Source organism: Tachypleus tridentatus, chromosome 7, assembly GCF_004210375.1.
Source record: "Tachypleus tridentatus isolate NWPU-2018 chromosome 7, ASM421037v1, whole genome shotgun sequence".
Classification (NCBI taxonomy): Eukaryota; Metazoa; Arthropoda; class Merostomata; order Xiphosura; family Limulidae; genus Tachypleus; species Tachypleus tridentatus.
Genome location: NC_134831.1, coordinates 24,276,560 through 24,419,073, shown reverse-complemented (window position 1 = coordinate 24,419,073; position 142,514 = coordinate 24,276,560). Strand labels below are relative to the sequence as shown.

The following is a 142,514-nucleotide window of genomic DNA, read 5'->3' as shown; positions in this document are numbered from 1 at the left end:
TGGTGTGACGGAGATTCGAACCCGCAACCCTCGGATTACGAGTCGAGTGATTTAACCACCTGGCCGTGTCGGGCCATGGAAAATAAAAAATAATGTTTCTTGTCAGTTGGGTTCTAAAGTACCTGAACCAACTTGTGTTGACTTTGATGAAAAAAAGAGACAAACATTTAAAACTCTGAATACAACTTTGGTAATCAACTTTTGTTGAACTTGAAATAAGAAGTTAAGTTAAAAGGGTAAAGTTAAATCAGAAAACGTTACTTTAGTGAAAATGAAGTTGGCTGTACGATTTTTAGTGAAACGATGTTTTAAACCAAGTTTCACAGTTTAACAGAAACAAGGGGAATAATTTGTTTTGTCAAATAATGTTTATTCTAAAGAAATTGAATATTTCTGTGTGGACTTAGACAAAAATGAAACAATTATTTAAAGTTATGGATACAACTGTGGGTAATCCATGGGTAACTTAAGTGAATTATTCACTGATTGGATTTTGATAAGATGGAGAAAAATAGTTCGTCTTGTCATTTGGATTCTAAAGTAATTGGACTGGACTGTGTCGTACAGAAAACTATGATTTCATATCGTGTAAGAAGTTTGTAAATATGTTTGACTTGTTTTGAATATATACATTATTACAAAACAAGTGGGTTGTATGCTGTCTGTTTGTTGTTCGAATTTATCGCTAAAAATCACAGACACATACTATAAATAATCAAAACCCACTAATATATAAAATGACATTTATGAAATACAAATAATGAAAATATTTTAAATTCCTTTTTTGTTCGAAATCCGTTGACAAACATACTTGTCCTTTTTGATATAGGGTATTATAATGTAACAGTTGATCCAACTATTCAGAAAGTCCAGTGTTTTTAGAGAAACATCTTACAAGTTTAAACAACCTTCATATTCAACTTCTAAAGTAAATTGTATATTACGTCTACTTCTGTGTTCAGGAGCCATTATCAGTTGCCATGCTGCCGCATGTGAGATAGTGTCATTCATGGTCACAAAAATGTCCCAATTTTTTTTTATAGCGCTATGAAAATCTCATTATATAACAAGAATATGATGTTAGAATTGATCTACTTAAAATGGGTCGCAACTGATAATGGGTATGAACCTCAAATCACACATAGAATGTGCAATAAATATTATAACTTGAAATTTCTGGATGTACTAAATTACACACAACAAAAATGGAAATTAGGGGGATAACATGTTTGCTTCATGTTTCATAATGGTTAGTAAAATTAAGTAATGTGTTTAGTAAAAACATGAATTGCCAAGTAACATTTACTCCTCAATGAAAACTAAGTAATAAAATTAAGAATTTGAAAGATGAAATTGAATTAGAAAATAAATGTGGCATATATAAAATTTCATGTACTTGTGATCTAAGTGGTATTGTATAGATAAGTAGAAAGTTTAAATTTAGAGTAAAAAACATCAGCATATGGTGGACAAATTAAAAGGGGATGAATCGGCGTTGGTAGAATACGTGGCGAATTCTACATATGTTATTGACTGGGATAATATAAAAATACTTAAATAGTTAACGGAAAAAGCAGAAATAAATATAACAGAATTTAGAAACTATTCGATATAAAATTGATATTTTGGCCGAGAAGCTACGGAAGTAGGTTTTGGAAATCATTCTTGTAAATGCGTTATTGTGAATATGCGAAATATACACGTACATTTGGTTTATAAGTAACTTTATGTGTATTTCATTGTTAGTTCTCCTGAAGATTATGGAATTATTTCCACTGAAACCTTTAGAGTTTTAAAATTTTTAACCTCTGTTTAAAACTTTACAAATAAATTATACTGCAAGCAAGAAATGCTGTCTCGTTTTGTTTATTTTTATTTCAAATAATTTTGTAATTTTTAGAAACTAGAAACCGATTTAGTTTTGACTATTAAAGACTCGTTACGTGGTTGGTCGGATTTACCGGCCTTGTAACCATTTGGTTGTACTAGTACATTTATGAGGTAACATTAACTTTTGATATTAAATGTCATGTAGGGACGATCTGTTAATTGTATCATCTTGTTTGCATTCTTCTTGGTACCATCATTAATACATCATTTTACGTTTATAAATTTTTTATTACTTATGTTTTTTATGTGATACATAATGATCGAGGGCAAATCTTGTCAATGGCCTTGTTATAAATGTTTCAAATCTCATATCTGTTCAGTTGGGTTGAGATCGAGGTTCTGAGAAGGTCACTGCATCATTGAAATAAACCCAGCAATTTCTTTCTTAGCTATGTAATGTCTGTATAGCTTAGATGAATATTTGTGATCATTATTTTCTTGGTAGTAGAATCATTTAACAAAATAACACAAACAACTGAGTATACTAGGACAGATCAGTATATATTGGTATTTGTTCTACTTTACTATTCTGTCTATTTTGCAATTCTCCCCTAAATCATCACAATGCTTTCTTCATGCTTTATTTTGGATGCTATGGTTTGAGCTATCTTTCACCTTTCTTCTACCCAGCGCACAACCTATGCCAAATATTTCAAACTTGGGCTCACCCGTATATACCATTCTTTCAATTATCAACAGTCCAGATTTTGTACGTTTTATCAAATTTCAGTCGCTTGACAATACCTGAAGAAGGAAATAAAGTTGTTGTTTTTTAACTGCTATACGACCGAATCTTCTATTCTCATTAAGACTACTTGAGCCCCCCGCTAGTACAGCGGTATGTCTCCGGATTTACAACGCTAAAATCAGGGGTTCGATTCCCCTCGGTGGGCTGAGCAGATAGCCCTTTGTGGCTTTGCTAAAAGAAAACACACACACACAAAGACTACTTGATGTTGTATATCTGGACTCTTCTGCCATTTGCTACATGGTCGTTTAGCTCTTGCTTGAGATCAGGGGTAGTTTTCTTCTGTCCCGAAGACTGCATAAACGAAGGTACTTTACATCAGTATCTCTGAGTTTAGATGTTATGCCTCTTCCTTTCATATTTTCAAATTTACCTGTCCCTATCTCACAGTCTAGGGTGTACTTGACTGTGTTTGTGGAGCAGTTCAAGTCTACAGCAATTTTTCAGAGAGTCCAACGACCTTTCATTCAGCTTTTATGTGAATTCTGTGATCTACTGACAACTATCTATGCTCTTTCAGGCTGTAGCATAACAACAAAACTTAATATATTGTGAAGCACTATTTTCATCAAGGTTTATTTGTGGGATGCCATTAAATCGATTCTTTCTACCGTATACCGGTACCATGTGCTCGTTCATTGCTGGCTTTCTTTATGTAGTTAATACACTGCATGAGAGCACCATGACAGTTATTTTAGACCGTAAGTTTGATCAGCATGTTCATTCAAGCAGAGCCCTTGCCACATGCTCTTGGTACAAGTATATGAGAATTCTGAAGAATTGTCAAGAGGGATCAGTAAAGTATTATCATAGCGTTGAAATTTACATCCTATAATGACATGGATGAATTAGCCACATAAAAATAAAAGCATGACAAAGTATTATCTTGTCCTAAACACTTTTGCATAGTACTGTAAAACAATTCTTAAGCTACAGTGGGTCTGTAGCTCATAGCAATGACAGACAAAAATAACTAACTTTTCTTAAATACTATTCTACCACGTATCTTAATTATAAGTAATAAATATACAGTACGCTTAAATTAAGTCATAATGGTCCACTGATTTGGAATTTTTCACTATATCTTAATCTGTAGTGATACTTTTACAAATGTGACCAACCTAATTACCTCAGTCGTGACTTCCGCTGTACCCATTTGGCAGCGATTGGGTGATTATACACATTTTACTGCTGTCAGACAACAGTGCTGTTTCACTGGCAGAAGATTTCAAAGCATCTACATGTACTACAATTACTGAAAAAGATCGTACAGACTCAAACACTTACTAAACGACAAAAAGGAATAAAATACATAATTACTTTGACTGGCGGTTGTTTGACAAAGTATTGTTAGGAATGCTGCTATTTCAGGTAAAGATAATAAATTTGCCTAGCCACTTTGTACTAGAAGAATCTGCCTACATTACTTATAATCAACCACGATATCTTCTGTATCTAATGTCGACAAGGTCTTTTGCTTAATAACAAGGCAAATTAGGCTAGCTAAGATGGGACAGACACAGAAGCAATTGAAGATATAGCAATAAAAGAGAAAGATTCGTTTAATCTCACGGCGCCGCATGGCCAGTAGAGTTAAGGCACTCTACTCGTAATCTGAGGGTGGGTTCGAATCCCCGTCGCACCAAACGTGCTCGCCCTTTCAGCCGTGGGGGCGTTATAATGTGACGGTCAATTCTATTATTCCTTGGTAAAAGAGTAACACAAGAGTTGGAGGTGAGTGGTGATGACTAGCTGCCTTCCCTCTAGTCTTACACTGCTAAATTAGGGACGGCTAGCGCAGATAGCTCTCGTGTAGCTTTGTGCGAAATTCCAAAACAAACAAACAAATTGTTTAATGCCTGAAATTTTGCTTAATAAAAGTAATAGGGGTTCTAAAGAATTTCCAATCCTTTATGTCAAAGTACTTTTTACTAGTGTGTTATCGTTTTAAAGCATTTTTCGTAATACGAAACGCTTTTAATTAGTGCGGTCAGTCACGTTAACAATTTGATTTAGTACGGTTTTGAAATAGAAAATAGAACGTTCTAACGCATCTGTGCATGCATGGTATGCGCTGTTGCTCAATTAATCTCATGGTCATCTCGTGGTAACATCAGTCTGTCTAAATACTACTATTAATTGCGAATGTTGGTCTTATTTCAAAGTGAAATACATTACAGAATAACGAGTATTTATATACTTGAACTTAAAGCATTAATCATTGTAAATACCAGTTACTGTGAAGTAATTATGACTAATATACAAAGCAGGTTTAACCCTAATCATAGTTGCTAAGCTAAAATCGTCTTCAACTTTCTCTGCTGCTCAGAGGAAGGCTAGTAATTTAAAAATGAAAATAAAGTTGCTTAGGCGTCTTGAGCAAAGTTACTGCGTGTCTAACATTACTAATTCAATGGACTTTAATGTTGTATATATAACTATATGTACTAACTATATATAGAGTATACAGTCATTCCTAACACATATAACGTGATTGATATTCAAGACCACTGACTGCCTTGATAAATTTCGATTTTAGAAAATATACAGGGCAGGATATGAAGTTTAGAAAAACTTGTGTTAATTAAAACAGATAACACTTTCGTTTTGAATGTAGAACATTCTGACTCATGGTTTTAATAAAAAAAAGATGGTAAGTAATGTGATGGAAACATTTTATGAAAACAAAAGTTGAACAAGACCATTATAATAACTGTCGCCATTTATGTATTTCTGTTATAATTAATATTTAAAATAAACGATCCATATTTTACGAAAATATGTATATTTTTACATACATTGAATGTTCACATACTTTATTTAACAGTTTTGTATGACTATGAATTCAGTTACTAATCAACAAGCTCAGACATATCGTAGTTTTTAAATCAGTCTTCAAGAAATATTCTAAAACTCAATCAAATCTAGATAACTTTTTCCATGCAAATACTCTATTCCTTTAACCAATAATAACCACAAGGAATGAAGAACCTGCCTTTAAATGTATGAATGTCGTTACGTGGCGCGGCATGGCCAAGTGTATTAAGGTGTTCGGCTCGTAATCTGAGGGTCGCGGGTTCGAATTCCGGTCACACCAAACACGCTCGCCCTTTCAGCCGTGGGGGCGTTATAATGTTACGGTCAATCCCCCTATTCGTCAGTAAAAGAGTATCCCAAGAGTTGGCGGTGGGTGGTGATGACTATCTGCCTTCCCTTTAGTCTTACACTGCTAAATTAGGGACGGCTAGCGCAGATAGCGCTCGAGTAGCTTTGCGCGAAATCCAAAACAAACAAACATGTCGTTACGTATATTTATTTGCTTATAAATCTAATTTTTGTTTTTCTTTGACATAATAATGTTTATTTTCATATTACTTATATTAATAAATAACATTGCAATATCTTATTAATTATACACGGTATTATATTTTAGTATGTTAGAAAGAAAAGAAATGCTCTTGATATCAATGAAATGGTGAAAAGGAAAAAAAATCAGTTTGAGATGAACTAATAAAACATAAAAAGACAGTTAGAGTCCTCTACTGTTTTACAGGAATGCTCCTGACTAGAAGCACTTGATTAATCTCATTCATATTTATTGTATTTATTCATATTTATTAGGAAGAACAGTTACATTACATGCTTTACTTATGAGAATAATTTCAATATTCATATTCGACAGTTCAAGAGCTTTGGAAAAGGAAATGCACTTCCAACCAAGGAATGTATCACGCTTTATTCCACAGAATGGGAGGAATTTAAACAACGGATCTCAACCATTAGTGTAGCTATACAGAGCATAACTAAACAATTCTTGATGACGAGAAACCCACTCAAAATAACTGAACAATATTTTCTCCTTTGAGGCCGGAATCGTGTAATTCATGTTGTGTGAGTTAAACATATCTCCTCTATTATTGATATCGATTTGGTTACTATGGTATTGATATGACACCTGATAAGGTTCTTATTGTCTTATGAAATTCAAAATGACAGACTTTATGCGCACAGATATTATAATATTTACTTGAAAATTATATTTCGTAATGGAAAGAAATTGAATAATCAGATTAAATCAATTTTTATAAAAATATATGCTGAATAAGTGTACTTTATTTTACAAGTACTTCGTGAAATTTATGTGATCTGTATTGACAAGAGTAAATAAATTTATTTTTCAATCTATGTTTAATCAAAGAATAATGCAGTTAAATCTATCAAATCCTATTACTGAAGGTTCCTGTAACAGTGTATAAAAAAACGATTTTATCCAAGATTTATGACAAATAACGTGCATGTATACTGCATCTGAAAATTTGAAAAACAAACAAATAACTATCATAAAAAAGGTCCGGTATAGCCAGGTGGTTAAGGCACTCGACTCCTAATCCCCGTCACACCAAACATGCTCGCGCCCTTTCAGCCGTCGGGACGTTGTAACATGACGGTAAATTCCACTATTGTTTGTTAAAAGAGTAGCCCAAGAGTTCGTCTTGCACTGCTAAACTAGGACGGCTAGCGCAATATAGCCTGCGTGTAGCTTTGCTCGAAATTCAAGAAACAAACAGGAATAAAAATGTTTTTGACAAAATATTTCACCTTGTTGTTTCTTATGATAAAAAAAAATCTTTTATTTCACATTTTATTAATCCGTCATGTTTTGCAACAAGAACAAACTGTATTTCTATTATACATTAACTCTGATAATAAGAAACGTATTTTGTATGTTACTAAAATTAACAGCCAGCAAAAAACAAACTTACATCATTATAATCACTGATATTTATAAAGAACACAAACCGAAGTTATGTGTGGACTGCCAACAATAAAATAACTTTCATACAAGTATGGTTCATTTAATTAGTTTACAATTCTTGTTATATTTCCTATTCAGTTAGTCTCACTGACTTTTGTTCATTAGTCAATGTTGGTCAACCATTGTTTCATGAGGAACATTTAGTTCTATACCATGTAATGAAACCAAGAACTATTATACTTCACCTGGTATATAATAACATGTTACGCATTATAATTTATATCTTGCGAGTCTCCAGTTCATTATATTACGTACGCTACACATTGTGATTTCAAGTGAATGGAATTTTTAATTTTAACTTAGAATTTAACACTCCTACGAAAAGTGGGGCTTAATAGGCCCCAGAGCAACTTGAAAGGTTATTAATATTAATTATTAATAATTTTGTATTTAAATGAAATTGTCATTTAAATCCATTAATGAATGGATTAACGAGATTCCCACTGTCCCTATCTACTATCTAGCGAAACCACAGTTAGGGGAACGGGCTTGGAGAAATCAGGACTAGAAACGTCTTTTCGTAGGAGTGTTAATTCAATGTCGATATGTATCAAATTTATTATATTTGTCAACAAGATTGATATTCACAATTTTCTTTATAACAAGAATATATTTTAATATACAAATAACAATACAATTTATAATAACAGTTATTACAAATAATATTTTACATACAAAAGTTAATAAACTTACAAACAATACTGAGTCTTCTAACTGGTCTGGAACTGAATATTTTGTCGATAGCTAACGACGAACAAATAATTCTATGTTGATATCGTTACACTTCGATTAATGGCTAGCCTCACGCCGTTTACAAGCTGACTTTTCTCCGACAAAGATATCTAACGTTCTCGTAGAAATAATAATGTCCAAAGTTAATTCACTGATTAAGTTAAACTAGTTGTTATATTCGAAATTTATAAATGTTCACGCTCAAAACATCTGTAGTTTTCCGATTAATAAGCGTTTATCACAGTTTTAGTTTCCGAGATTTATAATATACTAAGTGTACAAATCAACAATTTTTTACTTTTTCTCCGTGAGTTGCGATGCCTACGTACTATATTCATTACGCGAGATTCTCGAAAATTCAGCTGGCAATAATACTGACAATCAGTAGTATTTTACATACACATGTCATACATTGTTGATTCCTACACTCAAGAATCTTTTACAGATTTAGAAAACGGACGGGATTTTCGCAAAACATATATTAACAATATACGTTACATGCATTTCTAAATATATATTAAACTGAAACAAACGTAGATATTAAAATATATGTATAACAGTAAATCTGTCATAAAACTAGTCCAGCAGCAACTATTTCTTTGGGCACTAGAAATAAGGTTTTCCCAATACCCAAAACAGAAAAAAAAATCAGATTGGTTTTATGGTGTTTTAAGCCCTGTTTAACATACTTGGATAGTATTACTAAGGACATTGTGGTATTTGCACGAAATTCATAGAAACTGGCAAAATCACAATGAAAAAATCAGCTATAATATAAATAAGCAATTCCCATTAATGAACTGAGGCACGCTATTAGAGCCAGTTATTAGTGACCAATATGTGTTTATTTTGAAATCCTGCGTAGAATTATTAGCTCTAGATGTTTCTACTCGGAAACTTATAGTGACAAGTAATAAGACTCAGTATGCAGTTGAATATTTTATCTGTACATTTTATACAGATTTTCCACTATGAAACTTACAACAACAAGTCATAGGACACGGTGTTTTACAGACATTCTACACGAAGGTTTACATAAGATTCAGTGCTGTTTAACACATTATATTCACGTTTTATACAGCTATTCTACCATACAATTACGTTTGCAGTTTACTCTGTATCTACAGGCTATATACAGACTTTTATCAGTAGAAGAATTACAGCCAGACGTGATGATTTTAGAGAAACAAAACAGATTAAGTAATATAATTTTGGATGTAAAGCAATATAGAAAAGCGAACAATTAGTTTGTAAAAAAATATTACACTCTTAAGAGTCTCGTTCAATATTTAACCTTTTCTTTCTCTTATGCTAAGTTTTGATTGTTAAAAAACTCATGCTAATATAATTCTCTTTTTTCTTTTAACATGACACCAAATCTAATCGATATAACATAAGAAAAAGTATAAATAAATTTACAAATTGAATGAAATCTTTGGATTATGTAATTTTAAGCCAGGTTATTTATAAGTAGTGACGTCAAGTAATTTGGGAAATCAAGTAACCAGCAGTATTTGAAGAGTTTGTTTGTTTTGTTCGTTTTTTTGAATTTCGCGCAAAGCTACTCGAGGGCTATCTGTGCTAGCCGTCCCTAATTTAACAGTGTAAGACTAGAGGGAAGGCAGCTATCCATTACCACCCACCACCAACTCTTGGGCTACTATTTTACCAATGAATAGTGGGATTGACCGTCACATTATAACGCCTCCACGGCTGAAAAGGCGAGCATGTTTGGTGCGACGGGGATGCGAACCCGCGACCCCCAGATTACGAGTCACACGCCTTAACCCACCTGGCCATGCCTGGCCCTATCTGAAGAGAAAGATGTCTAACTAGCAACATTGTGTGAAGAGAAAGGTATCTGACTAGTAACATTGTGCGAAGAGGAAGGTATCTGACTAGTAACATTGTGCGAAGAGGAAGGTATCTGACTAGCAATATTGTTTGAAGAGTAAGACATCTAAAAATAAATATTTTCTGAAGAATAAGGAAAGTGACAAGAAGTTATGTTGTTCCATAGTATTCCAGCTTAATAACAGAGAGTACATGAAACGATTCATGAAAACAGTTAAGAGACAAATGGCTTATAATCACACAAGTCTTACTAAAACACCAATGAATAATCGACAAGAGATGAAGTCTCTTTCTTAAACCATTGCTTACAAGTTTTCTACCTGAAAGTAAAAATCTGCAGAAGGTTCTTTATAGGAGTACACTAAAATAATTTAAATAGAAACCTTACAAATAAATTGGATCTAATTTTATGTATAAAGTTTTTCCATAAGTATGAGCGTATAATAACATTTCAATCATGCTATGTTTGCTCCATTGCCAAATACTCATTTATCTCAATTCCAGAACTAGGATAGAACAAATATCAATAATGGTCATTATGCTACTTAAATAAATAATTTCTTTTCAGTTCGTTTTACTTCACCATACAATTATTATACACTCTTCTTTTTAGAAGAGCCTTAAGATACCAGATTAATAATCACAGTTTAAACCCATACTATGACTAGCAACATTGTCTTATGAGAAACAAATTCATTGTACTTGCGTTTCGCCAGTAAAAGGCTTCCACACGTCAAAATTGCGTTTTGACAATTATTGGGATATATGTGTACTTGTATTTTAATATTAAAAATAAACGACCTTGTAATAAATACCAAATTGTTTTCTTTATTTAATTAGACACTCAATGTTTCGTTTTACAGCTTCTGTAGTTCAAGAGCGTTACATTAAAACACAAATTATAACTTTATTTCTTTTCACCATTACGCACTTCAGAAATTACATAATGCGTACTTGTGTTGTTACAACAATAACATTATGCATTTTACTACTCAGAAATGTTGTGATCAAACGTATAAGTAGCATGAAACTGAAAATAAGCAAAATATAGAAACATTCTAAGCCATAATTTTGGTAAAAAGCTCACGATATACGTATTTTATTTACAAGCGTATTATGAGGTATTGCTGAAAATTAATACTATTTTAAGGTATTTTCTGAGTAAAACCTAGAAATATTTTACAGTAATATTTTTGTTTATGAACTTCCAATAACATTCAATAAACGTTTTTAACACCCTGTGGTAAAGCTTCAAAAGTGTTTCTACGTATACAAAACATTGAAGGAAGGGGAAAAAAAATCGTTCCTGGATTTCATGACCTACTTCAGCTGGTTCACTTTCGTTTCCTCAATGTACGAAGTCCGTAACAAATTTTTTTCGTTGCCCTGCTCTTATATAAACACCATTTATCTTTAAAAAAAACAACACAAGAGAATAAATAACAGCTATGTTAGTTATCACTTACAGCATTATTTTACATACTTGTACATACTTTCAGGTTCCATACTACCACACCTTTCCCGTTAGACCTAAAAAATGGACCATTAAGTTTTCCGTTTGAGGAAAGTCTCGCGTGAAATGTCTTTTTTTTTTTTTTAGAAAAAGGAAAGTTATTAATTATATTTCCTTTCAGGTTTAGCAACACTACAAATATTTTAGAGAACATTACTGATTACTTTGAGATCAAAACCTCTCGCGTTAACAACGCTAACCTTTTAATATACTGCTGTTTATATTCGTGACGCTTTTTACACTGGTATTTCCAAGTTGAGAATAATTATAAAAAATATAAAATTTATGTGATATGTGATATTTATGTGAAGTGGCCGCAAGGTAAAATGTTGGAGGATAACAAAAATATTTGTTTTTTTTTGTTATTAAGCACAAACCTACCATCACGGGTATCGAAACCTAGTTTGTAGAGATACAAGTTCGCAGACATATCGCTATGCCACTGGTGACAACTGAATAATAAGAGAAAAACATAAAAACTAGTAAAACTAGCAAAGCCTCACCGGGTTATCTGTTGAGTCCACCGAGGGGAATCGAATCCCTGACGCAATCGTTGTAAATCCACAGACTTACCGCTGTACTAGCAGGGAACAATAGTAGCAGGTTATTAGTTTATATAATTTAGAGCTAATATTCACAGTTCTTAAATTACAATGTGATCTGTGTATTAGTTCCTAAAATGTTTCAGTAACTAAATATTTGGAACATTTCATTCAAACATTATTTGATATGTACATATATATGTATTGATAAACAATAGCATTCTGTTTTTAATTTTAAATAATCATTTGATAGTTGTTAATATTAATACAATAACGATTAAATGTTCCCACAACTCTTCAGTGGGGCAAAACATTGTTGCTGATGTTCCAAAACATTAAATTATATATATATAATTAACTGTAGGTCATTTGTACTTAAATATAAATATGAAGTTTTTACCAAATAATATTGTTAATTTTCTTAGATAAAAGCGCTTAAGTATCACTGATTTTACTCACGGTACCGCAGTTACGTCTGCAGACTTAAAACGCTAGAAACTGAGTTTCGATACTAGTGTTATAAATATCACAGACAGCCCTTAACAGCAAAGAAGCAATTTATACATCCTACATTAGGCCTGACGAAAAAAAAACAACTTTCGTTTCTGCAAATCTACAAACTTCACTCATTATAAACCGTTTTCTTAACATTTGTTGCTCACTATGGAAATTAAGGTTTTACCTAATAATACGCATAGCACTAAAAGGAATTGTTTTGGAACTTATAAAATAAAAAAAAAGGTTAAAGGAACAAAACAAATAAATAAGAAATAATTAATTTTGAAAACTATATATATAGATAATAAAATCTTGACACCCTCAGTGACACAGTAGCATGTCTGTGAACCCATACTGTTAGAAACTGAGTTTCGATATCCGCAATGGACAGAGCACAGATAAACCTTTGTGTCGCTTTCTGAATAAAACAGAAGAAACAAACAAAATGTTGCTATATACGTTAAGCTTATAGCCTGGTCTTATGAAATACCCATGATCTTAAAGCAATAAATACATGCATTGCTTCATCACTCAAGTAACTTTAATAATTAAAGCTCCAACCCAAAACCTCAGTATATCTCTTGCAGACAAAGAAATCAGATTATCAATAGTCGGAAACATATACATTAAAAATTGAATATATATAAATAGTAACGTCAGAAATAAGAACTTAAAATTCCGGAATAGCAGTAAGACTCAAAATGACGCATGATGAAATAAAAAGAGAGACTTCAATGACACTGTTACTCCAACAAAGAGAAGATCATGTAAAATGGTTTGAAGTAACAGACAGTATCAAAAGAAGCAATTATAATTAATAAGGAAAATTGGCAGAATACATCACAAGTATTTGTGAAGTACGTTGGACATCTATTGGTACCATTAAAATAATTTAATTCATTATTTAGCAATATCATGTTCTTTGGAGTTCAAGAAATGGACTTCAAAAACACCGTATCGGATAGAAAAAACATGGATAACAAAATTAACAGCGCTACATCAGAGGCCAAGTACAAATGTTGACAGGCTGAGTACAATAATTACAAGATCAAGTCATCGTGATTCATTGTGACTATCAAAACATATAATTTTCTTTCGGTCACGTCTCGAAACTGTCAATCGTAAATTCCATTTCATTTACAAAAGCAAATTCTAATTAATCAAAATTTGACTACAACTTGTATGGCAGGCGGAAATAAGAACTAGTTCTAATTATTTTATTAGTAATAACTCAAGAATTTTTACTGTGCATTTTTTGTCACTGTCAATAACCTTGAAATAATATGCTTTTACTTTTACTATTATATTGCGATGTTTTACATCATGATTCTAGTCATCTTTATAACTTAGTATTTATATAGCAAAAAATATATCACTTTCCAAATTAAGCAGAAAAACCTTTATCTAAGATTTTTGTAACGTGATAAGAAAGGTATGCAATACCAACATACGGTAGTTTATACTTTGGGAGTGGTACCGGAAGTGAAACAAATTGTTCGCTGTTTGCATTCCAACTCTTTTGAGGGCGTGGAAACTTTGCTTTCTCGAAAACTGTTATCGTTACTAGAATATTCTGGAATGCGAGGTAACGACAGTGTCATAATGTTTTAAGCCTGCTTGATTATGTTTAGGGTTTTAATTGTAATATAAAAACGTAAGCCGTTCGGTTTTTAAAGAAACTGATCTCTGAAACATAGAAGTTATGTGAGAAAGTCTTCGTTTCTCATCTTTGTCTCAACATAAAACGTGGACTATTTCACGAGTCTGTATACAGTTTTATTTGGATCAACATTATACACTAGGTATAGCGAACAACTATATACCATCTTTTAAAAAAAACATTGTAAATTTTATTCTAATCTAACGTCACCACACTTTCACAGAGCTTTATCATTCGGCAACATTCATAGTTTATTTCTATACCTCCTACAATCATTTCTTCTAACAATATTCATAGTATGTTCTCACACCCTATAGCCGTTTGTTTTAGTGACATTCACAGATTCTTTCCTCACATCCTACAGCCATTTCTTCTATTAATGATAAAATACGTTCACTTCTATTCACTGAACAGTGTCCACATGAAAAAAGAATCCTTGACTATTCGGGATGTTGCGTATTATAAATTATCTTATTCTGTTACGTGCTTTACGTCTTACGATTTCAAACAGTCAGATATTTTAATTTTAATTTAGTAGTTAATTGAATGTCAATATGTTTCAAATTTATGACATTTGCCAACAAGATTGATACACAATTTTTTTTCTTAACACAGATATATTTTAATATACAAACAACAATGCAATTTATGACAACAGTTATTACGAATATATATTATAAATAATGATTTATATAAACACTTTTACAAAGAATACTGAGTTTTCTATGTGGTCTGGAACTGGATCTTTTATCGACAGTTCACAAGGAGCGAGTTCTATATCGACATTTTTACCCGTCGCTTGATGGATAGCCTCACTCCGTTTACAAGCTTACTTTTCTTCGACGAAGATATCTAATATCCTTGTAGAAATAATAAGGTCCGAAGTTAATTCCATTAAGTTAAAATGTTTCTAATGTTCGAAATCTACACACGTTCCTGGTCACATATCTGTTGTTTTCTGATTAATAAGCATTTATCACAATTATAGCTTCTGAGGTTTATAGTTTACTGACTGCAGCAGACCACCTATATTATTAAAATATCTTTCTACGTGTTATTTTATAAACTTCAAGGAGATGTTCTCGAAAGACCACGTCGCAACAATACTGGCGAACTCAAATTTATATACACATCTAGTATATTGTTGATTTTCACGCTCGAGAATCTTCTATAATTTTAGTGAACAGGTGAGACTTTCACAATACACGTTTAACAATATAAGTTATGTGCATTTCTAAATATACTATAAACTGAAAAAATATAGATAGTAAAATAAATACATGCACCTTCTTTCTCAGAGAATTAAAATTGGCATCAGACAATTTTTAACTTATGCATTAGATGTATGTAATTATATGTGCGAAAATAAAAATACATTAAATACAATACATTTGTAAACAATTATACAATTTCAAAAATCATAACAGCACAGAACACAATCAATACTAATAGCTATATGATCATAAAATTACGTAGGTTGTGAAAGTGTTTAAACACAAATGTTATCTTTTTGGCTTAACACAATCAAATATCACACGACTGAAGGGTTCTTAAAAAGTTGTGATACGTTTCAAAGTAGCAACAGGAAATTTTCTGTTTATGTTTTCCAAACAATTGATATGTATGACAAATGTTACAACATTGGGTAGCCCCGGCATGGCAAGGTGATTAAGGCACTCGACTCGAAATCTCAGGGTCGCGGGTTCGAATCCCCGTCAACCAAACGTGCACGCCCTTTCAGCTGTGGGAGCGTTATAATGTGTGGTCAATCCCACTATCCGTTGGTGAAAGAGTGGGGCTGGCGGTGGGTATTGGTGACTAGCTACTCTCCCTCTAGTCTTACACTGCTAAATTAGGGACGGCTAGCGCAGATAGCCTTTGTGTAGTTTTCGCGAAATTAAAAAACAAAACCCTCTAGTCTTACGCTGCTAAATTTGGGACGGCTAGCGCAGATTGAGGTCCCCAGTGACACAGCGTTATGCCGACGGACACGCATCGCTAGAAACCGGGTTTCGATATTAGTGGTCGACAGAACACATACAACCCAGTGTGTAGCTTTGTACTTAATTACAAAAAAACAAGCGCATACAGTCCTCGTGTTGCTTTGCGCGAAATTCAAAAACAAATAAAACTGGGATCATCTTGCCTAAAACTTTTGGCCAAACGAAATTACTTATAATTTTGTCACATGTCTTGTTGACAACCTAAATAACCTCCAATGGAGAGTACATAGGCAACTTTCAATATTCCAGAATGATATGTTTTTGAAACAACAATTCGATAAACTACTATCCAGTCCTCTGAAGTTGGCACATTTTTGATCTTCATTATCTTATGAGCACACAATGTCTGTAAAAGTAACTTGGAGGTTTCTCCTTTTCATCTTTTTGAAAGTCCATGCTTAAACAGAGAAAAGATCATCACGTCCTTTTTTGCTCAGCGATTAGTCTACTCTAACCGATGGAACTTCACTAGCCGAGTCAGATCCCTCACGTTCATCTAAATTATCATTAGGTCAGTTATTCACAAGATCTCTATTGGACCCAAAAAATGTCTGAAACAAATTTATGATGTAGTCCTCTGAACTCATATCTATCACTTGAATCTGGCTGGATTCCTTAGACTGAATTCGAGTCACAACACACGAGGGAAACACGTCTGGATCCTCTTCAACAACCACATCATCCTTAAATGAAACAGTGATCAGCTCGCTTACAATCTTGGGTTCTCCTCAGACAGATCGTTTTCCAACAATAATGATACATCCTTAATTTGCAGAGTAGGTCGTACTCTAACCACAATTGATCCAAAAATTAGATCTGATGTTTACTAAATATTATAAAGAGAAATGTTAACAAAATCACCTTCAGTACTCTAAGCAATAACAGACTCACCAGTGGCAGAACCCGAATCTAAAGGGAATGCATCTTCTAACAACAATTATTAAGTAAATCTAGTATCACATAGAATAGGTGAGAGTTTGGGATTATAATTTGTCAAAGACACAAAAGGTTTAAATTACTCCATAATTTCAATAAAAAAACTCCATCAGTTTTTTCTATCAGTAGCCAAATGAACAACATCTGGTGATCTGGTGAAATTATGTCCATATGTGGACGCAAACGCACTGGGTGTTGTTTCCTTTTCCTTCTACTTTTTCAAACTCCAACACTAGGCATAACATGACCAGTTTTTATTTTCTAATAGCAAACAGGCCTTAATATTTTGATGAACTTTTCTTCTGACTGTGTGAAGATTTCAAACTAGAGGAGCTGGAATTTTTTAGAATTCTCAGCCTTTAATGGTTTGAACGGGTACATGGCAGAAACTTCTCTTTATGGAAAATGGTTTTACGTGTTATAGCATAATCATCGGAAAGAACCGCTGCTTCCTGTAATGTTTCAATTTTCTGTTCATCAAAACAAGTTTTGAGGTCGTTACTTGTACAACGGTTAAACTTCTCAATTAAGCATAATTGTCTTCGTTCGTCGAAACTGTTTCCAATATGCGTAGAATTACATCATCGAGCAAATAAATCTCTCTTTTTTTTTGGTGGGCGAATTTTTTGGAAGTATGGTTTTATTGCTTGCAAGAACATTAAAAGTTTTGGCGATAAGCTTTTGGTACCAACATGTATTCTTTGAAAACAGCTGCCTTAACTTTATAATTCGTATAATCTTCTAAAGAAAGAAAGTAGCATAAGATTCTTGTGCTTTACCAGTTCAAACGCTTTGTAATAATAATGTTTTTTATTTTTGGTGGACCCTTACATGGTTTGGACAACTTTTTCAAAACGTTGGAAATGTTTATCAATTTCCTTTTCATTAAACTGTTTTACTTGATCATATCTATTGAGTTTCAAGATGCCATTTTGTTTGGGTCTATGGGAGTTGAATCTCGATACTTTATTTTCTCTTTCATCTTCAGTATGGAGTTGCTCTTCTTGAGCTTCGATGCCGGCTTGTTCGGCCTTGATATGTTTACTTTCTCTTTCAGCTTCAATATGGGCTTGTTCAAGCTCAATTTGGTTGAGTTGTAACTGGATTTTTAACTTTATCACTCAACTCTGATTGCCTAGTGAAGACAACAGAGTATTTGTTTAATGCTTCTTCAGACGACAAGTCATCATCAATTAATATTATGGCCAAGCGCGTAAGGCGTGCTACTCGTAATCCGAGGGTCGCGGGTTCGCGCCCGCGTCGCGCTAAACATGCTCGCCTTCCCAGCCGTGGGGGTGTATAATGTGACGGTCAATCCCACTATTCGTTGGTAAAAGAGTAGCCCAAGAGTTGGCGGTGGGTGGTGATGACTAGCTGCCTTTTCTCTAGTCTTACACTGCTAAATTAGGGACGGCTAGCACAGATAGCCCTCGAGTAGCTTTGTGCGAAATTTCCAAACAACCAAACAAACAAATCAATTAATATTTCAATAAAATGATTTTTATTTCATTTTTATCATTGATTTCTCAACTTCTAATTTTAAAAATTTAGCAGTTTCGAGCAATTCACTTTTCTTATTCTTTTGTAGTTGTTCGAGAGTCAGCGATTCAAGTAAACCTTGATAAATAAACATAATCAAATCTTGTTGACTCAGATAAATATAAATTGAATTAATATTTGTGTTATAATTGAGATCAAATTTTGTCTATGATTCAGATCTTGAATACGAGCCTTCAATTTATTATGTTACGTATTACAATTTGTCTTCGACAAATCTCCGATTTATTCTCTAACATACGTTATGTCTAACAATTTGAAATAGCCGGAAACTTAATTTGAATTTAGATATTAATTGAATATCCATACTTATCAGATTTATAATATTTGCCACCAAGATTGATACACACAGTTTTCTTTCTTAACGAAAATATATTTTAATGTAAAAACAACAATACAATTTATAATAATGGCTATTACTAATAGTTATTGCAAATTTACAAACAGTACTGAGTCTCCTATCTGCTCTGGAACAGGATCTTTTATCGACTTTTTTACGAGGAGCAAATTCTAAAGTTGATATTGTTACATTTCGCTAAATGGCTAGCCTCACGCCGCTTTTAAGCTGACTTTTCTCCGACGAAGATATCTAATATTCTCGTTGAAATATTAACGTCCGAAGTTAATTCCTTTAAGTTAAACTTATTTGTAATGTTTGAACTCTACATATGTTCTTGATCAAACATATGTAGTTAGAGAACAGGCGAGACTTTCTCAATGCACATTTAATATTATAAGTTATATGCATTTCATATATTAAACTGAAACAAGCATAGATAGTAAAATAAATACTTAATAGTTAATCAGCTGCAAGAGGAGAACCGATTATTTAGTGCATTTACTTGTCTGAACTATTACGCAGCATGGTTATCACAATCAAGGAAATAATTAGCCACGTTCTTACTATGATACCTTAATACAAGCTGATCATGTTTCTGTAGTCGATCACCAAAACTTCACCACACAAACAAGAATGCTTGAAAGCAGAGAATTTACAGAAAATCTTAGTTCATTATGAGAGAAACAGAATAAATTTTATACACTGTATCCAAAAGGAAAATATATATCATATTACACGAGTTACGCCAAACTGCTGTAATTTGGAAAGTTTCTGAGTTAAATTGAGTATTAACGATAATTAATAATTTTATCTCAAAACTAAGACGTAACTGAAAATTGATTAATGAGAATAAATGTGAAGTTTGAGCGATCAGTTACTAATTATGAGCATAAAATTACATAGAAAAATGACTCTGGACCTTTATCTGTTTATAAAAAAATAAATAAAATAAAATAAAGCTGAAAAGTAATTGAATGTTCAGTCAAACATAAAAATTTGGAAAGAAAATTTAAAATGTCCTAATTATCATATTGTTTGTAATCCCTTATACTAGGGCCCGGCATGGCCAGGTGGGTTAAGGCGTTCGATTCGTAATTTCAGGGTGGCAGATCCAAATCCCCGACGCACCAATCATGCTCGCCCTTTCAGCAGTGGGGGCGTTATAATGTGACGGTCAATCCCACTATTCGTTAGTAAAAGAATAGTCCAAGAGTTGGCGGTGGATGATGGTGACTAGCTACCTTTCTTCTAGTCTTACACTGTTGAATTAGGGACGGCTAGCAAAGACAGCCCTCGAGTAACTTCGCGTGACATTCAAAAACAAACAAACCTTACACTCGATAACAAAACAATTGATATTTTGAGCCATGCATGTAACTAGTAAATTACTGGCTAAGTAGTCTGCAACGTATTTTATCTCTATATTCTGATTAAGAAAAAAATCACCCCTTTTACTGACACAGGAAAAGTATGTGATAATATGGAAACAACAGCAAATGTTATTAAAAAGACAGGTCAAAAAATTAAATTTATTCTGAGCCATAGCAATTGAGTAACGGACGAACTGTTTATTTTAAATATATTAGTAACTACAGCTTGGAACCAAATATTAATCGTAAAATGTAAATGAATGAGTAATACATTAAAACAGGATGGCTGTATACTTAGGTTAATATCAGAGGAACTTGGGATAAAATTGAATATTAACATTTAAAAAAATGTATATATATCTAATGCATTTCAGTTAGATAAAATGATTTTACAGAGAATATAGTAAAATCCAATTAGTTGACCTTCTCCGGAACGGTAAATTAAAGGGTTAAATTGATACACATTCTAATGTTTTAGTTCATAAATAAACAATTAAATGAATCAATTCATAATAATTACAGGTAAATTTATCATATCACATAATGTTAGCGATGGTCAATAATGAATTGAGGGAATTTTTGTTTTTGTTATTTGGGTGATTATACTTCTTAAAAACTGGTTATTATTTACTATGGCTATGAAATGTAACCTGATTATGTCAAAGTGTGTGTGTACGTTTTCTTATAGCAAAGCCACATCGGGCTATCTGGTGAGCCATCGAGAGGGATCGAAACGCTGATTTTAGCGTTGTAAATCCGTAGAAACACCGCTGTACTAGTAGGGATCAATTATGTGGAAGACTTACCACAAATAAAAAAAAGAAAAATATAGTTAAAACAGGCAAAATATATTGAATAACTCAATAACCCACAAGCACAACCACAAGAAATAAATAATACAGGACATGTTTACACTAACAGGTTTGAATAAAGAATACATGTCCTTGTGATTAGTGACAGAAACAGACTGATCTTTCTATATTTAACACCATTTTCCAAACCCTGTTGAAGCAGATTTGTACACGTTAAAATAATGGGAACACACGAGAACAATTTTAAAACAAAACGTAGAGCATATGAAGCTCAGGATTATATAAAAATTTAAAATTTTAACTTTAGCTATGTTAAAAGAATAATCATACGAAAACAGCTGCCGTGTGATAAACATAACTTACCAACAAATTATATAAATCCTGAATGTCACAAGCATTTTATGGGGTTGCTTTTTGAGATAGAATACAGAAAAAGTTTTAATATTGGTTTACATGAACGACACTTTATTCACAAAATAGGCTAAAAGTTCATGTCAGACTATTCCATTTCAGGTCTAGAAGTATATATTTTAAAAACGCGGACCGTAGTAAAGAGAACCAGGTGTAGCATCCGCCGTTCGAAGCGACTTCTTTTAATAAAATAGAAGGATTAACTGTTATTCTTATGTTGCAGCTACAGCATCTTTCGTAATACTAAGTGTCGAAACCCAATCTTACAAATACCTAGTCCAACGTGTTAATTACTTGACAACAGTGGATCGAATACAGTTGGAAAAGTACAAAGTTAAGAATACTAAATAAGTATAATAAACGACACAGAAACAAACGGACGCTCGAAATAAAACGTAAGTTCTTTCTCTAAGATGAAGATCTCGTGATGCGCAGATTTTTATACATCTTAAACCTACATCGAATTCATCGAACTCTTGTTCTGATATTAGTCTCAATTTTATTATCAAATACAGAAAAAATTAATGTTTACTGAATTACTTATCTACAAGAACGCATAGAAGTCTGGGAATTTTTGATTGACCGTGGGCAAGCTGTTTCGAAATTTAATAAGTAGATTGTAAAAATACTAATGAATGACCTCGTTATTCAAAGAGCTAGCTATTGTTGTTTTAACTACAAAAATAATATTTATCGAGTACAATTAGATAATAAATGAAAAAGTTGTTGAAAATAGAATCATTAATTAATTTTGTATTCAGTAAAATTTGTTTTAAATTTCACGCTAAGCTACTCAAGAACTATCTGCGCTAGCCATCACTAATTTAGAGTGTAAGACTAGAGGAAAGGCAGCTAGTCAAGAACACCCACCGCCAACTCTTGGGCTACTCTTTTACCAACGAATAGTGAGATTGGCCGCACATTATAACGCCCCCACGGCTGAAAGGACGAGTATGTTTGGTGCGACGGGGATTCGAACCCGTGACCCTAAGATTAAGAGTCGAACACTTTAACCCACCTGGCCATGCCGGGCCTGTAGTAGTCACTAAAAGTAAGAATGATGTTCTTGACTACCTTTCATCAAATTCAAATACAAAATTAAAATCTTCGTATTTCTAATAGTTGTTCATTTATTTCCGTTATTTTCCTTAAATGTGTACATTATTCCTGTGTTTGTGCTGTCAAAATTCATAAAACCACTGTTATAGTTGATTAATTGCAATTGTGAAATAATATCTTTCGAAAGTTATATTAGGTTTGTTGAACATGGGCTATGTCACACAGAATATTTGATTGCTTCATTCTCTTGTAAATAGTTATTTTTTTAAAATAAAACCTATCTTAATCAAAGCGTGCTTTTAAAACAAGGAAAAGAAATGCTCCAAATATTAAAATTTTGAATTTCCAAGCGTGAAACTTATAAACGTTGGTATGTGCTCGCAATCTCTAATGGTTTGGTTTGTTTTGAATTTCGTGCAAAGCTACATGAGGGCTATTTGCGCTAGCCGTGCCTAATTCAGCAGTGTAAGACTACAGGGAAGGCAGCTAGTCATCAACACCCACTGCCAACTCCTGGGCTACTCTTTTACCAACGAATAGTGGGATTGACTGTTACATTTATGACGCCCACATGGATGAAAGAGCGAGCATGTTTGGTGAGACGAGGATTCGAACCCGCCACCCTCGGATTACAAGTCGAACACCTTAACCACTTAGCCATGCTGGGCCCAATCTCTAATGCAAACTCCATCTAACAGTTTTGACGTAATCTTTTATATTTACCATATATGGAGATAATGCCTTTTGCATTTGACCTCTTATCTATTTTCTGCTTCTAAGCAAATCAACCTTTTTTTAAACGCATTAGAAGAAAGGTCAAATTTTATGCACTTAGGTTTTGATTAGACTAAAATCTCCTGTTTTGGATAGTTTTAATCAATAGGTAAAACTTCAGACTTCTGAATTAATTTGTTCACTGCTTCTGTACTATATCAATAAGATAGATATAAAAGAGAAATTTTAGAAAAGTACAAATATGTCACTAATTTTTTCATGTGTTTCTGTTCTTTAATGTTGGAAATAAGTGTAACAAAATTAAATCACAAATAAATGTAATGGGAAGCGGGGATAACATGGATTATAACAAAACAGTGTCACTTGTTAGACTATTCTCAATTCTAACCTGTTGAGTGATGAGTGACAACTATTTATATCACTTCAATCACAAAATTTGGAAATAACTAAAAATTACGTTCTCATGCTTAGAGAGCTGTTTATTTCACTTGCAATTGTTGTTTTTTACGCTACTTAATGTTCGGCAAGTTAGCTGTTGAGAATTAAGTATACCATTCTTTTCTATTAAAATCCAAAGCTTGGACAAACAAAAAGAATACACGAATCAGAATACAATTATACCTGGTGCGAATATGGACACTGACATTTACCTTATCTTTTCCCCCACGTGCACTCTTCCTCGTGTTTGACGTTGAATATCCTAAGGTCGTGGTATTTCTGCGTGACCTAAATAACGACACCCGTACTTTATGAGACAGTGAACGGTATGAGGATTGCTGAGTGACTCTTCTTGATACTGTGTGACGAAACTTCGCTATTGATAAATTACTCTTCTATATTTTAACGCATGGAATTCATCGACTATGTAGAATATCACCGTTTTTTTTTATTTTCATTTCATGTTATTGGAATTCCAATATGGTGTAATGTTTCGTTGGAGAAGCTATTTCTTTCTTGTGTATGTTACCTTTTGGTAAATACATTCATTGTAACTTAAAAAGTAATAATGTTTTCCTTCAGTAAGAAAGTAATTCGTGGATAAATTTTATATATATTTTTATGAGTCATATTTTCTTTTTAGATAATTAATTTTGTGTATCAACACAGACGTATTGTGGGTGCATGTTCCTGTTTTGTATTACTCAACCCATTTAATCTTGCCAACCCATACTCAAAGTGTGCCCGAAGACAAGTTTTGTGTTCAAAAGTTCTGCTTAAACGACCTTACCTTGACCGTATACGGGTCAGTTATTTAGGTCAAAATCTGTAGGTTAAAATTAACGAGCTAAACTATCTGAATGATTGATAAATTTATAACTATCACTTCACTCAATTGTACACTTTTGTTGAATGTATTATTAACAAAACTAGACTTTAACCAGGTATTAAGTTAAAACTATTCAAATGTTTCTGGACTATAACCTTATAACCTAGATATGAGTTTCAACTATTCGTCGATATGTAATTTAGAAAACAACTGGTTTTACTTGGCTTCTTTTAACTAGTAACTGATGAACACATTTATTTACGATTTCAGGTAAACACAAAGGCTCAATAAGTCTTAATGTAAAACGATAAAAAACCCATACACAGAGTACTTTCGAAAGCGCTCGGGTTATATATATACATATATTTAGCAGTACATGTCATGCTCGGTTTACATAAATTGTAATTTTCAAAGATTCTTAATATTTGAAAGTTACCGATGGCTATATAAAGTACTCAAAATGACTATGCTTTGTTGCGAATTTCCAGTACGTTTTAAACAATACAAGTCAAATTATCGGATAACCACAAGGACAAGTCATCCTTAATTCTAAAGTAATATTAATGGTGTTTTGCGTAAGAGAAACATACGTAATGAAAATTACTTCCCTAAACTTTTGGGAAGATTGAAAGAATTTTTTTTATTAAAAGGTAATATAATATACAAAATTGCATGACACAGTTCTAGAGAGGGAAACATATATATACCTACGTCAGCGAAAGAGAATTTACATTACAGTAAAAATCACGTTTACCTCGATGAATCTCACGATTAATAAGCACAAAACTTTTTTGCTGTAAACTACAAGAAAACCAGTAACTCAAAGAACCAGAAATTTTGATTTAAAATGATGAATTCTCTAAATACTATAATTTTAAAACTTCCTAAACTAGTATTTAAGTACATATTTTTGTAGTGTCTAAAACACATTTGAAACTGAGCAATTTGGAACAAATCCACATACATGTAAATCTATTTTTTGTCAAACATTTGCTTCAGACATTAAGTTGGGTATGTTGCTTGTTTTATTTGTTCCGTCAAATATCATACATTAGCAATTCTGTTTTCTCGTACACGAGCCAAGTTTAAATATTCTTGCATGTTATTCGAGTAGATTTGATCGTACGGCTGGTTTTTCGATATTGTGATAATGACCTTTGCCGTCGATAACGTTAACAGGTGGCGGTAGAATGATATTTTAATTTGTGAGTTATACTTATTTAGGGACTGGTCTGCGAGGGATTTTCACTGACAACATTGACCATATTGACCTATATTTGATGCAAGAATGAATGTTATTGAAAGTGTTTTTATTTATATGGGCTTTATTAGGCATCGGTGTCCTTTAAGTGTTTTAAATTACCAGAACCAAATTTAGTACCCTACATTACCTGATGTTTTACACCTGTACTGTTATACATATTACACTGGATAATTGCATATAAATATTGGAAAATTATCTTTACAAAATTAAAATAAAATCATGGTTTTATTTAAAAATATATATTTTAGAAATTCATAAATCTATTCCCAGGCTGCGCAAAACACATGAACATTTTTAAACTGAAAGAAGTGTTGAAAATAAAATATTCAGAGCTACAACTAATATATATATATATATGTGAACATATGATCATATATATCTGTAATTAAAGTGAAGGTAGCATTTGACACAGATTTGAGATTGCAATGAGGATTTGTCATTATTCACGTAGTGACATGACCTAGTTTTGTTTCTTCTCAGAAAGGAAACAACTTCCGCGTGAAAATGTTTTTGCAACAGAATTTAGACCATACAAAGCACTTACACGATGTGTTTATCATCTGCGAATATTCTCAGTAGAGGGTAGGTAGACCATGCTAGTGTTTTGACACACAATACTTACATGAGATACATCTTATCAAAAATCATGTCTCTGAGCACAGTTTTATTCTTCCTTTTGTGGCTGTTTTTACTATTTATCAGTTTGATCCTTTGGTTCTAAACACACGTAATAAAAAACTACATGGACAACGAAAATGTTTTCCACATATATATTTTTGCTTGCTTATTACTCATAATACCATTGGATTCGCGGTCAACATTGCAGCTTCAGAAGATATGATACAAGTTATTTCTACTAAATTTAGGCACCTTAATAAAACATCTAGATAATAGATATACATAAAAAATTGGACAGTAGTGTTTCAGTCTTTGCCTTAATTTTTCCATCTCAACACAAATAAAGCTGGCATATGTAACAGATTTACTGTTATGCATTTATCTTAATATTTGTGTTTGCTTCAGCTTGATGCATGTGGTGTATATTGTAGAATATGTATTGTTCTCTAAATTTGAAGAAGATTCTTGAATGTGAGAACGAACAATTTATGTTTTACGAAAAGACTAGCGTATCTTCGAATATTGTTGAACATCCGAGAATCTAGCCTTAAAATATATAAACCGACGTGCCGAGAGACAGTAATAGAATATTGTTTGGTTACAGTTAGTATACTATAGGCTTCGGAAGCTATAATTGTGTTAAACGCTTGTTAATCGGAAAATCACAGGTATTCGACCAGGAACATGTGTAAATTTCAAACATTACAAACAGTTTAACTTAAATTAATTAACTTCGGATGTTAGTATTTCTATGAGGACATTAAATATCTTCGTCGGTAAAAAAATCAACTTGTAAGCAGTGTGAAACCAGCTGATAATAAATAAGGTATAACAATATCAACTCAGAATTATTTTGCTTGTCGCGAACTTGAATCGTTGATAAAATATTCAGTTCTAGACCAGATAGAAGACTCAGTATAGCTTGTAAAACTCTTGTATATAAACTAATATTTGTAAATGTTATTATTGTTTGTATATTAAAATATATTTGTGTTAAAAACGAAAATTATGTGTATCAATCTTTTTGGCAAATATCATAGATTTGATACATATTAACATTTAGTTAACTTCTAAATCAAAATTAAAATTTCCGGTTATTTGAAATGTTAATATTTAGTGTACGCAACAAAATAAACCAGAGACTCGTCCAAGATATACTGTAATACGTAAAATAAAGAATACTTGTCTGTAACTTTTCAATAGTATGACTAAGTTAGCTGGAGATTGTGCTGGTTTATCCAAAAATATATATTATTACAGTTAAATAATATGCAAAGAAAAACAAGATTACAATATAACAGAGAATGCAAACAAGATGTCGAGGAGCAGAACAAGAAACAATATGTCGTGTAAATATTAATAGTGCAAAAAAGTGTAACATGGAACACACACACAGAGACAGATATATATATATATATATATAAACTTAAAGAAACTACAGTCACACTATGACCGGCTCAAATAACAATTTGAAGCACTCTTTAGGTGTTAACTTATATATCTTTAAATGAGAAATAACTTGTTTGACTTTTATAAAGTCGATAAAGTTGTTATAATACTAATCAACTACAACTAGTCCTTCAACACTTAACTAAAGCAGTGAAGCGAAAATGACCAGAAAAGAATAATGACAAAACTCCCTGTGAAAAGCTGTTACTTTCTGGGGTCATGTGACCTCATTGTCATCTGCCCTCTTTGAGGCAGCAAGAGCAGAGTGATTTCAGAGACTCGTCTTGGAACCGCCAACCATTCACAAGAAGGAAGAGTAGGCCAGACTTTCGGTTTGCAGGTAAGTTTGAAACAGGTTTCCTCAGAAGTTTCAGTCGGGTCTGGAGAAACGTGCACAAAAGGTATAGTGGTGGTGTTCTTCATCTTGTGTTCGTTTCATCTCCATAGAACCAGCTGAAAAACATCAACGTTGTTTAACAACAAAGAAGGTCTCGTCACTTCTGCTGGGGGAGTGTAAAAGGGTTTATTTCGGGCATTATGTGTACAGGATAAAACCTTTTCAAAACGATAGGATGATCAGACAGAAGGAAGCTCGCATGAAGAAAGTGTTGCCAATCTATTGGCTACTTAGTGTTCTAGGAACGTTTACTTTCTTCTCAGGTAAGGATGAATTTAAGTTCTGTCATCATAGATAGTATATTTAATTAAGTGATGCATGTGTAAAAGTTTATTAACATCTTATTTATTATGTTTCTCAAGAAATTCATAAGTTTAAAAGAATTAACAAAACATATATACTTACTCAGATATCTTTTATTTCCATAATAATAAAACGGTGAAACTATAGGATGCACAGGAAAAAAAAATCAGCAAACGAAACTAGACCATTGTTAAACTACGATGATCATAAGTAATAAAAGCTTTTAAAACTAGAAAATAATGTTAAATGCATGAAAAACGCGAAAAGATAACTTATGAATGAAAATGTTCAGTTGATTTAACACTTAAATGAACGGAACGTGTTATTTAATACTAGTTTATTGAACTAAACACCCAAATCACGTTACAAGAATTATCCAGTTTGAAAAATCGAGACTTGATTGTTGTTCGGGTTAACTCGCTCGAATTATCCATCAGCGAATTGTTACTCACTCTTTAGGTTAACAAAAAGTTTGCTTTTTTATTTTATGTGATATAATAATAACATTCCTTCACGGAAATTATGAGTGCAAAAAAGCTCAAGTTTAAATAGTACTAACAATGTAAACATATTTAGCGTTCAGTACGAACGTTCGAACAACAATACATTTCGAACGAAGTTTCTTAGTAAAAACTAATTTTCCCTTAATTTAGTCATTTGTTATTTACGAAAGTAACAAGCCCGGCTAGTCTTTTTTATCACGTGTATCTGAGCCTATTCAGATTATTTTAAAATGTTCCCATTCAGACATTTCTGTCAAAAAATTGTGATATTGTTGAACGACAGATTTTGAATTGGTGGTCGAGAAAAGCAAAACAAAAAACAATAGTTTACTTCCTTCTTTTGCCATGGAATACAACCTGTTCACACGATATAGGTTATAATAAAATTGTAGAACGAATCGTGCGTTGGGAGAGCCATAGGCAAAGTTATTCCCCCGAGTAGGTTGCAGACTTAACTAGGCTAGGTTTTCAGTTTCAGCTGGTTTTCTATAACAGAACTGCAGGCTTACAAGCCAAGGCAACTAACTGGATGGAAACCTGTTCTCCTACGCATTTAGGTCAGTGTGCGATTGTCCTTCTGGCGTCTGAGACTTTGTTCATAGAAAGCATTTCTAATAGTCTTGCTTTTACTCATTCTTTGTGAAAATTACTATATACATTTCAAGTTAAAAACAACTTTCTTTACTCAATACACTAGAAAAGTGAAATGAGCAGATTTAATGATGAATCATGATTTTCACTGAGGTCACATTTGGGATACCTTACCTCACCGGCATTCGTCAAGGTTGTTGATAAAGTTTTACCCGGTTAGTTTCATTAATGTCATAACGTTGCGTAGCAGAAAATGAAAAGCGTTTGTATCGTATTTTCATTACGATAACAATACGTAATATCAAGAAAATGTTAAAGTTTTCATGTTCGGTGTATTGGTCTATTTGTTGAATAAACACTTTTCCTTTCAAAATTGGCCTTCCTGGTCATTTTTGATGACGAGAAAACCCACTTGTAGAGAAAAATATATGTAAAAACGACTGGTATTGGTAAAGAAAGCTCTATGTAGAGGAGCGAACAACGTTTCGACCTTCTTCGGTCATCGTGAACCTGACAATGACCAAAGAAGATCGAAACGTTGTTCGCTCCTCTACATAGTGCTTTCTCTATCCATACCAGCTGTTTTTTACACATATATTCTTCCCGGATATTGTAGGAAAACAAGAAGGCAACAGCTACTTTACTGTCAACAACTGTTTAATATGCATTACGAACACTTCTGCTCTCCTCACAAAAAGTTGAACTTTATCAACGTTCGTAAGTCTAAGTAACTTGTATGGAGATAAAGAAAATACGAAATTTTGTTTATAAAATCTACAGCTGAAGTATTTTTCTATTTCAGAATTTTCTTTTTAAACCTTCGCATTAGAATAAATTTATACCTCACGATCTATCTTTAAGACGTCCCACCGCTGGTACAGCAGTAAATCTACGGATTTAAAACGCTAAAATTAGCGGTTCGATTCCTCTCGGTGGACTCAGCATATAACGCATGCTGCTTTGCTATAAGAAAAACACACACTCTCTTTGTTTAAGACACCGGTTCAATATAAAACAGTTTTCCTTAGTTATGAATCTTAGAAAATTTAATGCAAGAAGCATCCAAGTAGCTTTAGGCCTGATCGTACCTTTTCACAATTGATCTTTTCGTCCTTGTCAAAATTAGGACAAAGAATTTTCGTAATTCTTGCCCTGCAGCCAAGACACGTTTTTGTGACTTAATTTTTTGTAAATTAATTACGCTCGAAAAACGAAATTTTTTTTTGTCAGTGTAATACACACTTATAATAAGAGTGAAATTATTTTTTGGCCTCATTGAATCGATTACAAAGGCTAAACATAATTTATTTGAAATTGCTTTATTAGGAAAATGCATACATGTTTTATTATTTGTTTTATAAATAAATTTATAGGCAGGTTATTTCCCATAACTTGTTCAACAATGTGAATGATCACTATTTATAGAAATGACAAAGATGAAAATTTATTTAAAACCTCGAAAAGAATGTCATGAAAACCAATACCTTCTTCGTATGTTTAGTCAAGGTTTGAAAATATGGTGAAGCATTGCCGAATTTTATCATTCTTTTTGATGTACTGCAAAACAAAATATCTAGACCTTGCACTATTATCTCTATGTTTATTGGCTGAAGAAGCCGTTATTTTTATTTTCATTGGTTGTAAAGTAACTTTCATATGTAGAAAAGATATCTGTACGAATCTCTGAATGTATGAAGCATTGAATATAGTTTTACAGTAAGGATCTGTATATCTTAGCCTGAATACCACATTTAAAAACTTGTTTCATTATTTGCAGACTTTAGCATAGAATTCATAAACACAAAATACAGGTATTGAAAAAGACATTGAATTTACTCGGAATATAGATTCGAGGTTACACTTGTATACAATTCGTAGAGAACCTTGAAATATTGCAATTTTTGTTCATATTTGTAAAGGTTGTTTCTTTGTTTGTTTTTCGTATAGCAAAGCAACATCGGGCTATCTTCTCAGCCCATCGAGGGGAATCGAACCCCTGATTTTTGCGTTGTAAATCTGTAGACCTACCGCTGTACTAGCGGAAGAGGCGTTGAGTAGCATGTTTGTAATTTGGTTTACAGTTTGTGCTGGTGTTATTATTTTTGTTGCCGTTGTACTAAAGATCGATATTTGTTGTAAAAAAAATTATTTATTACATTCTGAGAAATAGTTATGAAAGTCTGAATGGAATCACTGTCTTCTGGTACCAGTTCTATAGCAAAAACAACCGAATTAAAGACTTGATAAAATTAGGACCTTAAACTGCCTTATAGATAATAAATGACAATCAATCAATAAATTTAATAATCGAATCTTAAACTAAAAAACATAGTTGGATATATGACATTTCAAATTGTGAAATACAAGCAATAGTATGCATTTCTAGCTCCGGCATGACCAGGTGGTTAGGACGCTCGACTCTTAATCTGAGAATCGCAGGTTCGAACCCTTGAGGGTACATCGTAATGAGATAGTTAATTCCACTATTCATTAGTGAAAAGAGTATCGAAAGAGTCTTAACTCGCTAGATTAGGGGCGGCTACTGCCGTTCCCAGTGACAGAATAAGCTTAAGTTAATATATCAGTTTCAATTATTTCACATACTTTGGAAAAGTTTAGTGCTACTCTCCTGGTTTCAAAAGTGAATGTTGAGTTATGTCTACGTGTTCAGCTTTTCAAACGTAACGCGAGGAGCGGCTATCGTAAACGGGAAACAGAGGAACACTCTGACAGACACCATGATTCGAAATATATATATGTAAAATAGTTAAAATTAGCGTGATAGCATTTAACAGCTAAGAACAAGAAAGTAGCACACTTTTGTGAAAATTCATTAATAAAATTCATTGGAAACCGAAACATTGAACAGAGTTTTAAATTATAATGTTGAACTGAATGACTAAAGAGCTTCTTGCGACAACATTAACAAGGACTTCAAATAAAAACACAGGAAGGTCACTAAAGCCGTATTATCAAAGCTGTTATACCAATTAAATTTCAGCTTTACTTGTGGTTCTTTATCATTAAAAAATACAACTGTGTAAGAAGAGCATATAAAAATCTGCTTTTAACTGTTTTTAAATATTTTCACACTAGTACAAACCTCATTTTAAATATTTTCACACTAGTACAAACCTCATTTTAAATATTTCCACATTAGTACAAACCTCATTTTATTTTATTTTTTTTGAAGACACATGACAAACTTTAAAACTTTTTTGAAACTTTTGACTTTTACTGTCACAGTGTTTGTGAATAAATAATATTTTCTACTGTGCTCCCTAATGGCAGAGCTGAATGTCTGCAGACTCCTTTCGCTAGCAACCGAATAGTCCATCGCGTAGCCTTTTGCTTAATACCAAACACACAAGCCTTATTACTGTCTTGCCTAGACACTATATGAGTACATACTGTAATAAATTTACTTTCGCAAAAGTTTCCATAGCATCTGACTCTCACTTCTGCAGTAACCTAGATAATTCGTTTCCTGTCACTCTTTACAACGGAATTTTCAAGCTTGCATGTAAAAATAATTCTATTGAATCTCCACATCCAGAAAGAAATATCCTAATTTTTATACATAAAACAAGTATCTTTCAAAATGACCCAGTTTTTTTTTACGTACATGAACATGCATGACTGATAAAAAAAAAAAATCTGTCTGTCAGTGCAAAACCAGACTGTATGTTTCTTTTCAATATATTGTATGTTGTAAACCTTCTCCCCAGCGGTAAAGCTAAGATCAGGTATCAATATCAGCGATACAGCATAGATTCTCCTTGCGCTTGACAACAAACAAATATCGCTGTTTTCTGTAAAATATCTTTTTGTGTGTTTTTTAACGCAATCTCAGTTTGTTATGTTAACAAGTGTAGTTTACCTTCAATAATGTTTAACAGACTCTTCCAGGTTTTATACAGTAAAACAATTTTCTATTGTAATGGTAATTTAACGTAATTATATTTTGCCCATTTCTAATCAGTATATCGTCAGCATCTTGTTTCAAGTATAGAAAAAAGTCAAAATCTCAAGTAACTAGGTCGATTTGAATATTATTCAACAGTTTTTTGCTTTGTTTTTCCATATGACAGTGAGAAAACATTGCTCACAATAGCGAAAAAGAAAACCAGCAACGTTACCTTGGTGATACGTCCGAAGTGATACACTTTATATATTTCAGGCTTTACCAACAAGTTTTGAAATGTTATGTATTTCGTACAATAGCACTGAGTGTTTTTGATTTAGTTTGTGGAAACTACTTTTTGCTTACTTTTTAATAAAGGAAAAGTTTCGCTTTATTGGGTTCGCACTGTTTGATTATCTAATATTTTGTTTTTATCTTTTAGAATTGCTTTATCTTTAATAATGGATTTGTTATATCTTAGAAGCTTTTTATCCTTTATTTTTATTATATATATTCATTATTTTCGTACCTACCAGACGATAGTTATTTTTTAAACCCGACACATTATCCCTAATGTAACTCTAAAAGACGCAGGAAATGTTTGCTGAAAATGTAACGCTCTGAAATATAAAACTGATAGAGAAAAAGCTTTAACACAAATATTTTAGCACACAACAGAGAATATAATATATTTTTTCCAGCTCCTACAAGAAACAGAGTTTGATTCTGTTTGAATACAACACTAAATGTGCAACTATTCGTCTTATTAACTTTATTGTCGTTAATTTGGTTCCTAAATTTAGAAACTGAAGTTGTAGCAAAGTAATTATCTTTGTATGGCGAATTCTAGTGCGCAGGCACCATTACTGTATTACTTTGCTTCATCAGTACTTTACTAGTAATTTTTATTTTATCAGAGATTAATGTTTCTTTGTAATAATTTGGTACATATGTTCCAGTTCCTTTTTTTTTTTACTTGAATTGCTTTTGCTTTCTATTGTATTCAAAATCTATGTTACATAATATATCAATAATTTAGTTTAACTGAGAAGTTAATATGTAAAAATACATTTTAAGGAAAAAAAGTGTTACAGCTTTACGTATCCAAAAACAAATGAGTTTTTATTAACATTTGTATCAGCTACCTTTGTGCCGGCCTGGCATGAACAGATGGTTAAGGCGCTCGGCTCATAATGTGAGGGTAGCGGGTTCGAGTCCCCCGTCACACCAAACATGCTCGCCCTTTCAGTCGTGAGGGCATTATAATGTGGTGGTCAACCCCACTCATTGGTAAAAAAGTAGCCCAATGGTGATGACTAGCTGCTTTCTCTCTTGTCTTACACTGCTAAATTAGGGACAGCTAGCGCAGATAATCCGCATGTAGCTTTGCGCGAAATTCAAAAACAAACAAACAAAAATTTTTTGTGCTACTATATTAAAAGTAAAAAACGCAAATCCGACGTTTTGTGACACAATGTAAATACTAGCCGAGATTATGGTAATTGTGTTACCCAAACTAGTCACCTGTAACTAATGGTAAATATGTTACTTTTCATTGTGCCATAAAACACACATTTCACTCTTAACTTTTTTGTTTATTTAAAGTTGTTTTAATAGTTAAGCTGTGTAGAAAACGATAAAAACCTGTAGCACTTTATAAGATTCTTGTTAACGATTTAAATTCTTATTAATTTAACTGTGTTTTGTTTTGTATAGCGACATATATCAGTTTCTTTCTTTTGTTTTGAATTTCGTACACATCTACACAAGGGCTATCTGCGCTAGACGTCCTTAATGACTAGACTAGATGGAAAGCAGCTAGTCATCACCACTTACCGCTAATTAATGGGCTTCTCTTTTACCAGTGAATAGTGGGATTGACTGTAAAGTTATAACGACTCCAAGACTGAAAGAGCGAGCATGCTTGGTGTGACGGGGACGCGAACCCACGACCCTCAGATTGTGAATCGAGCACCCTAACCATCTGGTCATCAATTAGAGAGAAACAAGGAGAAGCGCGTTACCCATACAGTATCTGTAATAATACAGAGGTGATACAGTTACGGTGAAACAGTACATGACTCAATATATTTGATGCTTTATGTATGTAAACATGCAATTAAAATTTGGATATAATTGTGAATGTTTTTACAGATTTAGAGGGAATGCAACCCATGCAATTGCTTGGGGACCTCGATTTTGAATCATCCTATGGGGAGGCATGTAACATCGCAATATTGTAAGAGGACCCCAAAGGGTCTAAATCCATCTCTCTGTAAATTTATACTGGATGAAACAACAGACAATAAACTTAACAAATCATTAATGGAATAACAAAACTTGTATCTCACTTTAAGAAAAGTAACATGATTTCTGAAATTTTAAACTGAAGTTCTTTGTCAGTTGTTTTGTCACTGAGTGATTACTTGGTTACAAACTTTATTTGTTTCTGAATTTCACGTAAAGCTACACTAGAGCTACCTGAGCTAGATGTCCACAATTAAGCAGCGTTAGAGTAGAGGGAAGGCAGCTAGTTATCACCACTCACTGCCAACTCTTAGGATACTCTTTTACCAACAAATAATGAAATTGATTGTGACATTATTACGTCCCCACAACTGAAAAGGAGAGCATGTTTAGAGTGACGGAGATTCGAACCCGCGACTCTCAGATTGTGAGTCGAGCACTCTAATCATCTGGTCCATGCCATTATAGAAAAAAAAATGTTATTTTTACTGGAAAGTTTGTTTATTTTAGTTCTTTGTTCTTTAAGCGTAGAATTTAACAATGGGCTGTCTGTGCTGTGCCCCCTACGAGTATCGTATTGAAGAGATGTGTTGGTCTCAACATAGTAAAGAAATTACCACTCTTCTCCAGTAAACACCAGTTTCGCCTATCTGATCCTAAAAACAGTGGTAAAGAATGTATAGCGCTCTTTCACTCAAATCATTAAGATATATAAAATATAACTGGTACACAATATATTATTACTAAAACATAACTTGAATGTATTTGTTTTATCATTACTTTCTATATATGATGCATGTGCAAATATTCGCCAGCAGAATATAATGTTCTTTTTATTTTATGTATAAGAATTAGCCTTTTACTTGTGTAAATATTGATTTTTCACACTTACTTTTACATTCCTCAAACATGAAAATATGTTTCATGTTATCCGTTCCCAACAAGTTGTAGTTCTCACGTTTGTTGCTTCTCTCGGTTATGCCAATAGCAGGGTGAAGCGTATCAGGGTCACTATATGCAACACAACTCATATCATGACTTACTCTTTCTGTTCCTGGAGCAATTCAGGCTCATCATAGCCAAAGTAACTCATATTGTTTCGATTTCGCTAAGCACAGATGTACTAAGGTTTACGGTAAATAATATCACCTGCAGGGTCTTTGTATTGTAACTATACAAATTTAGGCAGCATGAGTTAATAATCTACCTTTAAAATAACAAAATCTTGATCCTCTGTTACTATATCTTGTATTTACGCTGTAGTTTTTCGTTCATATTGGCTGTTTGTAACTAGTAATACACACGCTGTAGTTGAAGCGTTAAGTGGCATTGAATGCATAGAGAGTCTCTCCGGCTTACTAAAAAACTCCAGAAAAATTAAAAGGAATACTGTGCAAGAAAAGAGTAATAAAAACATCAGATATTAACATATATCGTGAAATACAGAAGTAGCATAGTTTTCTAATAGCAAGGTTCTTTGACACTATCTTTTGAAAATAATTTGTGTCAAGAATTGTTTATTTTTTCCTTTAACGTTTCTTTCATTTTGTTTGTTTGTTTTTCGCTCAAAGCTACTCGAGGGCTATCTGCGCTAGCCGTCCTTAATTTAGCAGTGTAAGACTAGAGGGAAGGCGCCTAGTCATCACCACTCAATGCCAATTCTTGGGCTACTCTTTTACCAACGAATAGTGGGACTGACCGTCACATTATAACGCCTCCACAGCTGAAAGGGCAAACAAACAAGTGAGCACAAATTTCAGGCAGAAAAATGTTAATGATGAAGTTAGTCAATGTAAGAGAGGTTAGCCTTAATGGGTGATTTCTATAGTTTATTTTACAGCTATACTGTAACACGAGAAAAGGTTTGATTTGTTTTGAATTTCGCGCAAAGCTACACGAGGGCTAAGTACGCAGTGTAAGACTAGAGAAAAGCAGTAAGTTACCACCACCCACCACCGACTCTTGGGCTACTATTTCACCAACGAATAGTGGGATTGACCCTCACATTTATAACGCCCCCATCGCTGAAAGAGTGATCATTTTTGATGTGACAGGGATTCGAACCTGCGACCCTCAGATAACGAGTCGAGTGCCTTAATCACACCTGGCCACTCCGGGCTTGTTATTATGAATAATGATTTATATTCAACAGTTTTACAAACAACACTGTCTTCTATCTGATCCGAAACTTCCTTGATATGTTATCAATGGTTCACAATGAGTGAATGGATTTCGAAATGATATCAGTAGAACTCATTTAACGGGGAGGAGGCTAGCCGTTCATTGATCGCACTAAGTTTTTCACAGCGCAGTTATGTATAATGTCTACGTAAAAATACTAACATCAGATGTTAATCTGCTGAAATAAAATGGTTTGTACTGCTCGACATCTATAAACGTTCCTGGCCAGATATCTGAATTTCCTGATTTAAAAGCGTTAATTACAGTTATAGCTTCTCAGATTTATAGTATAGCAACTGCAATAAACCATTGATACGTACTGTCTCTTGGCGGGGTGCGTTGGTTACCTTTTTACAAGCATTAGAAGAGATAGAAGCTTTCTAGTGGCACGGCGGTATGTCGCTAATAATTTTTGGTTCAGTACTTTACTAATTTTTCAATTTATTTTTGCTGACGTCAGACTAGTTACGTCCACATAACATGCGAAATTACCCTTTGTCTTCTTTACATTGTACATTCACCTATTTTCAGTTTTACTCACCGTCACTTAAAGATTTAGATATGCAGTTTTCTTGTGTTTTTTTATTTAAGCAATTTTTGTGGTTGCTCAATATTTATAGACAACCTGAATGTAGATTTAACAAGTCTCTAAATATTTGAAATTAGCAGCCCTTCATGATTCTGTTTCATTCCCGTAAACCAAAATTATAAACAGGAACACGGGTTTGAATCCTCGTCACACCAAACATGCTCGCTATTTCAGCCGTGGGGACGTTATAATATAACGGTCAATCCCCTATTCGTTGGTAAAATAGTAGATCAAGCGTTGACGACGAGTAATGATGACTAGCTTTCTTCCCTTTAGTCTTACACTGCTAAATTAGGAACGGCTAGCACAAATAGTCCACGTGTAGCTTTGCGAGAAATTCAAAAAAAACAAACAAACAAACAATGCCGCTAGTATATCACGGATTATTTCTAAAATCTTTCTGTTCCACCACGTTTACAACATAACGATAATTTCTACAAAACATTTTTCACTTACTAAAACTGGAACAGCTTATTCAAAATATACCGTAGAAAACGTTAGGAAGTGTTACGTGGCATTTGAACACAGAAGGCGTTTATAATTTTCATTTTACAGCAATGCGTGTTGACCCATTTATTTCCTTTTTTAAATTTGAGTTAAAACACAAATTATTATTAAGTAAACGGGATATTAAAGCAAATCAAACATTTATGAATGCAAACTCTAAATAGAATTGAAAATAGAAAGTTGCAGACATTTTTGAAGCTTGAATATATTAAACAATCTTAAACAGGAAAAGCGTGCAAAGTGTGGTTTCGCTATTACTTGTATTCCAACTGTAGCTATTAAACCACTTTCTATTTCGCTGTAAATAAAACAATGTATTTCTCTTTTTAAATTTAATAGTGCCCAATGGGTATGCGGTAAGTTCAGGCCGACATCCGGTGTAAGAATTCTCCCGATGGACAGAAAACAGACAGTTCATTTTGTTAGTCTGCTCTGTACAATAAACAAATGTTCAAATTAATTTTAATTTACAGTTCTAGTGTTTATGAATCAGTTTTTGTCATGACATGAAAAGTAATTTTATAAAAAGAAATCAAAATAATACACGAATTTTCATTGGGTACCCAATTTTTAGTGCGTTTTTTTCTAGCTGTAATCAGACATATTTAGCAATTGTACAGAAAGCAAAACAAATGGTGCATACGTTGGTAGATGGCTGCTTCTGAAACAAAGCCTTTATTTACGCATTATGAGTATGCTTTATGGACGAGTCGTTTTTGTCATCTCTATTAAACAAACAATAATGCACATATGTAGCCGCCCAATGACATAGTGCTATATCTGCGGACTTACAATGTTAGAAACCAGGTTTCGATACCCTTGATAGGCAAAACAGAGATAGCCCATTGTGTAGTATTGTACTCAATTACAAACAAACAAGCCTTACTATTGCCACGCCTAGACACTATCTGAAAAGTACATACTGTAATAAAATTACTTTCGCAAAAGTCTCCATAGTACCCGACTCTCCCACATCGTGGTCAAGAATTTTAAAAAATTTATTTGCAGAAGTTTTTGTCTTTCAACAGATGTTCTTGACATAAACATATACTCGCCATATACTCAAAATAAAATAAAAGAAATTTTTTGACAAGGAATCAATCAAGTTTTGCCGTTTGAAATTCCTACACATGTTTGCGTTCTATATCCATCGATTTGGTAATTATTATTACAAAATGAATATGATAGAATACTTTATTCAACAACCCACAACTCATAAATAACGTGTTAATTTTCTTTTAAGTAAAACTAAATTAACGAAACTAATCAACTGTTAAATGGTAAATAAATATATAAAGCAGCATCATTGTGAGTTTAATTAAAAAGCAAAATCACATACAAAGTACAATCATAACCTTACTATATACTGAAACCATTTTTCCATCCCGAACTGAAATCTGAGGGACTCGAGTTCGAATCCCCGTCACACCAAACATGCTCGACCTTTCAGCCGTGGGGGTTTCATAACGTCACTGTCAATCCGTTGGTAAAATAGTAGACCAAGAGTTGGCGGTAGGTGGTGATGATTAGCTTCCTTCCCTCTAGTCTTACACTGCTAAATTAGGGACGGCTAGCACAGATAACCGTCGTGTAGCTTTTCACGAAATTAACAAACAATCCCTAACGCTGTTATCACAAACGCTTTTGGAACCATTTTTTGTTACTCTGACTAAGCTCCTGCTTCGTAATATGATTGAATATTATGCAGTAGAGGATATCCGAAAAAGAAAAATGAATATTTTTTATTATATGAGGTAAAAATAAGTTTCAAATAAAAGTGTCTTCTGAAGGCTAGTAATTTTTATTTAATTTACTTAAATTTCTACATGTATTCTATCATTAGCTATAATCACTTCATTTGTACATTCACATTGTGAGAACACATTTTCAACACAACTGTGAGGATGGATTGACACCATTACAAATACAAAGTTTCAGTTACTCAAAATATCTTGGTTTGTTATTCAAACATAGATTCAATTTTGAAATCGGAAATAAAACACATTCGTAATTAATAATGATAAAAATGTAAATTAAACTAATAATTTATTTAAATACAACTTCCGAGTCTTGAGAAGATATTTAATTTTGAATTTTGTTGTTGTTATCGCAAATAAAGTTATTGATCTTTTTTCCTGGTATATTAAATTGAGGACATCCTGTATAAGAAAATCTCAGTAAGTCATTTATTTCAACTAGATTAAATTACTATGTTGGTTCGAAGTTTCTAGCTTCATGTGATAACGGGCGTCAAATAAATCAATCACAAGAATATACAAAGACTATTCATCAAATTAAAATTACTATGAAAATACATGTACATATTAAACACAGGTTATATCGAAATAAATTATTACAAACAATTTCATGTTAAGATATTTTTTCAGTGATGTCAAAAGCATATAAAGTCTTCAATAAAAGTACAAAACAATTATGCTTGACATACACTTTAGCATATTGAAGATATGTATTTTCCATACTAATATTTAGTTTAAATATTTTATTGAAAAACTAGTTTTATTTCCTACATCAAGAAACTGTTACTACCCATAACATACATTAATTGTATTTATTTAAGAGCTGTTGACATTTTCAATTAGAACTCGATATCGAAAGCTTGGTACTGAGGTGGTAACAGTGTGATAGAGGTGAATTACCACAACTCTGCAAGTTGTATCAAGATCGTACCATCACATTTACAGCAGGTGTTTTTGTATTAGTTATCAAAGTATGATAATAATTTGAAACAACAAATTTAAATATACCAGTTTTGTTCTTTATTATTAACTAGATTCAAAGTAATATAGTTAGGTTCTATAAGCATATATTTCAGAAGCCGCCATCAAGCAATGGCAGATACAAATTTGTGGATTCTAATTACTCGTAAAAAAAAAAAAGACATCTGTCGCATTTCACATGACGATAAGAGGTATGCTTCAACTAGATGTTGAAATAAATAAGTCTAATTTATTTATTAATTCACTTGTCACTCAGTTATACCAGTTTCGGGGAAATTCCACCTCTCATCAGTAACCTTGGACAAGAATAAAAAAAAACAAAGAAAATAACAAGATTAGGTAAGCCTCTTTTGTGGCCTGTGTATTATACGTAAGGCCTTTCTAGTTGTTAAGCACCTCGTACCCCAGTGGCACAGCGGTATGTCTGCGGACTTGCACCTCTAAAACCGGGTTTCAGTATCCTCATTATGTAGCGTCGTACTCAATTCCAAGCCACCACTACTTGTTACGTACCTCACCAAAATTAACTTGTGTTTACATACGATTTGGAAGATATGTAGCATTGATATTACTAATATATTCTTCTATAGTGGATTAATAATAATTTTAGTGCAAGATGCAGTTTAATTGGTTATATTTGTGACAGTAGAAATTTCAACACTGGTGTGACGCAAAGGTTAAGCAAAACTAGGATGAAGGAACAAACATATGCATTTTCAACTGAAACTAGTTTGATAATCTTTAGAAGAAATACTTGTGTAGGGTTAAAGAGAGGACGAACCGATCAGACAGAAAATTTAACTTCATTAAAAGTTTCGCTGGCATCATGACTATTTCTTTGTTTTCCGCTTTTAATTATAAGCTTGACATAACACTGCTTTAGTACAACGCCAAATCTATTAATAGGAAAAGTCTAGAATTTTCACCCCGACAATATTAATAAACATAAGCACAACATTATATTTCAGGTTAACTATACATTACACATTCTCCCAATGCACTTCAACAAGAAACACGTTTGGTGTTGGTACTTGAAAACCTGAATAAGCAGGTTGGCAGCCATGTTTAACTGTAAATGGGTTATTATTTCAGCCTTTCAGGTTTTGCATCTTTATTTGCAAAGAAAATAGGTAGAAAAATATTCGTTTTAGCTTGAAAATATATTCGACATTATAAGTAACATTTTTAAAATTGGCATCTTCATTTAAACTAAATAAGTACTTTTTGTTTCCTTACTAATTCTACGTTATAAAGACCAAATACTATGTATTAATACATTAATTCTCTCAATTAGGGCTCCGTCAATTTTAACAGGACAAGTGATATCGTTGTTTCTTTGTTTTATGAATTTTGCGCAAAGTTACACGAGTGCTATCTGCTCTAGTCGTTCCTAATTTAGCAGTGTAATACTAAAGGGAAGGCAGCTAGTCATAACCACCCACCATTAACTCTTGGGCTACTCTTTTACCAATGAATAGTGGGATTTATCGTATCATTATAACACACCACGGCTGAAAAGGCGAGCAATTTTGGTGTGACGGGGATTCGAACCCATTACCCTAAGATTACGAGTCGAGCGTTCTAGCCAATTGGCCTCATGACTTCTTTGTACTTGTTTAAAGCCTTTATAGATTTAATATTCCTAACATTCAATACACTGTATATATCTTCACAAAATTTGGCAGTCTTTCAAATAACGTTACAAGTCTTCCACATGCAAAAAGTAATATTTTTTCAGTTAAGTATTTTTCATAAACTAAAATAAATATTTGTCTACAAATATACTGAGTAATTCTTTTGTGTAGTTCGTATGCAAAGTAATTTTCATCTTAAGATTAATAATACCTTCACTCATCTCAAAAACATCAAATCTCATTTGTGTAATTTCTAAAAACCTCTCATTACATTTCAAATTTTTTCAGTAAAACTTTATAATTTATACATTATTTTCTATACTCTATTTCAAAACTGGATTGATCAATTTAACCGATCTCGTAACTACGACAGATAAATAAATAAATATAAATCACCTTTTATTCTTCCTAGAATGACTTCAAATTGTAACATAGAACTACATTCGTTTATTCTTAGTAGCATTAAGCTCGTAACAGTAAACATCTAGTTATAATTATTTTTTTATTGTTTTATTGCCCTTTTGATTGGCCTTTTAATCGTGTCTAACAAGTGTTTACACAATTTTTTATTGTAAATAGCTCGGGTCATTGCATTACTAGGAGTAGCTTGCGTACGTGTCTCGGGAAATATGTTTATTATGTTATTATTATCATTACTAATTATTGTTACCTAATATACCCTTAACTAACATAAAGAATCCATATTTTTACATTTTAGTTACTTGTATAATAAAGAAGAAAGTCGGAGAGACATAACCCTACTCTTTTAATACTATTGGTAGTAATGCACTAAATAATTCTTATTTAATTAAATAATATACCAAAGAACATAGATTAACAACACGCAAAATATAAATAATTTCCCCGAACTATCACGACTTTTCTAGATTTCTAAGAATGCAACAAGACCTATTACACATTCATCGAAGATCGTTGTCAAGTTTCTCAGAAGAACGAATTTTGTACTGACAATTATTTATTCAGAACGCAAAATTATACAGTACGTCATTTTATAGACTGAAAACCTTGAATTTTTATCGGTTATAGGTATTATATAATTTAACGTAACAGAGAACTACTAATAAACCTGAAAGAAAGAATCTGACAACAAGTGCGGAAGAAGAAGTCTGGTTTTCTGTTCTATAGCTCTGTAACCAAACAAATTTGAAGGCTATTATTATTTGTCTGAGGAACGACGATTTTGTAATGAGTAATTTACATTTAATTTCTTACTTTTCTTAGGTGTAGTGGATAAAATAGAGAAGCCTAGATGCTCAGAGAAAATGTATGACGCGTGTTACAGTAGGGGAAATTGATTTATTTCAATATTGACTTGTAAAATTAAGAACTTAAAACTTGAATACTATTAAAATGTAGATTAGCAACTAAGATTTTACGATATACTAATTGGTTTAACGTAAACAAAAAGCAGGTTAGTAAAAATTTGAATATAAGACACTAAAACTGTGTGCCAGTAAATGATACGCGGGGTGAGTGGGTTAAAAAAGTCGGTTTGCAACATTTATTCATTCTAAAATCATTTGAATCATTCTGAAAGAATGCTTATCACTAATTTAATAATTTTATACATTTCCCCACCATTTATATTTAATTCATTATAAAAGAACAATGTCATGAAATAAGTAAAGTTACTGTTTAACTCTTTTAATTGTAAATCATGATATTTCTAGATTTTTTCTGATGGTTTACAAAACTGGATGGTGTTCTATATATGCAAAGTGTTATTAAAGGAAATTGTTTCTCAATGTGTCTCAACATGCTATTATGTCATGAATAAAATGTTTACTAAGTGCTATACAACAATTAAATTTTCATTTTCACTAGTTTAGTTCAGTGCTACTGTAGTTCCACGTATGACAACATCGTCAATGTCCAGATTTAATTGTTCACTCCATTATTTTGCATAGTTTAAAAAGTGTTATAATACATTTTGCTACAGCTTAAAATAATAAATGAGTGATTTACTGCTAATTCATCTATTTTCTATAGAATGTTTCCTTGAACATTAAAATTGCATGAAACCTTGAGGCTCTCTGACAATATTATGAAGTCGTCACTGACAATCTCCTTTCTAAACACAACAAAAGAAAACTTGTTAAAATATGAAATACATTTCTAAACTGTTCATAGCTTCTTTCAGGAAGTGTTCTGCAAGACACTTACTCTTTTCCTTTCACAAATAAAGCATACATATTATTTGAATGAAATAATTATTATAAGCGATAATTTATTTTTTCTACAACTAAATATAATGAGCGACTTACTGTTTAATTTTACTACGATCTAAAATACAAACTTGCACACACCTTTGAGACTGTCTAGTTTCAAGATAGCTATTGGTAACTCACGTGCATACGATTTGGACACTGACGTCTTTTTGTAAGAAGAGAGGGGCGAATAAATATTCATCTTGGTCACGGTTCGACATGTTTAGTAATGATGGCTAACGATCAGCTTGGTTTTAGAATATACAGAGGGCGGGATGTCAAGTTTATAAAATCTTTCTAACATTTAGTGTTAGCTAAAACAGATAACACTTTCATTTGAACATGCTGGGCTCACTCTGATAAAACTGAAGAGCTCTGTCCAAACTGTAGCATGGACGATACTGATAGTTCTTTATGTGTATATATACTTGTGCGTTATATTTGTAAAATTATATTTAAACGACAAATCTGTGAGTTCAAGATCATGAACGGAAAGTGGTAACTCAAAAGTATCAAATCATTTTATATTGTACCATCAAATATTGAGAATGTAGTGAAACTATAGTTAGGCTTTTGTATTATGTAAAGATCAGAGACTGATTTCATGTACACATTAAATGTTGTATAGCTTCTAAAATAAAGAAAATTTGGAGTTGGAGAACGGTTAATGCTACAACAAGTTATATACGGCAGGTATTGCTACATTTCCCCGGCATGGCCTGGTGGGTTACGACGATCGACTCGTAATCTAAGGGTCGCGGGTTCGAATCCCCGTCGCACCAAACATGCTTGCCCTTTCAGCTGTGGAGGCGTTATAATGTGACGGTCAATCCCACTATTCGTTGGTAAAAGAGTAGTCCACGAGTTGGCGGTGGGTGGTGATGACTAGCTGCCTTCCCTGTTGTCTTATACTGTTAAATTAGGGACGGCTAGCGCAGATAGCCCTCGTGTAGTTTTGCGCAAAATTAAAAAAAAACAACAAAAACAATTATTACATTTAGCTGTAAACAAGTATTTCATGAACTGAGATATTTTCGTAAATATAACATTAGTATATTCTAAAGTTTTGTTCGGAAATGTTTCTACATGTTTTTTAGTTAGATAATTTAACTTGCATATATTAATAATATTACATCGAGTTACGATGAAACATAATAGGTTTTCTATGTCAGATATAAATGGAGATTTGCTCATATAATTAGAATCTGATAGTCATGAAATGTAATTTGTCATAAAACAATAAGCTAGACATATATATTTCAGTAATTTACGAAGAGAGACGTTTTCGTAAATACTATGTTACTGTATCTTAAAGTTTGTTAACGGATGTTTCAGTATGTATTATACTTAAGAGTGAGATTTTACTTACATTTTCCAAAGACAGTATATCAGGTTACAATAAGAAGTAGTTTTGTATAAGAACATTACAGAGCACTGATATGTACAATTTTTAACTGAAAGGATAAGTAATGTTACCGTAATAGTTTCAATATCTGTGTGATAATATCTGCTTTGAAATCGTTGACAAATTGTTTTTTCTCTCAAATTTTATATGAATAGTTTGCATTAAATCATTTAATAATTTATGTAACGACGTGTCTTTAGTAAATGTTTCATGTTAATTCAGTTTGTTTTTAGATATTTGACAGTTAATATAATTACGGATTTCACGTGCATGATATATTTATATATTTTATAAAATAAAGAAAAATGATTACTTTGGACAATGCCCCTAATGTTTCATTTATGATGATAAATAAAATGTTAGAAGAGATATTTTTATACTGTACTGTGTGTCAGTATTTTATAAACTAAAATGTTTCCGTAAAAAGCAAGTTGCTGTATCATAAAGTTTTGTTAATAAATGTTTCAGTATACTTCTTAAATATGTGATTCTTACATATATTAATGATATTACATCGAGTTATGACGAAACATGAGTTTTCTATATTAAATATAAATGGAGAATTGTTAGCAACCGATATTTATAAGGCGTAATTTATCATGAAAACTTGGCATGTATAAATCAGTAATTTATCAACTGAAACGATTTTGTAAGTAGCATGTTTGTGTATTTTGAAGTTTTGTTAATAAAATATGTGTGATACTTAAGTGTGAGAGTTTACTTAAACATGCTAAAAATAATGTATTAGTCTAAGGTGAGAAGTGAGTTTCATATCAGAAAATCACAGAATTTTCATTTCTACCTGGTGATTTTTGTACATTTGATTTTTAATAAAGCGTAAATTAAAGATAATTTTTGTTACGGTATCAGGTAGTGTATGTGTGTGTTCAAATCTTCGAAGAATAATAACTTGATCTGTTACTAAAGATTCTTTTACGATTATAATTGTCAATTCTTGTGAACGTGTTTGTCAGTACAACCTGGAAACAACCGTGTTACCACACACGTACATAATGTGTAATTAGATCTCGTACATTTTAAATGTTTATATATTATAAGTAAATGTTATAAAATCGATTCAATTCTAAATTTCATTTTAAAAAAATATTCTTTGCTGACTAAAACAAACTGATCACTTATCAGGCACGGAATCTGATAAATGTAAACTGTCCCATCAGATACTGACAATATACAGTTATTGTTTCGTAACATTATGTAATATACCATGCTTACTGACTTTTAAATTTTAGTGCTATAAAAAAATCTCTAATTAATGTATGGTGACCATTAGTATAACTTAGTGCTTGTTTCCGATATTTAATATATTCTAAATACATAAATAGCAACAGTGTAATATAACTAATGATATATGTCCCTGTGAATATGATTTTAAACGTTAGTTTACGGTGTATGTTGGTCTGGTATGGCCAGGTGGTAAAGGCACTCGACTCGTAATCCGAGGATCGCGGGTTCGAATCCTTGTCACACCAAACATGCTCGCCTTTTCAGCTGTGGGGGCTGAAATCCCACTATTCGTTGATAAAAGAGTAACCTAAGAGTTGGCGGTGGGTGGTGATGACTAGGTGCCTTCCATCTAGTCTTACACTCCTAAATTAGGGACGGCTAGCGCAGATAGCTCTTGTGTTGCTTTGCGCGAAATTCAAAAACAAACTGTGTATGTTCCTGTGAATATGATTCCAAACGTTAGTGTACGGTATATCTTTTAACTAATATTAGTGTAGGCGTAAATGTACAATATATCTTTCTGTGAATATGATTGTAAATGTATGGTATATCTTCCTGTGAATAGAAAATACGCAACCTAGTTAACTAAAGGATGAATATTTGTTGTAAAAATTCTTATCAATGGTACAAACGTAGCTAGCAGATTGGCCGCTAAGTTTTATTTCATTATTTAAGTCGCATGCTTAATCTTTTTTTTTTTCCTGCTGCATATTCTTTTCACACCTAAGGTGTTTTTGATTATATTATGAATTCATGTCAATACACACCACGCACTATAGTAAATAAAAAAAACAAACGACAATGTTATTCGGAACATACCTATACTTTACAGAACTAACCAGATTCTTTAAAATCTATGGTGATGGGTTTTTTACTCTCTTAAACAGAATTAATAGTAATAACCTTTATAGTAATACCGTGGAAACTAGATTAGCAGTTTCTTCTCATCAACCGCATGCATGCGATAAAGTCGTGACAAGCATCATTATTAACGTTAGTATCACGTGATACTCAACTCCTTTTTTAATTAGGAGACGTTTATAAAATTTATCAAATTTATGCTTAATAGTTGCCAATGAATAATAACTGTCCACCGCTATGATTCGTTTGAAAACATGAGCTAGAAACTGCTAACTTAATTTGTTTAGTCTAATTAATACTTTCAACGTGAACCAATGCTTTCACCATGGTTTGGCTGCTCGAAGTAAGCTGTCTTGTAATCCAAGTGACAAAAAAAAAAAAATCATCTTTACTCTTATGTGAAACAGTTGTAAAAATTTCAGAGTGGTTGCACTTGTGACTTTTTGCGTAGGCATGCGCAAAAGTTTGGTCAAAATTGAGCAGATTTTTATGTTGAAAAACTTCGCACATGCGACTTATGTTTAGATCATATCTGACACCTTATTGTAGACTGTAAAGATTTATAAGTATCTCAGATTTGAGAAGAAATGAATGTTAAACATGTTTTTTTATCAAATAAAATTTCCGTATTTTCGGTGCGAAGTAAAATAAATTTGATCAACATTGGAGGTTTTTATGTATCGTGCATTTCTTAATATATTGCCTTGAAATTTGGAACATGAAATAAAGACCCAGTGGAGCATATATGTTGAAAATAAATAGTAGTTTGGATTTCCACAGTCCGAGCTACAGCAAGTGGAAACTGTCACCCCTGCTAATGACACACAGTGTGTCCTGCATGATGTTTTTACCACACGGTTATATGATACTTATATCTTTATTTTAATAGTAATGTACTTTCTTTTCATTGAATGGAAGTTCGCCTTGAACTAAATATACAGATGCTAAAGATGTCCCTGATACATAAGTTCATCTTGGAGATAAATCTAATCAAACAAACTTTTGATCACTTTCTAGAATTACAACAACAAAGAAAGTAGAAATTAAACAAAATATCTTTCTTGAGACTTTACAAAAATAATTTTTGTTGAAGAAAAAAGTGTTTATTTATTTCTGTGATGCTCTTTGAATTCATTGGAGCTGATTGTTAAAGCAGGTTCTGAATCTAAAAGAGAAAATGAAATTATCTTGCATATTCTGAGAAATTACAAGTAGGTATATTAAACGTAAAACAAATCCAAAAGAAAAACGTATTGCAAGACATTATTTTTCAAATCAGTAGTTTGAATTTCATCCTTACATGAAGTGGAGGTTAGGGTACTCGAATCGCAATGTAAATGTTGAAAAACGTCTACCAAATATTTGGTGTCTGAGTATAATCTTAGCTTTCATCATTCATGTAGTTAACCTTAAAATACTATCTATATGACTATTTTACTGTAGAGTAACATTTTACGACTGGAAATTCTGGTTCTATTCGTTTTGCCAGTGAGAAAGCTAGTAACGTAAGAATTTTATTATCCGTGTAAATAATAGATGACTCAGTTTGTTTTGTCATTATTAGCCGGATCAAGCTATATTTTAACTTTATTTCTGTGTTGTTTGGTTTCTTTCCTTAAGTCCAGTAGCTTACACTAGTTTACTTTTTTATAAGATGGTGTACTTGACTTACTAAATTATACAGTATATCTTAAAGCTTTACAAATTTTGCATATAATAATAATAATGAAATAGATAATCAAAGATCGTGTCAGTGGAGGTAGGACAACTATGGCAGATAATTTTTCATATCTAGCTTCCAATGACCTGTAGATAAGAAAATCCAAATAGTTTTGCATTGCTTTATTAGGGACCATTATGCCATCCCCTACACAGAAAGTACTAATGCAACTTCGATATTTATATCAATTGTGAAAAAGCTCGATTTGCTTGGGTGTTTCAGTTACTACAAGGATTTGCACGTGATATCTTACAGAGTCAAAGCATGTGTAACATAAATTGTGAGACGACAGTCATGTTATAACAACTATATGACCCAGCATGGCCAGGTGGTTAAGGCACTCGACTCTTAATCCGAGGGTTGCAGATACAAATTTCTTTGACACCAGTTATGCTCGCCCTTTCAACTGTGAGGGCGTTATAATGTTACGGTCAATCCCACTATTTGTTAGTAAAAAATTAGCCCAAGAGTTGGCGTTGGTTGGTGATGACTAGCTGCCTTCCCTCTAGTCTTACACTGCTAAATTAGAGACGGCTAGCGCAGATAGCCCTCATGTAGCTTTGCGTGAAGTTCAGAAACAAACAACTACATGTAATTTCTTCTATATTCCAGTTTCTGCAAGTCCCATTTCCTGTAAAGAAGGTACAGAATTTTCATGTCGAACGAATTCCTCAATTTGTATTCTTCTCACTGAGTTGCGTGATGGAAAACCGGACTGTCCCGACAAATCTGATGAAGGTAAGCCTTTAATATCTCTGTTTAATATCTACTACCTTGTGTAGTCAATGATGCAGTTGTTTCAGTGAAATAGATGCACGAGTGATCTGATTAATTAAAGTATTTAATTTCTTTTCTAAACTGGTTTATAAATCGAAGTTACCAAACATTTCTATAATATTGTAGCTCGCTTAGAGCAAAAGGTTGATATTTGATCTTTTATTCATATAATGTTTTAGTTGTTACAGGAATTTGTATAGCAAAGAGAATGTGAGGACTAGATGTTAAATATATCACCATTTCAAAACAGCAGTTTTAAGATATATTGCAATCAGCACCTAAATTATATGTGAAAAATCTTACAAACATTAATATCCAATAAATAAAGATTTCTTAATAATAGGTTTTCGCCAATCATTCTTTAGTTCCATATAACAATGTGATCATATTTTCACGACTTGAGCTTGTAAAAAGTAAAACCATCAGATATCAAACGAAACTAACTTAAACTATATTTATAAAGAAAAATGATTGAACAGATTATTAAATAGGTCATATTAGTTAGCCTTCCACTATTTAAACTATTCTATAAATGATGATAATCTTGTATATTAAATGTTATATTACAATATTAAAACGATTGAAACAGTATCATGATGAAGTTTATTTTTTATATTATAATAAACTGAGTAGTTGAAGAAAATGTAAGTGGCTGTGTTTGTTTGTTTGGTTTTCTGTTTGCATTTAGATATTGTATGACTTAAAATAAAGTAGGTACATGTTGATATTTAATGAGTGACGTTTTCAGTTGTATTACATTATGCTCGCAGTGTTAACGTTTTGTGATAAAAAAGTTTGTGAGTTTGTATATTAAGTAGAAACAAATAATCGAAATTATATTGCTTCATAAATAATGTACAGTCTTTGAGCAGTGTAATTAATTATAATTTTGTCTCAACGTACTCAGTTGTCCAGTACACTTATTACGTTATGTCATCCAGAAAAGATTTAACGAGAGTCTTAGTTGTTAGCTATATTTCATGTTGGACCTATAGCAATTTAGTTATTAGATCTAAATTCGAAGAAGTCGGTCATACTGTTATTAATTTTTCTATTTGGTTATATTAATGTAAAAATGCCAACCGAAATACTTTGAATCATGTTTTACAATATTTACGATATTTCTAAGGCTGTAGAACAATGCATCACTTCAAGAAACAACTCTGTGGCTAAAAATATATTTGATACTTTTGACAAAAATGACATTTGTAGCTACAGTAATGTAACATGCGTGTTAAACACAATCGTGAGTTCGAAATTTATCTGACCACTGATTTTAGTTTTTTTAAAGAATATTTATACATAAAATTCCTGATTCGAATTATTGACATATTTATTAGTTTCTTTTATTGATTTATGCCAGCAATGTCAAATATATAAGTTGTTTAGTTTAAAATACTTTTCCGAATTACGTTATTTTCTTTTACTGTAAAAACTATTTTCAATTTATTATCATCATATCACTAACACCAAGCAGGTTGACGCTCTATAACAATGGTGCTCAAACTTTTTGAGTCAGGTGCCACAAACACACTTCTCGTAACCGTTGGGGGCCACATAAAGGTGAAGATTAAAATTGTCCCACAGTTGTTTCACACAAGATGGACATCACATTTAAGAACACACAAATAACGATTGCATCAAAGAGTTTGCACATTATTCTAAGAAATGTTATGATACGTCAAGTGTCACAAAGTCAGTGCGATGGATGGTGCTGCATGTCATCTACGAGCTTAGAAATGTCCGGCTTGATGTTTGACGTTGAAAGACGCAAGACTGCTTCCAGATGATTATCAGTCAGCTGATTGCGAGTGTTGATTTTGTTCAGTTTCATATGCGAAAAAGCCTGTCCGCAGCAGTATGTGCTCCCAAACATGCTGGTGTGGACAAGTGCGTTCTCTTTCAGATTAGCAAATGTATCAGGCAACGTTTTGTAGAAGTCAAGCAAACTATTTTCTCGGTAAATAGCACGCAGTTCATCAGATGTCTGGATATCAGTAAGTTCGAGCTGATTCTGCTGAAAAGTCATCCACTTACACACTGAGCAGATCAGCAAAAAGTTTAATCAACAATCTGCATCGGTCAAAGTCATGAAACCGTGAGTTCAAGGATTGAAACAAGGTATCTAGCTTCCCAACACAAACTTGTGTGTCAATGTCCTGGTTCTTCTGTAGCTGTCACTGAAAAGTGGGAAAGTGCACGACGTTGCCTGACGCTGCTTGCTGCCGGAACAACTGCAACTTTGTTCTGAAAGCTGAGACGTGATTTGCAAGCTGACAGACAAACTGATTTTTGCCTTGCAACTTCAAATTCAGATCATTAAAGTGTTGTATCATGTCGACCAGAAAGGTCAAGTTAGCTTGCCATGCTGGATCAGTCATGGAAATCACTTCTGTGTCTTTGTTCTTGCTTCTGAGGAATTCTATCACCTCATCAATCAACTCCCAGAATCTTCTGAGCATTTTCCCTCGACTCAGCAAGCGTACTTCACAGTGATACACAAGGTCACCATAGTCTGTATTAATTTCTTCAAGAAGACTTCGAAACTGACGAAGTTCTTTACTGCATAGGCTCTGTTGGTGAATAATACAGTGCAATTTCACCAACTGTCTGTTCTGCTTAACTCGATGCTTTATTAACAGTGCTACCAGCCCGCTACTTTCTCCAGCCATGGCTAGTGCTCCATCAGTTTTCACACTTACCAGTTTCGTAAAATCCAATGAAACACTACTACACAGTCGTACTGTCTCTTCGAATAGAGCAGACCCAGTTGTCTGACCCATCATGGAACCTATGCCAATTAGTGCCTCTGTGATATCAAACGATGGCGACACAACACGAACAAAAACTAGTAGCTGTGCTGTTGAACTGATTTCAGTCGACTCGTCTGCTGCCAAAGAGAAGTAGACAAAGTTGGCTGCTTTACTTGTAAGCTGCCTTGTCACGTCTGTTGAGAGGTGTGAGATTCTTCGTTGAACTGTCATACGATTCAAAGCCACCGTCTGTAGCTTGCGAACTGCTTCCTGACACAACTTTTTCGATGCAGTAATCATACATTGCTTGACAAAATCATATCAGTGAACGGTCGGCCAGATTTCGCTATCATCAACGAAATATCGTTACTGACCTCATACGCTGCACTTAAATCTGCTGACTGCTTTGAGAAAACGTTCTGCTGGTGATTCAGCGACCGCCACAGAGATTCAATTCGAGCTGTTTGTTAATCACCTACAACGTTGTGGAAATCTTTATGCTTCGATTCATAATGACGCCTTATATTGAATACCTTCGCCACTGCTACTGTCGAATGACACAGTTGACAAATCACGTTCTTCTGTTGTTGAACAAAACAGTATTGCACAGTCCAATCATCATGAAACTGCCTGTTTTCGTCGTCAACTTTTCTTTTACGATTAGCTGCCATTTTTGTTACAAAATAATATCAAAATAGGGCTCGTAAGTAAATCTCAAAGAACAATTGGAACGCGTGAGATTTCGTAATTACGGAAATCCTACGTAATTGCACCAATGATTAAATGCCTATGCATTAACGAGATTTGCTTATTAAATTTTCTTTATTGATCGACACAAATATGGAACCATCCAGTATCTAATCTAATGCATATTCTTCTATAGCGCTTAATCTTCGCGCAGGCGCGAATTCTAAGCACGCGAACTCTCTATGTTTGACTTTCCCGTCAGACATCGCGGGCCGAACTTTGTGCACCACTGCTCTATAACGTAATCGGAAACAACAGTTTACTGAAATAATGAAACGATGACATTTAATGTCCTCTGTTTACCAAGTAGTCTGTAAAATATAAATTGGAGAGTTAAACCATCTTTCTGACTGAACATGAAGTACATTTTATAATCACCATTTCTTTACACTTAAAAAAACGTTCAGTTGTGTTGGTTTGTGTATCTGTGTGGGTACCAGTGAACAAAGTAACCTTTAAAAGACGTGGTTTTGAAGGTTATTAGGTTTCTTAGTGGGACCAGACCATTATACATGAATTAGGGCTTTTGCTATATTTTACCTTAGATAATTTCTGGAAGCAGAAAAAATACCAAAAGCTGACGTCATTTTCAAGGTCACAAAGGGGAATTTAGCTTCTTGCAGCTCTGAGAAATCAACATTATATTAAGCTTCTTGCAGGTCTGAGGAATCAACATTATATTAAGCCTCTTGTAGCTCCTATATTAAATAGGTCTTCTATTTAAGAATATTATTAACGAACTGCAGTTTCTGGAAGTAAAAAAAAAAGCTTTACTGTTCTCTTCCTCATCATCGGCCCTGCATGGCCAAGCGTGTTAAGGCGTTCGACTCGTAATCCGAGGGTCGCGGGTTCGTATCCCGGTCGCACCAAACATGCTCGCCCCTTTCAGCCGTGGGGGCGTTATAATGTAACGGTCAATCCCACTATTCGTTGGTAAAAGAGTAGCCCAAGAGTTGGCGGTGGGTGGTGATGACTAGCTGCCTTCCTTATAGTCTTACACTGCTAAATTAGGGACGGCTAGCACAGATAGCCCTCGAGTAGCTTTGTGCGAAATTCAAAACAAACAATCCTCATCATCGTTTGATATTACCAACTGGTACTTTTCAGTACGCATACATTAAGGCAGGTATTTTACAATAGATGGCAGCACAAATCTCGAACATAATGCTACTTTTTGCACACTGAACCTATAACATGATGTCATATGCAGCACGTTATGTAATTGAAGTTCTTACATCTTGGATAATATCTCTAATTAACCTATTAGGAGCATAGAATTTTTAACTATTCCCAAAATTGTATGAATGATATTTCCAGTTTTCTTTTAGAAGCCTTATAGAATGTTGTAGTTATGTCTGATAAATTATCAGGAGAGCAACTCTAAGATACGCGAGGATAAAATTGTGCTTTATGTGTAATTAAAGTTCATATTCTGTTGCTCGTATAATATTTTAGCTTGATGGCACTTACCACTTTGTGATGCGATTTTATAGCTGCTTTCTTAACTTAAGATTAAACCTCTGTCTATAAACCTCTTAAATACAGCCATTGTATCCTAAAAATAGTGGGATTGACTGTCACATTATAAAGCCCCACGGCTGAAAGGGCGAGCATGTTTGGTGTGAAGGTGATTCGAACTCGGGACTCTCAGATTACGAGCCGAGTGCCTTACCAACCTGGGCATACCAGGCCTATTCAGGTATCTTACTGAAAGTCACGGCATTTATACCAAAGACATTATGAAATATCATTTATTGGAAACTTTTCCTATACCTTCAATATCTGTCAGCGACATACTATTTGCTAAACATTGGTGTTAAACATTATTGAATTTCAAAAACAGTGTGAACAAGCATTGTTAATAATAAAAAACACATTATTGTGTTTGCTATTGGTAAATTGCTCGAACATAATATATTTATATTTATTCAAAATTATGAATATTTTACAAAAATACGTTAACTCTCGACACAATCTAGGTGTCACATAATAACCAGAAGAGTAATGGTGTTTGACATAAAATCATAAGCTGTCTTCACAGACGCTTCATGGCCAAGTGGTTAGGGTGTTCGACTTGTATTCAGAGGGTCGTGGATTTGAATCCCCGTCACACCAAATATACTCACCCTCACATTGAGTTAGTTCTTTAAAATATCTTTAGGTTTGACAGGTTTTGTTTGTTTTGAATATCGTGACAAGCTAAACGAGGACAATCTGCGCTAGCCGTTCATAATTTAACAGTTTAAGACTGGAGGGAAGGAAACTAGTTGTCATCACCCGCCGCCAACTCTTAGGATACTCTTTTTCCAACGAATAGTGGGATTTATTGTCGCATTATACGTCCCCATGGCTGAAAGAGCGAGCATGTTTAATGTGACAAGGATTCGAATCCATGACCTTGGGATTACAAGTCGAGCCCCCTAACCACCTGGCGATACCGAGCCCAATTAGTGAAGGTTATCCTAAAGAAGGGATGGGCAACCCCATGGACAGTACAATTGTAGCCAGCTTAAGTTTAGGAATCAACTTTTTTCCATCATTTACTTTTTATCGCAAATTTGGTAATCAGCAACTGTACTGCCTTACGTTATCGCTAATGTCGCCGCTTCATCACTGCCCCAGACTCCACCGATTTTGTAACTTCAGTTTGGTTTAGATGTTTGTTATCGAGTATGTGTTGTTTTGCATGCGCTTACAAACATATTTTTATTGTACAATTTAGGCCAGGTGGTTAAAGCGCTCGACTCGTAACCTGAAGGTCACGGGTTCGAATCCTTGTCACACCAAACATGCTCGCCCTTTCAGCCGAAGGGGCGTTATAATGTTACGGTCAATCCCACTATTCGTTGGTAAAGAGTTAAGAGTGGCGGTAGGTGGTGATGACTAGCTGCCTTTCCTCTAGTCTTACGCTGCAAAATTAGGGACGGCTAGCGCAGATAGCTCTCGTGTAACTTTGCGCGAAATTCAAAACAAAACAAATTGTGCAACTTTCAAGTGTTTAAGCATATTTTGTTTTTAATCCCATAATGTGGATAAGTGGATAATTCGAAAGAAAATAATCCAGATGATGGTGAACACTCAGAAAATAAAGACAACTTAATTGATTCTGACATTACTGCTGAACAAGAGAATGACGCGTGGCTAGAGAAACGTGAAACGAAAATTTAATGGAAGTTGGGAGTTGAAATTTGCAGTGATTGAAGCTAATAATAAGCCAGGTGTGTTTTGTGAAACAAAAATTTTAGGAATAATAAATTACATAACCTTAAGCAACACTTTAACAATTTTCACAACGAATTTGATGTAAAAATTCCAATTGATAACAAAAATCGTTTAAATGAAATTAGCCATCTGAAAGCACAACTTCAAGAACAAAAGGGAGGCCTAAAAAGATGTTTTACATTCGTTAAAACTATTTACGTTAGCTAGCTACAAAATAGCTTAGATTCTAGCTAAAAAAAGAAATCATTTTCTGATGCTAAACTAGTTTGTTTATTTTTTAATTTCGTGCAAAGCTACATGAGGGCTATCTGCCCTAGCTGTCCCTAATTTAGCAGTGTGAGACTAGAGGGAAGGCAGCTAGTCGTCACCACCCACCGCCAAGTCTTGGGCTACTCTTTTAACAACGAATAGTGGGATTGACTGTAACATTATAACACTCCCAAGGCTGAAAGGGCGAGCATGTTTGGTGCGACGGGGATTCGAACCCGCGACTCTTAGATTACAAGTTGAACGCTTTAACCCACCTGGCCATGCCGGGCAGATGAACTAGTAAAAAGAAATATTGATTGTGATCATTGAAACTCTGTTGGAGGATTATGATTCAAAAATAAAAGATTATATTTTCAAAAGTAAATAATTTGTAATTAAGTCGAAGAACAATTGTCCGCAGAATGCTAGAGTTAGCGAACGTCATAGAAAATCAGTTGCTTGAACAACTAAAAGACTGTTTGTATTTTTCTCAGTTCGTGAGTCAATAGATGTCAGTGACATTGCACAGTTGATATTTTGGGTTCGATATGTAACTTCAGATCTTCAAGTGAGGGAAGAAATGCTTGGTCTTTGTGAATTACGTGATCGAACATGTGGAAAAACATATTTGAAAAGTTTTTTGAAATGTCAAAAAATTCAATCTGGATTTTGAAAAACCGATTTCTGTCACAACAGACGGTGCTCCCGCGAAATCAGGATTTATTTCTCTTTTGAAGCAGCATTTAATTTAAAATAACGTGAAATCCATGCTGTCTTCTTTCCATTGAATTTTTGTATCAGGAACATGTATGTGCTCAGATGTCTAAAAGTGATGAATTGAAAAATTTGATGGACATTGTTTTAAAAATTGTAAATTGTATTAGAAGAGGAATTTATCTCATTCATCGACAGTTTGTTGAGTCTTTGAAAAAAAGCAGGGAATATACTTTTGATGATCTTACTGATTTTGCAAATGTAAGATGGTTAAGTAGAGGAAAAGTTTTGAAACGATTTACTTCCTTATTTCCTCAAATAAAAGAGTATTTTGTTGGAAAAGATAAGATTAAAATTTCCCTGAAATTGAAACTTTGTCATGTGATTTGCACTTTCTGTGCAACATGATGGATCACTTGAATAATTTGAATACGAAGCTTCAGGGAAGAGGTAAAGTAATAAGCGAAAAATCACAGTCTATTCATGAATTTCAAGTAATGCTAAACCTCCTTTCGATACAATAACAAAAGAATGATTTGACACATCTTGCAAAGTTGAATAGTTTTCTAGAATATAATAAGGACTATGATTTTTCTGATGTTAAAGATGATCTATATGTAAACTGGATCAAAAATCTATCTCAAAAATTTGAATCATTTGAAATTGATATTTAAATTTTTGCATGATCCATTTCAATTTGACTTAGGATATTTCAGTAAGGAAATTACGTCTTTTTTGTCGTTGGGTAAGTGTGGATTTGAAGGCGAGATGCTTACCCTGCAAAGTGTAGAACACATAAAAGGTAAACAGAGAAATGTGGCTCACTATTCTGATAAATGAGAGTCTTCCAAATTTAAAGATAGCAATTTCAAAATTATTTTCCATGCTTGGATCCACATGGCTGTGTGAGTCAACATTTTCTACGCTGGATTTTATAAAATCTAGATACAGGTCTCGGCTTACTGACATAAATTTAGAGGCAGAGCTGAGATGCTCATTGAGCATAGATATTAAGCTAAATTTCACGAAACTTGTTTATGAAACCCCCATCAATTTTCACACTGAAGATTAGTTGAAATGCAATTATTTTGATTAAACTGACATCTTTCTTTTTTTTTAATAGTGTGGCCAACCTTATTTTTATTAGCCACAGTTGTGGCCACTATGAAAAATAATTTGCCCACCCGTGTCCTAAAGAGTCCACGACTAGCTTTGCACTAAATTCAATAAATTAAACAAACAATCTTGTGATTATATTTGTATAGTGATAGTAATGACGGAATACCATTTGTCATATAATAGTAGAAGACTCCTTGGTGAAACACAAGTATTTCTGGCATATAGTAGTACTTTTTAAGAAAAAAATCTTAATAACGTAAACGTTAAAAATAACTTTTTTAGTGTTTATAAATAAATACAAAAATAATTCTAACATTCTGATGTCAGTTTTTAAGCTTATCAAATATCATATTCTGGCATGCCAATCATTAGTACATACTTTCAAAACTTGGTTAATCTTATGCCATTGAGAAGTTGGATATGGCCGTCACTTTTATATCTCACGGTTTCAAAGTGTGGAACGTGTTTCTGAGACAACTGTAGTGTATGGCTATTTAAACCCATAACCTTTTGTTGTTAATCGATAATGTGTGAAAGGTTGTCTGTGTTGTTTTCGACGTGAGTATAATATCATAGCTTTCTTTTTCAGCACATACAATAGATTTATATCTTGTTAATTAAGACAAAGCATTCATCAAAACTGCGCTGAATAAAACGATTTTCAGGTACCACGTGGCCATCACAACTACTACTTCCACTGGCAGCCATGAGAACACATCGTAGCCAGACATCACAATTTTCATTATAACAGGGCTGTGGGATAAAATTTAGACGGTTGGCAAACTTTGCACGACACTCATCTTCCGCAATATCTGACGTTTAAACATACAATATTTAATTAAGTGAAAGGTACAAAATTGTATTAGATCTGTACTTGTGATCAGGGGCGTAGGTTTTTTACACCCGATGGGGGGGGGATGATTTTTGCAACCACTTATGTGGACTGTTCAATTTGCAAATTTTCTGATTACGTGAACCTGAAAGCTGTAAACATGCAGTCACAGAGTAATCTTGTTGCCACCATACTTCAAGGTTTCCATGTGGGTTTGTATAAGTGAGGTGTTGCGAACAGTTTTCAAAATGTTAATGTTCAAATGTGTCATAAATTAACTGCAACATGAATTTATTCCTGCACACTGCACAGTATAAAAGATGACCATTATACTTGATAAGGTAACTAATAACTTTCATTGCATGAATTACGTTTTCAAATATTAATAAAATTAGTAATTTCCCTTGATAAATTTTTATCTACTGAAAAACTGTTCGTTTTGTTTGATAAAAAAAATTAAAATGTCTTTGCAAACTTTTGAAAATTACGCATCAATACAGTGTAGCACATAATTATTCATACTTTTCATTGAAGTAAGATTCATTTAGTCCTCATGTCTACATGTTCCCAAACGTAGACCTCCTTTGTGATGATCTGTTTATGAACTCTTTCATAAGCTCTTCTATATTTATCTTGTCGACCTCATTTTTGTGAGTGTGACAAACTGCCACATGGTTGAGGCGGCACTGAGACATAGTTGACCTTAACCACGTCTTCAACCGTCTTAATGCAGAAAAGCTGAGCTTACATTCGCAGCTGGACACTGGACATACAAGCAAAATTTTCATGAGAAGAAACACTTCACTAAACATCTGCTGGCTTGTTTCATGCATTTTACAGTAAGCATCCTTCGCACCTTTCAGAGATACTGCTTTTGTTGTTCCTCTGAACATGGGCAACTGAAACTCGAGCCGTTGTGCAAAACTTTCTGGATAAAAGTTTATAACCGAGTTGTCAATCTTGCCAGATGTGATCATGTTCTTAAGTGCCAAATATTGCCTCAAGTCATTGTTGTCTGCATTGAATCTAGTGGTCAGATGTTCTATGACTATGTCCACAAATTCAAAATATTGGCTTCTGTAGTAATCTCTAGCTGTTGCAGAATGGTGTGCTGAGTCATCACCTGTGATCCTTCTGGGGGGTCTGCGAATGCGTGGTAGTTCAATAGGCACCAGATCTAGGGAAGTTACCTTTTCCTCAGCTTCATCAAATAATTTGTTGTAATTTTCCTCTGTTCGCAATGCCCGCAATTGCTCAACTGTCATTGCAGATGCTACAATCATGCCAGATACTGTCGCTGATTTTGCTTGGAATGTATGGTTTAGTCCTTTAATGCAGCTATTGGATGCTGAGTCATCAACAATTCTAAAACTGTCTTTCCTTTGTCAAATCTGTCCAGCAGACCTCGTGCTTTCACTGATACATCTGATTTTTCATTTGCTAATTCAAACAAAGAATCAACAATGTCACTGTAGTGATAATTAGCACATGTAATTGCAGATAGGCAGCACAACCAGCGTGTTGAACACAGTGGGCAAATGTATTTAACTGGACAATTGTGGCTGTCTGACGATACGATATTTTCAAAGATTGTCTTGTATTTGCCTGACCTCTGAAGCAAGACACCAAGTTCATGTACCTACTGGATAGAATCTCGAACACATTTACAAGCTTTAACTGCATGTTACATTATTAAATTAGCCTTGTGTGCTCCGCACTGAAAAACAAAGCTGACGGTTGCTTCTCTTTTATTTTTGCCTAGCATCAACTGTACGCATCACTCATGTTAGCGGCTCCATCATAAATTTGCTCTTAATCCTGACAGTGGTAAATTGAGTCTAGTCAGTACATCAAATATAGTCAAAGATATTGTTTTACCAGTTGTATTGAAAACACTGTACAAACCAAGAAATGTCTCACGGACGTCAAGGTTTTCATCTACAAATCGTACATATATTGCTTCCTGTTTGCAACCTGTAACATCTTGAGTGCCATCAACCATTAATGCAAAGATTTTACTTTGCTACACTTCGTATGCTATGTTCCTCAGTATTTGATGGCTGAACATCTCCATTATTTCATTCTGAGCCTGGGGTGATGTGAATGTGGTTTTCTTTGACAAGTAGGCCGTCAACTCAGAAGCTTCATTAACTGCAGAAAGTTCACCTCCGTATCAGTATGTCCACGTAATGCTAAACCTTGACGCAGTAAGAAAGGTAAACTTCTGAATATTTTGGCTAAACATCTTTTGAATTCTTTCTGCTGCTTCTTTTTTCCATCATGTAGCTGAACAGTCACTGGAGTTACATCAAGAGAACCTTCTAGAGATATAGCGAATCTGTGCTGAGAAAAGGATTGGTGTTCGTTGAATTTCTGTTTTGCCTTTTCCAGTTGCAAAAACCGGTGGATATGAAGGTATACTCTACTGGCGTCTCCAATTTCCCTGTAAAAAGGCATCTGTTTTCCGTCTTGACACAATGAAAGCATATGACGTTTTGAGTCTCATTGTCGAAGTTCAGTCATGGGAACTCATCAAACCACTTGCCCTGGAAGTTGATATTTTGAGATTTTGCTCTCTGTCGTGGTATTAGTTGTGCGTCTGGATGATATGACTTTCCACACTGTATCTGTGGAGTGTCAGATTTTTCATTACTGCACAAACTTGTTTCACAACTATCTGGTGGTTCATGATGTGCAATAGTTGCACAAGCATTTTCAGACTCGTCCTCTGATGAACATGGTATTTTATCTGTAGGGGAAGTTTCTATTCCTTTGCTTGAGGTTGTTGGATTATCTGCATCTGCATTGTCACTTGTAGTACTAGTAACTGGCTTGAAGAACTGTCTAATATCGGAAAGTTTCAGACGCTTGCTTGTCATAATTGGAATCTGTTTCCCAGATGACTCAACAAGCTAAAATACAGTTTTTTATTGAAAAACTCTAGCGTACAACGAACGAAGATAGAACAGAATGGAAGTAGGATTGAACTGTACAATGTATTTAAGTCGAACGCGCGAACCTCACAGTGACTACCGAGCCGAATGTCCGCCTGGGCATCGCTGGGAAAATAATGTGTGCTAGTTACAACACAAGTAATTGCAAGTTTCTCAAAAAATAATTAAACAATTACAAATATATTATATTCCTGTTAAAGCTCGTCAAAAGGTAAACACGTTGTGATATAATGTCTATAAGCACGTCTATTAAATAAAAATACCTAAACAAAAACTAGCAATACAATTCGAGTAGAGGCTTCAAGCCGTTGAAATCGCTCCTTTTGTGTTCTAATTATACAAGAAAATACAATATTTCTACTATCTATCGTAAGAGAATATATTGTTCTTTTACCATAAAGCACCAACACTTTATTAGAGGGGGGGGTGATAATCTGAAATTTCATGGATTAATGAGGGCCACAAACACAGGTCTAATGAGTCCTGTTGTAAAATCGAGGCTCAGACTAAAGGGAGCGGAGAGGGGGTGATGTAGGGCGCGCCTGGATCCGAGCGGCCCGAACCTGTCGTTAACTATACATTAAATGTATGGTCAGCGGCTAAAGCAGCTAAGGTTAGTAAGGTGTTCGACAATAAAACCGGCTAGACATGCATAAGAACAAATGGCATAGGAAAACCGCACAATATACACATAAGATTGATGCAGCTACAAGCTACAAATGGCCTGCCAGATCTAGAACACAGTAGTTTACGCTTGGGAGTAATAATTTTGAACTTCATGCTCTATTCAATATGTTGATGAAAATGTTACTTAATCTTGCACAACGTACAAGACGTAGGTAGATTCTGTGATAGAGTTTGCAAGCCTTGCATGTATACTTAGGCCTACTGATTGATACTTACGAACTATCGCTTAGATCGAAAAGCTTAGAAGCACGCCTATATTAAAGATGTACATTTCAGCTATTGAAAAAGCCAACATCTAGGCCTAATTATGTTATTCGATTGATAAGAACACGAGAATCACAAGAACAAACACACAGTTTTTAGGCCTGTGATGCAATAAAACAATTCAACAGACCAAACTGTGGGGGGATGATTGTATGCACCATACTCCACACCTAAAATGAAAGGGGGATGTGTACCCTCCATCCCCCAGGATCTACGCCCCTGCTTTTGATTCAACTTTATTTAAATATCTCATGAAAACAGCTGCTGATTTCTAGAAGTTGCTGGAAGTTTGTAAGTATTAACTTAAGTTATTGTCTATTTTCCTCTTTTCTGTGTCAGAAGATACGAACAATTTCATCGTAAGTGCTTGAAGATTAATGCATTTTTCTGGTCTGGTTTGAAATGTAACCTGCTACTATCCTAAACACTACTAAGTCGAAAGGAGAGGAGTCAATAACCCCCTTGTCTGAGAGAAAAAAAGGTATTAGACTCTACTATGTTAACAACTTTATTGTACATAGATTTTTCCTCTAAAAGAGTTGTGACATAGTCTTCCATCTTTAAGTAACCGTTGTGACTTTACATTGCCTGAAAGATTCAGTAAACAAACATGTACGGGGGAAAACACGATGCCCGTAGTAAAATGTCACTGCATAAGTACGTGTAAATCATTTTTAGAAAATTGAACTGACCTATTTATGTTCTTAAATACCACACTCACAGTTATACTGTGTTGTGTGTGGTTTTACTTTTTACTATAATTATTTTCATAATGGAAACGGTGAAACTAGCCTACAATAATTTTTGTTAGCCTGTTTATATAGTTATGTATTTGGTACGCCTCCCATTCGTTTCTTTTTTATTATTTGTATTACGTGAACTTTAAGTAAAGAACTTATTCATATTTTCCCGTATCTGGTCACAACTGTGTTTCTTGTGAAGTATTAAACAAGTACATGATATGAGATTGTCCTAAAATTCTAGTCCTATTTCGTTCCTATTGAAACAATAACTTAACCCTGATTCAATTAGAATGTTATGCAATATATCACAACACCAAAAACTGAGGTAAGGCGTAATATCACGCAAATATAGCCAACAAGCTACCTAGGTTTTTTGGTTTTTTTCAGTCCTTGGCCTAGTTTGACGATTTAGTAAGGTTGGATCAGATTTTTTAAGACATTCAGGCTGCCCAAAGGAATTTACATAACGCGTTACCTTCTGAATGTAAATATCAATGGATCAAGTAAAGTTACTTTCGAATACGCAGGTATAATATCACGTTTTTGTGTGTATGTATGTATGTAAACAAGTAAAGTATGCTACTCTCTTAATAACTTTTATTTATTCTTGCAAACCTCTAACTACCCAATATTTCCAGTTTGAAGCACACTGATATTTTCACTGATTCATTTTCTTTGTTCTGGAAATTTGATAATGACATCTAAAGGACTTACATTGTCTGAGTCAGGAAGGTATAAAAATCAAAATTAAATAATGATCACATAAGATATTAAACTTTGCCACATTCAGTAAATCTATCCTTAAAACGTTTTCTGGTTGAACAATTCTGACCGCGTTTGGGTAGGCTTAGTAAGCATGTAGGTAGGTATTGTGTTCTGAAAGATTTGAAATACTTAATTAACATATAGAACTGAAAATTAACTGTTAAGAATCCCACTTGTCTTAAACACAACGCATGTAGAAATTTCAGTCATTATTTCACCAAAAAAGACGAATTGTATTCTCAAGACGGCTTGTATTGGTATTAGAATTTTAATTAAAATAAAGTATAGAACAACGTTTCGACCTTCTTACGACATCTTCAGGTTAACAAAGAGAGTTTGCAACTCTTCAGGATACATTTTTACGTCAAACGAGTTTCTTGTCAGCATGGAAGGTGAATTGTTGTGTTTTTCCTTCAATAATTCTAAGATATACACTACGACTAGTAAGCTGATTCAAACAGAACTTCCTGCATTATAAAGGCATAGAAAACATTTTTATAGCAATAGTAACTTCTACCACTGACACTGACATCATCCTTCTCATTTCTTATAAACTGTAGTTACGTTTTGGGGATTATTTCTCCCTTACTTGTACAACCAACATACTGGTAGCACAAATTTATTTTGTTTCATAATTGCCGAATACTTTTAACCTTTTATAACCTTATAAAGCTGCACATGCTAGGTCTCTGTTAAATATAGATATGGCATGAAGTTCTACTTGTAAATATGTGATAGCATGTTCGAGGTAACTTGCGTTTTTCAAAGTTATCTTTGTTTGTTGCTATCGTTTTAGTTGTTCTGCGACAGATACTGGCAAGAATATCTTTTATAAAGTGATATAACTGGTTTTGGCCCAAATTTGACACTAGTGATATACATTATTAAAAATATATGCTTTGAGAAGTGACAAAACAGATCGATTGATACTAATTTCGATTAATTAAATTATTCTTAACGAAAAATAATTATTTGTGACAGCTGTAATTATTTATTAAATTAAAGATAATATTTTGATCTGAAGAGTAAAGTTAGACAAATCTTAGTTTTCAAACTGGCGAAATATTTGAGTCGTGACAAATTTCGTTGTTCGGATATCTTTGGTGACATCTTTAAGAACAACCTAAAAATATGGGTTTGCTGTTTCAAACTTTATAATACAGATTTTTAAAATCGTTGACAGAATGAATGAACTAAGAATAAGTGAATTATTAAAAGTCAGTGGAGACGTTTTTATACAATTTTTTGTTTAAAACCGAATTCTGTATTATATTTTTCTAAAGTTGGAAGTGTTGGCTTATTGGACTATCATTCATATGGCTACAAATTAAGTGAATTAAATTATGGCTAATTTTGATAAGAAAACAAAAAAAATTAGTTTTATCACAAAAGTGGGTTTATTGAGAAGCTATCGTAAATCTCCATCATAATACTGATTATATGTGGCAGTAATAAGCTATCGTAGCTATCGTAAATCTACATCATAACTCTTATGTGTGGCAGCAACAAGCTATCGTAAAGTCTTTCTACTTTGTATAAATGAGGGTGTGCTTGGTCTAGTAGTTTGCGTGTTTACTTTGCAAATGCGAAAGGCTCATCGTTTTAGGTAGGTTTTCTTGGATTTCTGCTTTCTTCTAGTACGTTATTTCAAAACTGATAACGACTATGCGCAGATAAAACTTTGTGTTGCTTTGAGCAAATATTCTGGAAGAAAATAAAAACTTTGATACATTTGTAAACTTGTAGTTTTTCTCATTTCTATGATATTTTCACATATTTTTTTATTGCACCTTAATTCCAGACAAGGTAGTTTTCCATCTGTTACTTGTGATTTAAAAATGTGGTTTCAATTATTCTTATGACAGAAACTGAACATCTGTTGTGCCTGATTAAGAAACATAGCTTTAGTTGTTCTTTTGAGGAACACTGAACATGTGTTGTCTGTGATTATGAAATGCAATTTTAATTATAGTTTTGAGAAAAACCGAACATTTGTTGACTGCGCCTCCCTCCCTAGTGGCACAGCAGCATGTCTGCGGATATACAATATCAAACACCGGGTTTCGATACTTGTGGTGGGCAGAGTAGATATCTCAATGTGTAGCTTTGAGCTTAACAATTAACAAACAAATTGCCATCTGCGAGTTTTAGTTGATGTTTTGAGGGAAAATCAAAATTAAAGTTTATGGGTTAAACTGTTTACATTAAGACGTGGTTTGGAAATTTTAAAAAAGCGTAATAACCTTCATTTGTTGTTAATCATTACTATGTTAATTTTATAAGTTTTAAATGTATAGAAAACTCAGTCTGTTTCATATATCAATTTGTTTTTTCTGGAGTAGAATTTTTTCATTGTTATAGTTAGTGTTGCAATCTTCTTAGTAGAAGGAAATTCAAAACTGTTTTGGTATTGAAATATAAAATTGGATACATTAAATGTGTTTTCATTAAAGTAAAAACGATTTTGATCCAAGTTATTTTATAAACAGTTTTTAAGCTGTTACGTTGTTCTCTGAAAAATCATATTTTCACTTAGTAAACTGCACAAAACAATTACAGGATATCTGGAATTTACTATACTTAGCGTGAAATAAGGCAAACCCATAAGTGTACAAGGTTTAAATCATGCCCTTTTCCATTGTTATGTAAATCATGTGATCTGAAATGCGTAATGACAACTTTATATTCAGAATGTGATTAGAAATTGGTAGTATAAGCGTTGTTGTCTGATAGAAACTACACTAATTCAAACTCAATTTGTCTGATGAAAAAAGACGTTAGCTTAAACTCAGAAAATCATAATATTGATATAATTTTTGTTTTCTAATGAAAGGTGACATTGGTTGTTTTTTATGCAGCCCTCGCCATTCGAAGAGCGTTAGCATTGATTGAAACACAGTCTCCCAAATTATGGTCCATAACATACAACAAGGCGTGACATAGTTTAGGATTCAATCAAAATATATAGTGAAAATATTAACGAAACAAACTGTAAATAAAAGAGAAAATAGCTACTCTATAGTATATAATACTATAATCACACTTCATTACTGCTTCAGTCTTCTTTGCTTGGTTTCAGAAATTACGCATAATGCTACACAAACTGTCCCTAGTTTCAAACTGTCAAAAGGAAGGCAGCTTACGGACAGCACACGCCGCCAACTCTTGCGATATTCTTGTCTGACTGAATATTTTGATTTGGTTTTTAATCTCAAAAATACCTTCGGCCCGAAACTGCAGAGAGCCGTTTCGTGGTAAATTTTGTTTTTGTTTGTTTTTAATTTCGTGCAAAGCAACTCGAGAGTTATCTACGCTAACCGTCTTTAATTTAGCAGTGTAAGACTAGAGGGAAGGCAGCTAGTCATCACCACCCACTGCCAACTCTTAGGCTACTCTTTTACCAACGAATAGTGGGATTGACAGTCACATTATAACGCTGTTACAGCTGAAAGGACGAGAATGTTTGGTGTGATGTGGATTCAAACCCGCGACCCTCGGATTACAAGTCAAGCGCCTTAATCACCTGGCCATGCCGGGTCTCGCGGTAAAGAGCCGTAAATCACAAAGCATCGGATTCAAAGTTCGATCTCGCTAATAACTAAGCCATACACCCACCCACCCCATGCTAGTACAGCGGTACGTCTACGGATTTACAACGCTAAAATCAGGGTTTCGATTCCCTTCTGTGGGCTCAGCAGATAGCCCGATGTGGCTTTGCTATAAGAAAACACACACACACATTGAGCCATACCCACTTTTTATTATGATTTCGCACATTCGTAATTTACTTGATGGATGATTTACATAATATAGTTAAGTTAAACATAACATTCAGTTATTTTTACTTATTTACACAATAACTCCCTGATTTTCAAGAGTCATATTTTGGAAGGTGGATGAATCAATCCTTTGGTAATTAAAATTTTACGTATTTTTGTGTGATTGAGTTGACAAGAAGTGGTAAAATGAATAGAAACACGTTCATCTCGTGTTTTTTGTATTTTTTTATAATGTATTTTTCAAAGAAATTTGTTTGTTGTTGTTTTTTTTAATTTCGCACAAAGCTACTCGAGGGCTATCTGTGCTAGCCGTCCCTAATTTAGCAGTGTAAGACTAGAGGGAAGCCAGCTAGTCATCACCACCCACCGCCAACTCTTGGGCTACTCTTTACCAACGAATAGTGGGATTGGCCGTTACATTATAACGCCCCCACGGCTGGGAGGGCGAGCATGTTTGGCGCGACGGGGATGCGAACCCGCGACCCTCATCTTACGAGTCGCACGCTTGGCCATGCCGGGCCCTTTTAAAGAAATACGTTCCTTTTATTATTTTTGGTGAAGTTCTGATCAAGAGAAACAAACTTCTCTTCTGATATTTAGTGTCATTAATGAATTACCATGAATATTTCTAAGAAAAACATTGAGTTGTTCTTTCACACCTAATTTTTTGCAGTAGTCGAATAACACATCCATTTAAGTTATACTGACTAGTTATGTATTAAGTCCATGCGGAGGATACTGTGTTATAATTACTCAAATCTTTCAGATTAGGATTTAAATTATTAGTTATCGGAAGACTAACTTTATTAGGAGAAAATCTATTTTAGGAAAAATGTAATCCCCAACAAACATGTACACTCGTCATGTCAAATGAAAAATTCAATCTAAATTTAATTTATCCCTTAAGTATTTTAAGCTAACCTATTAAAATAGTGTGTTTTCTTATAGCAAAGCCACATTAGGCTATCTGCTGAGTCCACCGAGGGGAATCGAACGTTTATTAAAACAAGCAAACAAAATATAAAATCTAGCGAAATAACTAAAAATACTATATTTATCTTCTTTAATAACTAGTTTGCTGTTTAAGAAATAATTATATTTTTCAAAAACCTGTACAGCTAATCAATTGTAAGGATAACAAGGTAATTTAATCTTAGTGTAAAATCCATGTATGATCAAATTAGTTTTTAGAAATGTCAAAATGCCTTTCTGATAAGCCTTTTCAAATACACCGGGTATTTAGTTAACAACTTAAGACAATGTCTTATACTGCAACTATTTGTTTCCTTTCTGAACTTTCACGTCTGACATAGATTTCGAAGTACACTTATTCTAGAAGCAGTAAAGGTGGTGCCAATGACTCTACAAGATTACGCAGGAAATACGTACAGTCAATGACCCAGAACTAGGTTTAGCGAGGGCAGATCTATATCCATCATTGTTTATGTTAAGAGTGTGTAAAAAAATCTGACGTTCTTTTACTTGAGCAATTTGTATTTAGTTTTTTTCTTCTAATTTTATTCAGATAATATAATCAGAATTCCTGAGAATAATGTTATTTGTAATTTATTTGTCATCAAAATAACTGAGTCGGGTATAGTTTAGAGGTTAGCGTACTTCGACTTTGAATTCAAGAATTCATAGTTGACTTCTAGTTTCTATAAAACGCGCTCCGCACGTTGAGGCCATGAATGCACGATAAACATGACAGTCAAATCGCACTGTTTGGTCTGAAACCATTGTTGTTGTTTGTTTTGACGGTCTAACAAAAACTGTATGTGTCAGGTTTTTGTGTAGAACGACGTGAATATTATAAACAAAGCAACAACTACATAATAAGTAAAAGGTTTCCATGAGATCATGAAGAAAACTAAATTAAGAATCAAGCGTTCTTTTATTATTCTAATAAACCAAACAAAGATTGATTCTTTTGTATATCATGTAAGGAGGTAAAATCGAAAACACAATGAAAATAAACATTTGTAAACAATTTTCTGTACAGTTATGTCAAATAGTAAGCCAGCAAATAAAGGAACAGTCCGCTGAGTATACGAAGGTATTATGCTTGTGTAATTTATTAACGTACGTATGTTACCTTTCCCAACTCAATTCCTTTTCATGGTAAGTTACTAAGAACAAATTGTTTATAGTGTAGAAAATTATAACAGAATTAGTAATCGGGATTTGAATATCACAAAATTCATATCCTTTACTAAAATTATTTAATAAACATTTATAGGGGAACGTGTCAAGATGAAAACTGTAAAAATACCAATATCTATGTGATGTTATAGTGATTTGAAAGTGATAATTTCACACATTTTATAAGCTGTTTGTTGATTAATACTTTACCTCCGTAGTTACTTTTAAAAATGCAATCAATCATTTTAATTCTAAACTAAGATTGAGACATTCTTGTAGAGTATGTGTGTATTTTCTTATAGCAAAGCCACATCGGGCTATCTGTGGAGCCTACTGAGGGGAACCCCTGATTTTAGTGTTGTAAATCCGTAGACTTACCGCTGTACTAGCGGGGAGCCAGTGTTGTAGAAACGTGACTGTAATGTTTGCTAAACTATGGTTCTTGCACCCTGTCTGTGTTTTCTGCTGTAACACGAAAGTTAACTCTGCAATACCCTGTGATGGTTACATATTTTTTGTAATGTTTAACGGTATATGGTGGATACAGCGTTTACAAGCATTGTATGATTCCACATAATCCAAACCTAGTAAAGATCAAATCTACTCTTAAATGTTGAGATTTTACAAACTAATAAAACGTTGGTATTGTTCTTATTTTCTCAGTTATATGAGTGAAACTAGAAATGCCATTAACAACTGTACTGACTGAACTAATTGATGATTTATCACTTGCTTTTAAATAGAGTGCCTACCAACAGAATTTCAATGTCGGACAAGTCACTTATGTATTCCTGAAAACAGGGTTTGTGATGGCTGGGAAGACTGTCCAGATGGCTCTGACGAAGGTAAGATTGAAATACTATCATTTAAGAAAATGTAACTTGATATTTTCTTCTGTAAGTGATGACGCCTCTTTATATTCCTACTAGGTGTTAAAGTTGGCACACTTACCCTAGTCAGTCAGTCTCAAATCTCAGCATCATGGATAGTAAAGAGCTGAATGTAATTAAAAGAAAAGAAAAACATTTCTTACATTATTAGCAGTTTCGTAAATGGAAAAGTTGGAAATTCTCGGAGCTCAACCGTTTTCTTAAAGGAGAAAGTATTATGGTACCTTATAATGAGTCTATATTGTAATTCTTAATGGTTTAATTCTCCTTAGACAAACACGATAAATCAATATATGGTTAATACATCTATTTTAACTTCATGTATTATATGCATCATAAGTTTGTGCACCACTGTTAGATATACACTGATGTTTCAGTTTAAATTTAATGCGAGAGTTATGATTTGGATAGTTTATATAGCGTGTTTGTTATATTTAGTTATTATCTGAACGAAAGCTCATCACAAGTTTTTTTACGTCACTGTGTTGCTCAACAGTTATGAACTGGTGGTTGTTATATTATTGCATCATGTTACTAGAACTTCTAAGTTCTTCTCGTTGTTTCGTGTGAATTTCGCTCAACTCTACATAAAGGCTATCTGCGCTAGCCGTCCAGAATTTAGTATTGAAAGACTAGAGAGAAGGCACCAAGTCATCACCACCCACCGCCAACTCTTAGGCTACTCTGTTACCAACTAATAAAGAGATTGGCCATCACATTATAACACCACCATGGCTGAAAGGGCGAGCATGTTTGGTGGGATGGGGATTCAAACCCGCGATAATTATTTTGCAAGTCAAGCGCCTTAACCACTTGGCCATGCTGGGCTTCTCGTTGTCTGAATTAATTATTATTACATCTTAATATCCAGAAATGTATGAAATGTTCTAGACCTCTGTCGGAGTAGAAACACGCGCCAAAAACGTAGTTCGATAGTTAGATCTAGACTTTTTGATTGTGAGTTTGGCAATAAAGAGTATATATTGGTTGTTTTTAAATGACGGTATCATAAGTTTTTTTGTAATATCAGAAGAAGAATAAAAATTTGTTTTGTAAATTGTTTTCTAAAGTAGTTGAATCTGTGTATATAAACTTTACGGAAAAAGTGACAATTATTTAATGTTCTGGATACAATTGTGATCATCAATAGTGTAAAGAACATTTGTATATGCATTTTACTTGTTTTAATATATTAATGTAAAATAAGTGGACTTTTTTATGTTTATTTACTGTTGAAATTTATTGCTAACAAGTCACAGACACTAACTGTTAAGAATTCGACCCAAATATAAAAGTAACAAGCATAATATCTACAGGATGTTCGGAAAGTCATTGTGCAGTTTTGTAATAATATTTAATTCAGTTTATTTCAAGCCAGCAACTGATAGCGGTGTTTAGAAACAAAATAAGAAGGATCCTAGCCTGTATTGATGCCAACGGGGGTCACTTTCAATATTGTTTATAATTGTCATTCATATTTACCTCCTGTATTCTAAATGGAAACATGTCTGTTAATAAATATATAAGTTCACAGTGACTTTCTGAACACCCTGTATAACAGATAAAATTTCAATGTAATAGAAATTTGGGTGAAACAATTTATTCAACGTAAAATTGCATCTTAACTTTAATCACATATTTAACATGAGTATAACTTATGCTTGAACTTTTAATTCTCTGAGGAGAAAGCTGTAACGGATTTACTATCATATAGCTATTTTAATATCGATGTTTATTTACATTAACTTTAAATTTAAAAATGTACATAATTTATACTGTTTAACCTGTATGGCAAAATTCCTGTCTATTTACTAAAACTGTAGAAAATTTTCGAGTGTAAAAATCAACAAAACATATTTGTGGACTTAAACACTGACAAGATAAAGGAAGTTCCAGACCAAATAAAATACTCAATACTGTTTGCAAGTTTGTAAAACCTTTGAACGTAGATCATTATTTGTGATAGACATAGCTGTAAATTGTTTATTATTTGTGTATTAAAATATATTTGCATTAAAAACTGTGTTTATCAATCTTGTTGGCAAGTTTCAGAAATTAAACAAATCTCGACATTTATTCAATTACTAAACTTAAATTATCGTTTAACTCAATTTCAGTGTATTTGAAATTATAATACGTTATGTAATAAATTGAAAGATTGTCCAGCATAAAAAGAAGTACAGTCATGTGAAAAAGTTAGGACACCTTATGAACGCCTGTGTATTCTTGTAACATTTTTAGATATATAGATATTTAATCTCATTTCAACAATACTGAGATATTATAGGAATATAACTAAACAATTAAAACTGAAGAAAAGACTTTTCAAGATCTTCTGTAAATGTAATTCTACAAAAATGCATATTCTAACTGGGGAAGAAGTTAGGACACCCTACCCCCTAAAAGCTAGTGTTACCCCTTTGGCTGAAATAACTGCAGTGAGATTCTTCTTGTAGCAATCTACCAGTCTCTGACATCGGTCTGAAGAAAGTTTGCCCCACTCCTTAATGCAGAATTCTTTCAGTTGTGAGATGTTTGAGGGGTTTCTTGCATGTACAGCCCGTTTCAAGTCACCCTACAGCATCTCAATGGGTTTAAGATCTGAGCTTTGACTCGGCCATTCCAGGACTCTCCATTTCTTAGTTTTCAGTCAGTCCTTGGTGGATTTACTGGAATGTTTTGGATCATTGTCGTGTTGCAGTTCCGCTTCAGCTTTAATTTTCTTACAGATGGTCTCAAAATGATTCTCAAGCACCCTCTGATACACAGTAGAATTCATGGTGCATTCTATGATTGTGAGCTGTCCAGGTCCTGCTGCAGCAAAGCAGACTCAAACCGTGAAACTTTCACCTCCATGAGGTTCTTTTCCTGGAATGCTGTATTTGGTTTACGCCAAACATGTCCTCTGTTCAGGTGTCCAAATAATTCGATTGTGGACTCATCTGTTCAAAGAACATTATTCCAGAAGTCCTGGTCTTTGTCTACATTGTGGCCTTGATGTTTCTCTTAGAGAGCAAAGGTTTTCTTCTTGCACATATCCCATGCAAGTTAAAGTTGTGCAGTCTCTTTCTGATTGTAGAGGCATGCACTTTCACATCAACAGTAGTAAGAGATTGCTGTAGGTCCCGTGATGACATTTTAGGGTTTTCAGAGACATCTTTTAGCATCTCGCAGTCTGCTCTCGGGGTGAACCTGCTTGGACGACCAGACCTGGGCATGTTGGCAGTTGTTTTGAAAGCCCTTCACTTGTTGACTATTTTCCGGACAGTGGAATGGCTGATTTCAAAATCTTTTGGGATCTTTTTAAATCTCACCAGACTCATTAGTTGCTACAATTTTTTTTCTGAAGGCCTCAGACAGCTCTTTTACTCTCACCATGGTGCTCACTCTCACTTCAACAGTCAGGAGCACACCAAATTAAATGTCTGAGGTTTCAATAGGGCAGGCCTCATTCAAAATGCTGAGTAACGACCTTCTAATCATGTGCACCTAGTGTGATATACCTGTGTGTGAGTTGAGCCATTTTAAGTGGGAATAAATGTTGGGTGTCCTAACTTTTTCGTCAGTTAGAATATGCATTTTTGTAGAATTACATTTTACAGAAGATCTTGAAAAGTCTTTATTTCAGTTTTAATTGTTTAGTTATATTACTTTAATCTCTCAGTATTGTTACAATTGCGATTAAATATCCATTTATCCAAAATTGTTACAAAAATGCACAGGCTTTCATAGGGAGTCCTAATTTTTTCACATAACTGTACCTAACAGTGTCATCATACTACCTACGAAAACGTCAAAGTATAGGTCTGATATGAGTTCCTCTGTAACTTTGTGTTGACTGTGGTTATCACATAACGTGCTGATTTGCATATATATTCAAAATTGTTTTAAAATAAGGAACTCAATCTTCTGCAGAACTTTCAAAAGAACTATAACATAAGGACTTTTCACGAAATTAAAAAGGTTTACTTTGTTATCCTATTTGATTTTATGTTCCAAAACTATCGTTAGCAAGGTCTAAATTTAGTTGCATTTTATTTTGACCAATGCGTGTGATTAATTATTTTGGATTTATTATCATAAAGTTTAAGGGGGTAAGGTAGAAATACTGATTGGTTTGAATATTGTTGAGCGCAAAGCTACGTTATAGGCTATCTATGCTCTGTCCACCACGGGTATCGAAACCTGATTTTTAGCGATATTAGTCTGTAGACTTACCACTGAAATACTGAAAGCGAAACCGGAAAGTAATTTTTATCGATATATATATATATATCTGTGTGTGCGTGTGTGGGAAGTTTGTTCTTAAACAGTTAAGCAAATATTAGTATCAGAGGGAAGGACTGCGTAAAAAACAACACTGTGGTGAATGACATTTAACTGAACAAAACAGGTACACAATAAAAACTGAAAATGCTACATAAATTAACAAGAACCCCTAAATACAGGCTATAATATGGGATATATAAAATGTGCCCTAGGTTTTGGAGGTGGCTGAAGAAGTAGGACTCGCATTGCAGTGAGGATACACCCTTCATTAGTCTTAACCTTTGTTTGCCTGACTCACTTATTGAAGGAAAAAATCAAACAAAATCACCAAATAGAACAGAAACAACAAAGATAATAAGGTTCTACCACTGGGGGTAGGTAAGATGAACATATCTCCTACGTTGGAATTTCAGTCCCTCTTATAGTTGTAAGGTCATAAATTAAGTTAATTAATAGTAGAGTAAACAAATTATATTAGTAGGAAAGCCGAGTGAAGTTATCCAAATTAGTATATACTCTCAACCACTATTCATTATGATTACTGATAGAGTCCACTTTAACTGCCAGTTTTATTCTCTACCTGAGCCTTTACATGCGATAAGCTGTTCATTTGTTCATGGTGCCAAATTATTTAAACGACTTTATTGAAAACAAAAAATACTTACTGAAACCTTCAAGCAAAACTTCTTAATTTTTGGGTAGTTTTATTTATTCAGTACATTCTATATTTATCAGAAAGTATATTAATTTTATTTAATGTTTCTTTTTTAAATCCGCTAAATACTAGCTTTTGAATTAATATTTCGACATCAATGATGAAATGTTGTAACTTGTTTCAAACTTTGCAGAAGAGTATGGTATATTACTGGTAAAACAGAATAGGCTGTATATTGGATGGATTCAGCAGATAGCTCGATGTGGCTTTGCTATAACAAAACACACACACTGTATTTTGGAAAAGAAAAATGTTTTCTTTTTATCAAAAAAAATATTAATATCATTTTCACTGATTTTAATACCCATATTTAAGTAACATGTTAATACATTTAGAACTGAAGTATTTTCGATTTCTATTTGTTTGTTTGTTTTGCAATTTCGCACAAAGCTAATGAGGGCTATCTGTGCTAGCCGTCCCTAATTTAGCAGTGTAAGGCAGCTAGTCGTCACCACCCACCGCCAACTCTTGGGCTATTCTTTTACCAACGAATAGTGAGATTGACAGTCACATTATAACGCCCCCACGGCTGAAAGGGCGGGCATGTTTGGTGCGACCGGGATGCGAACCCGCGACCCTCAGATTACGAGTCGCACGCCTTAACACGCTTGGCTATGCCGGGCCTTCGCTTTCTAATTCTACCAGATAAATAGTATTAATAAAAGTATTTTTTTTAACATTATCTATGCTAAAGAAATCATCTTCGTATCTATAAGTCAAAGAAAAAAATCCCTGGCTTATAAAACTTTACGAAACTCATTCTCATAAAAATAAATATATAAATTTCCTATTGAAACTCTAGTTACTTGTTTAAATACTTGATTACTAAAAATACACAACTACTATAATTAAAGAACTTGAGGTAGCTTCGATATTTTTGGAGGTAGATTTTATTCCTTCTAATGCTATTAAGGATGATAGTCTGTTCTATTTGCGAATTTATGATAGAAATTACATCTTTCAATGGAATTGTGGTAAAATCAAATGTTTCAATATTTTTCACTTGTTCATAGTCATTTAGATATTCTAAAATATGTTGGTTATTTTTATTATCCAAGATATGTGTTTCTTATTATTATTTACATTTACATTTATTAATTTTGTGAAATAAAATGTTAAGTAATTGATCTAATAAAATGACTGGTTGTTTAATAAATAATTTGAGTAAAGTAGAAGGTCCATCATGGCCAGGTGGTTAAGGCGCTCTACTCGTAATTCTATTGTCGCAGGTTCGAATCCTCGTCATCTCAAAAATCCTCGCCTGTTCAGCCGTGGGAGCATTATAATGTTCGGTCAAACCCACTATTCGTTGGTAAAAGAGTTGGGAGTTGGTGGTGATGACTAGCTGTTTTCCCTCTAGTCTTACACTGCTAAAGTAAGGACAGCCAGCGCAGATAGGCCCTCTCTAGCTTCGCGCAAAATTCACAAACAAACAGTATTTCACAGAACGGTTTGCTTTCCTAATTTCCAAGTTAGCAGTAATAATATATTTAAGAAAGGTATAAAATATACTGTTTTCACACTCATAAGGTGCATTATAAACTTGATTTACATTTAGTTAGAGAAATCCTATAATTATATAGTAGTGGACTATTCAGAAATTCGTATTTATAACTTACAATAGACTCAATTTTTACAAGAAAAATATTGTTTTTATACACTGATGAATAACTTTCAAAATTTGTAAGTCATTAAGTTGTTAAACGTGAAGTTTTAATTTGCAGTTTATGTTTTTCAAAGCTAGATATGTTATTAACGTTTATTCGATATTTTATATCTAAAAGTGGGTGTTTTACACGATCGTTTTGAAGATTACATTTGTTACTTATATTAATTAATGCTCTTATTTTAGTAAGATTAAATTGATAAATCTTGTAAAAATAACTTTCGTATATTAATGCTAGAATAAAAAAAAACGTATAAGTGACTGCAAAATTTTAGAAAATGAACCAATTTTTAATTTTTTTTTCATTTCTTATTTTCTTATTTTAGTGAGCAAAAGAAATATACAGCATGTAATAACCAACCGAGTTATAGATGCAGAATTTGAAACGTTTTTGATAAGATCAAAGACTTTTTTCTGTTGGTTGCCTGTTGAACATATAATTAGTTGCTCATTCACTGGCAGTTATTTCTGTAATGTGTATAAGCGTGAAATCAGTTATACTATTGTTTTCATATACACATTTTCTGCTTTCTAAAAATGTTTTGTGTTTTATATGTGTCATGAAGAACCATAATTTTAAAATATGATTATAACTACAAACAATTCCACTTTATGTATTTATTTGTACTTTATACTTTGAAAATCTATGTATATGTTTGTGTTTGTGTTTGTAAATTTTACGTACTGAATATTCTTATCAAATAAAACTTTTTCCATCGTGCTCGGGGCCGAATGACTGACGTAGATAGCCCTCGTGTAGCATTGCGCGAAATTCAAAACAAACGTGCTCGACAACGTTTAAAATATTTAGTTGTATTAAACTTGCTGTTTTTAAACTTTAAAACTGTATTCAAATACTAGGAATATCTTAGCAATTACTCACTAAATGAGTAAGTACGTGTGTAAACATACGTTTAAAATTGTATTGGTTCTGTCAGTTGTTTTATGTTTTAACCCTTTACACAGGCTCGCGCGACAGTTATACTCTATACAGAATAAATGTGTAATTAAGAACATTTTACAAATGTTACACGTTGTGATGTTTGACTGGATTTTTTATGTGAAACATTTTATAATAATAAAAATCCTCACTTTAGATATATCTCAAGAAAAGGTAGCTTGCTTACTTTAATCTTGTAAATATTCTTATATTAGGTATATCCCAAGAAAACAGAGCTAACATGTGTTCATATAACCAAGAACACCTTCAAGATATTTTAGCAGTCATCAGAAAGAAACGTGAAGTAGGTAAGGAAAGCAATTTGTCATTATTAAGTATTTTATTGTTGTTATTAAAATTATTATTTTTTACTTTAAGTTTTGTTACCATCATTTCAGATGACATGAGGTCAAAGCTTTGAGCCTGGGCCTGTTATCTCTGCAGTAATTTACTTAGTCTTGACTCTTTATGAACAGGATCGGATTAAGGATTGGATTATCCGGAACACATTTTATAGGGGACAAGTTCAGAACTGAACTTCATAAATAAGTCAAGTACAATTCAAAACTAGTTATGAGCTATAATTTTTAGTAATATAAAGACATAAGATAATAATTTACAATATAAAATGGATATATACAGTAATATACAAAGTACTAATTGTAATGTTTATAATATAAAATAGGTAATGACACGATTTTTTAAAATTAAGTCTCCGAAATCTATAAAAAAAAAAGCTTTAAGAACATGTCATTGGAAAATTACAAAATATAACTTTATTTTATTTGTATCTATGCTCTACCCACCGCGGGTATAGAAACTCGGTTTCTATTCTTGTAAGTCCGTAGATAAGTCTTCATGAAACAACCAAAATCGCTATAGTCTGTGTCCCGAGGTAATTGCATCCTTTTATCTCTCACTCGTTAATCTGACCCTGTGTATAATTACTATTCTTTTACCGAAAATTATTCGATGTTCTAACGCCGATATATATGCTTGCTCATCTAACACCAGATATGTGCTAATATTCAACATCAAGTATATGCTTGCTAATTAACATAAGATATACAAGTTTTCTGTTTAACATCAGATGCATGCTTTCTTGTGTAACACCCGATATATGCTTGCTGCTTAACACCAGATGTAAGCTTGCTCACCTAATAACATCAGAAGCTTCTTACTTTTATCATAACATTATTATCGCTGTTTATTAGCCTGCTGCATTAAGACCCGCTGGTAATAAAATAAATACCGTACCTACATTGTAATTTATGCAAAACGGTTTATTATATAATTCAACAAGAAAGTAGTGTAACAATTTTATGAATTAGAAACCTGAGAAAAATTTGGAATTCAGAAATGAGTGAAATGTGTGACAAAGTGAAAAATAACAATTAAGAGATGTTTCTGAAGAGCAAGGATTAGTACAATAACACTTAAAGAAAAGAGTTCTAAATAAATACGGGGGTAAATGACTATAATATTTTCCCAATGGTTTTGCACAGATGACACAAGAGAAATCCAATCAACGGAGTTATTCAGCTCCTTCGTTAACCCAGCCATTCGAGATGACACAACAGTATCTATGTACAGTATCCATCTGGGAAATAATTATGTTAACATATACCGCAATAAACACAGTGCTGTATCAGCTACAGATTTATTAAGTTCTGACACAAGCAAACCATTTTCTAGTACTTTCATCACAGCAAGTCTTAAAAAGGGACATTTACAATCTGCAAATAAGCAAAGAATAAGTCCCACAAAAGTAATTTTTCCAACTGGCATAATATCGACTATAACAGGTACAGAAATTAACGATGGTAAAACTACAGTCTATACTACGGAAATTCATAGGGAATATATTGATGGAACATATGCTCAGATTATGAAAAGCATTTCAACATTTATGTATCCTTCATCCTTCGTAAACAGAATAGAAACAAATGAACCTGCTTTTCCTACATATGTAGTGAAAAACGGCTCCAAAGAATTTGCTTCCTTAACATCTGGTAAAACTTACCAAACTGTAGTCAATCAACTGGCATCGTCTCTCAGCATGTCTACTTCTAGAAAACACGAGGTCGAAAACTTTGAAAACCAAATTTACAGATTACACAACCGCTATCCTCTTGGAGCACTAGGAACTGTATCCTCTGGATTTTTCTTAATGGGAGACAGACTTGTTCTAGACAACAAAACTCAATATGTAACAAAACAACACTCCTCTATTCCAACAGAACCTTTCCTTGTTACTGAATTTCGAGAGATTAATGCATTTCCTACAGCAGAAAATACCTTAGTAAATGGTCTCACTGGTTCTTTCGTTCAGTCTGAGGGTAATGTTAAGAAAACAACAGTCTTAGAGATTGGACTTAAGGATGGACATATTGGAACTGTTTTTCATGATCATGGAGAAGGATCACTTATCACTGTCACAGGTACAGAAGAAGTTTCTGTGCACACAAATCATGATATAAACACGAGCTTCAAACTTTTTACTGGTACATATATCAGAGGCGCGGGTCCTGAACAGGACACATACACGTTTTTCTTCGGTCACAGACCACTTCCTGAAACAGCTAAATCATTTCAGTCAATTCATTCCGACAACTTAGTCAGTAAAAGCACAGGATTAACACGAGAAAAAAGTGACTTGAACAATTCACAATTAGATGGATCTGAAAATATAAAATCCGATAGTGAAGCTTTTGAAGTTACAAATGGAAGTGGCATGCAAGAAAATGTAAACATTAACGTGAATGATGATCCAAGTGACAATCTACCGAGAGCTGTAGGTAGGTTACAGACTGACAAAAAGAAAACCGGGACGAGAGAACAAATTTTATTTGAGCAACATCAAAGAAATGGAGAGCTTATGGAAAATTTGACGATTCATGATTCTAAATTAAAAATACCAAAAACAGTCAAGGCTAATTCAGAAGTGTATCGACTAGACATGACAAAAGTCACTTTAAATCCTCTTGGAGTGAAAAAATCAGAGCCACACTTGCTGTACAACGTAAATGAAGATACCATTCTGGTTCCAATTAGTAAAGGCTCTAGTGGTGAAATCAGAGCTGCGATACCTACACATATTACTTACGTAACTACATATCCTGAAGGTTACTACAGAAGAGTCCCATACGAGGCTTCGCGGGAAGATACTCAAAAACTATATTTAGAAATAAATACAAGTGCGAGAAACGTTAGACCCATAGAAGATGACATAGTCATAACTGATACTGTCGACACATCAGTGATGACTGGCAATACTTTTGGCTGGGGAGAATATATCAAAACAGAATACCCAGGAAGGGGTACAGCGAAAACAAACCAATCTATAAAAGTTTCAGCACGCATTCTTTCTACCAAAGACAAAACAGAAAAAATAGAAATTCAACCAAACAAAGTTGCTCAACGACTAGATTTACGCCTTACAAAAACGGTTGGTAAACTTAGGCAAACTTATGACCCAATATTTGAAGTACCAGATGAGAAACTTTCTTATGGCACATTCTCTTCTGTTTCTGAAATAAACCCTAGTGGAAGAAACACCGAACCTGAAATACATGCTCCTTTAGCAGCTGTAACTCATACAACGATAACACTGTTTGGTTTTTCTCAATTTTCCACAGTCATATCTGGAACAGAAGTGATGTTCTTGCCATCTGTTTATTCTTCTGAACCAAATAATTTTTCTAACACTTATTCCGCTGAAATCATAAAGACAGAGACTGCAATAAAATCACCTGAAAACGTTACAGAAGAAGAAAATGTATATAGAAATGAAGAATATTTGAGAAATATTCCTGCTGGAGAAAAACAATTCATAAATGGAACTTTACGTTTTATGTTCATTTCAGAAAATTACTCAGACTTCCAGCCAGCAGTTTCTCTAAAACAAAGTTATACAAGTTTAGGAAAAAATGCGAGTAAAAGTGAGAATGAAGGTCGATATTCTATAAAGCTGAATTCACCCATTATTAGCAAAATAAATAAGCTTCAATCTGAATATATTTTGTCAAAGACATTAGAAAATACTACAAACACAAAACATGATTCTAATGAATATCAACAAAGAATTTCTATGAATCCTAAAATAAGTATTACAAATGATGTAGTTAGCTCTTCACTATCAATGAATTATGATATTTTGACAACTTCTGTTGAAACGCCACTTTATCCTACTGGTTTAGTAACATCCCTTACTGGGAGTGATATAAATGATGGTGTAACAACGAAGTGGAAAACTCTTGTTTTTGGTACCTATATCAATGGAAAGTATGCCCATGTGATCCAGAGTACCTCTAGCCTTTTATTTACGATCCACCAAACTAAAGAACCTTTTGGTAGCATTGTCGATTATAATCCCGAAGCCAAAAGCTTATCTGATATCTCATCTATCGAATCACTTCTATCCAACACGCAAAGTCTGAATGAGGAATTTCATAAATATCGAGAAATTAATGATAGTTATTCAGTTTCTCCCTCGCCTGAATTTCCTCCAACTGAAATAATAAATTCAGATGTAATATCATTAGACATTGACGTAGAAGGTATTTTAAACAGTAAAAGTTACTCCATAGACACAAAAGAATATGTAGTTCCTGAAGATACTGCCATTTCAGGGATTAATAGAGAAGAAAATAGTGAAAGTAAAAGTTATGTATTAACTGAGCCTAAAGAATCAAATGCCTACCAGTCGAACAAAGATAATTTTGTACAAGCACAAAAGGGCTCAGAAATAAATAGTGAACTAACATCCTCGATCCATTCATTTTCATCGGATCAAAAAACGTCTAGTGTTCAAAACGAACAATCAACATATGACACTACCAATTCTAAAGAACCACACCCTGAGCTATCGTCTTCGATTTTGCTGGGCTCCATACAAAATCACGCTATAGAAATGATGATATCGAGTGACATTGAAATAAGCTCAAATTATAAAGCTGAATTACCAGTGTCTGAAACACCTATATTTTCTGTCAAATCTGAAGATCATCAAGTTGTCTTATATCCTTCTGAGGTAACAAGTGATGACGCTCAAAGATCTTCGTCAGTCATTTTGACAACTGGGTTCATTCTGCCTAGTTTAGCAGTAAACTCAAAAGAGAAAGATAAGTTTATTCGAAGTGGAATTGAAATTAAATCGTCTTCCAAGAGCATCAGAAATAGTACCTTATTAACCAGCATACCAACAGGAAACTTTATAATACCTGTAAGATCTGAAACCTTTATCTTACCAAATACTCAAGAGCCAGAAGCAGTGCCATCAGGACCAGTAAAGTACGATACAAATGCTGAAAAACGGCCTTATATTCTTACAACTGGATTTATTTTACCGGGGCAAGTCCCAGATGAAATATCCTTCATTGAAGATAAGGAAGTAATTAGTATGAACGGTAATAATGAGTACTTTGATAGTACAGTGTCTTCAATAACTGAAACAGGAGAGTTTATTTTATCAAATTTGAACTCAGAAGGTGTCTCAAAAGTTATCAATTCTTTAACTAAGCCAACTGATCATGATTCAAGAGAAATCTTTATTAGTAATAAATTTAACCAGCTCGAGAAAACTACTGAAAGTATTACAAATATTTTTTCTGGTGAAAAAAGCACAGAATTTCAAGGAGCTGACGCAACATTGACAGGAGGTTTTATTTTGCCTGAAACCGAAGTGAAACACATTGTGAAATTAAGTAGTTCTAATACAGAAGGGATTACATCTGTAGTGATTGTGCCCTCGCCTACTTTATCTGCCGACCACGTGAATAAAATATCTGAAGACGAGCAAATAATAACACAAAATGACCTTAGAGATAAAACATTTGTCAGTAAATCATTTATTATAAATCACGAAAATCAAAATACGTCGCTTACAGGGAGGCAAGTACCTACGAAAAAGCAAATCGGTAATGATAAACCAATGCTGTCGTATTTATCTGAGAAGATAGAAAATACGTTACTATCAGTATCGTATCCACTTACGTATTTCACAACATTTACTTACATCACCACTTACCTGAAAGATGGAAATACCAAAGTTTCAACAAGTGAAGAAACTATTACCCAGATATTTAGTGACAGTGAACAGCTTCGAAGTGCATATAATTCTAAAACATCATTTAAAGACGAAACGCTAACACCAGATATTCATCCTACCAGTACACTTACTCTTAGTAGTTATTATACTACATATACGTATATTTTTAAGGAAGGCTCGAGTGAAATATCAACAAGTAAAAAGACTGTTACAAACATTATTAACCCAACAATTACCTCATCACTGTCTGACAAGTTAACACAAACATATCATACAACTTATTATACCACGTTTACCTATCTTACCACACTGGTGAGAAAGGATGTAACATCCGTAACCAGTCGAGAAGAAGTTGTGTCGAACGTCGTAACAACTAAATTTCAACCAACGCCAACAGATATAAAATCTGAAATCAGATCTTTTATTCCTTTCAGTGCGAACACAATGACCCAAAAAACTTATTTTGCTGACTATAATACGCCAAACAAGGATAACGGAATACCCGTTTCAGCCAGCAGTTTTGATGCAGCATTAACAAACATAAACCACCAAATGAAAGTTAATGATCAAAAACCTGCAGAAAAGCAGTTCGTTGATTTTCCGAGTGATATTCCTATATTTACTAACTCATGGCAACGGTTAAAAACTACTTTATATACAACGTTTACTTATTTTACTACGGTACTAAAAGGAGATAAAACAATTGTGAAAACTAGTGAAGAAACAATCACCAACGTCGTTGCAAATGATGCCACAACAACCATTTCAAAAAGTGAAACTGCAGCTATTTTAACATCAGTAGTACAAACTTTCTATACGACATACACATATTTTACAACTTTGTTCATAGGGGGCAGCACTTCCGTCACTAGCAGCGAGAATGTTGTAACTAATACTAGAACCATTTTTAATGATGTTCACACTACATTTTTAGTAAAACAAACACCTATCTTTACCTCAAGAGGTGAGACGTTTTCATCCGACATTCTAAAAGAGGATTCAACAAATAACCTCCCTTTTGTGACAATCTTTAATGATGGTTCAACGATTATTAGACCACTATCCGTAAACCTTAACGATGGGCAACAGGGTGACAATCAAGGTAAAGTAGAAAGCAAAATCAATACATCCACTAATTTTCTGCAAGATTTCAAAACAACCAAAACTTTTTTTGCTAACTCTTATTCGATTAATATTCTGTCTACATCTAGAATTGAAGAAACAGATACAGACACTCTGAATAAGAAAATAATTAAAAGTCAGCCTTCTGACGTAACAGTGTCCGAGTTTGTAGAAGAAAAATTTACAATACCACCTTCAGCTGTGATACATACATATTATACAACTTATACGTACTTTACAACATACTATATAAATAACAAAGAGTCTGTTTCAACACGTAAAGAAACTGTTACAAAATATATAACCATCACTGACGATATTCAGCCCACTTCTACGCAAGTGGTGATGACTCTTGCAACATCAGCGTCGTCCTCTCAGACGCCTATATTAGAAGGATCTTTCACTTCTGAGCTAGATCTGAGCGAGCTATTAGGGGGAGCTGGTGCACCGTCAACTCAATACACCACCTATACCTACTTTACTACTTTGTTCAGTCACGGAAATACAATTATTTCTTCAGACATACAAGTTATAACAAATCTGGTTACAGGAACCCTCGATCTGAATGCCATTGCAAGTTCAGCAGCAAGTCAATTAAAAGACAATCAACAAACTCACGCAGTCCAAGATGAAAAAGAACTTCACTTCTCACCAATCGTTAAAACTGAAGTGACAACCTACTATACGACATTTACGTACTTTAGTACAATTAATAAAGATGGAAGTACATCTATAACTAGCCAGTTGTTGACTGTTACTAATCTAGCAACTACAACAATTGTTTTGTCCGACAGAAAGATGTCTCAATACTCAAGTGTAGGAGAGCAAACAACACGATATAGACGAAGCATTGCAGTTATACCTACGACCTTCTACACAACAACGTATTACACAACGATATTAATTCCACAGGGTGATTCATCTATATCAAGTCGCGTATCATATACAACGTATCTTACTACAAGTCTAAATAACAAATCAGCCAGTCAGATACAAAGACTAAATAACGATGTGTGTAAGAGTTGTAAAAGAAATGGTCAAGAAACTGTCTATTCTACTTTTACATATTACACCATCCACTATATAAACAGACGTCCAGATGTCAACACTCGCTATGAAACTTCCGTCAATATCATAAATATAACTACGGCAGAGAATGAAACACTTAACAATAAACATACCTATTCTGTTTATAATGATGATCCATCGAAAGTTCACTACACGACGTATACTTATTACAAAACTAAATTTCAAAATGACACTGCTACTGCAAAAACTCGAAAAGAAACAGTCACCGATCTGAATAATACAGAACCTATTATTTGTCATACCTGCAGTATAAGAGCTACTCAGGCCAATTTTTACAGACCAGATTTGAAAGAAACATCCTATCTACCTTCTGGGTATTACGCTTCAGAACCAAAAACTTCCCAGGGACGTAGTAAACAACCTCGCTGCATTACTAGTTATAGTAAAGGTAATGGAGACTGCATAAATCGTGGATCAAGAAATAATCATGATAATAAGAGAGTTTTTTCAGATCGAAAAGTAATTTATGGCAAAATTAAAGAAACATATAAAACCAAAATTGATGTAGTCCCAGTTGAAGATTACACAAATATATACTACACAAAGGTTGCTGTTAGTAAGCTCAAAACTCCTATTTTACCTGAACAAGTTACATACTATTCAACATATACATATTTTACAACTGTACCTGAGAATGGAGTAGATTATGTTTCAAGTAGAGTAGAAACCACTGTAAATATTATCAGAGATCTGGTAGTTCCTACCCGTGAGGTATACATGCAGCGACATAAGCAGTCAAAAAGAAATTCGGGACCATCTACTGACTTCCCAAACTTGGAAAAAGTAAATAATCTCGTACGTAATAAAAACATTAAACAGATTTTTAGAGTTCCATTTCATCAACTAGTTATTACTTCAAGAAAGGAAAGACAGGTGAAAAAAGGAGGAAGATCTCGCAAAATATTTGCGTGCAAAGAAGGTTCCTGTCAAAATCAAAAAACAAAAGAAATCATTTCGAATTCACGTGATTATGAAAAAAGCAATATGCCAGCAATTTTGTGTCAATCGTGCTTGAATAAAAAAAATGTATATAAACCAAAATACAGGAAAGAAATTGCTGACAGACAAAAATATAGCTTAAACCTCGAATACCCAAAGTTGTCAACCTCAGTACTGTTTTATTCAACTATTACCTACAACACAGCATTCATTAATAATGTACAACCATTTGTTAAGAAAACAGAAAATGCCAACACTTATACGTCTTCTATCAACGAATATTTGCAAAGGGATCCGAATATTCTTTTAAAAAGAAAGCTTCTTAATTTGCAAGAGGATGATGCTGAAAGTTATAGAGATGCTCCTTTCGGAGATTTAAGTGTCAAGAATTTTCCCCCACTTCAAGAAAATCGCGCAAGATTAGTGCGTTCTATAAACGATCAAAGCAGCTTGAAACCAACGGGTCTTCTCCAATCCTTCGAAGCTAGAGACGTAAATAATGGAATAACTACAGTATATGCTACAGAAGTTTATGGGAAATATATCAGTGGGTCTTACACTCAGGTTGTTCAAAGGAAAATTCAGACATATCCCAAGTCTCTAAATGGAATTGATAAAACCAATATCCCATTAATTAGTCCAACATCTGTTGGTAGTGCTCGACATGAACCTCATACCTCTGAAAACCTATCCAAAGTTGGCTTGTTGTCATCAGTTTTAAACACAGAAATAAATGAGAAAACTACAACATTTTACACTACAAATATATATGGAACTTATATTGGTAGCATTTATGCTCATGTGGCCCAAACAACATCCGTTATAAAGAAACCTCAGATGACAAACGCAGCTTTAAACACAACTCCTGTAGGACTGATATCATCTATAACTAAAAACGAAATTAATGGATTACTTACAACATTTTGGACCACTAAGATATATGAAACGTATTTAAATGGATTCTATGCCCATGTCGCATCTACGTTTTCCACTATCTCTTCTTCAGAGTCAAGTCGCATCACAGACTATGTTCAAGCAACACGTAGCAATGTCGACATTCCAGTATCAAGTTACAAATTTTCATTTAATTATCATAAAGATGGAGATGGAAAGCTTTACGCAGAAGCTACGGCTGAAGATTCCAAAAACTTATATTCCAGCTTTGGAGAATCCGAGGGGACAATTAGTGTTTTCAATAGTCAAGAAAATTCCACACCAAGTTTAAATGAATATAAAACTGGTCTTTTGAGAAGCCATATCTCAACAACATTAAATAATGATATTACAACACTGTTCACTACAAATATTTATGGGACTTTTATTCAAGGAGTGTATGCACAATTTGCACGAACAACGTCTCACATAGCATCAGCTGTAAGACCATCTTTTACAACGTCTACATTTTCAACAGAATCTCCTACTTCTCATAATACTGGTCTTTTATCATCCGTTACCCATAGTCAAGTTAATGGACACACAACCATTTATTATACTACCGAAATCCACGGTACCTACATCGGACAGTATTATGCCCAAGTGGCTCGTACACGGTCCAGAACTGAAACATCACTAATGCAAACAAATAAAGTTGTTACACAATCAAATGATCACAAAACAGGTATTTTATCTACTAGTATATATAGCAGTGAAATAAATAACGATTTCACAACACTATATATTTCTGAAATTTATGGCACTTTTGTTGGTGGAGTGTACGCTCATATTCAGAGGTCTACAACTAAATTATTGTCAGCTAACCCAACATTCACAGAAAAGCACAAACCTACTCAGACAGGTCTTGTATCTGCTACAACAAGTTTAGAAGTAAATGATGAAACCACAACTATCCATACCACTCAAATTTATGGAACATACATAGGAGGATTTTATGCACACGTTGCAAGACAAACATCTGAAATTGTACCAATTACTAAGCCTAAAGAACACATAGAAACACAGGATAACCTTTCCACAGAGGGTTTAATATCCTCTACTGTTAGAACAGAGGTCAATGACCGAACTACAACTCTTTATACTACAGAAGTCTTTGGAACATATTACAATAAATTCTATGCACATGTTGCTCGAAGTAGTTCAACTGTTATTACACCAACATCAATAAATAAAAACATCAAAAGTACTGGTCTAATATCGACTAAAACTTCGAGTGAAATCAACGATGGAATTCTAACCATTCACACAGTACAGATCTTTGGAACCTTTTTTAATGGATTTTATGCACACGTAGAAAAAAGCACGTCAAGAATATTAACAGTTTCTGAAAGCTCATCAAAGGAGCACAAAACTGCTTTTTATCTTACTAGTAGTCAGGAAACACTAACAAGTTACCAAACTGCAGATGATATTATTATCGGGAAATACACCAGCAGAGACCCGTATACATCGCCTATAGATATCGAAGCATCTTTATCTGCAGACGTTTTCCATTCGAAAGAAACTAGCTTTTCTATACAGTTTAAAAATAGTGAAGACAATAAAATTGAAGAAGCCACATCACATCCTGAAATAGAAACCATCCAAGGCATTCAAACTGATCCAATTACAAGCAAAGGAACGAAATTATATCCAAGTCCAGGCATCAATTCGGATAACCTTCTGCATTATTCTGATTATTCTATTACTTCTCCTTTGATTCCAAGAGAGTTCAATTACAAAGAAAATGTGCGCGAAGAAAAAAGTAAGTACTCGGCCCTAAATTCAAATTCTGTTTTTAATAAAAATAAAACACTTCATAAAGAAAGTGTTTCAGAAGAAGCTGAATATTTAGCTACTACAGTCAAACCAACAGAAAGGAACGAGGTAAGAACCGATAATGAACCTAATGATTATGATTACTTTGATGAATATAGTGAAAACCTTTCGGAAAATGAGGAAAACGTTGATGAAATTGATGAAAATGTTCCTGACAACGGGTATAAAAGTTTAGTCTCCGAAAAACCTTTGACAGAGAAAAATAAACAAAAGGATGTCTTTTATCACGATGACTATTCTTTCGAAGATCAGGATCAAAATCTTCAAGGCCGAACACATAAAGGAACAACAGAAGAACCACATTTACATTCATCAAGCCAAAGTAAATTAGAAATATCAAGCAAATCTTTCAGTATTCGAAGTTCCCGGCCCTTTCCTAGGCGAACAAAAACATTAGAAGAAAATAATGATGATAATTCTAAAGACGGTTTGAAAAGCAAAACATTAGATGAAAAGCCCTCCTCACATAATTCTGTTGAAGATCAAACTTCCAGAATAAATATAAGGCCGTTTCGTTCTAGATCCAGACCAACATTTCATGCTCCAATAAGGTCTTCTAGCAGACCTTCTTTCACTCTGAGACTCCGTAGACCTTTTTTCACTCGCCGATTTAATCCATTCGGAACAGATTTTGTTGAAGATGCCGAAGATATTCAGAGTAGAGAAAATAAAAAAAAAGATGATGAAGTTAGAGAAGAAGATGAGCAGGAAGAAATTGAAGCTAGTGAAGCTGTTCTAAGCTCTGCGAATCCACAGGAAATATTAGAGGAAAATAAAAAAAAACGGCCCTTCCTGCCAAGAACAACAAACCGTTTTTTTGTTAGTCGAGGAAGACTTCCATTTTTGAAAGGTCGAAGCTCAACCATTTCTTCGCCGAAGTCTGAAGAAAGGTCTAACAAAGAAGATACATCTTTTGAAGAAGATAATAACACAGAAGACTACGAAAATACAGAATCACCCCAAAAGGAGGCTTCTGAAAAGGACGGACAATACCAGTTGCGAAGAACTACTTTTAGACGACGATCTCGAATATTCGGAAGAAGAAGTTTTGGAAAATTTGGTAGATCATCTCGAACAGAAGAAGAGAATAACGAAAATGAGAAACTCGAAATTACAACGCCTAAGACTCGTAATTTTCGTGTTCGTTTACGAAGACCTAAAGTTGATATTTCCAGGCAGCATAGAACAAATCTACGGACTTCTTTTAATTCGGTAAATCGTGATGACAATGAAAATGAGAGAGCAATATCACATAACAGATTTCGTTTACGAAACCAGCGAGAAAGATCATCTTATGAGACAAGACCAAGACGAAAATCTTTTTTAACGTCTACTCAGAAGTCTACAAAACCAAAATCACAAAATAAAACCCCAGTAACTGTAAGTTCTATTGTTAGAACAGTAAAGACTTTACCTATATATCATGGGTTTCGAACGTCATATGCTACATTAACAACGACTGCTACCGAATCAACTATTATTCAGCCTTCAGAATATTTAGTTGTCTCTTCAGGAGGCACAGTGAAAACAATATATTCTTCAAAAACCGAAGTTCCAGCTTTAAATAGACCGATTGAAAACTTATATACTACATTTACAGAAATAATTATAACAACTACAACATGGGAGTCTGTTAGAACTGTTCAGAGAATAATTGGATACAGTACCAGAACTGATACACTAACAAGCCATCAGGTATACACAACACTGTCAACAATATATAGTACTATTACACCAGAGATAGAAACAACGTCAGTACCGCAATCACCTTTTCAGGCTCCATTTTTTCCTTCCCCCGTGCAAAATAGTGCTAGTTATATAACGTCTTCGAATTCGTATGTCACTACCGAAACAATTGTCTCTACAAAAGTACTCCCAGTCTTCTTAAGAGGAAGAACACACTATCGAACTCTTACAAGCACAACCTTGTCCGAGAGTACCGTTGTTAAAACCTCAACTATTAAAATTCCTCACGCTCAAACTCCTCCACCATTTATTCCACAACAGTACTTTCCTTTTCAACAGTTAACCACGCAATTGACATTTTATGTCACAGGTGTTGATGGTGTTTTAAAACCAGTGGTTACAAATGTAGCAGTTCCCTTCTTCCAACAACCAGTAATTCATACAAAAGTTGCAAGAAGTTTACACAACACTTGGTTAGAGCGTAAACCATTACAGAATACAGATTTTTCCTTTTCCTTAGAGCAGAGAGAAGCAGAAACTAACACCAGTTTGTTAAGTTCCAGATTAGAATTGTTAGATGAAATACTCGATGAATCTGATCCTTCAATTCAAACAGAATCAATAAAAAATGTGGAACTTAGGTTTCAAAGTACTGGACATTCAGATGATCTTACAACTTTATTCAAAGGATCAATCAAGGAAATCTATGAAGAATCAGCTATATTTTTAAAAAATTCCTTATCAAAATCTTCAGGAATTCGCAAAGAGCATAAATATGCCGAAACGACAGATAAAGGTAACATGAAAGAAAAATATGGCTTACACTCTTCCTTCAACAAAAGGAAACTTCAACAATATGAAGATACCGAAAGTTACTCGATGTCTAATACGAAATATGGAGATTATCAATATGTTACACATCCTGATGATAATAATGATTCACATGGATCGTTCAACAGAGAAGATAAAACACATTCTGTTTTTGCTAATAGCACCAGTTCGGGTAAGTAAGTATTTTTGAGGTTTAATATTATACGTAGTTAATAGAAGTAATTAAGAAACTTTGACTAATTAATTGTATGTATGTAAAATGACCATACTTTAATAAAAATACGTAATACTTTAACAATGGTACGTAAATACCTTAGTGTACAAAAAGAATGCGTAACACAAAAGTAATAGTAAATCTCCTCTAATTGTTTTGGTAGAACAATATATGACTGTAAAATTTAAAACGATCCATCATTCATTTAGAGTACGCAGTTTATTTCTTTATTGTACGGCTAATCCCATCGTGGCTCACAGATACGTTTAAAGCAATATAATGGTAGGATGGATTCAGTGTGAAATCCTCACCACACACACGGTACAGTTTTGCACTAAAGCAAATGCGCATGGTTTATTCATAACTTCATGGCACTCACAGGGCGTTACTATTGTACAAAACTGTTGCTGGTTGAATATTTAACTAAGCGTTTCATTGTGTAATTTTTTCTAACTAATCATATGATTCCTCTAATAATTTTGTATCTGTGAGTATTAAATCCATGGAATGTTATTGGTGAAAGCAAAACGAAAAGAAACCAAGAATTACAGAAATAAAGTCTATTCATCATGTTATGTCAGTGTTTCTATATTGCTCACACATGCTTGTGAGGAATGAACAGTTACTAGCTCATACTCACATAAACACAAGTATTTTTGTACATATGTACACATATTACAATACTCTCGAACATTTGCAGTTGAAGGAAGGCGAAGATATTTCGTAAGCAAGCAAACATTTAACCGCTACATTAGACACTTTTATGCAGAAAGAAGAAACAAAAGGAATATCACGTACTGCAAAAGTGTAATCATATATAAAATATTAACATTTCTTAACTTTGAAGTTTTATATGGAAACCTTCAAAAATATTTTTCCAAGAGTGATGAAAAATATATTAAGAAGTTTTTTTCACGATTTTATGATTAAAGATTGTATGATTATGTGACAAATAGAATTATAATAGTGTATAATATTACCAGAAAAAGTAATCAAGTTTAAAATAGTGCATTAAGTAACAATTTAAGTTTCTATACGTTTGATTGAAAGTCAAAGAGACAAATGAAGAGAATATATTAACGATAGTTGATTGCGTTTTAGAGTTTGTTACTCGAGATTATGATGTAGTACAAGGGTATGTAGTATAAAAGTAGAATATATCTTACCTTTGAAAAACTGACAAGATATGATTGATGATAATACGTTATCTTATATTTGTAATAACCAGTTCAACGTCTTAGGTTACAATGAAGAATAAATAACCAGAATAACCTCTGGTATTCAACATACCATATGTATGCTGATCTAAAATTTGGAACACAATTATTTGCAGCTGGAAGAATAATTTTTCATATGTCGTTTACGCAACATTGCTTTTTATCAGTGCTCCCACAGGTCAGGCACTAAGGATTTTGGCTTTATGACAGACTTTAATATAGAGCATCATTTGGAATGAGGTTAAACTTTTTAGCGTTTTCCGTTTGAACTAAATCTGCATATAAAGTTTTACGAAAAAAATCGCAGATTTAATGACACTGTTACAAGTTTTGTCTCCCATCGTACACAGTAGTAACCTTAGAAGATGTACGTGTGATGTTGTGTTGTTGACTTACCCGCTCGTTCTCTTGGCTGAAATTAAGCAAAAGTTGTTGTGTTCTTGGCTATTTGTTCCTGTTCTTTGTTTTCTTTGTTTTTAGAGTAGATACTGATGCCTTGACTTTGGCGTCAGTGGGATAATTCTTATCATTCTACATACTTTTTGCAGATGAGAGCAGTTTTGTATCATCAGATTTCTTACAAATGCCGTTTTCATCCACGTTTATAAGACCATCTGGATCTCCTGGGAGTAACATGGTACATAGAAACCTTGATAAAATAAAACATAATGAAAGCAATTAATTATTCTTGTCAAGAGCATTGAAACTTGATGTCTTCTGTCGATCTTCTTCATTTGGAACGTTTGGTGTTGCTATGGATTCGATACCAAAGAACTGAATAATTCAATAGACATCATTCTCGCGCCCTGTTGGAGTATCACAACAAAAACTTAAACGCCTTGCTTTCACACTTGAGTTACTGGATAATATCTTCGTTTCTTCGGTGTCACGAAATCTAAGGAATTCTCAAAAATATCGCTAGACATTTCATATTCATCACTCCCAAATAGAATAACGCAATTAATCCTTCATTTTTTTCTTCGTGCCTTTATTTCTTTTACCGCTGTTTTACACCTGCTTTTTGTGTCATTCTGACCTCCGGGATTAAACCGTTGTATCCCTACTGATATCAAGGACAATATCCACAAATGCCACACATACTTACAAGCCATTTTCTTATTTTCCTGTATTAACGTTATTTAATAAATACAAGATCATTTACACTTACTCAGTGAATGTCGATAGTATGTGATATCTGTTTTGTGGCAAGCTGTGGATCCAGTTTTCACAAAGGGTGCGGCAATAGCTTACTTTTTGTCCAATCAGATTTTGGTAAAAATGTGGCTAATAAACAACAACAAAAGACTTTCTTAAAATAGAAAACACACTGTTGCTATTGTTTTGACTAAATATTTATAAGCAATCCCTTGAAGACATATAAAACACTTGATTGTAAATGTTATAATAACAGGAAAAGAAATTTTGGACTAAAACACGTGAGCTATTTCTGTTTAAATAAATAACTATTTTTTAAATTTTTGAGCAAGTAAATATCTTAGGTGTTCGTCTTCTAGCAATAAACTCAAGCATTTGTATCGTATTGCTATATATAACATTATATCAATTTTATTTATGGTACTAACTAGGATAAATATCAATAAACTTAATATAATGTTTTGAATTTTATATAGTTCAACTCAGCAGTGCAATGTTATTAGGTTGTTCGAAAAGTAATGGCGGATTTTTATATCAAAATTTTAGTTATTTGTAGGGATAAGAAACCTGTCCTTTTACAACTTCATATATACCATTAAAAACTAATGCTTTCTTCTCTTCATTAGTGCTTCTATTATTTCCTAAAACTTTATTTTCAATATTTCAGACCTTTACAATTAATGATGGAAAAAAAAAGTTGCACATCGTTTTTTGCATGAATTCAAACTTGGTCGTAATGCATCGCAAATAGCAATAGCTCGCAATATCAGTCAAGCATGGAGCGAAATAACCATCTCCAAACGTACAGTACAGAGTTGGTTCCAATAGTTTCGTAATGGAGATGTGAGTCTTGAAGATAAGGAGGGCAGAAGACGTCCTTCTGCTGTTGGAATCAACCAATTGAGATTAGTGGAAAGAAACCAGTGTCAAACTGTTCGAGAAATGGCACATAACTGCATGTTGGCATTTCCACAATTCCGGACTATTTCGAGCAAACTGGAAAATTGGAAAAGCTCGACAAGTAGATTCCACACGAACTCAGTAAAGATTTTAAAAAATCGATATTTCGAACTGTGCTCTATACTGATTTTGTGCAACAGAAATGCTCCATTTCTTAATCGAATTGTTACCTGTGACGAAAAGGGGATCCTTTACAACAACAGAAAATGGTCTGCGCAATGGCTTAACAGTGAAAAGTCTCGAAAACACTTCCCAAAGCCAAAGTTACACCAACATAAAATTACGGTGACTGTATAGTGATCTGCGGCCGGTATTATCCGTTACAGCTTGCTCAACCAGGGCCAGAATATCACTGTGGATATTTATTGTCAAGAATTAGAAGAAATGCATAGAACGCTGCGTAACAAAATGTCAGCACTAGTCACTCGAAGAAGACCAATCTTGCTTCATGATAATGCTCGGCCACACGTTGCTCAAATGACGCTCCAGAAGCTAAATTAATTGGGCAAGGAAATATTGCTTCATCCTCCTTACTCCCGAGACCTGTCACCTGCTGACTACTATTTTTAAGCATTTGAACAACTTTTTACAGGACAAAATATTCAACAACAGAGCAACAGCAGAGAATGGCTTTAAATAATTTTTGAGTTCTAGAACTTTAGTGTTTTATCGTCATGGCATGAATAATCTTGTTTCCTTTTGGCAAAAACGTGTGGCGAATAAAAAAGATCAAAAGCAACTTTATTAATTCTTATTGAAGTTAAAATTTAAAATCTGCCATTATTTTTCGAACAACCAGATATTTAAAACAATATTTATCCATAAACGTATGACCTGTTATTTAGAAATATTTTATAAAGTAAGATACTTTAGACAATTTATATTGTTTAAATGCTCGTTAATCAATATTTATTTCGGTAAAAAAATTGACAATCTAGTTAGTAATGAACAGATTTTCATCAATTCAAAATTAGAGAAGTCTACACTCGTCACTAGAAATGATTTTTTTTTCTAGCTCGTACTATTTAATTATCGTATTATATTTTTCAAAACTGTTTTACTAGATGTGACTCTGATGGGTTTAAACGTGAAAAATATGATAATATTTTATACTGTGTCTTTATTTTATGAATAATATGCTTTCAAAATCTAGAATATTAACGATAATTTAATTTAATACTTAAACTGTTAATATAAGTAATTAATGTTTACGACAGATCTCAAGGCAAAAGAAGGAACTAAAGAACAAATAGAATCAGTTCCCGAAAAATCTTTTTCACAAGACGGTGCAAGTACTACAGAGAGCATCCTAAAAGATCGAGCTATTATCCGTAGAATTAAACCTTCTGTCGGTAGGCTAAATTTGCACAGGCGTCGGCCTGTCATCGTAAGAAGAAACAGACTAAATCAGGTCTTATCTTTACCACCTTCAACGTCAGTACAAATAAAAGATTCATCGAGGTTAAGTTGGGATCAAGCTACTTTAAAGCATAATACGGAAGAAAGATACGAAAGTTCAAAGCCTAATCCCATCCGACGTATAATTCGTCTTAAACGTCCATTAGGACGACCTTCAGGAAACCGACGCCTTTTTGTAACCAAAACAGTGAATCAAGAAGACTCGTTAAAAACAGAAACGTTTCTTCAAGCGAGAGGTCCAGTTTTTGCCAATGGTAATGTCGGTACTGAAGAACTTATTAATACTTTGAACTCTGAGTCGCTTCAAGATTTTGTGTTTTCAAATGCGTTGCAATTGACATATTATACGACTTTTACATACTTTACAACATTTATTCACGGTACCATTCTTCATTTTACAAACAGGGAAGTCGTCAAATCACGTATTGTCCTACAGACGCCTAGTCCTGAGGAAATGAGCATTATTCATAAAAATTCTGCTTACACAACTGTGCTCGATGAAGAAAAAACCATCCATCTTGGTTCTAGACTTCAAGAAGGAACAACAACAATCGTTAATCTTAGGTCCAGAGTTCAGATTTTTAACAGTAATACTCAACAGAGGATGTTTACAAAAGTAACTGTTCAGGCGCGCAGCAATGAAGACTTATTGGAAAAGGAAAGCGAAACGACACCAAATACAGAATTGCAGAAAATTCAGATCCACAAGTTAGGTGCAATTCCAGAGACCTATTACACTTATGTTACTTACTTTTACACTTTTTATGACAGTTTTAAAACACAAGAGTCAAAACGCATAGAAATTACATCAAGCACTGCAACACGAGGTGAGGGGCTTCAAAAAGATAACTTCATAAACACCGTAGACACTAACGGATTTATTACTCTTCTTCCATCAACTCGAATAATAAGTCTTGGATCTACACATATAGATGGCATTACTACTGAAGTAAACCTTGGACTTCAAACTCTTGTAAAGCTAAAGGGAGTACAAGCTGCCATCATTCAAACAGACCTAGTAAACGAATTAAGTGAGCCAACTGAAGTTACTGCCTCACTTTTGGCGTCAAATTACGTCAATGGGCAATCTGAAACTTCAGAACAATACTCTACTCTATATGATCACGCACAGCTACAAGCATCTTATGTTTCTCCTGAAAATATTGATTTATGGAACCAGCATTCTTCTACACTAGATGTTACACCCGAAATTCCTACAATAAACCAAACAGAAAAAGTACTTGATGAAGAAACTCGATTGCAAGTTATTAAATCCATAGTACGAAAGCCTTTGGCTGATGTTAAAAGTCGTACATTCCAGCAACGACCGGGTATACGAGTTAGAGTGAAATATGTTACCTCAAATGTTATAATAACACCTAAAGCAACACCCATTGCTTTGCCAAGTGTGGATATAGAACTTAATAGTACTTTACTGTACTCTGATGTTTTCACTGTACTCTCTTCCGAAAATATTGCACCAGAATTAAATGAAAATGTGGTGAGTGACGTAAAAACAATTTCTGAAAATATAACTTCAATCCCGATACTAACGTCAATGTTTGATATCTCAGAGAAACAGATATCAGCTAAAAGCAATAAAGAAAGTGAATCAACATCTTTATTACCAGAAAAAAATAATATAACACTTCAAAAACCTGATGGAGATATAAGACCCAGTGAAATAAATACAAGATTTGTTTTACAATCTCACCTAAATGTGACAGTTTTACCTCAATCTTATAACGTTTCAAGAAGTATTCCGTTGGGACCTGATCATCAATCAGTAAGGCCGTATGACATCAAAGTAAGCAAAAGTATCAAATATTCTTCCACAATAGTTCTTTTGACTGGGTCTGAGGATTATCCAAACAGTTCTGGTTCACCATTATTGTTGTATGAAACTGTAAAGTCAAGGCCAAAAGCAATGGAAACATTCTCCATAACTACCTCGCTCATTGTTCCTCACACAGGAGATCATACTCTGTACACGTCAGTGAAAGAAACACAGTCACGTGTCGCAACCCAATCTGTTGGTAAGTTGTTTTTTTCTGCTATTACCATTTATGTAAATTTCTAAGAAAACTCTAATTGAACTAAAATGTTTTTGTGAATTTTTAGTTTTCCTTTATTTTCGTAAGATAGCAATTAGGTTTTTTGATTTAAAATAATTTCACATTTCTTCGTAAAACGAATGGTTCAGTAGTATTATCTTACGAAACGGTCGATTTGAAAACACAAAACAAGCCAGTAAAAATGCATTTTAAATAATGTTGTATAACAGTAAAATATTTGCCAATATTTATCGAGTTAATCATTTAGAGATATTATGTATCTATTATGCCTTATTTTATGTGGAAGAAAACAACGCATTTTACCTCTATCGGAGGTGTTTTGAGTTGCATTTTCTCACTAGGGTTAATATATATTTATATATGATCTGAAAAACATGTAGCATTCACGCAATAAATTTATTCTTCTGAACTGTTTAGCAGATAAGTTGTTTAAAACACTAAAACTAATATTTATCTCAACCTGTTATTCAATTCAACGACACCAGTGACACAGCGGTATGCTTGTAAACGCACACCGCTATAAACCGCGTTTGGACAGCCGTGGTGGGCAGAGCACAGATAGCCCATTGTGTAGCTTTGTGTTTAATTCCCAATAATCAGTCAACCTTTCACAGCTCTAACTGCTGATGAGACTGAAGCTTTAGTACTGTAAGTTGTCTTTATATCATTTATATTGATTTATATTAATTTCAATACAGAATGATCTGTTTAACTTTGTGCTTAATTACAAAGAACAAGTATTGTGTGTAAGAGAATATTTGGCAAGTCAGTGAAGTTGTCGTATTAGCATTTTTTGTCAATTTTGCTTACAGCGTTCATAAGCAAATTAACATTTAAAACTTGGAGATAAAATAAATTATACTATACTCATCATTAAATGGACTAATTATTGCATTGTTTACTGAATAATCCAAAACAACACGCCCAACAATAAAAACTATTATGAATTTACATTATATTTGTGATCTCTAACTCTATGATCTATGCCTGGCTTAAGAAAATAGACTAATGTTTCTTAGTAATCCGATTATATTAACACACATTTTGCACAAGCGTAAACAAAAACTACTATATTTATCTGCAATAATTGATGATGAACTTAAAGGAATAGTTTCTCAATTAGCCTGCAATAATTGTATCAAATGTCAGTGAAGTCAAAATAACTTTTTTTTTTCACACGTGAAAAAATAAATCACTTTATGAGCGTACATTATTTTAAATACAAATTCTAGAATAATGTAGTTGTGAAAATCAGTTTATAAGACAGTGTTTTATCAATTACAATTATCTTATACATTTAATAGCTTCTAATTGATCTGTGATGCATTAGTTTTATGTCATCTTGATCAAAATAACGAGTTTCCTGTTCACAGAGATTATACCTTTTAACATAAGATAATAAATACAGCAATAAACAAAATTATTTGCTTCATTTGAAGCAACACGAAATACATTTTAAACATATTTAATTAAAGAAAATAAATCAAAATCAGTTTAATAACGTTGTTAACTTAATGGCAGTTTAATTAAAAAGGGAATATAATAACTACCTATAACGAATACAATTGTGTATCAACTGTATTTGTTTTGTGGTTAAGCGCAAAGCTACTCAATGGGCTGGCTAACTGCGCGTATTGAAACCACGTTTTTAGTAACATATGCTTTTGAACTTATCGCTGACCCGCTAATTAGTTAGCAATTACGTATAATTAATGAGGCTGTTTATCAAATCTTACTATTGTGAACGTAGTGTATATACATGTATCTATCTAGTTATGTATGTGTTTTTCTCAAAGCAAAGCCACCTCAGGTTATTTTCTGTGTCCAGCGAGGAGAATTGAACCCCCGCACGTTAACTATATAAATTCGAAGACTTAGCTCTGTCCCATCGGAGTACATCTAGTTATGTGACTGAAATAATAAATACAATGTGATGTTATCTAGTGAATGGTACTACAAATAAAATTAATAGAAAAATTCATAATTTGTATATTCAAGATTCATACAATTAGAATAATAACCACGGTATGTGCAACAACCATTCATTTATCACAGAATACAATTTTAAAAGAAAGCACTATTTTCACAACAATAATAGACGTTCACTATAAATACCCATACAGGCACAGCGGTATGTTTGCAGACTTGCAACGCTAAAACCCGGGTTTTAATACCGGTGGTAGGTGAAGCACAGATATTCCATTTTGTATCTTTGTGCTTAATTTTAAACAAAATCACTATGAGGGTTTGATTATTTGTTTATTGTTGTAATTTGCAAACATAGTATTATGAAATGTGGTTATTAAAGACATATTTTCAATAAAGGGTGCCACTTTACTACATAAAAAACATTGTAGTTTATATCAACACATTGCGAACATGTTTCCTGTGCTGTATGTTCCGGAAAAATTATTTTTTAAAGAAATTGTTCACTTTTATGAAATATTTTCAATGAGTCGGTTGGCCCTTCTGCTAGTACGGATAATTAATATGTCTGTATAACACATGCGTATAATTAATGAGACTGTATAACACCTGTGTGTAACAAATGTGATTATGTAAGAACTACACATAATTAGTAAGACTTTATAACGACTATGTATAACTAATGAAATTGTATAAGAACTATGTATATTTAGCGGCATTTTATAACAACTACTTATAGTACTCAACTGTTATATATTTTTAAACTTCTCTATCCCAGTACATTTATCAAATAGTTTTCCTTTCCATCTATTGTTATAAGCAGTTTTTATTTCAGATAAAAGCAACAACTTTTACTTGTTTAGAATATTTCACAAATCAAGCACTGTGTTGAAAAGCTGAAAGTCCATTATATTATTAAAGTTGTTGTTTTCTTTACATTTGAACAAATATTACAAAATACACACCTTAACACATTTGTGGTCTAGCATAATATGTAGAATAACAATTATTGCTTGAAATATGAAATATATTTCCTCATACTGGAAAATAAATCGCGCATCATGAGAGTCCTATTTTGCTGAAAATTTAAGTCTCAAACTTTCCTTTTCTGTAAAAGATGTAAACGAATTAATAGATAGAACTACTATCTATGCTGTAAACATTGGCGCTTTGGTCACCAGTAATGCCATTTTGAGTTTATTTCTAATTAATTAGTGTAAAACATTAAAAGAGATATTATTAAATAGATGGTTACTAGAACGATATGTACTTTATCATAAAAAAATCCCAATACAATGATTAAAACTTCTAGAGGTCAAATATTTTGTGTTAGGTTTGCCTTGTTCAAAGAACTATGGTATAGTTAAATGCTAAACTATTTGATTCATAAGAAATACGATAATATTGAGAAATGGTGTTTTAGCTTTTTTTATGCACAAGTTTAATTTTAATGGTTCAACTTATTTTAATGTGTATGATAACTGTAATTAACATATTTTCAGTTCCACAATCAATACGTTATTCTACTGTGGTTGAAGAAAGCTTTCCTTCTCCAATTAGCTCTCAGAGCAGTTCCACATATTCAGAGCTTTTTACTCCAGATTTTTATCTAAAGTCTAACGAAAGCCTCAGCTCTTTGTTTCTAAATATATCAGGTAAATATTCATGTGACATAATAAATAGTAATTTAGAAATGAATTCGTATGACGGTGTGTGCATATTTTTTAATTCTTTTTATGCTATTCAATGTATCCATACTTTGACGTCTAAAATGACAGAGTATAGTTTTATTGAATATTAACGTTAGTGACCCCATGAAGAACATCTTAGAAAGTAGCATAGAGTAGGCTATTTTTACTAAATTTTCTGACATTGGAATAAAAAAACGGAGTTTAATTTTTGTATTTTGTATATAAAATTAAATATTTTAGTATTATCCACTGTCAATAGAGTACTCTAATTAGATTAATGTAAAGTATTTTAATAAATATACATTTGTGCATATATGAATATTTTAAGCTTAACAAATCAATAATAATATTAATTTTCAAAATTTTGTTGTTTTAGGAACATATACAGTTATCCCAACGTTAACACCGGAAGAACTCAATAAAATTAACATACTAATAAATGGTGTTATTACCAAAGCTGCTCATAACCAGACACTTCAAGCAACTACTAGTGTAGATGGATTGCTAATAACACCATTTAACTTTTCTGTATTGTCTGAAGAAGTGACAGCAGTGGTGAGTGGTATCCCAAACCTATCACCTGTTTTTATGAAAGACTCAACAAAATTACAGGACCTTCACACCGTCTTTACTCCCTCAACAACACTTAAATCCAGAAACTCTTACGCCATTTCTAGTTATGAAGAACTAGCGTCCAATGTAGTTACAGTTCTTGATACAGAAAAAACGGCCTCTCTCACCGCATCTTTTGTGTTGGATACTCAACTGCCACACAACATTTCTACCCTGAAACTCAAAACACCTACTCTTGTGAGCGCGCCCACTCTTTTCGCCACATTTTTAATGGCACGAGTTCATTTCTTCCTACAATAGAAGACATCTACCCAGTTAGTGAACTCGTCAATTTTATAGATGTCTTGAATACAACAAGAGATTCTCTATCGACGTCAATTAAATATTCCGAAACCATAAAACCAATCTCTGTTTTTCCCACATTAAGAGAATACACCACCTACACCAGTACTGTTATTCCCTTTCAAGAAAATTCTTCATTGATTTCAGACATTGAAGTAGAAGTGTCTAATGTGCACACGATCACATTGCATAGTTCTTTTGCACATTTAAGTTATATGGAAATAGCAACAAGTAGTAGTTCCACACCAGTAATCACTAGGAACAGTTTGGTTCCACAATCTATTAGCAGTTTTTCACTACGACATAACAATGTTTCATCTTCTGTCCTCACTTATGTGCTCTCTGATGAACTCTATTCATCTATAATTGGAAAAAGTTTGAGAACAAATATTCTGAAGAGTTCTGTACAATCTTTAAACAATACATCATCTTCTGCTTCCACACGTCTTGACAAATTCAACACTTCTAGCAGCACTTCAGAAAACACAGAGGTGTCTCAAATGGTGGTTACAAAAACCATCACTGATACTAGTTATTCCACAAACACTCATTACATTACTTTATTCACTGGCTCTCAAACAATATTGTCATCGATTGAAGACGTACAATCTCAAATGGTAACAACTACTGCCACCGAAACAGTTAGAGATTCTGTAACTCTTAATCCTATTGATACAAGTATTATTGAAGAGATATATTCTAGAAAAATATCTTCTATTGTTGCTTCTGAGACACTTCCCAAGGAACTACTTGAGACGACTTACCCAAAACTTATGTCATCTTTTCAGACATATGTCACTAACTACACTTACAACACGACTTTACAAAGTGAAACAAACACGATAGTATCCAGCAAGGAAGATGTAACCACTTCGTATACAACTGTGTTTGTTCCAGAGAAATCTCCTGTAGGTAGTACAAGGGCCTCATTGAATAACTCTTCATTGTCGTACACAACGACAACTGATTACAGTGCTTACACACTCTTTACTACTCTATTTGATGACGCAAGTCAAGTAATTATTACCAATCACCAAGTTGTTCCACAGGTCACAACACCGTCAATAATACTTTATTCCGAAGTTTATCCAAATCCTGAAATTTTGCATTATTCTGAGAGTGTCTTCACTTTGTTTTCTACATATACTTACTATACGACATTTGTGAGTGATATTTCTTCAAGTTCAAGTTTAATCACACAGTTTGTGACAATACATCCAACTACAACGAAGACAATAGAATCAAAATTGTCCAAAACACCTTCTTTGACAATTAAAGATACAATATATACTCTTCTTGAGTCATTAGAACCCACAACTGTGTTGGAAAATTCTTTACTTTCGGTATATAGCACTGCAAATCAAGATAATATTCTAGATAAACCCATTGTGTCAATTTCTAATCGTAGCGATACAGAAGAATATGAAGAAACTGTCAGTCGAAATAAGATCATTTCTTCTGTGTTAGCGACTGGTGACTTAGAAACTTTAGTAAGTATTGTCACAATAATGCCGAAAGCTGATTTAAGTTATAAGACAGCGCAAGCAGCAGCAAGTATTTCAGCTGTAAGGGATATAGAAAGTAGTTTGTCCATGGTGGAGGGATCTTCCAGTAAAATACAAATACGTAGCTCTGGGATGATGGCTGAGAAAAACCAAACTGTGACACCTATTGATGAAGGAGGTGAAACGATGCTCACTTCCAGTCTTGTGTCTTTAGAAACTAAAGAGATTCACAAATATTTCGCACCTATAGCATTAAACAAAAATAGTAAAGATGGAGAAGTAAAAGCGACTGAGACTATAACAAATACAAGTAGTAATACGCCTTCCTTAGTCAGTGGAACTTCTACAACAGTGATTGATGGATCTACTGTTGTTTTCTTCACGGATTTTATTTTATCAGATCCCATAAAGTCAAAATCAGTCAAATCTACGAGGACCGTCTTCTCAAAAGAAAGTTATTTCTCGTACGAAACTCCAATCAATATATCCAAATACAGTGAGGATGAGAATGGAAGTCCTTTGAAATCATTAAAAAATGCAGAAAATGCAACTCATGTAACAATAAATGCTACAGACGAACTTATGATCAGATCAAGCGAGCTCGTATTATCATCTTCTATTGCAAATGAAAAATACAAGCTTAATGGAACTGTAAATAGCGAGGAAGAAAATATTCAGTCAGGATCAGTTATTGATTTGAAAGATCTTCTTGAAGGAAACGTTAATATAGGTGGTAACTTCGTAGAAGCTGTTAAAGGTATTTTAAATATGATTAATATTACTAAAAATGATAAAAATGACGCAAAAGGAATTCTTCCAAACTTAACTTCAGAAAGAAGGTTTCAAGGGATGTTTGTTGACAACAAAACTAAACCAACTGGACGGTCCTTAGATATTTCTAACGATCAAGTTATGAGACTTTATAACGTTCAAAGCTCAGAAATTTTAACTCATAAAAAAAAATCTAATAGTTTTCAAGAAACCCGAAAATTTATTGACACAGAAACCATCTTGGAACCAACACTTAGTTCTGAGTCCGGAAATGAGGACACATTAGAATTAAAGGGAAGTATACAAACGACTTCTGGAGAAATATCTAGTGGTACAGTTACGCCAGGAATTGGGGTTGAAGGAGTTTCATTAATTATCACTGGTTTCAAACCAATATTTGTCAACACGCCTACAGAACTTTCCCAATACAGTTCAGGCACAGAAGCGTCATATATTTCTCAAACAAAACTTGGATCTTCAGTAACCTTGAAAATATCAGCTGAATCTGATAGGAACATTGGAGAAGTGCCCTTTAAGAGTGAGGCCACAATACTTGAAAGTGATTTGAATCCACTGTTTCGTAATAATGACACAAAATTTATCCCAGGTGAGCAAATAACCATATCTAAGCCCGTAACAAATGCTAATATGATATTGTTTCCTCTTTCTGGTCAGGAGAATCAAGAAGAAAAGTCTCCTAAAAATGAAGACAATTCGAGTTATGTTAACACACGTACTCGTTATATTACTAGTTTGGAGTCTACAACTCGAACATTAACATTAACAACCACTAAACTATATTACACTAGGGATGGTCCGCTTACAATAGCTTCTATTTTCACTACAACAATAGCACCACGTACATTTGTGTCTACTATAATTGGAAGTAAGACTATTTTAGGAACACTGCCCGAGCCAACACAGCCAGTGAAACTAGAGAAAACAGTGTTACCCACAGAATCAACAACAACTGTTACTACTACAACACTTGTTTTTAATTCAATTACTACAACCATAGTTCGCACTCTAATTTTGCGAACCGAAAACGTAAAACCAACAGAAATATTCAAAACATCGTCACCCACAACTTTAGTGGATAATCCCAATGCAGGTGTTAACATAAGATTATTTCCTGTAAATAAAGCAACTCCAGTACGAAACACATCATTCAAGGAAAGATTGCCTGCAATACCAAAAATAAAAACAGAATCACCTAAAACTACGACAAGAAAACCATTTTTGTTATTCAAACCCAAACATCGTTTAACTGTTCCCACAAGCCCTAACCCTAAAGTCATTGGTCCAATTCCAAAATTGAGATTCCCCACGAGACCATCTATTCCACCTCCAACAACTCCTTCCTCACCAGAACCAACAATCTTAAGTGAGAAAGATTCAGAAGATAAAACTGACCAGGAACTTTGCATTCCTGAATGTGATTTCATGAATAACGAACTATGTAAAATGTCTCCAGATGGATTATCGTGCGTGTGTAGACCTGGATATGCTCGAACTGAAAATTCTACGAAGTGTGAAGGTAAATTTTATTCCAGTTGCATAGAAATAATTTTCTGTTAACTAGTTGTAAGTTTAATATGGGGTTCGATTCCCCTCGGTAGACTCAACAGTTAGCCCAGTGTGGCTTTGCAGTAAGAAAACACACACACACATAAGCTTAATAAAATGATACATTTTAATTTTAAATTGCGTAAAGTGACGAACCACTTTTACGTCAACTGCAATTGAATGTCACTGTAACTTTCCAACAGACAGGGTGCTTACGTATAAAACGACTTTGATGCATGCTCTAATGTGTTATGACGAGAAAATATTTGATAATTTTATATATTTATTATTTAGCTGTTATATGAATAAATTTAGTCTGTTCACTTGGCTAGGATAATTTGCGTTTAATTTCATTATTTTTAACACTTTGTCCTTTTTTTAAACAGAGGTTAAGACTTTTCTACTTGTACTACGTATAGCGAAGATGAAAGAATCTGTTCTTGCCTATAAAAATGAATTTTCGAATAGCTTTTCTCCAGAATTCAAAGAGCTGGCCGTGCTGGCTAAGAAAGGAGTAAGTATATGGTAAAGAGTTATGAACTCCTTACATTTTCCAAACTCAGGTTAATTTAAATGTGTGTATTGATTTTTAAAACAATAAAAAAAGACAACGTTTCGACCTTCCTAGGTCATCTTCAGGTTAACAAAAATCTAAAGATGACCTAGGAAAGCTGAAATGTTGTTCTCTATTATATTTTAATAAACGTTTTAATGCCTACACCGGCCGTTCTGAGATAAATTTCTTTTTCAAATGGGTTTCTCGTCATGAAAAAAAAGGAATAAAATTTTATTTGAAAGTTTCCCCTTTGAATCTTTTGACATTAATTATGCTAATTTGTTAAAAGCTACTTTAAATAGAAACGTGTGTTTACCAAATATTACGGTTAAAAATATGTCTAAAACTTACAAGCAACCCACATTTCAGGTTCAAAAGCTCTTGAAGCAGAAAACTACATGAAAGTACCTACATAAAAGTTATGTGTGTGTAACACGCACATTTTTATTTTAAATTTTACAAAACTGTTTGGTAAACAGCTGATTCATAACTTTCTGGCTGCTCTCTATCTTTGCGAATTCTGTAGAATTATCACCATGTTTAAATACTAAGAGATTATTATCACAAATAATCATATTAGTAAGAGATTGCTATTCGAAAACAGTCGCATACCTTAGATTTGAAAATTTTAAACATTTGTCAAGGAAAATGTCTGAAAAGTAGGGTAATTTTATTATTAATTTTTCAAAACAGTTGTCCAAACAAATTGTTTTCAATGTTTTAAAGTTGAACAAAATATTGTTTCCTTTACGAAACTGTTCCTCTTTATTAACTAATTTCTAGTTGTGAGTGTTTCTATTTTTATATATTTACCTTTCTGTTCTTCTTTCTTATACGAGGGGATGTAAACGTAATCTTTCTTGAACTGCAACACAAAAATCAAGAGAATCATAAATATATTTCATTGAACTATTGAGCAGAAAAAATAATAGATACAAATGAACAGAGGACTTCTGCAGAAAGATACACCATCTACCAAAGATTTTCCAATATTATTATTTCCTAAAAAATTATAATTTGCTTATTTGTGTAGATGATAGTATCGGATATCTTTCAGATTTTATAGTACAATGACAGATATAATATGTTATCGGATTAATTGAAAACCCTTGAAGCTGTTACCAGTTCTAGGTTAATTGTTCATATATTTTTGCTCTATGATTATGTTATTCTTAGTTTGACTATATTTAATGTTCTTTTCTGAAATAATGGAATTTTCAAACATAAAACATTAATTTAAAAAGTAATCCAAATCTTGTAATATCAAACTTATTTTTAATTTTATATTATTTCTAGTTGAATACTTTTATTTGAAGAATTTGCATAATAATTTTTTCTTTTCGTTTAAACGAACTTAACAACTAAAAAAACGGCAAAACCGATCAAAATATAAATAATTGTTTATTCTCTGATACATTTTTAACTCAACATATTTAACAATAATTTTTACTGCAAATTATAGCGCTTATGAAATTAATATACTTGTTGGTGATTTTAATATAGATGTTTTGGCATTTGATGATGTTTGTTATAAGAATGCATATTTTAAGTTTTTGTCTGAGAATAATCTTCGTATTATTATTTCTTCTCCTACACGGATAACCAATGTTACTAATTCTTGTATTGATCATTTTTTAATTAGTGGAAATACTGTTAAAAATTGTTATTCTTATATTGTTGAGAGTTTTTTGACCGATCATTTTCCAATTGTTTTATCTATAGACATTTTATCGGATCTAGAACATGTCTCAAATGTTCAAAAGATTAAGTTTAATGATTTGAGTTCTTGTTTGAATTTTTCAGATTGGTCCTGTGTTATGAATTGTTCTGATGTTAATGTTGCTTATGATAATTTTGCTGAAGTGTTAACTGATTGTATTCAAAGTTGTACTACTACTGTTTCTGTGTCACGAAAGTTTAGAAAAATTAAGCCATGGATTACCAGTGAATTGGTTTTGTTAATGATTAAAAGAGATAAGTTAAAAAAGAAAGTACATCAATTTCCTGATGATATTTACCTAAAGATTAGATTTAAGTGTTTAAGGAATTATGTTGTTAGCTTGACCCGTAAGACTAAATGGACTTATTATCATAACTTGTTTAAGAATGCTAAAACTATTAAACAGAATTGGAATATTGTTAACTCTATTATTGATGTTAAAAAAAAAAAGAAATTTTGTAATTTTGGTACTACTGATTTATCTGATTTGAATTACTTTTTTGTTAATGTTGCTAAATCTACTTGCTCCGATCCTAAATTTTGTTCTCAGGGCATGCCTCATGCTCCTTCTTCTTCTTGTTACCTATATCCTGTTACTGTATCTGAAACTATGAATAATATTTTCTCCTTATCAAATTCAGCTTCTAATGGTGTAGATGGTGTTTCGGTTAAGATTTTGAAAGCTGATGCTAATCTTTTTGCACCAATTTTGACTTTTTTAATTAATTTATCTTTTACTCAAGGGAAGTTTCCTAATGCTTTAAAGTTATCATTGGTCATTCCTATTTATAAATCTGGTAATATTTTTGATTTTACGAATTATAGACCTATTTCCTTATTAATACATTTCTCTAAACTATTTGAAAAATCTATGAAGATTAGAATTTTATCATTTCTTGATAGACATTCAGTTTTGTCTCATTCTCAATTTGGCTTTCGGCCTGGGCTTGGAACGGAGGTTGCTGTTGCTAAACTTGTGGGAAGTATTGCAGAAGCTTTGGATTCTGATCTTCATCCAATTGCTGTTTTTCTTGACTTAGCCAAAGCTTTTGATTCTGTTAATCATAAAATTTTGTTAAATAAATTATCTTATTATGGTTTTAGAGGCATTGTTTTTGATTGGTTTTTTTCTTACTTTCATAATAGAAAGCAATCGGTTTGTATCCATAATAATTATAGTGATTGGCTTACAGTTAATGTTGGAGTACCACAAGGTTCTGTTCTGGGCCCTTTATTATTTCTCATTTATATAAATGATATTCTTTACCAACAGTTTTCTGGAGATATCCAAGCCTATGCCGATGATATTGCTGTTGTTTATAGTAAGCCAAATCTAATTAATGAAGCCATTATTTCTAGTGATCTTAATAAAATTAAAAATTGGCTTTTCTGTAATGGCTTATCCTTAAATATATCTAAATATTTTCTTTTTCAGTTTAACCTTTATGGTGTCATTCCAGCTTTTCCTTCTATTTTTTATCATTCCAATGATTTTTATACTTACCCTAATTGTAAGTGTCCCAAATTGACTCAAGTTTCCTCTGTTAAATATTTAGGAATTATTTTAGATCGAAAATTAAATTGGCAATTTCATATTAATTCTTTAGTTAATAAATTAAAATATAGTTCTATGCTAATTTTGAACTTAGTCATTGTGCTCCTTATCATATTTTGTTAAGTGTATATTATGCTATCTTTCAATCTTTCTTACAATATTGTATTTCAATTTGGGGTGGCACATATAAGACTTTTAATTCCTATTCACAAGTTGCAAAAAGTGTTTTCTCTCTTATTTTTACCCATAGGCTTGATACCGATTTCAGTAAATTTAACTCCCTCTTTCATATGATAAACTTTATTTATATTTTTAGCTTTATCTACAATACATGTTTCTTTTAATAGGCCTTTTAAAGTCACTTCATATTTTACACGACTTCAATCTTTTTTTCCAATTAATGTACCCACACCACGTAAAACAGTTACACTTCATCAATATCTTTATTTGGCACCTCGTATTCATAATTTTATTCCTTATAGTATAAGATCTTCTATTAATCGTGTTAATCAAAAGAAATACTTAAAACAATGGATCTTAAATACTGATGATAATATTCTGGGAACTTTATTTTGATTTTGTAAGTTTTGATTTTACTTTATTATGTGTTTAACCATCACAGGACGAGTTAACTCTTTGTTGATGGTTTTATATTGTTATTTGATTTTTTGTGTCTAATTTATTGCTTAATAAATTTATTATTATTATTATTAATTATTCCTGTTGTTTTTCTTGACAGATCCACCAGGCTTACGAGGATTCTGAAGTAAAACAAAATTACGTCACTGCTGAAGTCAACACTATTAATAAGGTCAAGACGGAAAATAGTTCAAACGAAATAGATGAAGGAGTCTCAGTAAATTTTACATTGCATGTTAAGCGAAATTCTTTAGTAAACGAGGAATCCTTGATGGAAGAACTCTCACGTTCTATATTGGCGTCAAACTATAGTATCGGAAACACTGAACTCTATGTCAGTTCACTGAGACGGAGTGTTGAGAGCGTACAGGGTCAGTGTACTAAAATAAGCAAATAGCCATCTATCTAGGCCCGGCATGGCCAAGCGTGTTAAGACGTGCGACTCGTCATCTGAGGGTCGCGGGTTCGCATCCACGTAGCGCCGAACATGCTCGCCCTCTCAGCCGTGGGGGCGTTATAATGTTACGGTGAATCCCACTATTCGTTGATAAAAGAGTAGCCCAAGAGTTGGCGGTGGGTGGTGATGACTAGCTGCCTTCCCTCTAGTCTTACACTGCTAAATTAGGGACGGCTAGCACAGATAGCCTATGAGTAGGTTTGTGAGAAAAATAAACAAACCATCTATCTATTTATTGCACTTGAAGCACAGCTGAACCAATACAAATACAGTGGAGGAGAAAATGTTGATAGAGAAATAAATCGAATATATTTTAGTCAGAGTAGAAAAATATTTATATATTGTTACCAGTTTGCGCACTAGGTGGCAACGGCGTAGGGATATACTGTTTACACAAGAATTTAAGTTTTATAATAGCTGAAATAAACTTGCTTGCCATAAAATAAAATAATTATATTTTTGAAGTAAAATGGTAAGTCAGTGAAAATATTTATGTCTTGAAATAATTCTGCAATCAAGATCTGTTTTGTAAAAGATGCTTAATTTCACAGCTAACAGTGCCGGCATGACCAGATGGTTAAGGTGCTCTACTTGTAATTCGATACTCGAGGGTTCGAAACCCCGTCATACCGAACATACTCGCCCACTCAGTCGTAGGAAGGATTATGACGTGCCAGACATTCCCTCAATTCGTTGGTTAAAAAACACGATGCTCCGACCGTCGGATTACGAGTCGAATGCCTTGACACGCTTAGCCATGCTGGGCCAATTATTGAGTATTCTAAAATATATGCAAACAATTTATATTAGCGCCACCTGTTGAAATAAAAACAAACAGAATAAAACACTGCATTTCGACATTGAATTACTTTGTTTTCGGTTTTTAATTTGGCGAGAAGTTACATGAGAGCTACCTGCACTCCGACGTTGAAATAATTAAATGGTTTCTAACCTGTTTTGGTCAATCAGGAAAGATATTGTTATTTTATGTTATTGCCATTATAATATCTTTCGGCTGGAAATGTTATCTCCGGTCTTAATAATTTAAAAAACTTAAAAGTTGATGTTTACAACGTATAGGATATAGAAAAGTTACATTTTGAAATTCAATATATATATATATATTATAACCGTAATTTTAAGCCAAAATACAACACATCAAAATTAAACAAAATACGCTGCATTTTTTTGAGAAAAGATCCTGGGGTACAAGTTACAACGTGGAATTATAAAATGTATTTTTGGTTTTGGAGGTAACTGAAGAATAGGACCTACATTGCGGTGGGGATACACTGTCTATCAGTCTTAACCTCCAATTCGCTTGTCTCACATAAGAAGATTAGAAATTAGGAAAGCCAGATGTGGGTGCTCAAGCCCACAACGTCTCACATCTATATTACTTTTCACCGCCTGCAGACACTTGTGGGAAGGTGACTGCTCTCCCATGTGAAAATAAGAATAAGAAAAAGATAAAATAAAAAGACGAAAAAAATTAAAATAAAGTGAAAAATAAAAATAAGGAAAGTAAGGTATTGCCATTTGGGGGTAAGTAAGATGAAACCTACCTCTTGAAGATAACATTTCTGCCTCCATTACGGTAGAAGCACTAATTAACACGACATTGAACCATATATATATTTGAAGTTTTGTTGTATAAATGAAATGGTTTCTACTATTTCTGAATATTCACCGTACATTAACTATAAAATCGAGATATATATTCTGCTTTCAAAAATCTATAGAAACATTTTATAAAGTTATAAATAACACAAACTAATCGAATGTCATAAACGCACGATTTCACAACAAAGAGATGGAAATTAGATCTTGTTGCCTAAACGACATGGTTTAATAAATAAACGTGTTTGTGACTTGTGTATATAAAAAATACATACTAAAAAGGAAAATCTGGTTTCATTAAACTTGTTTTTTACAGATTTTAACGAATGTATTGAAGATTACAACGACTGCGCGTCAACAGCCATATGTATCAACCAACCAGGAACTTACACTTGCAAATGTAAAGATGGCTACGAAGACCTCAGTCATAAAGTACCAGGGCGGGTTTGTTCTGGTAACAAAAACATTTCTTTCTATTGTAATCGCTTTCTTCAGCCAAACTTGAACAGCTGTAAGGAGAGTACTAAACTTCGTTTATATTGTTTGTCATTATTTCAAAAAAAAATTTAAGCACAAATTTATAAAAATTTTGATTTGATATCTTGTCACTCAAGAACTAGATCTTATTCATTGACTTATATATTTGTTGGAACATTATATTGTTGAAGACAAAACATTCGATAATTTTAATGCTATTTGTGAGTGTATGAGGAGTGGACGTAAAACGTGTATGTACAGTCATGTGAAAAAGTTAGGACACCCTATGGAAGCCTGTGTATTTCTGTAACATTTTTGATATATAGATATTTAATCTCAATTTTAACAATACTAAGAGATTACAGGAATATAACTAAACAATTAAAACTGAAGAAAAGACTTTTCAAGATCTTCTGTAAATGTAATTCTACAAAAATGCATATTCTAACTGAGGAAAAACTTAGGACACCCTACCCCCTAAAAGCAAGTGTTACCCCCTTTGGCTGAAATAACTGCAGTGAGACGCTTCTTGTAGCCATCTACCAGTCTCTGACATCGGTCTGAAGAAAGTTTGCCCCACTCCTTAATGCAGAATTCTTTCAGCTGTGAGATGTTTGAGGGGTTTCTTGCATGTACAGCCCGTTTCAAGTCACCCCACAGCATCTCAATGGGTTTAAGATCTGGGCTTTGACTCGGTCATTCCAGGACTCTCCATTTCTTAGTTTTCAGCCAGTTCTTGGTGGATTTACTGGTATGTTTTGGGTCATTATCGTGCTGCAGTTCCGCTTCAGCTTTAATTTTCTTACAGATGGACTCACATGATCCTCAAGCACCCTCTAATACACAGTAGAATTCATGGTGGATTCTATGATTGTGAGCTGTCCAGGTCCTGCTGCAGCAAAGCCGCCTCAACCATGACACTTCCACCTCCATGCTTCACAGTTGGTATGAAGTTCTTTTCCTGGAACGCTGTATTTGGTTTACGCCAAACATGTCCTCTGTTCAGGTGTCCAAGTAATTCGATTGTGGACTCATTTGTCCAAAGAACATTATTCCAGAAGTCCTGGTCTTTGTCTACGTTCTCTCTGGCAAACTTCAGCGTGGCCTTGATGTTTCTCTTAGAGAGTAAAATGTTCCTCCTTGCACATATCCCATGCAAGTTAAAGTTGTGCAGTCTCTTTCTGATTGTAGAGGCATGCACTTTCACATCAACAGTAGTAAGAGCCTGCTGTAGGTCCCGTGATGACATTTTAGGGTTTTTAGAGACATCTTTTAGCATCTCGCAGTCTGCTCTCGGGGTGAACTAACTTAGATGACCAGACCTGGGCATGTTGGCAGTTGATTTGAAAGCCCTCCGCTTGTTGACTATTTTCCAGACAGTGGAATGGCTGATTTCAAAATCTTTTGGGATATTTTTAAATTCCTTACCAGACTCATAAGCTGCTACAGTTTTCTTTCTGAAAGCCTCAGACAGCTCTTTTGCTCTCACCATGGTGCTCACTCTCACTTCAACAGTCAGGAGCACACCAGACTAAATGTCGGAGGTTTAAATAGGGCAAGCCTCATTCAAAATGCTGAGTAGCGATCTTCTAATCATGTGCACTTGGTGTTATACAACTGTGTGTGAGTTGAGCCATTTTAAGTGGGAATAAATGTGGGGGTGTCCTAACTTTTTCTTCAGTTATAATATGCATTTTTGAAGAATTACATTTACAGAAGATCTTGAAAAGTATTTTCTTAAGTTTTAATTGTTTAGTTATATTCCTATAATCTCTCAGTATTATTAAAATTGAGATTAAATATCTATATATCCAAATATGTTACAAAAATACACAGGTTTTCATAGGGTGTCCTAACTTTTTCACATGACTATATATACACACACAATTAACATCAATGTTTAGGTGTTTATGAATGCGTTTCGTACTTTCAGCAGTCGGCGGGTCGTAAAAAGTGGCCTTTAGTCCCGTTATTCGGTTCGAAGAGCCAGACATGGCCGTTGAAGCTATTTGTTTTGCTGGCTGGCACACAGACCGAGTAGAATCGCGCTGTTTCTAATTTGAAATCAATTACCACAGGGGGCAACCGGCCACAAGCAAAACTACGTTTCCTGTTTTCACTTTATTAATTAGCTCTGTTTAATTTAATTATTACTTTATTTATTGTTAATTTTGTCACCAAGTTCTCAATGTAAATAATGCAAATTTAATACAATTTCTACTACTGTTATACGTTTGAAGTGTTTGGTACCGACCTCGACACAAGCTGCCCATTCACCAATAATTTTATCAATATTCTTCTGGTAATAATTTTAAATAAATGTGATTAAATTCAGTTGTAATTGTTTATTTGTTTTAACATTTTAAATTACTAGAGAAATTAACTAAACTAATATTCTTATCTTATCTAATTCACATACTATTACACGAGAAATATTGTACGTAATGCATTGAATATTATAAATTACACATTAAATATTATAAGTCGTACTTTGAACATTAACATGCTTTTATAGACTACGAATCAACTTCAAAGTCCTGAAGCAGACAATAGAGTTTTTTTTTGTGCTTTATTTATAAGCAAAAGAATTATGATTATTTATCCATAGTATTGGAATCTAAAATATATGTTTTAAAGCTGATTATTTATATAAAATTTATATGTACGTAAATCATAATGTTAACGTTATTTGTGCTTAACTTGTTTGACGCAAACTGGAGTTTGTTACAAAACGCAATATTTGTCTGTAGAAACTAAGACGAATCCTTTGAATGAACTAACGGTTCCTATCCTTGTATAAATAATATATATTTCAGCATACTACTCATTTTCTATAGTTTTATAATTTTATCATTAATCTAACTTGTATTAGCTGTGGATTCTAAAGTGTAATGTTAATACAGGTGAGATTAAAAACTGCGAGTTCTGTAACAACCGTGGAGACTGCATCATGACCAATGAAGGTACCAGAATGTGCAGGTGAGACTATAAAGAATTGAATAATTTACACAATTCTTTGCTTCGGGCATTACAATGACCAACAGTTACAAGTGTAAGGCTTTTTTATCATTTAATCTATGCGGAGTATTTGTATTTATAAAGTAAGGTATTAGAACAATCTTTTATTCCCAACAGCAGGTGTTTGTCAGACGTGTTTTATCAATAAATTTGTGCCTCATAATGATATGAAATTGGCATTTTTTATCACGTGCTTGTTACTTTATGTGATATAAGTTCATTGTAATTCTGAGTTGAATATTCGAGCAGTCGTAAGATTACTTCAATACGGTATTTTACTAATATCGTGCAAGAACTTAAAGCTAACAATATCAGAATTAATGAAAAACGAATTCCTCACAGTCTTATGTTTTACAAGATAATCACCAGGATTTTTAATTTTCAAGGAGAACACCATTATAAAAATACCGGTAAAATACTAACGAAGATCATTTAATTTAAACTCTGTAAGTGACGTACAAAAATGAACTCCTTTAGGCTTAAGTATCAATTTTGCAGTGATTTGTTTCAGTTTGATTAGACACTGTGAATTTTCATACTTAAACATATACAGATAAATTGCAATAAAAATAGTTATTCATTCAGAAAAGTCTTGGTTAATATTTTCATACGAATTTTTTCTCAAACAGTTTTTATTGAAATATAAATATAACTGTGTTAACTGAAGTTTGAAGAATGGCATAACCTACCACAAATAAGAATTTACTATGTAAGACTGAACACATACAATGTATATTTTAACTGTATTTCTTTATTTTTAGATGCCATCGGATGTATATTGGTAGCACGTGCGAAATTAACGGTATCAGTAAGTTCCTCTTTATGCTCTTTCTACTAACATTTATGTTGCCAGTTCCTTCAATAGTCAGAAAACTTATTATTTGTAACTTAGTTGTATTATAAAGTACTCCATGAACCGATGTCTAAAAGACTTTCAAGCGGAAGAAAATATTGGTTTCACGACGATATGCACCTTTAGTCTTGTGAGGTTTTGATATAATCATATCTTAAAACCAGTTTAATGTGTAACTTAACTCAAATTAGTTTTCCTTTAGAAGATAAACGTTTGGACTTTTGAAATATGAGCTCGGAAACACCTAAAGTAAGCGTTAAAACTATGCAAACATTAATCACTTAACATTTGACCTTATGTCTTAATAATTGTAATAAATGTGAATAGTTTTCATTTTCATTTTGGAAAGTTTTCTAGGTATTTTTTTTCCAAATTTGCTAGCCTGTTCCAAAGTTTTCATCATAATACTTTACGTCTTTCAGGGCTATGACATTTTAGTATAACTATAGAAATCTTAATTATAAGTTGAGTTTCTCAGCGGGCAAAACAAAGAGTAATGTTTCTGGAATATTTTTTCTAATAGAAAAATTGCAAATATGCTTACCGTATATAATGTTACCACTAGTTTGAGCGATATATTAAACATTTAATTAATGAAAAATACTTTTTGAACTATTGTAAATTCATCTCTTTTAATTTAGAAAATAAAACTACAACTTTTCTTTTTCAGTACTAGCCATTGCATTACCCATTACTGCTGTCTTAATTATATTGTTCAGTTCCATTTTGTTCTATTGTTCTCGACGGTGGCACCACCGACGCCAGCAAAAGTCAAAATGTAATGCCATAATAAGAACGATGGGAATGAACAGCACAATACCAACTGAAAGTATTATAGACCAAAAGGCTATAATCTTGGATTCCTCAAGTGACTTTGATTTTGACCATGGCATTCGGCACCCGTATGTCTTTGATGGTCCATATCAGGTAAGAACAGAGTCGAAACATTCTTATAACTGCATTTTTATAGTTTTATAATTGCAGATTGATGAAGGAAGTGCTGCAACTCTTAATATTTTGTTGATTTTAGTTCATTAATATTTAATATTATCGCCCTTACACATACAGGTTTTATCCATACGAAAAATCTATATTACTGAGTCGATATTGTTTCTCAATTACTTATGTCATGATTTTTTATTTAGCAAGTCCGGTTTGTGTTACATTTATTTAAATAATTTCACTTCACTATTCATAAGATTTATAAATTAAATCATTATTTATTTTGGTACTTTACAGTCGTATGTATTAGTGATGTTTTAAGTGGGAAGCTTGCGTTACTGGCATGGTATCCCTAAAACTGTTGAAGATCAACTTACAACTTGCAATTAAACTTAAAGATAGGAGGCGGGGTAAATTGGTACTTTACGAAGTAAGATAATTATTACGCTTAAACCAATAAAAACTGTAATTTTTGACTATCAATGCAACATAACCTCATTATTGTGCTTATTTGTTTTAAGCTGTAGCTCTATGCCTCTTCTATATTTGCAAATACAAGTATTTGACACATCAGTAAATTAAATATGTTAGTAAAAAACAATTTTGATAATGTAAGATGACCACGAAAAGTCTGAAGAAGTTGTTTGGAAAGTTTCATGTGACTTGAGTGAAAATTGGAAAAAGGTAATGGAAGTTTTCTCTAAAATACATTAGACAGATAAGAATCGTAACTCACTTAAAATCCAGATTTTAACCGCAACCTAGAATGTCTTCGTAAATAACGGTTTAGACTTCTCGTGATCTTTTCATCACACGTCTATTAGATTATCAATGAAACCTCAAAATACTGATGTGCTTATATTTATTTATGTATAATATATGTATATATTTATTATGTATTTATAGCAAGAAAGATACTATGTTTAACTTTTAGCGAGATACAATAATATTTTAGAAGGTTCCAAAAAGATTTATTAAAAGGCGTTTTACTTAACTAGCCTGAAGATAACACCTTGTCTAGAAGAGGAAGTAAAAACAGCGAACTCAGTTTCAACCATAGCTGGTCAGCCGATTTCAATTTACCTCCAGTGGTCATTCCTCGGGTCAGGCACCATCATTCAAAGCAGATGAATAAAGAAATATATCAAGGACAGATGTTTGATTGGTGACAATAAGCAGTGTAGATTATTATTGCACATCCCGTCGTAACGTGCTGGTTCGTTTAACAGCATGGAAAAAGTATAGTGATTTCAAGAGAGAGTACTCTATTTGAAACGTTGTGATACATTTGGAAACCAACAACTTGTGGACATGAGAATCAAAAGTGATGCTCAATCTGAACAGTTTTGTACCATATACCTACTTGTATAAATGGACTGAAGCATGGACGTATGCTTCGTGTGCTGAGTTAAAAGGTTTAATAAAAACCTTTAATCTTGAAGAATACACTAAGAAATATCACCATTCAGTGAAAAGAATAGGTCAAGGTCACAAATCATTTTGATAATTTTAACTTAGGAATCAGGTTTCTGGCGTATTTTTGTTTGAAGAAATGACTCATCACTGTTATCAATGAAATGAGGTTTTTATTTGGAGTGTGATTGATTCATTTTCAGGGTCAACTTTTTCTTTTGTAGCGATGTAATGATAACAATAAAAGTGAATATTGACCTTTATGTGTTGAGTCTGTATGTTGTTTTATACTTTTGTTAAAGCTATGTACTGTAGATGACAGCGGTAGAACACTGTGCAGTAGGCTATATGTAACCTTTCAAAGATTGCATTTTTAAAAGTATATTAGCATACTTTGTAGTTATGAATACTGGTATTTTTAATATTCATGACGTATTGCAATTGTTTCCTTTCCTTTATTTGGTCTAATGCTTAGTTATATCGATAGTATTACCGACACAAAGAAAACCTTGCATAACGTATGAGTGTATGATACATAAAAGGGTGTTATTAGAATTTGTTAAAAGCGTCTTTAACAAAACTACACTAACGATTCTAGCGACATCTTTTTAAAGGCATTTAGTATGATCACTTATTTTATACCTAGGGTACATTTTATAATTTCACATTGTCCTTGTACCCAGGGATCTTTTCAATTGATACAGCGTTTTTTGTTTAATTTTTTTTTTTTTGTTTCGGCTTGTTTTTGAGTTCAAATAACAAGTTATATATATATATTCAATAAAACAAAAGTAATAAAAACTTTGTAAAAATTAAGTATGATGAGGGGGTTTTAATGCCAAAAAGTGCACAAACAAGGGAAATATGAATCCACAAAACCTTAACATAAATAGTCGGAGCTTTCAAAGAATAACGATTACCTACAATTAAATATTGTATTCCTATAATTTACAAGGACTTATTTTGAATGAAAACGTTTAAGTTGAATAGTGTTATACAGTCTTAGAATATCATAATAACCATAAGCATGTAAGATTGACACAGTAATTACTGACTATTTTCATAGGGATATTTGTATAGTTTTGTGTATTTATCCCTACCTTGTTTTGTACTTTTTGGCGTTGTCATCCTTACATAATACTTAAATTTTAGTATCCCGGTGAAACAGTGGTAAGTCTTCGGATTTACAATGCTAAAATCAGGGTTTTGATTTCCCTCAGTGGGCACAGCAGATAGTCCGATGTGCTTTGCTATAAGAAAACACACACACTTAAAGTTTACAAAAAAAAATCCTATTAAAATAAGAATAAACGATATCATTGAAATGGGTTAAGTGAACATTTGTTTTATTTTTATAATAAAATTATAATATATATTGTTAATATTATATCCTCTTGTTATTTTCCCTAATTTTGGATTACACTGGAGGCCAGTAAAAGCACACTAGATCGCTGTTGAGGGAAAATTGATACAACCCATGCTTTATAACATCGGTTTGGTTTTACTTGATTCTCGCATAATGGCTATCTGCATCAGCTGTTCCTGATTTAGCAGTAAAAGACTAGAGGCTAGGCAGCTAAATATTATCATTTATCTTTCATCAACGAATGGTTGGATTGGCCGTAATATTTTTACGGCTGAAAGGGCGGGCATGTTTGGTGTAACGAGGATTTGAACATGCAAACCTCAAATTGCGAGTCAAGTGCCTTAAAAATCTGGCTATTCTAAGTCCTTATAATTTTTTCCAACTCACTGCGTGTGTATACAATTGCCTCCACTACATGCTATAAAGTATCATAACATGCATAACACGCACACAGATCCGCCAAACTTGGTCCCACTGACAATTTGAAGAAAAGTAGATGGCTGTATAACGTATTGTTTTAATAATTAAGAAACTGGTGTTTTTAAACTCAGACACCAATAAAATGTATATCGATCTGTCAGGTGTGTAAAGACATGATACCTTGAATATTAATTTAAAGACGTTTTTCTTTCTTGTTTTATTTTTGCTGAAATTGTTTTAGCAAATATGTTTGTTTGTTTTGGAATTAAGCACAAAGCTACAAAATGGGCTATCTGTACTCTGCCCACCACTGATATCAAAATCAGTTTATTGCAATGTGAGTCTGCAGACTTACTGCTGTCCCACTGGGGGCTAGTAGATACGACATTTATAGAGTAAAAAGTAACTAACACTCATAATATAAGAACAACTTTTGCTCCCATTTAACGAACAGGAACGAAATTGTTAGTTACTAAAATGGAAATAGAATACTCGTATACTTGTAAACTGACCTCGTTGGTAAGTAATACCTTCTATTTTTATTATTTACCCAGAAAAATACGTTTGGTAGAAAAACAGAATAAAATCACAGTTACATATATAATTGTGAAACACTCGATAAGGGTAATTGGGTTCTCAAATGAGACTGTAACTCAACTTTAGCAGTTATTTATAAGAATCATAGAATAATAAATTGAATGTGGTGGACGTTTTTTACCAGCCCACTCCTATCCACTAAGTACTAATGTGGTTAGCGATGTAGTACGGGTTATTTTTTTCTTTCAATTTTGATTCATCTTTGAATCCTTCGCTTCCAAACTTTGATATCTAAAATTAACCCACTGGATTAAACGACTATTTTATAAAGAGAATTAAAGTTCTAAGTTTTAAGCTTTAATAATGTTTATGGAATTGTTAAATTATAAAGTATTTAAAAATAATGCTCTAGAACATTAAATATCTTTAGGGCTGAACCTGGTGGAAAATTCTGCTCTGTTATTTTATGGAGTAGTACATGTACTATCGAACCAGCTTTGTTAACGTGCTTGTGTGATAGAAATTTCAATTTGAAAATTATTTGATAAGTCATTCTCCCTCTACATAAAAAAGTACAGGAAAAATAATGATAAGGATTGGGTTCGATTTTGTTTTTTCTGTGAACATACAATAGGATTTATTACCACTTTTAGATAAACCAACTCATTTAAGTTATTACTAACAGATTCTCGTTTATTGTGAGATAAAAGTGAATTTTAATATAACCTCAATGAACTTTATAAATACAAAGAAGAGGATGAGTGTTTCATGGACTTTCACCACGTCATTATACTCATTTTGCTATACCCAGTCATGCTGCATTAAATGACTGTGCTTCTTGATAATAACCTGATATGTGGTTATTCTATCGCAGAGCTGCACATTGGGCTATGTGCATTCTGTCCACCAAGAAGAGCTAAACCAGGATTTTAATTTTGTAAGTTCATAAACATTCCATTGGGCTACTGGAGAACAACAATAACTTTACAGAACAATTTCCGTTGTAAAGGGTTGGATCGTAAAACTCTTAATTCCAAAGTACACCAATTGTTTTTATGAAACATATTTTGTATTTCTGTTGTTAAGGGTTGGATCGTAAAACTCTTAATTCCAAAGTACACCAATTGTTTTTATGAAACATGTTTTGTATTTTCAGCAAAAAAAAGTAAAAGAATTATCAATATGCTTTGCAAAAAGCTTTAAAATGGAAATGAGCAGTTGAATAATTATAATATTATAACTCAATTCAAGGAAGACAACTGCAAACAAGTGTTTATCAGACTTCGCCAAGAAGAATATTTCAAATTAATTTAATTTAAATTAACTAAATATATTACCTTTTTTTTTCACAATACCCATGTTACAAATAATTGGGGATAAAGAATGTAAATTTTAGAAACACGTGTAAGAACTTTGAACTCTGCAACATCTGAGGGGAGAATTTTACTACAGATATTTTAAGTATCAGTAATTTTTACCGAGAAAAAACAAAAACTCGTATTATTTTTGGGTAGTGTTTAGAAGTCCAAATTGTAGATAGTTAGGTCCTGAAGTTCAAATAAATCATTTATGCAGCTCCACTAAGATAAAATAAAATAAAAAACATTAGGTATGTAATTCATTTTATTTATTTATTTTTAAAGATTACTAAAGATGAGAACGTTCTGTTTTATGAGACATACTTAGTTATATCCATTTGATGGATATTACATATTTATAATATTTGATAAAAGAAATATGGAACAAATATTTTCTATACTAACCAGTTAAATGCAAGTTAACTTTTTGACACAGTTATATACTATCTTATATTCAAAATTATTATTATTCTGAAAGAACAGAATAATTAGAAGATAGATGTGGATAAAAATAACGTTTTGTCAATATTCACCTGATCTCATTTGGTGAATAGTAGTAAAAACATTGATTTTTGTATGTACGATTTTATTTATTTCAGGTTATAGCCAAATACAAAGTTTTAATTTAAAATGCTCTAATTCGCCTATATTCTTTATTAATGTTATAAAATATTGTTGTGATGAAATGCCAAACATTGAATATAAAACAAAAAAGGTTTCCTAAATTTGTCCGAAATTTCAGCAATTAAATTGTCCTGAAAACTCTTTGTATACAAGTATTTATGTGAATGTTGATTTTTGGTTTCAAACCTATACTAAACATATCAACATCTGCTAATCTGACGTAAGTTAAATTTTCTATCTTAAATACTAGTATTATATTTATGTGAGTAATTAGGAGGGTATCTGAGCGTCAAGTCGCCGGATAACGCCATAAGTGTGTCGACCTCAGACGCAAACTAACGTGGCAGGGGTTTAGTTTAGAGAGAGAGAAATCAGAAGAATTCTCTCTCCAACTGGGGTGTTCAGGAACGTTGTGGTTCCTCTTCGTCCCCTTTCGTGGAAGGTTATTGAATTTAGCTGGATTTTTTTTTTACTCTTTTTGGGTGAAGGAGTCGACCTCAGACAATGGGAACACAATAATGTCACTAGAGACGATGACGTCATAGTTCCACGAATTGGGACTAAGTGGAACATGAATCGAAAATAATAATTTAAAACACTATATATGTTGAATATCAAGGGCTTAAAGTTTGTTTATTTCTTTGTTTTCTATAATACCATACAAAGCTACTCAAGAGCAATCACCGCTAGTGTCCCTAAGTGATAAAACAAATAGAAGGTGGCTAGTCAATACCATCCATCATTAACTCTTATACTACTCTTCACCAACGGATAGTGGAAATTATCATGATGATGCTATTGCGGAAGAAAGGGCGATCATGTCTGGGGACTGACTTTGATCCCGCGACTCGCAGATTACCAATCGAGCGACATAACCACGTGGGACAAAAAATCATTTGAAATATAAAGATAAGTTGTAGTTAAAGCAAAAAACAACAACAAAAAAAAAAACACGTTTTATGCAATGCGTGGTTACATTTTTTTGTGAGGAAGATATTATTTAAAGAAAATTACCTTTGATAGTTAAATCAGTGTGTTCTTTCCTCACGAAGTTGTTAGCTTCCAAAAGAATGAGCTTATTAAACTTTCTTAAGAAGTATATTTAGAATATACAAATTTAAATGAACTAAATATTACTATTTTCTTTCAATACCAATTACACATGAACTTGTTTGTTTTGTTAAAAAATACTATGATAATATGATTCAAATTATACAAAAATTTATATCGCCTTATATTTGAAGTTTAAAATTTAGAAACATAATGCGAAACGTTTATAAGTAGATAATGTTTGTTTTCTTACTAAATCATTTAACTATGAAAACACAATTAAATGACATTTTCATATATTTGTTTATTTAGTTCTTCATTAATCTCAAACAATACAGCAAAAACTCGAATGATTTTTATTAATTCAACAATGGGCCCCCCGCTAGTACAGGGGTAAGTCTACAAATTTACAACGCTAAAATCAGGCGTTCGATTCACCTCGATGGGCTCAGTAGCTAGCCTGATGTGGCTTTGTTATAAGGAAACCATACACACACACACCTTTCAACAATGCTCTACAAGTGTTTGTTTAGCTGAAAACATGAAAATTATCAGTCTCTTTTTCCTTTACTGAAATATATCATTGAGGTTAGTTGTGAGAAATGTTCACTGCATCATAAATCACTTTTCAATTTGTTAATGTAATACATTGGATCTTCTTACTATATTAAACTTTTATCTGTATCTGCCATGAAAACTTGATACATATTTTTCAAATGTCATGTACAGTTCAGTTGTGTTAATTTTTTTCAAAATCATTTTTAAATTTGAAATGTTGATATAAGTCCAAAATTACAAATAAACTAGTGATAGAACGTATTTGATGTATTAACGTCTTTCTTAACGAAGAAAGATGTTCTTTAAGCAGCTATGAAAGCTTAACTATGCTGCTTTCAAAAGTGTAAGTTATTCCATATTAAAATACAGACTAAATAATTTGTATGTAAATACCTAACAAAATATTTCTGTGAACTTCACAATCTTATATTATGTATGTTATCAGTCATATGAACTATTGATACAGAAGTCTCTGTCCGGCATGGCCAGGTGGATAAGGCACTCAACTCGTAATCTGAGGGCCGGGGATTCGAATTCCCGTCACACTAAACATGCTCACCCTTTCAGCCGTAGGGACATTATAATTCTCTTCTATCTCTCCCAGGAATGTACAGCACCGGAAGTGACGCAGAATGTCTTTCTCTAGGAGAAAACTGCGCATCGATGTCAGCATCATTTCTGAATGGCTTTGAATTGGAATGCTCTGAAAGGTAATTGTGAGAAAAGAGAAAATTGAGCTAAGAAGTTTGTAATTGTTTAATTTATTTGTACCAGTGGAGAAAACTATTAATGAAAATGTACTTCTGCTTTGTAGAGGAAGATACACCATTTGTAATTTACATTGCTACTGTTCAACTCTTAAATTTTTTTAATTCGTGTCATTTTATGATGCATGTGAAAGACACAAGAGTTGGTACAGAATGAAGTGTTGATTAAGCGAATCATTACGCCAATAACTTAGGAACAAGTACATATGTTATAAATAATTTTGAGTATAACATCAGGTAGTGATAGGTTTATTTATGAGCAATTTGGGAAAGGAAACATTTCTATGAATGGTTTCATTTGAGCTTACTTATTGATTGTAAGTAACGCTTTGTTTAATGTTTACAAGTTAAAGCATCTAAATTAAGAATATATATATATATTTAAACTGGTATGACATTTTGATCGCAAATTTGATTATTCTCAAGTATTTTAGTTTTAATCAGGTAATGTGTATGTATGTAAAGCAACTTTCAACAATATAAGCTTCAAAACGTTGTTATATTGTTGAATGTTGATTTAAATACAAAAATAATCTTTGGTTGTTATAAATATCTAATGTGTAGCAACATTTAATTTTTTTATGTATTAGTATCTATCTTATTTTAAGATATTCAATAATTATCTTCAGTGGTCTCATTTCATACATACTTACATTAATAATCGGACAATCAAGAAGTGTAAGATATGTTATACAATGTCAATGTCATTCCTGCAGAGAGATTAATTATTGCAATAGCAGTACTAGCATATTACGTTTTATATTAAAAGTTTAAGAATAGATCCAACATTTCAACAGAAGTTGCTTCTGTTTATTCTGTCTTACGATTTGCTTACTAAAATTACGTTTAATAACTAAGTAGTCGTAGCTTTAAACTTTGATTTCGTTTATTAAATGTGATTCAGACTGAGTCTGCATTGACAGGTGGAACCTACTAAGTACATCAGCTTGTAAAACTTCTAACCCTTCCAGTGGATGTTATCGAAATCATATTTCCTTTTCCTTTTTTTCTTTCTGAGAACTAAAAGTTAAAGATCTACATTTAATACTAAGCCTGTTAAGAATCTATTTAACAACCTAGACTCTTTCTTCCAAGTGTGAGTAAGTGATGTAAACTATGCAGACATTGACTAATATATAATGTTAGTAGTGACTTACAACTAGACAAATAGGGTTAATAGCAGGATCAATACTGTACTTGTTCCAGTTTATTATTAATAATAAGTTATACCAACATTATAAACCAGGTTCGTTCTTAGTAAAAATGGCAATGGCTAAAGAATAGGTCATCCTTTCTTTCTAAGTGAATGGCTTGTGATCGTACTATAAATATCCGACTTATGTTTGGTTATTATAAAACAGCATGAACTTTGTGAGAGCAGTATGGAAAATATCTCGTACCTGAAAAACAACTTGACAGTAAGGATCCATACAAAAAAAAATTCAGAAACAGGCATTACTATTGCCTTCTCCTGGAGTATTTGTTACAAGACATAACCAATATTATTGTTAGAGTGCCCTGTTGAATGATGTGCATTATTCTAATGGCACAAACAATAACAACTCAGCAGGAAGCATTAAACGATTTAAGAGTGTAACATACGAGCAAACTGTCACAGACATTTGCACGAAAGAAAATATTCAAAAATTATAGTTGTAAACAAGAGCAGTACCATAACTTGCTACCAACTCTGCATCAAACTCCATTCATCTGTTTCAACCATCCAAAAAGCTATGAAGACCTCACTCGAAATCTACTGTCAACACAATTTCAAGGCCTAGGTCTTCTACTGGATCGAAGCCTGGGTCATGATATTATGCATTTATGAATAAAGAAACAGATATGTTCTGTGTTTCTTTGACCCATTGCGAGGCAATCACTATTTTTCATTATTTCTAATGTGTAATATTGTATTCTTTAAATAGTAGGCATTAAAGACAGAACCCACCGAATAAGTCATTCTAAAATTCATTTATATGTAACTTCTGATCGTTCTTTATTCTGAACATTTTACTGTTAAACCATGTCTCAGCACTCTTACAGTTTCGGCATTCACAATAGTCTCCTCTACCATCGTAATGTGAGGGCCTATACTGACGAAAATTTGCCGAACAGATGGATTGCGCAAAGAGGTAGCACTGAATTTTCCCTACGTTCACCAGACCTCACATTTCTTGATTTTCTTTTCATGGGGATATGTCAAAGATAAGGTTTATAACACAAAACCTGCAACAATCAATGAGATGAGAACAGCAATCGAAAGAGAATGCATCCAAATACCAAATGAGATGATTCGTGAAGTTTGCAATTCCATCTCTCCACGGTATTAGCAGTACCTTGATCAGAACGGTCATCAGTTCGAACACCTGCGATAACTCAAAAAAAATTCTACGCTTGTATTCTTAAACCTGTATTATAAAACCTAGATATATCTTAATAAACATTGTATTTATAATCATTCAAAGTGTGTATACATTTTTTTGGGACAACCTGTATATTGGTAAATAAACCAGTCAGTCAGAAAAAATATCATTGTCAGTTTCTTCACTGTACAAATGCGTAAAGAAACCAAGCTGTCAAAAATATCACTATCACGCTGACTGGCTGCTTCAAGAAGGGGGAGGGAGAGAAAACGTGATGTCATTAAAGATGACAACGTCATAGTTTCAAAAGTTGTCACTGTAGGGACACTGTCTCTTTAGGTGCCTGAGAGGTGGGATTATATCATGAAAGATAACGAGGTAATAATTCAATTATTTACCACCAGATAGCGAGTCATTAGAGCCAAAACGCGTTTCTAGATAATTTATCCAAAAGTTTTCACCAGTGGCCTATTACTACCACCATATTGAATGATTACGTAATGGTACCACGATGTATGGATCGAAACATATCTCAATAAACTATTATTAATGTTGTAGTGTTATTATGATAAAAATCTGGACAAAATAATTCCTTTTAATAATTTATTTAACCATGATAAAGATTTTGAATCTGATCTACGTGAAAATGCAAATCTATTAATGATGTATTTAAATTGAACATTTCACTACAAAATCATGAACAAAGACATCGTCAGTTCTTTATGGGGTTATAAATTTAGGTAAAAGTTTTCGTTTCTACACAAGTCTACAACAATAATAAACATAATATATATACAATATTGTCCACGCACAGATGAATATGGTCCTTGCAGAACTCTTTAGTTATAAGTCCACGTTTAACAGTTCTTCTTGATGAATTTTATTACATTGAAATTATCTGTATGTTATTCTAAGGGATCAAAACCTTCTCCTTTACTATTTCAACCAAAATAAATGCAAATAATATGTAATTCTTTTAATGTATAATCAGGTAGTTGATCACTGGCAAACATACCTCTAAATTTTTTCTTGCACACAGCTCCTGCGAGAGTATTGAAGAAATTTCTTTTTTTATATCTCTTATGTTGCTTCTAAACTGATAAATTTCTAAAACTGACTGAGATTCTGCGTATTCTAAAACGTTCATGGTGATAGGCAAAGCACTATCAAAATGTATTTTATTCCTTAAATATCCTTGTTTCAGCAAGTTAAAGTGAGAATCTCCAGCACCTACATTTGGTGTAAGATCAAGACAAAGCATATGTATTCTACCGAGTATTCATCAAACCCTATATTCATTTCTAGATCTTCTAATTGTTTTCTAGTTCAAACGAATAATGTTTCATAGCTTTGTGCATACAGCTCAGCATCAAAATCTGGCTGAAAAGGTCGAGTAGGAATCTTTTTTTCTATCCACATTGACTGTAACAAAATTGATATTGTAATATTTTAAAGTTTATGAAACTGTATAGATTTTCATTCAATGATTCATTAAATGTCCAGGTGGTTAGGGCGCTCAACTCGTAGTCTGAGAGCCCCGGGTTCGAATCTCCGTCAAACCAAACGTGAGCGCACTTTCAGCCGTGGGGTCGTTATAATATTTCGATCAATCCCATTATTCGTTGGTAAAAGAATAGACCAAGAGTTGGCGGTGAGTGGTGATGACTAGTTGCCTTCCCTCTAGTCTTACACTGCTAAATTTGGGACGGTTAGCGCAGATAACCCTTGTGTAGCTTTGCGCGAAATTCAAAAACAAATAAACATGAAAACTGACGGGTCCTGGATTTAAATATTCATCTATTGACCCTGATATAAAAAATTCGATAGGGCCTCTGTTGGCCACTTAAAACAGAGAATAAATATTAATTCCACTGACCTTCTTTAATCATTTTTTGTGTAGAAGGGAGAGAAAATAAGTTTATCTCAGACTTCGTACAATGACAAGATTTTTTATGTTGTATGAAAATCACAATAACAAAAAGTCTGGAGTCAATGTTCTTCCTTTCTTATCTTTAGATATTCCAAACACTGGACTTTTACGTTTCTTCTTTTTATTACGTAGAACTTCTCTAGTCAGATTCTGAACTCCTTGTATTGCTTGTTGTTTTCCAGCAATGACTAAAGGGTTTCCTTGAATGACATTAGATGACAAATTTATAGCTGATTTAACTGTTTGTTTTCCTTAGGTTAATGCTCCTTTTCTTCAAAAATAGTATATCACAACAAAATAGGTAGTTTAAAACGTCTTCTGATCCATGTCGCCATTGCTATTGGCTACCAGTATGATTGTGTAAACATTTCCCATTGGAAATTTGTAAAGATTCAGTAATCATGGCCTTTAATACCAGGTCAACTGTGCCACGTTCCACAGTAACTGAATAAGCATAGAGTGAATGAGATCTTCTGTAGTTATTAATAATATATGGTGCTATAGCGGGCTCGGTTATCACATGATTACCATTAAATGTCATATAGAATGTTCATGCTTACTTTTCGTGTCAACGAATCATAAGTAACTTGAAGTTAATTGTCGAGTTTAAAAGTGTATGTTGTTAAGTATCATAATTTATTTCGCACGAGTCTCCGATTTATTATATTACGTATGTTAACGTATTACTATCTTAAATAACCGGAAATTTTAATTTTAATTTAGAAGTTAATTACATGTTAATATGTATCAAATTTATGACATTTGCCAACGACATTGATAAACACAATTTATTTCTAACGAAAAGATACTTTAATATACAAACAAAAAACGATAAAATTTAGAATAATGATTGGTTATTAGTAACAGTTATTACTATATATGGTTTATATACAAGAATTCACAAACTTACAGACAACATTGATTCTTATATCTGGTCTAGAACTGAATGTTTTATCGACAATCCAGGTCCACGACGAGAAAATTATATCTAAGTTGATATTATCACCCCTCGCTGAAGTAAGATAGCTTGATTGGCCTAACATCTTTACAAGCTGATTTTTTTCCCGGCGATTATATTTAATATCATAGTAGAAACTCTAACGTCCAAAGTAATTCACTGAAGTTGAACCATTTGCAATGTTTGAAATCTATAAATATTCCTAGTAAAATTCTGTAATTTTCCAATTAATAAACGTTATTCAAAATTATAGCTTCCTAAGACTGGCTGTAGCTTATCAACAATATTCCCTGTTGTCTCTTGGCGCGTCGGTTTTTATAAACTAATCACGCGAGACTGGAATTTTCAAGAATGATCGAGCACACTAATGTTTTCGTGAAACAAGTACAGAACAATGTTTCGACCTTCTTAAAACATTTTCAGGTTAACAAAGAGAGTTTGTAACTGACCATTGCTGGGCACATGTCAAAGGAACGAGAATGTATAAAATTATAGCTGTAAATTATCTTTATTCTCAGACTATTGATGGTAACGACCGTAATTTTTCCACCGTTTACAATAATCTCACATTTTATCGCTTGGGACATAAGATAATTCAATAAAAAGTGACTGTCAAAGCCTTTCATGGTATGTGCGTGCCATCGCTGTATAATTCTTATTTTCTTTCGAAAATACGAGTTTACAGAAAACTTGATAACTGAAAATCACATATAGATGTACATCATTAACTATGAATAGCTCTTGTAAGATATTCTTCCAATTCGATTATCTCTATTATTCTTCAGACTTTAAGTAGTCGTGTCACCTCTTAATTAAAGAAAAAGATCTATTGAATTTGCATCTAGAAAACAGTATTACTGATTTGGAGTCTTCTGGTTCGTATTGTATAGTCTAAAAGTTTCAAACAAGATTATAATAAACTCTTGTTGTCCATACAGTAAATGTCTTCTAGTTTGAATGGACATTTAATTTGTCATGTTAAAAAAAAATCCACTGTCAAACCTGAAAATACCTTAAATATATATTTTTCTCAATATGCTCTACTGTGGTATTTCATAATACTGGAAATACTCTTACATTTTGATGAAATGCAACTAAGATATCTAGTTTACCAAAAGATTACCAATACAGATAGAAGAATCTTGTCAGATAACACTGTTTGAAAGTATAGGCCTAAAATACCCTTACTAACCTTGAATAACTGGGTCTTTGTGATAATAATTCAGTTACTTAGTACAAAATTAAAACTTTTCTATGAAAGAACATAACTAGCATGAAATATCTCTCAGAAAGTGTCTTTATGATTGAAATTTCACATAATTAACGTGACTTATCTATAAGAATCTACATGCTAGAATTAAAATATACCTAACAAACGAGTCTACGTAGCATAAATGATTTGAGACATCAACTGGAAAGAATACAATGATAGACATCTGAGGAAAACAAAATGAGTCATCCGCCAGAAAGAGTTCCATGACAAAGCTTTACTATAACCCCCATGAGATATCTCTCTAAAAGGGTCCTCACAGCAAAAGCTTGACATTATTAACATGGCACATTTATCTGGAAAAGTCTACATAACAGATCTTCAAAGTAAGTAACAGGTGACGTTCTAACAAATAGATTATTATGTTAGAACTTTAACATGAATAACATGATATATCTCAGAAGAAAGAACTTAGTTTCACTCAGACAAAATTCTGGGCTCATTTAAATATAATAATGCGATAGCAAATTATTATTATTCTAAGAAGAAGAATTATTTCACAATAATCACCATATAACATATATCTACAACTTAATGAAGCAAATAAGTTAAGAATAACTTAAGAATCATATTTATGTATACAATATAATTATTAATGAATAATCCTTGGAAGACATTTTCCAATACTATAGTGTCTTTAGATCTTCAAAATCAGTAAAGCCTTAATCATTTCTTAATTAAAGAAAAGGACATTCTTAATTTAAGTTTGAGGAATAATCTCATGGACTTGGAGTTTTCTTTATTGTATTTTATACCCTTACACTTTAACAAAGGACTTTAAAAAACACTTGTTTTCTTATACAGTAAATGCTCTCTACTTAAAGTGAGCATCTCATGTCATTTCATGTCAATGTGTTGCTCATGACTAGTCCAAGGAATTTTATTGTTTTTGAGAAATGAATTTTATATTGCAAATTTCAATGGTTTTATTATGTACTTTACGCATGTTTTTCTTTTTGTAATGCTTTATGAACGATTATTGTTCGAGGTTTTGTTGCATTTCAAATCACATTACAATTGTTGCATCATTTCAAAGTGGCTAAAGAAGTGTTCTATGATGAACTCCAAATCATAATATCATTTACTATATTGCAAAGAGTATGTAAGGGAAGAAAATGGAAGTTTAAATCATTCATAAAGATTATATATAATCACAGACTTACAACTGAGAGCCTTGGGTGCATCTACCTGCTTGCAGCTTAGCCATCTGAGATGATGAATTATGAACTGTTCGATATTGTGTAAAATTGGAGATCCAACTTATTATAGAATCTCAAATATCATAGCTTTGCAGCTTAAATCTAACGCCATTGTACCAAACAGAGTCTAAAACTTTCTTTATATCAAAAGAAAGTGGAACTGAGATGTGGTTTTATTTAATGTGAATGTTATCATTTAGACAGTTTATATAGCACGAGGATTAAAACTAGTTACTGTTAGAATTGATAGTTTATTGCAAGTTTGTTTGTGTAATGCTTATGAACAATGCATTGCGTAATTCGATTCAGAACAGCATATGAAAGCCATAAATGGAATGTAATTGACAAGTCCAAGAATATCTAGTCAAAGTCGAAACCAGGTGTGACTGACCAGAAGCAGGATGCCACGAAGGGTGAAAAGAAATTAACAGATAAAAGGGAGAGGATATGCTATGCTTTTTATAAAGTGGGACACATTCCAAATGAGTATAAGTGTGTCACTGACAGTTAGTAGCAGAAATCTCAACATAAGGAAACTGGAGCCATCTAAAAAGATGGTACTGATAAGAAACAAGAAAACGGTCATTGTTACAATGGATACGGGAAGAAACATAAAAAAGACAATATGTCACATTCACCACAAGAAGGAAGTGCTATCTCCAGTATTAAACATTGCATGGCTGATGGTCTAACCAAGCTAGAAAATGGATCATAAGTGCCAGTAGTCATGGAAGCATGTGACAAATATCAAGAGGTTCTAACAAACCCCACATTCCAGTAGGTGAAGACAATGTCAAGAACAAGAAATTTAAAGTCCTATAAGACATTGGGTGCAGCATTGAGAATCAGTCTAGTATCTGATGACCAGATCATGAGTAAGGTACGTCTGTGTGTGCTGATTGATGGAACAGTGAAAAATGTGTCCAATAACAAATATAAAAATAGATAATTCATATTACATATCTCTTCAGTGGTACAGTGGTATATCTGCAGATCTACAACGCCAGAAACCGGGTTTCGATACCTGTGGTGGGTAGAGCACAAATAGACCATTGCGTAGCTTTGTGCCTAACCTTAAACAAACTTTCTTTGTCTCCTTAATGGCACAGAAGTATGTCTCCAGACATATACTGCTGGAAACCGATTTTCGATAAATACAAAACAAACAAACTATATTACGTGGGAAACCTTGAGGCAATGTGTATGAAAACTATTACTTGATGACTGACAATATACCACACAGTATACGTTTGGAGGAACCAGACATAAAAGAGACTGTTTTCACTCAGCACAAGAGCTCAAGCAAAGAATACCATTGACTGTAAAATATTTGGCATGGGAGAAAATCAAGTACAAAACAAATGGAAAAGGATTTTGTTTGTTTGTTTTTGAATTTCGCACAAAGCTACTCGAGGGCTATCTGTGCTAGCCGTCCCTAATTTAGCAGTGTAAGACTAGAGGGAAAGCAGCTAGTCATCACCACCCACCGCCAACCCAACTCTTGGGCTACTCTTTTACCAACGAATAGTGGGATTGACCGTCACATTATAACGCCCCCACATCTGAAAGGGCGAGCATGTTTGGCGCGACGGGGATGCAAACCCGCGACCCTCGGATTACGAGTCGCACGCCTTAACACGCTTGGCCAAATGAGAAAGGAACTTACAGAATATAGGACTGGAAGGAACTGGTGTATTAGGTCTGTCAATACATTACTACTGGATAAGTTAAACAGATCATAGTACCAACAGAATACCAGACCCAAGTGATGAAGCTGACTTACAGATCAGTTTTGAAAAGATACCTTGGAGCAAAGAAAACAGCAGACAGAATCATGAACAACTTTCATTGGTTGGGGTAATCAGATATGTGATAAAATTTCTGCAGGTAAAGTTACATCTGCCAAGAGGGAGAGTAGCGAAGGTGCCACTAGGTGAGATATTTCTCATCGGAGAGCTATTCATCAGAGCAATTGTGGACTTGATCAAACCACTAACAAAGGAACTAATATGTTCTAATAGTAATGACCCATGCAACATGTTATTCAGAATGGAGATGGAGAGAGTAGCAGCAACCCTTCTGGAATTGTTCTGCAGAATAGACTTTCCAAAAAAATTCTTAAGTAACAGAAAGACTCAATTTAGCTCAGAATTGATACAAGTTCAGCTTTGAGGTACTGTGTGGAAGAACATTACAAGGTTTAATACAGATGTTGAAATACTATGGGCAAAAGAAGAGGTGTCAAATGCAAAGGACACATACCAGTGTGTGTTACACGTGAGAAACCGACCGAAGGGGCTCTGTCCACTCATTAGAGAAAGTGTGTATAAAGCTCAGGTCAGTCAAAAGCACTTCTATAACACAAAGACCAAGAGTTGACTTTTCTAGGTCAGACAAAAAGTTTTGGTTCTGCTACGCACAAATAACAACAAATCAAATTCATGGAAAGGATCTCGATATGTTCATTCTGTTGTCCACGTCTTTTGAAGCACAGAAAGAAGTGGGCAATAGAATGGGCCATAAGGTGAAACAGAAAAAGTACTTTGAGGGGAAAAGGCCTAATGTATGCTAGTACTAGATTGCTGGCACAAATGGACATTGCAGTTGTGTCTGTTATTTACACAGCACTAGAAGATGGTGATTTTTTCATAGAAGACGAAAACCTATCACAATTAAGAATGTTGGCTGGACATAGGATGTGCAAAAACGTCATCATCAGTGAAGAACTAACTCGCAAGCATAAGAAAGAGCTAAAAGATTTATTGTGCAATTATGCAAGTGTTTTCACAGATATATATAAGGCAAGATGGCAAGACACAAATCTTGCACAACACAAGATCCAATCAAAGTGAAACCCTAACAACTCCTCTCTATGATGAGAAACCTGACCAAACAAAAATTCGAAGTAATGTTAGAACCTGGAACCACTGTGCCTTAAATGTAGCCTTCTGTTCACCAGTGATAGCTGTGAAGAAGAAAAATAGCTTAAACCACTTCTGCATAGATTTATAGATGCTGAGCCTCGTAACAAAGAGCCTATCATGGCTAAGTTAGATGGTGTAAAGTTCTTTAGCAAGATCGACCTCAGTGATAAAAGGCAAGAGTAAAGGTTATTGGCAGATACAGAATCTAAAGATAAGACAGACTTTGTAACACTAGATGGATGCTACCAGTTCAAAAAGATATCATGCGGGTTTTTTTAACTCAGCAGCAGCATTCAACTGCATAAAGAGAAAGGTGTTGCACCAAACCATCGGCATCGAGCATTATGTGTATGACATTCTAACAAGCACAATCAAATGGGGAGATCTCCTAAAGAAACTCAGAAACCTGTTTGAGTGAATGAGGGTAGCAGGTCTGACCATCAGATCATCTAAGTACCACATCAGTTATTCTCTGCTGAATTTTGTTATTACAATGTTGGTGACTAACAGATAGCCATGAAAGAGGAGAAGCTGACCTGTTTACAAGATGCACGAGTCTTAATGACCAAAAAGCAAGTAAGGTCCTTCCTTGGCTTAGCAGATACTATAGGAAGTTCATCCTAAACTATGTTAAAGTTGCTGCACAACTGACTGACCTGAAGAAGAAAGCCCAATACAAAAAAT

General features: G+C 33.3%; 2 protein-coding genes across 3 annotated transcripts; both read left to right on the top strand.

Annotated features, from left to right (window-relative positions):
- Window positions 1–28,366: 28,366 nt before the first annotated feature.
- Window positions 28,367–107,372, top strand: LOC143255316 (uncharacterized). 2 transcript variants are annotated; one of them, XM_076510781.1, is made up of 8 exons: window positions 28,373–28,734; window positions 51,740–51,865; window positions 73,618–73,719; window positions 81,570–81,662; window positions 82,860–96,014; window positions 100,606–102,843; window positions 106,311–106,463; window positions 106,876–107,372. In XM_076510781.1, exons 1-8 carry the CDS (start codon window positions 28,647–28,649, stop codon window positions 107,370–107,372), a joined length of 16,452 nt encoding a protein of 5,483 aa, XP_076366896.1. In that variant the 5' UTR covers window positions 28,373–28,646. The 2 variants fall into 2 exon arrangements, with proteins under 2 accessions (XP_076366897.1, XP_076366896.1); XM_076510782.1 differs by lacking the exons at window positions 106,311–106,463; window positions 106,876–107,372 and having other exon boundaries at window positions 28,367–28,734; window positions 82,860–96,018; window positions 100,606–100,761.
- On the top strand, window positions 107,369–124,769 carry LOC143255318 (uncharacterized). The gene is made up of 8 exons (XM_076510783.1): window positions 107,369–111,227; window positions 111,643–111,770; window positions 115,827–116,097; window positions 118,120–118,257; window positions 121,184–121,259; window positions 122,060–122,106; window positions 122,822–123,078; window positions 124,092–124,769. The coding sequence occupies exons 1-8, from the start codon at window positions 107,630–107,632 to the stop codon at window positions 124,260–124,262; spliced, it is 4,686 nt and encodes a 1,561-aa protein (XP_076366898.1). The 5' UTR covers window positions 107,369–107,629; the 3' UTR covers window positions 124,263–124,769.
- The last annotated feature ends 17,745 nt before the right edge of the window (window positions 124,770–142,514 follow it).

Coding starts and splice junctions, on each gene's coding strand:
- LOC143255316 (XM_076510781.1), top strand. CDS start 28,647: ATGATCAGACAGAAGGAAGCTCGCATGAAGAAAGTGTTGCCAATCTAT. Junction 96,015..100,605: donor TGCTAATAGCACCAGTTCGG/GTAAGTAAGTAT, acceptor TGTTTACGACAG/ATCTCAAGGCAAAAGAAGGA. Junction 106,464..106,875: donor TTTGTTTCTAAATATATCAG/GTAAATATTCAT, acceptor TTGTTGTTTTAG/GAACATATACAGTTATCCCA.
- LOC143255318 (XM_076510783.1), top strand. CDS start 107,630: ATGGAAATAGCAACAAGTAGTAGTTCCACACCAGTAATCACTAGGAAC. Junction 121,260..122,059: donor GAAGGTACCAGAATGTGCAG/GTGAGACTATAA, acceptor CTTTATTTTTAG/ATGCCATCGGATGTATATTG. Junction 123,079..124,091: donor TCTTTGATGGTCCATATCAG/GTAAGAACAGAG, acceptor TTACTTAACTAG/CCTGAAGATAACACCTTGTC.